The sequence below is a fragment of the Mobula birostris genome, chromosome 6, assembly GCF_030028105.1.
Source record: "Mobula birostris isolate sMobBir1 chromosome 6, sMobBir1.hap1, whole genome shotgun sequence".
NCBI lineage: Eukaryota > Metazoa > Chordata > Chondrichthyes > Myliobatiformes > Myliobatidae > Mobula > Mobula birostris.
In genome coordinates, this window is record NC_092375.1 from 23723883 (window position 1) to 23854673 (window position 130791).

General features: G+C 44.0%; 1 protein-coding gene and 1 long non-coding RNA gene across 3 annotated transcripts; one reads left to right on the forward strand and one right to left on the reverse strand.

Annotated features, from left to right (window-relative positions):
- The first annotated feature begins 19298 nt into the window (after nucleotides 1-19298).
- On the forward strand, nucleotides 19299-61352 carry LOC140198855 (protein FAM3B-like). The gene is made up of 8 exons (XM_072260014.1): nucleotides 19299-19484; nucleotides 34877-35020; nucleotides 38294-38417; nucleotides 43643-43701; nucleotides 45573-45623; nucleotides 51173-51260; nucleotides 53391-53523; nucleotides 60067-61352. Exons 1-8 carry the CDS (start codon nucleotides 19454-19456, stop codon nucleotides 60160-60162), a joined length of 726 nt encoding a protein of 241 aa, XP_072116115.1. The 5' UTR covers nucleotides 19299-19453; the 3' UTR covers nucleotides 60163-61352.
- LOC140198857 (uncharacterized) lies at nucleotides 39796-99476 on the reverse strand. Of its 2 annotated transcripts, none has more exons than XR_011886274.1 (4): nucleotides 99165-99476; nucleotides 66685-66868; nucleotides 49389-49507; nucleotides 39796-40317 (listed from the first exon to the last, which is right to left on the reverse strand). It is a non-coding gene; the product is annotated as an uncharacterized lncRNA (long non-coding RNA). The 2 variants fall into 2 exon arrangements; XR_011886275.1 differs by lacking the exon at nucleotides 39796-40317 and adding an exon at nucleotides 41944-42020.
- Nucleotides 99477-130791: the final 31315 nt, after the last annotated feature.

Consider the following 130791-nt stretch of genomic DNA (forward strand, 5'->3'; position numbering starts at 1 on the left):
TTAAATATTTTCAGTTTCCGAGCCTCCACTTCATATTCACTACCATCCAGTGAAGATATTGTTTCCTCCATTCGGTTCTGAATGGCTAAACCTTTATTTTGAGTCTATGATCTCCCCAGAAGGGGAAATTAGCAGTTCCAAATTCACTTTTTCAAACCATATAACAGCAATGTGTGTACGTGTGATCAGCTGTCTTTGGTCGAAAGGGTATAGAGCCAGCCTGCTCAATCTCATCCCCTATGACAAACCTACCATCCCAGCAATCAATGTGGCAACCCTCCGCTTCACTCCTTATATCTCATAATAGATAGCAAGGCCAGACTTCCAAATACACTGATACCAGAGTCCTATATTGTATAGGAGCCCTTGATCTGTAAGGGTATCAAAGGTTACAGGGAGAGGGCGGGATAATGGGGTTGAGAGGAATAATAATTTAGCCATGATAGAATGGCAGAGAATTGATGGGCTGAATGGCCTAATTCTGCTCCTCTGCCTTGTGGTCTATGCCGTGAAATGCACATACAATAGAGGGCATGCTATTATTTGCTTTCCAAATTCCTTGCCAGAGCTGCATCCTAAGTTTCAGTGATCCATATGGAAGGACACTGAGTCTTCGAATACTAACTCCTTTCAAACTGTTGATCAGTGCACAGTTCTGTGTGCTGGAGCCCATCTCCGACAGCAAGCAGGATAACCACAGCTGAGCAATCTGTGCCCATTTGACATCCAGTTTTGTATCTGAGCGGTGCCTGATAAGTCTAATCGCCATCATCTGCAGACCAGAGTCAGGAAACTATTCCTCCTGGGGAAACCTGAACAGAGTTGGTAGATCACTTGCATGATTTAATGAGGCACGGTCAGTGGGAAAATGTTGGACAACAATTGTTTCTATTAATGAAAAACAATGGATGACCTACAGCTTTGTGTATTTATGTGTTGTCATCAGCATGACATCACAAAGGGTTCCATCGATTTAGCCTTGAACACCTCCGACTCGGCCACACACGTGCATGCACAGGTTGTCTTGGCCAGGTTTTCTGAATGTTGTCAGTGTCTCACAAAGGATGGGAGATGAAATGTGTATGTTAATGATATCGGTGTAAAAGCAGGCCCTCCAGTCCTCCAAATCCATCCTGGCCATCAAGGTCCCAACTACCCGAATCCTACCCTATTCCCAGTAGGTTCGACTGTCCACCTCCACACAAGGAATGATCCAGTGTCCAGTTAGAGTACCAACCTGCACGTCTGTGGAGTGTGTAAGGAAACCAGAGCATCCTGAGGAAGAACACACAGGAACGGGCAAACTCCGCACAGACAGCCTGGAGGTTGGGATCAAACACGGGTCACGAAAACAGAGCTCTTCCAGTGGTGCTGTGGTGCCACTCAAACCTGGATCACATCCAGCAGCTTTAATGCCCCTGAGTCTCCTCATCACTGCCTCCTCGCCTTCAACCAATCGTCTAACATCCCCTCAGGCACCCTCACTCCAAACCACTTGTGTGCTTACCACTTTCTCCTTTTGATACCTTGCTCTGCTCCCCGTACTCTCCCTCACTCTCCAGCTCTGAGGGAACAAAAATTCCAGCATACAGTTCCGCTGGGAACCTCAGGTAAGTGTTCGGTCAGCTGCCTGAAGGTCTGGAGCCAATTGGCGCCTCCAGGCTGAGGATGAATACATCTCCGTCAACCTGTCTGCCTCTAGAGACCAAGAGTGACCGCAGGGAAGGGAGGCCAGGAGTGGTGAAGACAGGGGTAAGGACATCTGAATTGAGCCTGTTCCTCTGCCTGAGAGTACCGCTGGGACGTGCCTGTGTCCGTCCACTTGTGTACGTTAGTGTCCATGCTGCAGAGCCTGGTGTTCAGCTCTCTTAAGTTCAAGTTTATTTTCATAGGCTTCCAGAGCTTTCTTCTGCAGCAGCACAGTACATTACAAACAAGACAAGTGTAAATTGGCATAAAATTAACATAAATTATGCATAACTTGACAAAATAAACAACATTTGTGCAAACAGAGGGAAAAGTAAAATTTAGTCCATCTGGACCCCCTTGCCACTGGCAAATGTCCATTCTGCCAAACACAAGCAGTAACTGTTCTGTGTCAGAAGAACCCACGAGTAGGAATGTCGGCTCCTCAGCTCCCAATCTAATTACAAGTTATTAGTAATTAAATGTTACATAAGCCTGCAATCTGCTAAGGTACCGCACAATTCTGCCCAGGGTTAAATGCATTGCTGAGATAATATCATAGCTGCCAATCACTGCATGTAACACAATAACATAACCATTTTCTCTTTTCGAAATTGAGGCCCACTAAACTCTGTTCACCAATGATCATAACGTGTGCATCTATGAAAGAAACCTGGATCAGAATGTACCTTCCCTCAGGTTGTTCTGCAGTTAGGGTGAACGCTCGGGCAGCACAACGCTTTACAGCACCAGTGAACCAGGTTCAATTCCTGACGCTGCCTGCAAGGTGTTTAAATGTTCTCCCCATGATCATGTGGGTTTCCTTCCACAGTCCAAAGACGTACTAGTTGGTAGGTTAGTTAATCATTTGAAATTGCCCATGATAAGGTTAGTGTTAAATCAGGGGATTGCTGGTCGACACAGATCAAAGGGCCTGAAGGGCCTGTTCTGTGCTGTATCTATCTCAGACAATCAACCATAGGAACCATAGAAAAAACTACAGCACAGAAACAGGCCTTTTGGCCCTTCTTGGCCGTGCCGAACCATTTTCTGCCTAGTCCCACTGACCTGCACACGGACCATATCCCTCCATACACCTCCCATCCATGTGTCTGTCCAATTTATTCTTAAATGTTAAAAAAGAACCCGCATTTACCACCTCGTCTGGCAGCTCATTCCATACTCCCACCACTCTCTGTGTGAAGAAGCCCCCACTAATGTTCCCTTTAAACTTTTCCCCCCTCACCCTTAACCCATGTCCTCTGGTTTTTTTCTCCCCTTGCCTCAGTGGAAAAAGCCTGCTTGCATTCACTCTATCTATACCCATCATAATTTTATATACCTCTATCAAATCTCCCCTCATTCTTCTACGCTCCAGGGAATAAAGTCCTAACCTATTCAACCTTTCTCTGTAACTGAGTTTCTCAAGTCCCGGCAATATCCTTGTAAACCTTCTCTGCACTCTTTCAACCTTATTTATTTCCTTCCTGTAATTTGGTGACCAAAACTGACACAATACTCCAGATTCGGCCTCACCAATGCCTTATACAACCTCATCATAACTTTCCAGCTCTTATACTCAATACTTTGATTAATAAAGGCCAATGTACCAAAAGCTCTCTTTACCACCCTATCTACCTGTGATGCCACTTTTAGGGAATTTTGTATCTGTATTCCCAGATCCCTCTGTTCCACTGCACTCCTCAGTGCCTTACCATTAAACCTGTATGTTCTACCTTGGATTGTCCTTCCAAAGTGCAATACCTCACACTTGTCTGTATTAAACTCCATTTGCCATTTTTCAGCCCATTTTTCCAGCTGGTCCAAATCTCTCTGCAGGCTCTGAAAACCTTACTTATTGTCCACTACACCTCCAATCTTTGTATCATCAGCAAATTTGCTGATCCAATTTACCACATTATCATCCAGATCATTGATATAGATGACAAATAACAATGGACCCAGCACTGATCCCTGTGGCACACCACTAGTCACAGGCCTCCACTCTGAGAAGCAATCCTCTACTACCACTCTTTGGCTTCTTCCATTCAGCCAATGTCTAATCCAATTTACCAACTCTCCATGTATACCTAGCGACTGAATTTTCCTAACTAATCTCCCATGCCGGACCTTGTAAAAGGCCTTACTGAAGTCCACGTAGACAATATCCACTGCCTTCCCTTCATCCATTTTCCTGGTAACTTCCTCGGAAAACTCCAATAGATTGGTCAAACATGACCTACCACGCACAAAGCCACGTTGACTCTCTCTAATAAGTCCCTGTATATTCAAATGCTTGTAGATTCTGTCTCTTAGTATTCCCTCCAATAACTTACCCACTACCGACGTCAAACTTACCGGCCTATAATTTCCTGGATTACTTTTCGATCCTTTTTTAAACAACACAACAACATGAACCATTCTCCAATCCTCCGGCACCTCACCTGTAGACAGCGACATTTTAAATATATCTGCCAGGGACCCCGCAACTTCAACACTAGTCTCCTTCAAGGTCTGAGGGAACACCCTGTCAGGTCCCGGGGATTTATCCACTTTAATTTGCCTCAAGATAGCAAGCACCTAGACCTTTTCAATCTGTAGAATTTTCATGATCTCACTACTTGTTTCCCTTAATTCCATAGACTTCATGACAGTTTCCTTAGTAAATACAGACGCAAAAAAACCATTTAGGATTACCCCCATTTCCTTTGGTTCCGCACAAAGCCCACCACTGTGATCTTCAAGAGGACCAGTTTTATCCCTTACAATCCTTTTGCTCTTAATATACTTGTAAAAGCTCTTTGGATTATCCTTCACTTTGACTGCCAAGGCAACCTCATGTCATCTTTTAGCCCTCCTGATTTCCTTCTTAAGTATTTTCTTGCACTTTTTATACTCCTCAAGCACCTTATTTACTCCCTGTTTCCTATACATGTCATACAACTCTCTCTTCTTCTTTATCAGAGTTGCAATATCCCTTGAGAACCAAGGTTCCCTATTCCTATTCACTTTGCCTTTAATCCTGACAGGAACATACAGGCTTTGCACTCTCAAAATTTCTCCTTTGAAGGCTTCCCACTTACCGATCACATCTTTGCCAGAGAACAACCTGTCCCAATCCACACATTTTATATCCTTTCTCATTTCTTCAAATTTGGCCTTCTTCCAGTTTAGAACCTCAACCCTAGGACCAGATCTATCTTTATCCATGATCAAATTGAAACTAACGGTGTTATGATCACTGGAACCAAAGTGCTCCCCTACACACACTTCGGTCACTTGTCCTAACTCGTTTCCTAACAGGAGATCCAATATTGCATCCCCTCTAGTTGGTACCTCTATGTATTGATTTAGAAAACTTTCCTGAACGCATTTTACAAACTCTAACCCATCTAGACCCCTAACAGTATGAGAGTCCCAATCAATATATGGAAAATTAAAATCCCCTACCACCACAACTTTATGTTTCCTGCAGTTGCTTGCTATCTCTCTGCAGATTTGCTCCTCCAATTCTCGCTGACTATTGGGTGGTCTATAATACAACCCCACTAATGTGGCCATACCTTTCCTGTTTCTCAGCTCCACCCATAAGGACTCAGTAGACAAGCCCTCCTGAGACATGTCCTGCCTGAGCACTGCTGTAATATTTTCTCTGACATGCAATGCTACCCTCCCCCCCACTTTTCATTCCTCTGCCTCTATCACATCTGAAACATTGGAACCCTGGAATATTAAGCTGCCAGTTCTGCCCCTCCTGTAGCCAAGTTTCACTAATTGCTATAACGTCATATTTCCACGTGTCAATCCACACCGTCAACTCGTCTGCCTTACCCGCAATACTTCTAGCATTGAAATATATACACCTCAGAAGATTTTTACCACCACTCACAACCTTTCTATTTGTGGCTCTGCTTGAACTTTTAACATCATTTATTTTCACCCCAGCCTCACTGTCAGCTCTGGCGCCCTGGTTCCCATCCCCCTGCAAATCTAGTTTAAAGCCTCCCCAATAGCACTAACAAACCTCCCTGAAAGGATATTGGTCCTCTTGTAGTTCAAGTGTAACCCGTCTCTCTTGTACAGGTCCCACCTGCCCCAGAAGAGGTCCCAATTATCCTGAAATCTGAAACCCTGCCCCCTACACCAGTTCCTCAGCCACTTGTTCATCCTCCAGAGCATCCTATTCTTACCCTCACTGGCACGTAGCACAGGTAGCAATCCTGAGATTACCACCCAATAAATAAATAAACTGAAATGGACAATAAACATATTTCCCGGGACCTTAATCATGAACATTTCTTCTATCCACGCTATTTTTCAATTGCACTTTTTCCCCCTTATCCCATAATGTACAGCTAATGTTATACTGTCAAAATTAAATGTTCAAGTTTCTTTTCTTAAAATCACCTTTTTAAAAATTATTTTGTGGATCTGGGGGTTGATGGCAACAGCATTATTTACTGCCCATCGCTAAGTTCTCTTGAGAAGGGGGCAGTGCCTTGAACCAGTGGGATCCTTGTGCTGGGTGGACAGTTTTCAGGGCTTAAACCCAGCAACCATGATGGACAAGAGAAAATCTGCAGATGCTGGAAATCCGAGCAACACACACAATATGCTGGAGGAACTCCTCAGGCCAGGCTGTGTCTATGGAGAAGAGTACAGTCAACGTTTCAGACCAAGACCCCTCAGCAGAACTAAATGGTTTCGGCTCGAAATGTCGACTGTTCTCCTTTCCAATCATGATGGAACTGTGATATATCCATGTCAGAATGGCATGCATCCTGAGAGGGAACCCATCTACTTGCTGCCATTATTCTTATCAGTGGTCCTGAGTTTGGGAGCTCCTGTTGGGATTGGTGTTTGCTTATTATTGTCACATGTACCCTGATACACGTGAGAAGAAATTGGCTTGCTTATGGTTCATACAGATTAAATCATTACACAGCTACAAATCGGTAAAACAACCACATTGCAGAGTAAAAGGAGTACAGAGAAAAGTTACAAGGATGTTGCCATGACTTAAGGATCTGTGTGTTACAGAGTAAGGTTGAATAGGTTCAGACTTTATTTCTTAGAGCATAGGAGAGTGAAGGGATATTTGATAAAGGTACGTATACAAAATTATGAGGGCTTGTAACACCTCGAGCGCCCAGCAGGTGGCGCTGACACCCCCAAGAGTAATGATGTCACCTGTCTGGGCAGAGATCTTCAGCCCTGGTCACTGGGAGGAGTCTCTATTGGAATTGAGACACACCTGAGATTGACTGAGAGGAGTTTGAGGCTGATGACTGTGTCTACCAACTGCTCAGTCTTGATACTCACTCTGCTTGTTAGAGTTAGTCATTCTCTGTGGATTTATTTACCTGTGTCGGTACTGTGAAAAGACAGTATCTAGCCCCCTTTGTTTTGTGGACTGACTTGCCCGATTTCCTCCTAAAGCCTTGGATCTTGTGAGAAGATCTTGGATCTTCCGAAGCCTTTTTGTTATATTCTCTGTGAATTCTTAAGTTGGCAGTGTATTTTAGTTGGAATCTGAAGAAGCAACTGGTTGTACTGAGTGCCTCTGACTGTTGAAGTAAAGTTTGAAGTCAATTGACCAACACTGTTGCTGTCTCTGTCTGCAATTGTGCTCAGACCCACCGGCATCATTTACAGCAAGACTGAACCACAACCTTTCGAGCTTTCGAGTGGCAGCCAACAACCGGGGGACTCCCCCGGATGCACAAGAGCAAATACAGCAGCTCGCAGGATTCCTTGTACAGGTGGCAGAGGCTGTCCAAGAGCTGTGAGCCCGACCATCTCCAATACCCCAGCTCCAGCTACTGCAACACTTCCGGCCCCAACAGGACCCATGAGTGACGTGCTGTGGCAACCAGCTCACCAGTCACCGGCTCCAAAGAGGCCTACCGTGGCTTTGTGACCCAGTGTTTGCTTGTTTTTGAGCTGCGCCAGGTTTTTGACGAGAAACTGCATGGAGGTTGACCAGTCTGAGACGGGGTCCCACTCAGTGGCAGCCGACGCCGTTGAACTTCACACTCTGGGAACCGAGAGCTGTTGGAATGGCGAGGCCCTTCTCACAGCTTTTTATAATGGACTGTCTGACCATCCATGACTGAGGGGGGGGGGGTGTTGTCTGCACCAAGGTGTACCTGAGAGGCAGAGGGAGCAGGCCAGGGAACCTACCGCCTTGCCCCCAGTTCAGCCCATTCAACTGCAGAGGAACCGATGCAGCTGGGCCAGGCCTGCCTTTCCCCAGAGGAATGGGAATCAAGGGTAATTGCGATGGCGCTGGGCACTTCTGCAAGCAGTGCCCAGAATTTCAGGGAACAGCCAGGGCTCACCGGAGGAGGGAGCGACTCTGGCGAGTGAATCAGTGAAAACATCTAGATCCCTAGCACGTCTACGGCTGGGTACAGTGCTGATCTGGGGTGAGGCGTGGAAAAATCCGGTCAGGCTCCAAGCACTGGTGGGTTGAGGTACAGAGGAGAACCTAATGGACCTCACTCGGGCAAGACAGCCGAACCTGCCCATTTAAGTAAGCCCTCTCCCTCACCCACTCTCTGTTCAAGCCTTGGATGGGCACCCTCTGGGGTCAGGAAAGCTCGAGCACATGACCGGACCTGTGAAAATGTTGATAGGAAATCACTCTGAACTGATCTCATTCTTTTTAGTAGACACTCCGAAAGACTCCCTAGCTTTAGGTTAGCCGTGGCTTCGTGTTCATGGTCCCCAGTCTGCCTGGTCAGAGGGAAGGCTCCTTTCATGGGTTCAGACTGTATCCCTCCAGGTCCTACTGTTGGGAGCACCAGAAAAGGGGAAGATTCAGCGACTGGATTGGACACATAGAGGTCAGATCTTGGGGGAGTCTGAAAAGACCAAGGTACCAGAACCATATCTCGATTTGGCAGAACTTTTGTCCAAAGCTAAGGCCTCATCACTGCCTCCCTACAATTGTGCCATTAACTTGCTGCCTGGAGCCATGCCACCAGAGGTCAGTTGTATGCACGCTCCATTCCTGAGACTAGGACAGTGGAGGAGTACATTACTGAACGGTCTCATTCACCCCTCAACCTCACCGGCCTCTGCAGGTTGTTTTTTTGTCTCTAAGAACACCAAGCTGAGGCCCCGTATTGATTACATGGAGTTAAACAGGGTCACTGTTAAGAACAAGTATCCCCTCCCACACACATCAACTGCCTTTGACCTCTTCAGAGGCGCCATGGTCCTCACCAAACTCAACACCTGTAATGTCGACCACTTAGTTTGCATAAGGGAAGGGGATGAATGGAAAACTGATTTTAGCACCCCGAGCGGGTGCTATGAATATCTGACAATGCCTTTTGGGTTGTCCAACTGCCCAGCTGTTTATCAGGCCTTTGTGAACGATGTTCTTTGTGACAAGGTGAACCGGTCAGACTTTGTATATCTTGATGACATCCGAATTTTCTCCAGGACCCTTCAGGAGCACATTCTTCATGTCCAGCAGGCTTTACAGCGTCTCCTGGAGAACCAGCTATGCGTCAAGTTGGAGAAATCTGATTTTCACGTGGCTCGTACTTCGTCTTTGGGGTTTTACATCTCACCTGCAAATGTGTCCATGGATCCTGGCAAGGTCCAAGCTGTCCTCAACTGGCCCAAACCCTCAACTCCAAAACAGGGCCAGCATCTTCTGAAGTTCTCAAATGTTTATAGATGCTTCATCTGGGATTTCAGCTCTGTTGCAGCCCGGATAATGGCCCTCACCTGTGGCACCAGAACTCACATCCCGTGGGCTCCTGCAACCCAGGAAGATTTGCTATGTTGGAGGCCCGGTTCACTTCTGCTCCCATTCTGACACACCATGACCCCACTCAACCATTCACCGTGGAGGTGATTGCCTCTGATGTGGGAGTGGGAGCAGTATTGTCGCAAAAGTCTGCGGTGGACGGTAAGACCTACCGTTGTGCCTTCTTCCCCCGACAGCGTTCACCCACAGTACAGAGCTAGTGTTGCTGACAGGAAGCTATTGACCATCAAACTTGCCCTGGAGGAGTGGAGGCACTGGCTGGAGGGGCAGGGCATCCCTTCCAGGTCCTGACAAACCATCAGAAACCACAGTACCTGAGGGAGGCCACGCAATTAAATCCACGCCAGGCCAGGAGGGCTCTTTTATTTAACAGGTTTGATTTTTTTGTCCTTGCCTATCACCCAGGATCTAGGAATACGAAGGCAGGTGTGCTCTCATGCCAATTTTTGCCAAGGACCTCAAGGCTGAGAGCATCATCTCTCCTACTTGGGTGGTGGGACAAGGACGGCTGTTGCTGGAGGACGTGATCTGGCAGGCCCAACTGGCGGATCGTAACTCAGGCGAAGGCCCGCCAGGGTGCCCCTATGTTCCAGCAACTGTACCCCCTCGGGTGCTGAAGTGGGGGCACAATTCACCCAGGGTGGGGCACGCCAGAGTTCAGAGGACGGTAGAGTTCATCGGACATCACTTCCAGTGGCCCCAGATGAAGGAGGATGTTACCGGGTGCGTTCGGGCTTGCAGTCTGTTCCACCCAGAAGACTTCCACACAAGCTGCACCTGGCCTCCTGCACCCATGCCTGTCCCCCAGCGTCCTTGGTCCCACGTGTTCCTGGAGTCCGTCACTGGTCTTTCTCCTCCCCTCATTAGGTAACGCAGTCACCTTAGTCCTGGATGACCGTTTTTCCAAAGGCGTGCATTTTGTTCTGCGACTTAAGGAGACTGCAAGCTTGGTGATGACAGAGGTGGTGTGACATCATGGGATTCTGGAGGACATCATGTCACACCGTGGCCCGCAGTCTGCCTGCAAGTTCTGGAAGGCTTTTTGCTCACTGTCTAACACCTCTGTGAGTTTGTCCTCAGATTCCAATCCTCAGTCCAGTGGGAAAACTGAGAGTGTCAGTCAGGAGCTGGAATAGTACCTGCACTGCTGTGCCGCAGATAACCTGGGGTCTTAGAGCTCGATGCTGGTATGGGCAGAAGTGGCCCACAATCAACTGGACAACGCACTGATAGGTACGTCATCCTTTGAAGCCCGGTATGTCTTTGTTCCTCCGTTTTTTCCGAGACAGCAGGCAGGGCAGCCATGGCAAGGTGCAGGAGGGCCTGGCGAAAAGCCCACGCAGCATTCACACGTGCCTCAGCGCCAGGCCATCTGGAGACTCAGACCTTCCCACCTGGTCAGCGGGTGTGGTTGACTACACGGCATTTGTCCGTCCCCCCCCCCACAGACTCCAGGAAGCTCTCGCCCCACTATGTTAGACCTATCAAGATAGTAAGATGAGCTAACCTAGTGGCCTATCAGCTGGCCCTGCCGAGGTCACTCCGGGTGAGCTGTTTTTCACATCTCCCTGTTTAAACCAGTTTACACCTCTCCTCCTGTTTCCCTGCCCCCACCCTCCCGTTTTGTTGCAGGCAGCCCAGTCAACACAGCTTGGAGGCTGCTTAACGCACGCTGGGTGGACCAGGGTATCCAATACCTAGTGGATTGGGCGGGGTACTGGCCTGAGGAATGCTCCTGGGTAGCATCTCATCACATCTTGGATTCAAACCTCATTAGAGATTTCTACCAGAATCACTCAGACCATCCTGGGCTGCCTGACGTCAGCCGCAGAGGGGAATGCTGCAACACCTTGAGTGCCCAGCAGGTGGCACTGACACCTCCAAGTGCAATGGTGTCACCTGTCTGGGCAGAGATCCCCACCTCAATCACCGGGAGGAGTCTCTATTGGACTTGAAACACACCTGAGACTGATTGAGAGTTGTTTAAGGGTGGTGGCTGCATCTACCAATTGCTCAGGCGGTAATGCACCATCAAGCTAGATGCCAACCGCCGTAAAACAAGATACAGACCAATTGCTCAGTCGTAATACTCACTCTGCTTGTTAGAGTCAACTGCTAGAGTTAGTCACTCTCTGTGTATTTATTTACCTGTGTCGGTACTGTGAAAAGACTTACCTGGGATCTTGGTCCCCTTTGTTTTGTGGACTGACTTGCCCGATTTCCTTCTGAGGCGTTGGATTTTGTGAGAAGATTTTGGATCTTCTGAAGCCTTTTTGTTATATCCTCTGTGAACCCTTAAGTTACCTGTGTATTTTAGTTGGAATCTGAACAAGTGAATGTGGTAAGACAATTGTGCTGAGTGCTTCTGACTGTTGAAGTAAAGTTTGAAGTCATTTGGCCAACACTGTCACTGTCTCTGTCTGCAATTGTGCTCAGACCCACCTGAATCTGCTACAGGGGTATATAGATGGGGTAAATACAAGCAGGCCTTTTCAACAGATCAAAACACACAACATTTTGGAGGAACTCAGCAGGCCAGGCAAAAGCTATGGAAAAGAGTATAGTCAACCCTTCATCAGCACCTGCTGAAGGGACTCGGCCCGAAATGCCGAATGACTAGGTTACTGCACCACTGGAAAATGGTTACGAGTCAGCCAAATGGGCATGGGGTCTGAACAATATGAAGTTCCAATAAGGGAAAGGAGATTTCTTCAGGTGTGGAGCTGCTGAGTAACCATATCAACCAGAAAGTGCAACAAATGTCGGCCTTGTTTTGAGGAATTTCAGGTTTTTGAACTCCAGGTAATATTAACACGGGGGCTCCCAATGTAGAGATTCTGCTGTATGTCACCTGTTGGAGAATGGGGGACTGTTTTGTTGAGTACCATCACTCCAGGATTTCCCAGTGACCACGCATTTTAATTTTACTTTCCATTTCCATTCTGACATGTCTGTCCATGTCCTCCTGTACTGCCACAATAAGGTCACTCTCCAGTTGGAGAAGGAACGTCTCATATTCCATCTGGAAAGCCTCCAAAATGATGATGTGAACATTGATTTCTGGTAATTTCTCCACCTCCCCCTTGTCTCTTTTTCTATTCCCCATTCTGGGTCCTATCTTACCCCTTCACTTCTCCTCCCCTGCCCACACAGCTCTTTTGTTCCCCTCCTCCTTCCGTTTCTCCCGTGATCCACTCTCCTCTCCAATCAAACTTTTCCTCCTTTGTTGCTTTTCCCAAAGACCATAAGACATAGGAATAGAGTGAGGCCATTCAGCCCATAAAGTTAACTCTGCCCCACGTTCTTCCCTCCCCCATGTTCTTATTCTGGCTTCTTCACCCATCCTTTCTGCTCCTGATGAAGGGTCTCCCTGGAAACGTTGATTGTTTATTCCCCTCCATAGATGCAGCCTGGTCTGCTGAGTTCCTTCAGCATTTTGTGTGTAACTACTTACAGATACATCTGTGCAGAGAAAAGATATAGTTACGCAAAACTGTTCCATTCAATATAAAATCACCCTGCTGGATTGGAACAGTGAACTGCAGTGCACTCAGGACTGTAGATTAAAAGCAGACAATTATTTGGGAAGGGAAAGCATCCCACTGATGTCTTATTGAAATGTTTTAAGAATGCACAGAAAATGTTTATATGTTGTCCCTGATTTACTAATGCCCAATTTATCAACAGCCCTACATATGAACATACTCCTGTAATTTTACTAATTTTAACAGTCTGATGTACTCACACAAAAGAATTCCTGTGCATGGCAAAACTAGGTTCCTCGCTCTTTAACCTCTTTTAGCAATTGTTCTTTCATTGAACTGTGGAGGTTTTGAGTGATTTTTGAGTTTTTTCTAACTATAGATAATAATAATAATGGGTCACTCACTCGTAACCAGGGATGGCCTCAACATTGTTTAAGAGGCTTTCCCAGAAAAGGAAAATGGGTGTGTAGGGAACTATTGATTTAACCACACTCAGTGGTTACTTTATGAATACGTCTGTACATCTGCTTGTTAATACAAATATCTAATTGACCAATCATCTGGCAGCAAGTCAATGCATAAAACCATGCAGACAGGGTCAATTAGTTCAGTTGTTCATACAAACCATCAGAATGGGGAAGAAATGTGATCCAAGTGACTGTGCAATGATTGTTGGTTGGTTTGAGTATCTCAGAAACTGCTGCGTAGGTGTTCAGCAAAGCGGTCTCCCAGTCTGCGTCGGGTCTCGCCAATATATAAAAGGCCACATCGGGAGCACCGGACGCAGTATATCACCCCAGTCGACTCACAGGTGAATTGTTGCCTCACCTGGAAGGACTGCCTGGGGCCCTGGATGGTGGTAAGGGGGGAAGTGTAAGGGCATGTGTAGCACTTGTTCCACTTACACGGATAAGTGCCAAGAGGGAAATCAGTGGGGAGGGATGGGGGGGACGAATGGACAAGGGAGTTGCGTAGGGAGCGATCCCTGCGGAATGCAGAGAGGGGAGGAGGGAAAGAGGTGCTTAGTGATGGGATCCAGTTGGAGGTGGCGGAAGTTACGGAGAATAATATGTTGGACCTGGAGGCTGGTGGGGTGGTAGGTGAGGACCAGGGGAACCCTATTCCTAGTGGGGTGGCGGGAGGATGGAGTGAGAGCAGATGTACGTGAAATGGGGGAGATGCGTTTGAGAGCAAAGTTGATAGTAGAGGAAGGGAAGCCCCTTTCTTTAAAAAAGGAAGACATCTCCCTCGTCCTAGAATGAAAAGCCTCATCCTGAGAGCAGATGCGGTGGAGACGGAGGAATTGCGAGAAGGGGATGGCGTGACCGCTTTGCTGAACACCTACGCTCTGTCCGCCAGAGAAAGCAGGATCTCCCAGTGGCCACACATTTTAATTCCACGTCCCATTCCCATTCTGACATGTCTATCCACGGCCTCCTCTACTGTCAAGATGAAGCCACACTCAGGTTGGAGGAACAACACCTTATATGCCGTCTGGGTAGCCTCCAACCTGATGGCATGAACATCGACTTCTCTAACTTCCGCTAAGGCCCCACCTCCCCCTCGGGAAGCTCCTCAAAAATAGTATTCTTTATAGGCATCCATTAGTCTCGTGAGACCATGGATTTGCGCCTTGGAAGGTTTCCAGGGCACAGGCCTGGGCAAAGTTGTATGGAAGACTGGCAGTTGCCCATGATGCAAGTCTCTCCTCTCCACGCCACTGATGTTGTCCAAGGGAAGGGCACTAGGGCCGATACAGCTTGGCACCAGTGTCGTCGCAGAGCAATGTGTGGTTAAGTGCCTTGCTCAAGGACACAACACGCTACCTCAGCCAAGGCTCCAACTAGCGACCTTCAGATCACTAGATGAACACCCTAACCACTTGGCCACACGCCAACACAATGTATAAGACCATAAGATATAGGAGCAGAAGTAGGCCATTCAGTCCATTGTCTTTTCTGCCAATCAATCATGGGCTGATCCAATTCTCCCAGTCATCCCCACTCCCCTGCTTTCACCCCACACCCTTTGATGCCCTGGCTAATCAAGAAGCTATCTATCTCTGCCTTAAATACACCCAATGACTTGACCTCCACAGTCGCTTGTGGCAACAAATTCCATAGATTTCTATATCTCCTCAGTGGCTGACATAAGTAACAACGGAGCTATGGTTTCAAACAATAAGTTAACACAACTGAATGTAATAATCATGAATATAAAAGTTTATCGCTGTTTCTTTTTTGTATATTTTAATTATGAATAAAAATAATCACACAATACAGTGAGTAGAAAATAAAAGTAAGACCTAGGGGAAAAGTATGTGGCAAGGGTGAATTAGCTTAAAGATAAGGGTACAACATACAAACAATCCCACTTTATGAACACACCAGTATTAGAAAAAAAATGCACATTGATATGTAATATGGAACTTCCTCCATGAAGAATTATTCCTTTCTTTTCCGGCATTTCCCTAATAAAACATTGTCCTTCTGCTCAGGGTGTAGTTACAAGCCAGCTTGCCTGAACACATTATTTGGAGTAAATGGAAACACAAGAGATTCAGCAGATGCTGAAGATCTTCAGCATCACACACACACGAAAGGCTGAAGAAACTCAGCAGCAAGTCAGACAGTTCTGATGAAGGGCCTCAGCCCAAAATGTCGCCTGTTTATTCCCCTCCGTAGACACTGCCTGATTTGCTGAGTTCCTCCAGCACTTTGTGTGTGTTGGTTTAAATATACTCAGTTTTGCACACTGAGCTTTATGAAGCATAGGCTGACATTGGAGGCTAGAGGGGTAAAATATAGGGACAGGTTCAGTAGATGTGGGTTGGTATTCTCTCAGTTTTGGGGTGATTTAAAGGTATCCTTTTGGAGATATCGAACAAATGCAAATCTGTGAGTCCACTGCAAGCTGAAGGCTGAAGACACCTGTCCTGGGGTCATTGAACTTTACATGGGTGGGAAAGAGGAATGGGGCTTGTTTTGATTTGTTGCTTAATGTGTTTTGGTTCTGTGCTCCTGCAGAGCATTGGGGATGTGCTATGTTGGCACCAGAATGCATGACAACACTTGCAGGCTGCCACCAGCACATCCTGGCGTGTGTTATTTGTTAAGGCAAATGATACATTTCTCTGTAGGTTTTAATGTACAAGTGATAATTAAATCTGAATCTGAAGAATGCTTTTATTGTCATTTAGTAATACATGCATTAAGAAATGATACAATATTTCCTCCGGTGTGATATCACAAAACACAGGACCAAGACTGAAAAAACTGACAAAATCACATAATTATAACATATAGTTACAACAGTACAACAATACCATAACTTGATGAAGAAGTCCATGAGCACAGTAAAAGTTCAAAGTTTCTCAAATGTCCCACATCTCATGCAGACAGGAGAAGGAAGAAAAACTCTCTCTGCCATGCCGACCACAGTCCGACTCTGAGTCATCCAAAAACTTCGAGCTCTAATCAGCTCTCCAACACCGAGTACAGCGCCATTTCTGTCCGAACGATTCGACCTCAACCTCAGTCGCCAACAGCAGGCAAAGCTGGGGATTTTGAGGCCTACCCTCCGAAAGATTCCCGACCACACAGTAACGACAGCAGCAAACGAGCATTTCAGAAATTTCTCCAGATGTTCCTCTGTGCTTTCACGTCCATTCTCCATCAAATCAGAATTGTCCACGGCCCCTATTTAACAGATACGATATCACTTTTCACCGGAGGGCTGCACACGCACAGGCACGCTGCTCTCTCTCCTCCTGCCGATATTTGGTAAATTTGTAGAATTGGCCTCCTCTGACCAAGATCAGATATGCCAGAAAATGGCTTCACTACAATGTCCTGGCAAATTGCAAACCGTAATTTAATCTCTAGTCACCCACAGTGTTCTCAGATTTACATGGTCAGGTCCTGGAGATTTGTCTACCTTCATACTTTTCAAGGCATCCAGCCCTACCTCCCCCCCCCTGCCCCCGCCACTGCAGTTCATTCCAAAAACCACCCCATTTATTTTTCCTGGTTCCAAGTCTTCAACTCTTTCTGCACGGTGAAAACGGATAAGAAATATTCATTAAAGATCTTGCCCATATAAGGGTCTCTAGCGAACTCGAGTGCAGGAATCACAGAGGCTTCGGCGACTCCAACGAAACAAAAGATTTATCACAGAAATTAACCAGCAAAACTAACAAGAGCTCAGGCAAACTGTACAGGATCCTGAAGAACTGAAATCACTCACGATGCACAGAACTCAGTCTGAGTTTCACAGGACAAGGAACCACATACTAACTGATAAAATATCTTCTTTTCCTTTTAAAAAGACCCCTGGTTGCGGGGTTCTGCTGCTCCACACCAACGTGTTTCCTTTGATCTTTGAGGTGCCACAGCCTCTCCCTAGTTACTCTTTTTCCTTTAACATGCCTATAAAATCTCTGGGTTTTCCCTGATCTTTTCTTCCTGCTTTTGCCTTCCTGATTTCCTTCTTGAGGACACCTCTACATCACTTATACTCCTCCAGGGATTTACTTAATTCCAGCTGCCTGTAGGTGACCGATGCCTGCTTATTCCATGCCCTCATCGTCCAGGGCTCTTTACCTTTGCCAGCCTTGCTCTTCACTAACAGAAAACATGCAGAGCAACCTACCTCACATTTTGAAACCTCCCACTGCAATTCTTCTGCCTGCAAACAATCTAATCCAAACAACCTTGGCAAGCTGTTGTCTCATACCGTCAAAATTTGCCTTGCCCTAATTTAGATCTTGAACATGTGGACCAGTTATGCCTCTTTCCATAACTACTTTAAGACCATAAGACAAGAGGAGAATTAGGCCAAATGGCTCACTGAGTATGCTCCACCATTCGATCATGCCTGATTTATTATCCTCCTCAAACGCATTTTCTTGCCTTCTCCCCATAACCTTTGACACCCTTACTAATCCAAAACCTATCTGCCTCCACTTCAAATATATCCACTGAACAATTTAGAGAGAGATGGGGCAAATGTTGCATATGAGACCAACTAGCTAGAGTTCTTGGATGAGACAGGCTGAAGCACCTATTTTTCTGCTGTGTAACTCTATTATAAACTCTCAGATTTCAATGACATTTACAAGAAAGTAACAATCTACTGGAAAACTCAGCAGGTCCAGCAGCATATGAGTGGAGAGGAGGAACTGCCAATGTTTCAGGATGCAAACCTGCATCAGAGTTAAGGCTGATTTATACTTGTGTGTACTAGTTTATGCCGTAGCCGTTGTGAGTATTTATACCTGTGCATTGGTGTGTCTGCATCGCTCTGCAATTCAGTGCCAAAATGCTAGTTGGCACTGGGGTTTCTATGTCACTGTGTTGAGTCTCTTCATGTTGAAACTTCAAACAATGGCGACTGAAACTGAAGGAGGGTGAATTTTCTGTGCTTGTCCGGCCACTGAGAGACATGGACAAGGAAATGCGTTTCAAATATTTTCGGATATCGGCAGGTAGATTTGACGAATTGGTTCATCGTCTGCAACCATTTATTTCGCATCTGTGTACGCACAGTATACTCAGAGACTGGCAATCACCATTCGAGTTTTAGCTTCAGGTGGAAGTCAACAGGCTGCAGTAGCTAGCAACAAACTGGGATCAAGCACAGGGTCCTCCATAATTTCGGAGGTCTGTAAAGCTTTATGGAAAGCATTGACGCCAGAGTTCCTTCCCTGCCCTTCAGTCGCCCAATGGGAAGCTATTGCAGTGTAGGAGGAAATGCGATGCTACCAAGCAGACCAATCACAGTTGTTGCGGTCTGTGTCGCTGCGACATGTAATTACATTGTTTGGGAGGTGCGTGTCAGGCTACGGTGTAGGGTACGCGGCTACACCGTACCTACGGCGTCGATTTGACGCTTAAGTATAAATTGGCCTTTAGTGTCCTGTTCATTGAACAACACAGCGAAACAGGCCCTTTGGCCCAACTTTGATGACAGTGTTGTCCTGCTCGTTCACCTGGTTACCCTCCAAGCCCCTCACCTCCATGTACCCTCTTAAATGCTGCAAAGTTGTACCTGCCCCTACCACTCCCTCTGGCAGCTCATTCACTATCCTCTGTGTGCGGAAATTACCTCATAAATCTCTATTAAATGTCTTTCCTCTTGTCCTGTGGAAGGAGTCTTTTCAGCCCACTAGCTATGTCCTTACTCAGATCATTCCAGATCATTCCATCACCACAGTTTAAATTGCTGCTCGGATTATCATCGACGCGGCATTCTCCTGCCATACCTGCACTAGGGAGGCAATTACCCTGCCCCAGTCCCTCCCTGACGCGTAGGAGGAAATGAAACCTGCCCACTGATACGTCCCAACAGTCGCAGCGAGAACTTGCTTTCCGTGTCCAGCCAAAGGTCGGATTCCAGAGGCAGCCGGGGAGTCTGTGCAGCGCCGTCTTGGCCGCTGATCGCCACCCTCCCTTGTGAGAAACCAAGTTAGCGCCTCGGCGGACGAGTGAGCGGAGGGATGAAGGCGCCGCCGCGAGTTCTAGTGAGTGGTAAGTCGCAAATCGCACCGCTGGCTCGTCAGCAACTTCTGGTCACCCCTACCCGAATCATTTTACAGCTCTTGGCAGTCCACTCTCGTTTGATGCCGCACAGAACAAGGACGTCGCCCAGCCGTTGCCATTCCCTCCCCCCCCCCCCACCTTGCGTTGGTTGGGTTGTTTCCGCCTTTAATTGCCAAGTCTCCCCAACAGGGTGTACAGGTAATGAAATGTGTGCGGAGAATTGGGAATTATGGTGCCCAGCTCTGAGCCGTGGGACGCACTGACACGCTGTAAAACTTTCTGTGTTCACACATTGCAATCTAACCAAGGACGTCCAGCAGCCTTTGTGCGGGCGTCTCGCTTCGTTTTAAAAATACGCCATCGAACCTGATTATTCATACATGCAAATTCTCAGGTGGAGATCATTCGGCCCACCATGTGCGTACCGCCTACCTCCATTGCCCTCCAGCGTTGTCGCCGAATCGCTGTTCTTCCAGCAGTTGAATCATTTGTAGCCTGTGTTCCCATATATTGCCTCTGGATTCTACCACTCACCTACACACTAAGGGCAATTTACAGTGACCAGTTAGCCTACTACCCTGCAAGCAGACACTTCACCTCTCCCGGAAGTTCCGGGAGTCTCCCCACATATCGATAGTGGCTCCCTGATGCCCGGAAATTATATACAATATCCCGGAAATCGATTTTTTGAGAAAGAAAGGGAGAGGGAGAGCGATCATCCTGATTGGTCTCTCTTTGTGCTAAGATTGGTCCCCAACCACCGGGCCGCAAGGAAACTATATGATTTGGTGATATGATTCAGCTGCACCTTTCCTCATTCCCTGTCACACATTGTTGAACGAGTGCACGCGAGGTCATTACCCGCGCGTCATCCATGTCAGCACGGGAAGAAGATCAACTCCTCGAGCTTGCAAATGACGGTGGGCTGAAAAGTATGTTTGACATAACGTCTCTGCTGGCATTCTGGATCAAAGTCAAGGCTCAATATCCTGAGATAGCCACGAAAGCACTGAAAACGTTGCTTCCATTTCCAACATATCTCTGCGATGAATGTAACGAAAACTAAATTGCGGAATAGACTGGACATAAGGAACCCCATTCGAGTATCGCTGTCTCCCGTCACCCCTTGATAGGACTGTCTTGTTGCGGGGAAACAAGCCCAGGGCTCCCACTGATTCAGCGATATTGGTCTGTTGCAATGATTCATACGGGGAAAATATGCGGTGTGTTTAATATCCAAACGTTACTTAAAATGTTATGATGCTATTGACTTATCACTATATTCATGCGAGGAAAATATGTGTTGAGTGTTTAATATTAAATTGGTTAGATAAACCCTTTTAGAAACGAAATTGAATGTATTAGCCACTTATAAGTGACTCATAGTTGACTTATCACCTATATTCCGGTCGTGATTATCAACACCCCCCCACCCCACCCCACCCCCAGTCGGCCAGTCCACAAGAATATTGTCAATATTAAATCGGTACGCGGTGCAAAAAAGGTTGGGCACCCCTGTCCTACGTGATGAGGCCAAACTCCCTGTAGACTTGCTTAAAGTTGTAATAGAGAAAAAAAATGTTAATATAATGTAAGTACATATTTTAATGTCACATTTTCTGCATATACCCAACTTGCTTTATAGATTAGACAAAATCACTAAACAAAGTATTACATACACCCTTGGAGGTCAACCGGGGGTGGGGGGGCAATATGGGGTTGCAGGGGGCGGGGGTGCTACCTCCCTGAAATGAGTTTTTGCAGGGTGGGATATCTGTGCAGGTGTCTGGAATTTGAGAGGAAACCAGACTCCTGGATTCATAGGGAGAACGCTAAAGTCTGCACAAACCACAGGTAGTGAAGCTTTATAAGGCATTGTCCGGAGTATTTTCAGCAGCTTTGGGCTCCTTATCTAAGAAAGGGATGTACTTTTATTGGAGAGAATCCAGAAGAGGATCACAAGAATGAAAGGGTCAATGTATGAGGAGCGTTTGATAGTTCAGGGTCTGAACTCAACTGCAGTTTAGCAGAATGAGTGGCAATATCATTAGAACATTGAAAGGCCGAAATAGAGTGGACATGGACAGGCTCCTTCCAATAGTGGAGGAGTCTAGGGCCAGGTGGCACAGCCACAGAATATAAGGACATCCCTTTAGAACAGAAATGAAGAGGAATTTCTTTAGCCAAAAGATGATGAATCTGTGGAATTCATTGTCAAGGCAGTAGAGGCCAAGTATTTATATAAAATGGAGGTTGATCATTTATTGATTAGTATAAGCATCAAAAGTTATGGGAAGAAGGCAGGAGAATGGGTTGAGAGTGAAAATACCGTAAATCAGCATGATTGAATGGTAAAGCAGGGCTGAATGGCCTCACTTGGCTCCTATGTCTTATGACTATGGCTGATCTATTATTGTTACACGTATTGAGATAAAAGAAAAAAGTTCAGTAGGAATTGGGTCTCTGTGTTTGTCCGTGGTTTCCGTATGGGGAAGACCTGGATTAACTTCTTTGATACACAGTTCTCTGCATATTTTCTGATGAAGTCTGTATTCAAAGATAAAGATTGGCCGTGTTTATCACAAAAACATCGAAACATGCAATAAAATTGTCATAAGGGGGCGTTGGGAGCGGACCCAAATGCAAGGCACAGACACTGAAGTACTAGGAACAGGACAAGGTTTATCAAGGAAGCAAGGGGAGTCAGGAAGAAACGACGCGGGACATGGACACAGGCCCTGGACGAGACAAGGACATCGGGCCTGGGCTAGGACTAAGACTAGGAAAGCGGGACCAAGACAAGGAACTTGGAACTAGGAGCCTGGGCTAGGACTCCGAGCCAGAGGCTGGACGGGGACCCGGAACCTGGGTCTTGACGCGGGCTCAGTCCCCAGGTCTAGGCGAGGACAAGACGTGACTACAGGACTGGACGTGAAACTCCTGCACAGGACGAGGTTCTTGGACTAGGCTTGGACCCGACGAGGGAACTCCAGCACAGGAGGAGAACACAAAGCCATGACTTGAACAAGACGAGGTTCTCAGACTTAGCTTGGACTAGGCAAGATACTTGGACGTGGCTTGGACTCGATGAGATTCTTGGATGTGGCTTGGACTAGACGAGGGAACTCCAGCACAGGACGAGAACACAAAGCCATGACTTGAACAGGACGAAGTTCTTGGACTAAGCTTGGACAAGACGAGGTTCTAGGACTTAGCTTGGACTAGACGAGATACTTGGACGTAGCTTGGACTGGACGAGGCTCCTGGGTGTGGCTTGGACTAGACGAGAAATCTCCAGCACAGATGTGACTCTTGGACTAGGTTTGGCTCAGCTCTTGGACTCGGCTTGATTAGACACTTGGGTACAGAGCCAGGACCCTTCTTGGAGTGCAGGGCTGGGACCCTCCTAGGACGCAGGGCCGGGATGCTTTCTAGGAAGCAGGGCTGGGACCCTTTCTTGGACACAGGGCCAGGATGACTGCCGAGGGAACTGTCAGGAATTCGGATGGGGAAGGGAAGGGAACAGTTCAGCAGGGAATCCTTGGTTTGCAAAGGTATTTATGTGCTAGCCCAAAATGAGAATCAGGTGCCTCAATTAAGGCACCCAATGGGACAAGGGAAAACAGGAAAACCCGGAATAAGGATCGATGAACCGGACCGTGAACCAGAATGCGGATTTCATGGACCGGACCATGACAAAAATGTGCTGATTTTGTGTCAACATCCAACACAGTCCAGGATTACACTGCAGGCAGGCTGCAAATGTCACCACACTTCCAGTGCCAACATAGCATGACCCCAATTTACTAACTCTAACCTGTACATCCCTGGAACGTGGGGAGAAACTGGAGCATCTGGAGAAAACACACACGGTCAAGGGGAGAATGTATAAACTCCTTACAGGAGCAATGTGAATCAAACCCCGATCTTACAGCCGGTGCTGTAAAACATTGCATTAATGCCTGTGTTACAGAATGAAGTTCTGGTAAGTCTGATGCCAATGAAGTTAGGATTGAACGTAGATCATCACAATGGTGGAGAAACAGCTGTACCATTATGCCGGCCTATATATATATATATGTGTGTGTGTGTGTGTATATGTGTGTGTGTGTGTGTGTGTGTGTGTGTGTGTATGTGTGTGTGTGTGTGTGTGTGTGTGTGTGTATATATAGAGCCACACTGCTCAGCAACACTCAACAACCCCGACCCTAACCTAATCACAGAACAATTTACAATGACCAATTAACCTATCTGTACGTATTTACAGTGCCTATAAAAAGCATTCACCACCACGCGCCCCACCACCCCCCCGAAAGTTTTCATGTTTTATTGTTTTACAACATCAAATCACAGTGGATTTAATTTGGCTTTTTTAGCACTGATCAACAGTAAAAGTTTCTTTTGTGTCAAAGTGTAAACAGATGTCTCCAAAGTGATCTAAATAAATTACAAATATAATACACATAATAATTGATAACTATTCACCCCCTTTACTATGGCACACCAAATCATCATTGGTGCAGGCAGTTGGTTTTAGAAGTAACATAATTAGTTAAATAGAGATCACCTGTGTGCAGTCAAGATGTTTCAATTGATTGTGGGGAATACACTAAAACTACACCTGTATCTGGAAGGGCCAGATGCTGGTGCGTCAGTATCCTAGCATAAACAACACCATGAGGACAAAAGAACACTCCAAGCAACTCTGTGAAAAGGTTATTGAAAAGCACAAGTCAGGAGATGGACACAAGAAAATTTCCAAGTCACTGAATATCCCTTGGAGTACAGTTAAGTCAATCATCAAGAAATGGAAAGAATATGGCACAGCTGTAAATCTGCCTAGAGCAGGCTGGCCTCAAAAACAAAGTGAGTGTGCATGAAGGGAACTAGTGAGGGAGGCCACCAAGAGACCTGTGACAACTCTGGAGGAGTTTGAAGCTTCAGAGGCTGAAATGGGAGAGACTGCGCATACAGCAACTGTGGCCCAGGTGTTTCACCAGTTGCAGCTTTATGGGAGGGTGGCAAAGAGAAAGCCACTGTTGGAAAAAAATACAAATGAAATACAGATAAGAGTTTGCCAGAAGGCATGTGGGAGACTCTGAAGTCAGCTGAAAGAAGGTTCAATAGTCTGATGAAACCAAAATTGAGCTTTCTGGTCATCAGACTAAATGCTACATTTGGCATCAGCCAAATACCGCATGTCATCAAAAACATACCATCTCTACTGTGAAGCACTGTGGTGGCAGCATCATGCTGTGGGGGTGCTTCACTGCAGCAGGCCCTGGAAGGCTTGTGAAGGTAGAGGGTAAAATGAATGCAGCGAAATACAGGAAAATCCTGGAGGAAAACCTGATGCAGTCTGTGAGAGAACTGTGACTTAGGAGAAGATTTGTTTTCCGGCAGGACAATGACCCCAAGCTTAAAGCCAAAACACAGGAGTGACTTAAAATAACAAAGTTAATGTCCTGGAGTCGTTGAGTCAGAGTCCAGACCTCAATCCAACTGAGAATTTGTGGCTGGATTTTTCACTCAGTATCCCCATGCACTCTGACAGCTTGAGCTTTGTAAAGAAGAATGGGGGTAAATTGCAGTGTCCAGATGTGCAAAGCTGATAGAGCCCTGTCCACACAGACTCAAGGCTGTAATTACTGCCAAAGGTGCATCTACTAAATACTAACTTGAAGCGGGTAAAGACTTATGCTAGCAATTATTTTGTGTTTAATGATTGCAATAAATTTAGACTGCTTTGTAGAAATTTGTTTTTCACTTTGACACGAAAGTGATCAGTATTTTTGATCAGTATCAAAAAGCCAAATTGAATCCACTGTGATTCGATGTTGTAAAACAATAGAACATGAAAACTTCCAAGGAGGGTAAATACTTTCTATAGGTACTGCATGTATATATTCAGCACGGTAGCACAGTATAGGCGACACAGGTTCAGCTCCCACCACTGTCTATAAGGAGTTTGTACGTGACCCCACAGGTGTTGCAGTTTCCTCCCACTGTCTAAAGCAGTATCGGTTGGTTAAATGGCTATTGAAAATTATCCCATAATTAGACTAGGACTAAATTGGGGGAACGCTAGGTGGTGCGGCACGAAGGTTCGGAAGGGCCTATTCCATGCTATATCCCAATCAATCAATAAATAAATAAATATATATATACATACATACATAGAATAATTATGCAAAGCCACATCTCTTGATAATATATGGATGTATAAATTCAAAGGATGTGTGCTTCGCAGAATGACCCAACATTTCGTCTCCTGTTTCTAGATGCCTTTGAGGAGGCAGTGATGGATTGCTTTAGAGGGAATGGGATTATTTCCAGCCGAGCAGGCGATGGAAATATGGGGGAAATAAACAATCAGCTGTCAGGTTGGACAGCATCTATAGGAGGAAAGGACTTATCAATGTGCTGGAACAAAATCCTGCATCAGGGGATGGAAGTTCTGGTATAGATATTTTATGTTTACTATTATTACTCAGTGCAGAGAAAATTTACAAAGATGTTGCCGGGTCTGGAGGACCTGAGTTATGGGGAAAGATTGAATAGGTTAGGACTGTATTATTTACTACGTAGAAGATTGAGAGGAGATTTGATAGAGGTATACAAAATTATGAGGGGTATAGATAGGGTAAGTGCAAGCTGTCTTTTTCCATTGAGGTTGTCTGGGACTATGACCAGAGGTCATAGGTTAAGGGTGAAAGGTGAGAAGTTTAAGGGGAACATGAGGGGAAACTTCTTCACTCAGAGGTTTGTGAGAGTGTGGAATGAGCTGCCAGCATAAGTGGTACATGGGAGCTTAATTTCAATGTTCAGGAGAATTTGGATTGATACATGGATGGTAGGGATATGGAAGGCTGTGATCCCGGTGCAGGTTAATGAGAGTAGACAGTTTAAATGGTTTTGGCATGGACTAGTGGGCTGAAGGGCTTGTTTCTGTGCCGTACCTCTCTATATTGCCCAAAGACATGCCCTTCCATTGGTTAACTTTTCTTCTGTAGTGATAATTTCTTAATTTTTTTTAATTTGCGCTTTCATTTAAGTTTGGTGGTGTGGACTTCTTATCAGAATTGCATAGAGTACTGAATCCTGTTTTTGTTGATGAAATTACATCCTTAGAAGTTTTATCTGACTGTTGTGTAAGTTTTTTTTTAATGTCTGTTATTTCTCATCCCGCTTCTGTCCTGGGTAGTGTTAATTTAAGTGTATATAGTGCTTTTTAATTTTATCATTTCAGTTCTTATTTTTCTTCATAAATTTTCCAAATTGATTTCAGACCCAGAAATTTTATGCCGAAAGAATACGTTAATATGGTTATAGCAAAAGTATTTATTGCCTTATTATTATTATTTCCCTTTGGTTGGTGGATTGATGTTTTTTCTTTTATGGAAGCTGGTTTGGCGTATAGCTCTGGGGTTGTGCTCCCAATGGGTTTTTTTTCTTGTTTTTTTTTCGGTAGCAGGTTTTTTTTTGTTTTAGTTAGTAGGGGTTCTTTTTTCCTTCTTTCTTTTTTCCAAAAAAAAAAGTTTTAACATTTTGGTTTTTGTTATTACTATTGGTATACTGTTTAGCTTGGTTAATCAGTTATTTGATAGTTTAACTCTTATTGTACATATTGATATGTTGATTGGACTAATGTATTTTTGTTGATTTTCAATAATAATTAATAAAAAAGATTTAAAAATAAATTACTATTTCCCTTTCATTTTGTGTTTGCACAGTTTGTTGTCTTTTGCACGCTGGTTGCCGCCCTGTTGAGTGCAGTCTTTCATTGATTCTATTATGGTTATTGAATTTCTTGAGTATGCACACAAGAAAATGAATCTCGGGTTTGTATATGGTGACATATATGTACTTAGATAATAAATTTACTTTGAACTTCTTTTTGAACTTTGAACCTGCTTCACTGGTGCTGCAATAGCATCAGGGCAGGCATTCCCAACCTTTCTTATGCCATGGACCAATACCATCAAGCATCTGTGGACCCCAACTTTGGAACCTCTGCATTGGGGTATCCACTATGCCATCATGCTGCCCCAAATTAAGAGGAGTAGTTCTAGAGTCTTAAACTTGTACTAAGACCTTAAATCTTATAGTGTACTGTATATCAGTACCTTTAATTTAGGGAGATTATATTACACTTAGTGATCACTTTATTGGGTACCTCCTGTACCTAATAAGGTGGCCACTGAGTGTATGTTCATGGTCTTCTGCTGCTGTAGCCCATCCACTTCAAGGTTTAACATGTGCATTCAGAGAGGGTTTTCTGCACACCACTGTTGTAACATGTGGTTCTTTGAGTTATTGCCACATTCCAGTCAGCTTCAACCAGTCTGACCTCTGACCTTTCCCATTAACAAGGCATTTTCACCCACAGAACTGCTGCTCACTGGATGTTTTTCCATTTATCGCACCATTCTCTGTAAACTCTAGAGACTGTTGTGCATGAAAATCACAAGAGATCAGCAGTTTCTGAGATACTCAAATCACCCCCTCTGGCACCAACAATCATTCCACAGTCAAAGTCACTTGGATTACATTTCTTACCCAGGCTGATGTTTGTCTTCTTGAACCTCTTGACCATGTCTGCATGTTTTTATGCATTGAATTGCTGCCTTGTGATTGGCTGATTACAAGGCATACAGGTGTGCTCAATAAAGTGGTCACTGAGTATATATCAATGCAAAGACTAATTTATTTAATTAGTTTATTCTCTGAACAGTTACCTATCAATAATCATAGTCATAGTCATAGTCATACTTTATTGATCCCAGAGGAAATTGGTTTTCGTTACAGTTGCACCATAAATAATAAATAGTAATAAAACCATAAATAGTTAAATAGTAATATGTAAATTACCCCAGGAAATAGATCCAGGACCAGCCTATTGGCTCAGGGTGTCTGACCCTCCAAGGGAGGAGTTGTAAAGTTTGATGGCCACAGGCAGGAATGACTTCCGAAAGTCATTATTTTGAGTGGTGACACCCTATCCAAACCAAAGAAACACCCTATCCAAACCAAAGAATGTAGATGTTTCCAGCTAAAAAAACAAGATAACTGCAGATATTTTATTTTAACTTATTCTGAAGAGTAAATTCTTAGAGAAATAGTAATTCTACACAGGATTTCCAAGCACTTCCAATTTTTACAAGCTAGAAAGCCATACCAATGAGTTGCAGAGGAACACACCATCTGGCACGAAAAGACAGCTCGGGAAGGGATCTTACTCAGGTGGAACCTGAAGAATAGGGTTTATGTCTTCATCTCTGTGACACATCCAAACTCTACTGCCTTGTAGTGTTTATATTGCTTATAAATACAAGTGTGGGTCCTGTCATCAAAATTGGAACAGACCTGATGGACCAAATGGCCTAATTCTGACTGAACAGACTTGATGGACTGAATGGCCTAATTCTGCTCCAATGCCTTATGGCTTTGCCACTTAGTGACAACCTCATCTACATATAATGTTTCCACAACTGCATTGATCAGGTCAGATGGCTGGAGGCTTGGTTTAATATTGGCAGTGCTCTTTCTTCAGAGTAGCTTGAAGTCAAAAATGGGCTTCCTGACCCTAGACAGTATTGCTTCTCAAGAGGATGGCCAAATAGTACTACTTAAAAATGAACAATAAATTTCTCCTGCTGTGCTAAAATGCTAAGATGAAACCCAGAATTGTGAACGTATGTGATAAAACCTGAATGTAAAACCAAGGTAAATTCTGCGTGGCATTGTTGAGGTAACGTCCTGTCAGACCAACTTTATTTGTGTGCTGGCTTCCCTGGAGAATGACCTGGAGTCCTTCTGAGTCTGAAAATCAGATTCAGATTAATTTATTGTAACGTACACCAGGGAGTAGTGAAGTTGTTTGCTCGCATAATGTTTACGGAGTTAACAGTGCAATAAATTCAACACAATATGGAATGGAGAGACACTGCTGTAATTCCTGTTAACCACTTCTAAAATACCATCTTGGTGGCAATGGGCTTTGAGATAAGTTAATATTGTGTAAAATGCAATAGGAATATACATCCAGTTTTTTTTTGAGTGTGTTGGGCAGTAGCAAGTAGCAGAGAAGGTATTGTACTAATCCTAAACATGAGAAAGTCTGTAAACACTGGAAATCCAAAGCAACACGCACAAAATGCTGGAGGGACTCAGCAGATCAGGCAGCATCTATGGAAATGAATAAACAGTTGACGTTTCAGGCCCAAGGACTGAGAAGGAAGGGGAAAGACATTAAAATAAAAAGTTGGGGGGGGGGGAGCTCCAATCCGTGTTTTGTGCTTATTACTGTAATTATTACAGTATTTATTATTACCACATGTACTTTTTACTCTGAGTTTCACATAAGCAAGGAATTTCACTGCACCCTGGCAACAAACTAATCTGAATTTGACAGCTTCAACAATGCAGAACTAACAATTAACAATGAAGCACCTTGTTGAGCCACAGGAGAAAGCCAAGAATGAAATCAGACAAATGATGTGCAGAACTAGAGTGAAGGATGTTTTAAAAATAAAATTAAATAATCTTCTATCTTGTCATTCCCATCAACTTTTTTGTTTGGAGTTAAGAAAATTGTTGGAGTGCCACCTCCTGGCTAAAGTGTTCAATTGCGTCCTGGAACCTCTGAGAAATTTGAAGTAAATTACATTGCAAATATCAACAGAGTAACGGTTTACAAAATTTGTAACACATGTATGTGAAAGAAAGACCCAAGTTCTTGGTCAGGAAGTACACACATACTGTATCATGGTTCTCTAAATGTCTAAATATTGTCCACTTCATGCCTCAAATTTAGATTATGAAGACATGTAGTCCTCTTTTATTGTCATTTAGTAATGCATGCATTAAGAAATGATACAATATTTCCTCCGGTGTGATATCACAAAACACAGGACAGACCAAGACTGAAAAAACTGACAAAACCACATAATTATAACATATAGTTACAACAGTGCAACAATACCATAACTTGATGAAGAAGTCCATGAGCACAGTAAAGTCCGAAGTTTCTCAAATGTCCCACATCTCACGCAGACGGGAGAAGGAAGAAAAACTCTCCCTGCCATGCTGACCACAGTCCGACTCTGAGTCATCCGAAAACTTCAAGCTCTGATCGGCTCTCCGACACCGAGCACTGAGCGCCATCTCTGTCCGAACAATTTGACCTCCTTCTCGGTCGCCAAAAGCAGGCAAGGCCGGGGATTTTGAGGCCTACCCTCCGAAAGATTCCTGACCACACAGTAACGACAGCAGCGAACGGGCATTTCAGAAATTTCTCCAGATGTTCCTCTGTGCTTTCATGTCCATTCTCCATCAAATCAGAATTGTCACGGCCCCTATTTAACAGATACGATATCATTTTTCACCGGAGGGCTGTGCACGCGTAGGCGCGCCGCCATCTTCTCCTCCCGCCTCTATGTTCTTTAATCTATAATCTATAACTCTATGTTCTTCACATAACCTTATTCCACAAATCTACCCTTGCCCAAATTCCTTTAGACCAAAAGACCACAAGACCTTAGGAGCAGAATTACAATTCCATCATGGCTGACTTATTATCCTTCTCAACTCCATTCTCCCGCCTTTCCCCCATAACCTTAGATGCCTTTACTAATCAAGAACCTATCAACCTCCACTTTATAAATACAATATCATGGCCTCCACCACTGTCTGTGACAGTAACTTCCACACATTCACCACCCCCTGGCAAAAGAAATTCCTCTTCATCTCTGAAGGGACGTTCTTTTATTCTGAGACTGTGCCCTCTGGTTCTGGACTCATCCTCTTCACATCCACTCAATCTAGACCTTTCAATATTCAATAGGTTTCAATGAGATCCACTCCCATTCTTCTAAATTTTATTGAGTCCAGGCCCAGAAACATCAAACAGACCTCATACAATAAGCCTTTCTTTCTTGGAGTTATTCTCGTGAACTTCCTTGGGTCCCTTTCGAATGCCAGCACCTATTTTTTTAAATCAGGAGCCCAAAACTGATTCCAGTACTCCAGATGCAGTCTGACCAATGCCTTACATCCTTGCTCTTGTATTCTAGTCCTCTCAACCAACTTTTTTAGGGAATCTTGCACAAGGACTCCCAAGTCCCTTTGCATCTTTGAACTTTGAATGTTCTCACCACTTAGAAAATAGCCTATGCCCTTGTTCCTTCTACCAAAGTGCATGGCCATACAATTCCCTACACTGTATTTCACCTGCCACTTCTTTACCCATTCTACCAATCTGTTTAAGTCCTTCTGCAGATTCTCTGCTTCCTCAGCACTACCTGCCCCTCCACCTATCATTGTATCATCTGCAAATGTGGCCACAAAGCCCTCAATTCCATCATCCAAATTTGTTGACCTAGAGTACACTGTGAAAAGAGATGGCCCAATACCAACTGTTGTAGAACACAACCAGTCATCGGCAGTCAGCCAGAATAGGCACCCTTTATTCCTGTTCTTTGCCTTCTGCAAGTCAGCCAATTTTTAATCCATGATAGTATCTTTTTGGTAGTACCATGGGCTGTTACGTTGTTAAGCAGCCTCATATGTTGCACCTTATCAAGCAAACATTGACTCTTCTTTGCCTTTCTCTATCTTGTCTGTTACTTCCTCAAAGAAATCCAACAGATTCGTCAGGCAATATTTCCCCGGAAGAAAACTATGCTGACTTTGGCCAACTTTATCATGCGCCTCCAAGTACTCCTCATCCTTAATAATGGACTTCAATATCTTCCCAACCACTGATGTCAGGCTAACTGGATTATAATTTCTTTTCTTCTGCCTCCCTCCCTTCTTAAAGAATGGAATGACATTTACAATTTTCCATTCCTCCAGAACCATTCAAAAATCTTGTAATTCTTGAAAAATTATTACTAGTCCCTCCCCAAAACCTCGGGTGTGGTCCAGATGACTTATCCACCTACAGTCCTTTCAGGTTTGAAAGCTTCCCAATCTGCTAACTTCCCATTGATTTTTGCTATATTACATGCCCTCTCTTTTCCTTGTACGCTGTCTTTGACACCTTGTCAGCCACAGTTGCCTCATCCTCCCATTAGAATACTTCTTCATCTTTGGGATGTATTTGTCCTGTGCCTTCCAAATTGCTCCCAGAAACTCCAGCCATTGCTGCTCTGCCATAATCCCTGAGAGTAAGGCCTGATAACAGGCCTTGCAAATTTCAAATTCAAAATGAACAGTTGACCTGTCATCAATTGCAATTTGCAGAAAAGGATTCCAAATCTCTGTCACGCTTTGCAAGTAAAACTATCTCCAAACTTAATCTTGAAAGACCTACCTCTTATTTAGAGACTTCATGGACCCACAATCCCCAATCAATGGAAGTACCTAATCTCCATCTATCTAATAAACATCTTGCTCTATCTTGAATGATTTTTAAAAAATGAATATGAGAGGATGTTTCCTATAGTGGGAGAGTTTAAGAACAAAGGACACGTCCTCAGGCTAGAGGGGCATCCTTTTAGAATGGAGATGAAGAGGAATTTCTTTAGCCAGAGAGAGGTGAATCTGTAGAAATTGGTGCCACAGGTGGCTATGGAGGCCAAGTCATTGGGTATATTTAAGACAGAGGTTGATAGATTCTTGATTATTCAGGACATGAAGGGATATGTGGAGAAGGTAAGAGATTGGGGGTGAGAGTGAAAATGGATCAGCCATGATGAAATGGTGGAGCAGACTCGATGGGCCAAATGGCCTAACCCTGCTCCTATATCTTATGGTCTTGCGATTCAGACAAAGGACACTTTAATCTGAATTCCGTAAGACATAGGAGCAGAATTAGGCCATTCAGCCCATCGAGTCCTCTCCATTTCATCATGGCTGATCCTGGATCCCACTCAACCCTATACACATGCCTTCTTGCCATGTCCGTTTCATGGACTACAGTGGAAAACAAATTATACTGTAGATGCTGGAATCTGAAACAATAACATAAATGCTACAAGAGCTAAGGATCCGTGGAGAGGAATACTATTCAATGTTTTGGGTCATCAGAACTGCTCATGACTACAGCCCTGCAGTATTTCCTCATAACATTAATCTCTGTGTCTGAATATTATTCTGGGAGAACAGTTCCCAAGGCTGCTATATCTTTTTGCAGGTGTACTGCCTAGATCACCTAATGCAATGCAATCAATGCTTTAAGATTCAAGATACTAGATTGTTTATTTTTACTCTTCAGTACAGGAGTGTAAAGGAAGAAACTGATCTGATGCAGCATTAAAGAAAGCAATAAAAAAGAGAGAACAACAATGAATAACATGATTGAAGTGTCTTGTTACTGTCACATGCTCAAGGAGATCTGTTTTCTTTTAGTGAGAATGCTGTAATGGTCTTTTGGAGGTCACCTGATGTGATTTTCCTGCCGATGTGAGGTCATGTGATGACATGTGCCCTGTAACTATATAAGGGTCGACTCAGGTGATGCAGTGGGTTTTTAAGTTTGTAGATTTCCAGGTAGAACGCGCTGTGCCTCCATTTCTGTTGCGTTTGTTTTTGTGACACAGTTTCATTTTTAAAACGGTTGTGCGTTCTGTTGAAAGATTCCATATTATTTGGACTGGAAATTTGTGGCTGGATGTACCAATTTACTCGATTCCAACAGCTGAAGGGAGAGTGAAGAACTTATCGAAGGATCGAGAGAAGTCGGCATCGTTTGGCAGTTTAATAAAGAATCGACCTTATTGAGTCTTCGTTGGAGGAGTACCTGCATCGAGATAACTCTTGCCAGAAAGAGCAAGGAGTTCATGCAAAAAGGTGCTCTCTCTCTCTCTCTCTAAAGGAATTTAAGGGCAGTTGATTTAAACTGTTTTCTTGAATCCTGTGGACAGAACCAGCAGTAAAGGTGCATCGGTGAAGAAATCCTTCTCCAGAGAAGTCTCTCCCAATTGAATGTGTAAAACTGTTGGACTCTCGAAGTTATCGCTTTAAGAACTATATCTGACTGTATCGCTTTAAGAACTGTTTTCGCATTTAACGCTTTAAGAACCAGAGCCGAGTGGCGAGTTGGTGAACAGCTGCATATCTGTTAACTTCCGGTTAAAGTTTTCCTTTGTTTTTTTCCCTTATCGTTTATACGTGTTTAAAAAATGTTTGGTTGTTTTTATATAACCTGTCTCGATTGATATTCATTGTTGCCATTTACGTAACATTATAATGAAACGACCACCCAGATGCTTGTTTTGCTGAGATCTGATGATACTCTAAATCTTTCCCAGCGTGTGCTTAACTGATTGGAGGTAGCTCTTTCTAATTCAGTACAATATGTCTTTGTAGAAAATGTGCTTCTGTTCATATAAAGTTTGTTCTTCTGAATTTGCTGAAGGTACTTCTGTTTTTAACAGGGCTTATCAGATATACAATGCTTTTGGTGAGTCTGATTGCCGCCTGGTACCTTGGCTATGGAATAGCAGACGCTATGTTCAGTGGCTCACTACAGCGTAGCCTCACCGTGATTCAGAAGATAGGACAGAAACCCCAACATAGAGGTAAAATTAAAGCTATCGTTTAGTCCGTAGCTTTTGCAGCAGTGCACATTCCAGCTTTCTTGGCCAGCATTCAGAGAAGGCCTTTGTGGCGGGTGATTATTCATCCCAGACTACCAATGCATGCAGATGGGATAGGATCATGGATATTTCTTGCAGAAGAAGAATATGTCACGATTCTGAGATTAATCTCACTGCCCTGCTCCTGAATCATCCTCAAAACTAAATACTTCACCAATATTTTGTCTTGAAAAATATCTTCTGACCTCTGATTCATATGCTTCCTGTTGCAGTGAATTCCAGACTGCAGCCGGCTATTTGAAACTTCCTAAATCTTCTCTCCTCATTCTTATTGTAACGGGTTTAAAGGTCGCTCATTGTAGCTCAAAGGAACAGTCTTTTCCCAGTCACTATTTCCAGATGTCCATTATTATAACATTTTTACCAGAGCTCCTTGGCCTTCTGAGCCCCAGTGGGGTTTAGCAGCAGTGGAACAACACACTGGGTCCTTTAAACCTGTACCATCATGCAGTAGTCAATCAGTAACGTTGGGTGTGTAATACAGGGAATGGCTAAGTCAATTCTTGGTGCCATGTTATTTTGATCATAGAACAGTACAGCACAGCACAGGCCCTTTGACCCACAATGTTTTGCCGACCTTTTAACCTACTTCAAGATTAAAGTTACGCTTCCTTCCCACATAGCCCTTCATATTTTTTTCATCCATACGCCTAAGAGTTTTTTAAGTCCTTAACGTGCCTGCCTCTACCACTACACCAGCAGCATATTCAGCGCATACATCTCTGTGTAAAAACCTACCTCTAATATTCCCCCTATACTTTCGTCCAATCAACTTAAAATTTTCCCTCTCATATTAGCCATTGCCACCCTGGGAAAAAAGCAACTGGCTGTCCACTCTATCTATGCCTCTAATCATCTTATACATGTCTATCAAGTCACCTCTCATCTTTCTTCGTTTCAATGAGAAAAGCCCTAGCTCACTCAACCTTTCCTCAAAAGACATGCTCTCTAATCCAGGCAGCATCCTGTTATGTCTCTGCAGCCTCCCTGAAGCTGCCACATCCTTCCTATAATGAGATGACCAAAGCTGAACTCAATGCTCAAAGTGTGGTCTAAGCAGAGCTTTGTAGAGTTGCAACATTACCTCTTGAACTCAGTTCTCCAACTAATGAAGACCAACACACCATACATCTTCTTAACCACCCTTACAACTTTCACAGAAACTTTTTGGGATCTATGGATGTGGACTCCAAAATCCCTCTGTTTCTCCACACAGCTAAGAATCTTGCCTTTAACCCTGCACTTGGCCTTCAAGTTCAATAGAGATATATAGATGCCTTGAACCCCAGGATAAATGTGTTACTCAGCAAATCTTCATCAGTTTTCCATGACTCCAGATATAAAATGCACAAGCCCAGTCTATACAGTACTTGAGAGTATTAAACAGGTCTTGTAGATCAAGTCCCTCATTTCTCATGGTCCCTTTCCACTCCTTGTGATCTAGTTATTGCTAATTTGAATTTATCAATGCTTCTTTGCTTTTGCACTTTATGCTCCTTAGTTACCAGGACTAGAGGCTTGCATTAAAGAGAGAGGTTAGCCAGTCTATGGTGTTATTCCTTGGAATGTAGAAGGATGAAGGATGACCTTATAGAAATATTATACATTATGAGAAGCATAGATAAGGTGGATGGTAACTGTCTTTTCCCCAGGTAGGGGAGTCGAGAACTAAGGGGTATAGATTAAAGGTGAGAAGGGCAAGATCTAAATGGTGTCTGAAGGGCAGCAGTTTCATACAGATGGTGGTGACTATATGGAATGGGCTGCAGGAGGAAGTGGTTGAGGCAGGTACAACAGTATCATTTAAGAAGAACTTGGATAGGTACATGGAGGGGCAGGGATTGGAGCGATGCAGGCCAAATGCAGGAAATTGGCTCTAGTTGGGTGGGCAACCATGATTGGCAAGGGCTTGTTGAGCCAAGGGTCTTGTATTCATACTGTATTGCTCTTTGACTCTATAAAATACAAAGTTCTTCCAGCTTTTATTTTGGGGAGGAAGACTTTTATCTATTTTAACAGGTACTTTCTGGAAATTATCTATTGGAATCCCTGTTGCAATGGATTACAGTAAAAGTTACACCCATAAAAATACTGGTGGCTGGGCAATATGAGCCCTTCAGTAAAATTTCAAAGCTACTAACTGTATGAGCATTTGAGGTGGCACGGTAGTGTAGTGGCTAGCACAACACTTTACAGTACAGATGACCTGGGTTCAATTCCAGCCTCAGGCAGCCAGGTATAGAGCCCCATCAGCAGAACCCACACAAATACTTCAGGACTTCCTCATTCACTGGCATGGGTAGAAATTCCCAATACACTGGCACTTACGCAAGCTCTTTCTGGCAGTGTTGTTGCTAAACCCCAGGTTAAAATCTCAGCTGACAATGTATTGCACTTTTAAGGCAATAGATTATCAGGAGAGGGGTTAATCAAGATTGCATTTACACTCTTGGGAGGACGTTTCATAGAAGGTCTGGGCACTCCCTTCCAATGTGCACATCTGCTCACCAACTCCTTGCCAACTATCAAGCACCAATTTACATTAATCCCAAGTAAACTCAATTCATTCTCCTCATATTCCCATGAACTGCCCACAACTCAGCTGCACACTTGGGGCCATTTACCAGTTAACCCACCATATTCACTTTTCGTCCAGCAACAAATACAAAGACTGGTTAATTTGTCATACTGTTTGAAAACTGGTGAGTGACAACCTGAGGAAATGCAAGAACTGTGTTCTTCTCAATATTGCTGGTGTTTAGGTGGCAGGTCTAGCCCATTGAGTTATCACACGGGGGGGCTTAAGGCTCAGACAAAGTAGTCAATGATCAAACCTTTTAGGGACCAGGGATTTTGTACACCATGGTTCCCAAGGAGATGATTGATTGTGCAGCGGGAGAAAGATCTCAGAGAAAAGCGAGGGGGGACAGTCAGGATACTCTGCACCCCACAGTTCCCAAGGGAATGATTGATTGCGTATTTTCCATTAAAGGAATAACTTGGGAGGACATCATACTCGACTCGAGTGATCATAACACCCCCACTCCTATTACTGGTTATCTTTCTCTCCTGAACACGATTCTCCCTACTTGTGGACAATTTCACCAGAAAATAAAAATACTGCTACATAGAGTTCAGACTAGAAAGTATTGTGTTTGGAGGGATGTGACTCTTTATTTCCTGTTATATTCACAGCACCTTTCCCAAAACAGCATAAATGTGGCCATTGGACAGCATGTCCCTCAGGATCCTTTGCCTTCCTTGTGTTGAGTGGCAGTGAAAAGCAAAAGCCTCCAGAAATCTGCTTTGAAGATGAAGTGTAAGTAATGGTGATTTCTTTCCTCTTTTGATTGAGGTGTGCCGTGGAGAGCATTCTGATAGGCTGCATCACTGTCTGGCATGATGGGGTGGGGTGGGGTGGGGGAGATGGCTACTGAACAGGATCGAAAGAAGCTGCAGAGGATTGTAAATCTAGTCAGCTCCATCTTGGGTACTAGTCTACAAAGTACCCAGAACATCTTCAAGGAGTGGTGTCTCAAAAAGACAGTGTCCATTATTAAGGACCTCCAGCATCCAGGGCATGCCCTTTTTTCACTGTGACCATCGGGTAGGAGATACAGAAGCCTGAAGACACACACTCAACGATTCAGGAACAGCTTCTTCCCCTCTGCTATCCGATTTCTAAATGGACATTGAACCCTTGATCACCACCTCACTTTTTAATATATATTATTTCTGTTTTTGCACCATTTTTAATCTGTTCAATATGCATTTATTGTAATTGATTTACTTATTTATTATTATTATATTTCTTCTTCTTCTACATTATGTATTGCACTGAACTGCTGCTGCTAAATTAACAAATTTCACAACACATGCCGGTGATAAGAAACCTGATTCTGATTCTGATTGAGAGCAACTTGGCTTTGATTGTGTAAAATGCCATTTCAATCACTCTTCACACAGGGGTTGTGATGGTGAATGTGTGCCTACCAGCTGGAATAATGCAGTATTTATTTTTCTTATAATGTCTCAAATCCTGGTTGCTTTTGTTCTCCATACATTAAAGCTTCCCAGAAATGAGCCATAGTTAACAACATCTGAAGTCTGCTGAATATCTCTGTTCTCAATCAACCTGTTCTTGTAGGGATCAGAGGAGCAATAGGCCTTTAATCTCTATTTATTTTAGGTAAAGTAGGCCCTGCCGGCCCTTCAAGCCGAACTGCCCCAACAAACACACAGCCCTGGAACAATTTACAACGGCTAATTAACCTAACCGGTAGGTCTTTCAACTGTGGGAGAAACTGGACCACCCAGGAAAAACCCATACATTCCAGGGTGAGGACATACAAAGACTCCTTACAGCACGGCCTCCGGAATTGAAATCCGAAATCTGGAACACCACTACCTAAATAGCCGGTGAATCATTACTCATCTTATTTCCATAACCCTTAAAGTTACGACATGCACCCGGCCACACCAACTTCCTAACTGTCCAGAATATGGATAGCTGGGACGGTCCCTTTATAGATTCAGACTAATTGACAGCCAAGTTTTGGCACCCCAGGATTTCAATATTTAAAGAGCTCCTGAACTGAGGTTCGGCGGTCTTGGCCACCACTTGAGGTCTTCATTTTCACAGTGAGAAGTATTCAAACAGTTCATTTCACATATCAAAGATTTTTAAATATTAGCTTTATTTGTCACATAGACCTTGAAACATCAGAACATATAGTGAAATGCATTGTTTTAGCTTCAATGACCAACACAGTCCAAGGATGGGCTGAGGGAATCCTGCAAGTGTCTCCATGCTTCTGGCACCAACATAGCATGTCCTCAACTTACTAACCAAGACTTGGAAAGGAAGGGGTAAGATGCCAGAATACAAAGGTAGTGGAGAGGGAAAGGAGGATGAGGTAGAAGATGACAGGTGGTGAAGCCAGGTGGGTGGGTATGATTGGGCTGGTATATAAAACAACATTTGTGAGACACACATGGCAGGAATTAGTTGTCTCCAATGAAATGCTAACCACCTCCCTTGACATTTGATGTTCTAACATCAATGTTCTGAGGATAGAATGATGAAGCAAACTGGACCAGCAATATAAACATTCTGGCCTCAACAGCATGTTCAATATAACATAGATGCTGCCTGACCTGCTGATCTTCTCCAGCATTTTGTGTATGTTGCTTAATACTTTCTTTGTCCTCTTGGATTTCTGTTGGGGAGAGAGATCCAGGATTTAGTCGCAATAGATGACAAGGAAATTGCAATTTTATTTCTAAGTCATGATGATGTGTAGCTTGAAAGGGAACATGCAGATAGTGGAGTTTGCTTGAGCCCAAATCACTTGTCCTCTTTGTTAGAGTTCATGAGAGTGCCTATAAAAAGTATTCATCACCCTTGGAAGTTTTCATGTTTTATTGTTTTACAACATTGAATCACAGTGGATTTAATTTGGCTTTCTTTGACACGATTAACAGAAAAAGACTCTTTTATGTCAAAGTGAAAACAGATCTTTACAAAGTGATCTAAATTAATTACAAATATTAAACACAAAATAATTGATTGCATTGGTATTCATCCCATTCAAGTCAGTATTTAGTAGATGCACATTTGGCAGCAATTACAGCCTTGAATCTTTGTAAATAGGACTCTATCAGCTTTGCACTCTGTACATTGCAGTTGTGTCCCATTCTTCTTTACAAAACTGCCCAAGCTGTCAGATTGCATGGGGATCCTGAGTGAACAGCCCTTTTCAAGTCCAGCCACAAATTCTCAATTGGATTGAGGTCTGGACTCATGAACTCTTACAAAGAGTACTTGATGACCATGCCAGTAACTTTCCTGTAATACCATGGGCTCTTAACTTGGTAAGCAACCTCATGTGTGGCACCTTGTCAAAGGCCTTCTGATAATCCATATATACAACATTCACTGCATCCCCTTTATCTATCCTGCATATAATCTCCTCAAAGAATTCCAACAGGTTCGTCAGAAAAGATTTTCCCTTGAAGAATCCATGTTGACTTTGTCCTATCTTGTCTTGTGTCACTAAGTACTCCATCACCTCATCCTTAACAATTGACTCCAACATCTTCCTAACCACTGAGGTCAGGCTAACCTGTCTATAATTTCCTTTCTGCTGCCTTTCTCCTTTCTTAAAGAGTGGAGTGACATTTGCAAGGTCTCATGGTGACCTCCCTTATTAGTTCCCTTCTGGCACGGTCACTCTGTTTTTGAGCAGATTTACAGCTGTGCCATATTCTTTCCATTTTTTGATGAGTAACTTAATTGTACTCCAATGACTTGGAAATTTTCTTGTGTCCACCTCCTGACTTGTGCTTTTCAATAACCTTTTCAGGGAGTTGCTTGAGGTGTTCTTTTGTCTTCATGGAGTAATGTTACCCAGGATACTGACTCACCAGCAGTTGTGACCTTCCAGAAGCAGGTGTATTTTAACTATAAAAAATTGAAACACCTTGACGGCAAACAGATCTCCATTTAACTATTTATGTGATTTCTAAAACCAATTGGCTGCACCAGCGATAATTTGATGTGTCATTTTAAAGGGGGGGGGTGAATACTTTTTACAGGTATTGTGTGTTAGCTTTTATAACGAGGGGATTTGAATACAGAAGTAGAGAATCAGATTTATTACCACTGACATATATTGTGAAATATGTTGTTTTCTAGCAGCAGTACAGTGCAATACAGAAAAATCACTATAACTAATACAAATAAATAATAAATTAGTAGTGCAAATAGTGAGGTAGTGTTCATAAGCTCATGAACAATTTTGAAATTTGATGGTGGAGGAGAAGAAGCTATCTTTACCAAATCTCCTCAAACTCCTTGATTTAATTCCACCGTGCTCTGGTGAGACTGCATTTGAAGGTCTGAACAGGTCTGGTCTCCCTTCTGAAAGAGGGACGTGATCATGAAGGTTTACCAGATTAATTCCTGAGATGTAAAGTAGAAAATGCTTAAAATACACAACAGGCCAGTCAGCATTAGTGGAAAGAGAAACAAAATTAACACTTCAGCATATGATGTTTCAGTTTAAAAAATCATCTGATGAAAGGTCCTTGAACTGAACCACCATGCGTGTACCTCCCCCTCTACAGGCCGTCCTGAAGGATCGAGAACAACGTGTCCATTACAGTTTTGGAATTTCTTACATTCATTTTCCACTTACACAGCCTGACTGTTATATATCTCCAACATTTTGTTTTCATTTCAAATTTTTAAATATGCAGGGGATGAAAGTTCAAAGTAAATTTATTATCAAAGTACGTATATGTTACCATATACTAACTTGAGATTCATTTTCTTGCAGGAAAATAAAGAACTACAATACAATTTATGAAATACTATAAAGTAAAGTAAAGGCATCCATTAGTCTTGCGAGACCATGGATCTGCGCCTGGAAAGTCTTCACTCTCCAGGGCGCAGGCCTGGGCAAAGTTGTATGGAAGACCGGCAGTTGCCCATGCTGCAAGTCTCCCCTCTCTACGACACCAATGTTGTCCAAGGGAAGGGCATTAGGACCCAAACGGCTTGGCACCAGTGTCGTCGCAGAGCAATGTGTGATTAAGTGCCTTGCTGAAGGACGCAACACGTTCCCTCGGCTGGGGCTCGAACTCATGACCTTCAGGTCGCTAGTCCAATGCCTTAACCACTTGGCCATGTGCCCAGACTGAAATACTATATATACATAACAAAGACTGATAAACATCTAATGTACAGAAGAGGAGGATAAATTATGCAAATAATAAATAAATGAATAATATTGCGAACATGAATTGTGGAGCCCTTGAAAGTGAGTCTATAGATTATGGAGTCAGTTCAGTGCTGAGGTGAGTGAAGGTATCCACACTGCTTTAGGTGCCTGATGGTTATAGGATTCTAACTGTTCCAGGACCGGCTGGTAGTGCAGTGGCATCCACACCAGACTTCGAGGCAAGTGGTCCCAGGTTCAAATCCAGCCAGGTCCTTGCACGCTTTCCATCTGTGCAGGGTTAAGCATCGAGCTAGCAACTTAACCTTGTTGAGACAGAGTTCCAGAATGCCAAAGAAATAGTAAGGTTGCCACACAATGTGCTACAAGGCGCAAAAAGGAATAACATACTGTAACAGTATGTGATGTGCAACTTAGACTTCTGTATCTCCTGCCCGTACATACATGGAGGGATATGGATGATGTGCAGGTTGAAGAGATTTAGTTTGATTTGGCATCACGTTCAGCACTGACATCATTTGGCCAAAGAGCCTGTGGTACCTGCTTCAAAAGTTTGTGTCATTTTAATTCCTGGGACCACAGGGGAAGGACTAATCAGATCGCACCTATACCCTTCTGAGTTTAGAAGAATGAGAGGTGATTTCACTGAAGCATACAAAGCGTCATCATTTGAACTTTATGATAGTAGGAAAGTCATTAGCTGTAAAGGGCTTTAAGATGGTCAAAGGGTGAATTAAAAGATGTTACATAAATTCAATAATTTATTTTTAATTAATTCACTTTTGAATGTGTTCTTAACCAGACTCTTGGGTGATGAGAAGAATAATTATGGCAGGGGCATGAATATTGCCATTGTGGAAGGTGAGTTGTCATTGGGCTGAATTAAACTAAAAAATAGCAAACAACAGGAATTCTGCAGATGCTGGAAATTCAAGCAACACACATCAAAGTTGCTGGTGAACGCAGCAGGCCAAGCAGCATCAGGAGGAAGAGGTGCAGTCGACGTTTCAGGCCGAGACCCTTCGTCAGGACTAACTGAAGGAAGAGTGAGTAAGGGATTTGAAAGTTGGAGGGGGAGGGGGAGATCCAAAATGATAGGAGAAGACAGGAGGGGGAGGGATAGACCCTGTCCCATGATCCTCTCGTATCCCCTTTTGCCTATCACCTGTCCAGCTCTTGGCTCCATCCCTCCCCCTCCTGTCTTCTCCTATCATTTTGGATCTCCCCTTCCCCCTCCAACTTTCAAATCCCTTACTCACTCTTCCTTCAGTTAGTCCTGACGAAGGGTCTCGGCCTGAAACGTCGACTGCACCCCTTCCTACAGATGCTGCTTGGCCTGCTGCGTTCCCCAGCAACTTTGATGTGTGTTGCTAAAAAATAGCAATGTGATTTAGTATGTATCATAGATGTTCAAGATTGTTTATTCACAATTTAAGATTGTTTAATGTAATTTCCAGTACACAAGTGTAAAGAAGAACAAAATAATTGTTACTCTGGATCCAAAGTAACACAAAAAAAAAGCACATTAAGATAAAGAACACAAGAATAAGAATAAGAGAATTAATATAAATTCATAAAATAGCTTATATAGATAGATTAATTGTATATCCATAAAGTGAAGCTAGGCACAGGCGTGTCTATGCATAGGGTGGCTGGCAGGAAATGATAAATTAGTGGTAGTTGGGGGTGTGAAGAGTTGGATTGGTGGGCGGAGATGTTGATCAGCCTTATTGCTTGGGGAAAGTAACTGTTCTTGAGTCTGGTGGTCCTGGTGTGGATGCTACTGTGCGTAGGCTCTTCTCTGAAGGGAATGTGTCAAACAGTCTCTGAACGGGTGGTTGGGTGATGTTACTGGCCCTTTCTCAGCACCATTCTGTATTTATATCCTTAATGGCAGATAGTCTGGTGCCAGTGATGCATTAGGCAGTTTGGACTACCCTTTGTAGAGCCTTCTTGTTCACTGCAATACAGTTTCTGTACCAGGCAGTGATGTAGCATGTTAGGATGCGCTGTACTGCACATCTGTGAAATGACATGAGTATAGATGTGCACAGTCCAGCTCTCTTTAGCCTCTCCAGAAATTGGTGAGATTTCCTGATTGTGTGCAGTGTGTTCTGGGAACACGAGAGGTTGTGCAAGATGTGCAATCCCGGTTTGAAACTGCTCACAGTTTCCACTGCTCTGCCACTGATGTAAAGAAGGACGTAAGTGATGCAAATTCTCCTGAAGTCGATAACTATCTCCATTGTTCTGTTGTTATTGAGGAAGAGGTTATTTGCCTAGCACAGGGCCTCAAGCTCTTTTGCCTCCTCTGTAAACCGTCTCATCATCCTTGGTGTTGAGTCCCACCACTGTCGTGTCTTTGGCAAACTTGACAATGTCATAACTCGGGTGTTTAGTCATGTGTGGGCAGTGTCTATAGCAGTCGGCTCAGTTCACAACCCATGTTGAGGATGATAGGGAGGGAGGAGCGGTCGTTCATCTTCACTATCTTAGAGCTAAAGTAAAAGCACAAATCATTCAATCATTTGTAAGTGAACGTGGGGTTGCTTCTTGGCTCCCATTGCCTGACAAGAAGAGCTGCACTTAATTGGGAATTGCAGAAAGCAACAAGTGGCAATCAAGGTCAGACTATTCAAGGGAGAAGTAATTGACCTCTTTTACATATAAAGTTATTTGAAAGCAGTTTTCTTAATAAATTAACCATTTCTCTTCACATTTCTCCCTGCCAGCCAAGACAGGAAAGTACATAAGTTCTGGTACTTTCGACCTCTGCGAAGGAGGTAAGAAAAACAATTAAATCCAGCTTTCCTTTCTCTTCTCCATAACTTCCTTATCATATTCCATGTGTGATAGGTAGTCTTCCTTTCATGATTCACCCACTTGTCTGAAGTCCTTCGGCAGAAGAACCACAAGAACGCTGGAAAAATAACAAGTGGTATAAGATCATAAGACATAGGAGGAGAAGTATGGTCTTTGGCCCATCAGCCATGCCATCATGGCTGATTTATTATCCCTCTCAACACCATTCTCTTGCCTTCTCCCCTTAATCTTTGACTAATCAAGAACCTATTAATCTTTGCTTTAAATATATTCAATGACTTGGCTTCCACAGATTCGCCACCCTCTGGCTAAAGAAATATCTCCTCATTTCTGTTCTAAATGGGCATTCTTGCATTCTGAGGCTGCACTCCCACTACAGGAAACATCCTCTCCACCTCCACTCGATGTAGGCATTTCAATACTCGACAGTATATAAACTGTTCTCTCAGAAATTCTGCAGATTTTCATTCATAATAATGACCCCTGAGGAGAAATGTCCTTGGAAATTCACATGCATCAAGTGGGACTACAGACTAAGAGCCCCTCCATCATGTCAGTGGTGTAGCATCTACTGCAGCATCAACAGTTGCCACCTTATAACTAAAACTCTCGTCAGTTAACCCCATAGGATCTTTGGCTTATTATAAACTGGAATAAACTTCAAAAGATTGGATTCGTTGTAATATACAGTACTGTGAAAAGTCTTTGGCACATATACTGTATATAACTAGGGTGCCTAAAGCATTTGTGCAGTGCTGTATTTGTCATCGTGGAGCAGAAGGCGAGTTTGCAAATCTGACATGAGCAAAGGATTTTGGGAATGGCGAGGGTGGAGCACCATGGAGGTGACAGAGAAGAAATTCCAGGGGCAGGGGAGTGGGGAGCGGCAAAGGTGCAGGCAAGCCCACCCCGGAGACACCAGGCAAGGACATTCGATTCTGAAGAATGGTTTATTGATCATTACAGAATGTCCCACTAGTGCTTCCTGCTCCTTCCCCTTTTCCCAAACATGATTCCCCTCTCTGTGGCCCCTTCCCACTTTCAGTCTACAAGAGACCTACTCAGAATCAGGTTTATCATCACTCACTGAAGTCATGAAATGTGTGTACATAAAGTTACTCAGTACTGAGCAAATGTTTTAGGCACCCCAGCTATATATAAGTACCTAAGAGTCTCTGGCAGAGTATGGCACATGATGATGATGATGATGACTTTTGCACAGGATTGTATTGAAGTCATATATGTGCTGGGCACGGTGTATGCAGAAAGGATGTCTTCTTTTGAGGAAGAATCTAGAACTTGTGTTCGCCGTTCTTAAAGAAAAAGAGATTTGGTAAGGCATTGGTCAGACTGCATTTGGAGTATTGTGAGCAGTCTTGGACCCTGCATCTAAGAAAGGATCTGCTGGCATTGGAGAAGGTCCAGAGGAGGTTTACGAGAATAATCCTAGGAATGAAAGAGTTAATATATGAGAGGTGTTTGATGGCTCTGGGCCTGTACTCGCTGGTGTTTAGAAGAATGAGGGGGAATCTCATTGAAACCCATTGAATATTGAAAGGCCTAGACAGAGTGGACGTGAAGGGGTCGTTTCCAATAGTAGGAATATCTAGGACCAGAGGGCACAGCCCGAGAATACAAGGATATCCCTTTAGAACAGAGCTGAGGAAGGATTTCTTTAGCCAGTCAGTGGTGAATGTGGAATCCATTGCCACAGATGGATGTGGAGGCTAAGTATTTAACGCAAAGTTTAATAGGTTCTTCATTAATAAGGGTGTCAAAGGTTATAGAGAAAAGGCAGGAGAATGGGGTTGAGAAGGTTAATAAACCAGTCATGATGGAACAGCAGAACAGAGTTAATAGGCCAAATGGCCTAATTCTGCTCCATGTCTTATGATCTTAATGGTTTATGGTCCAAAAATAGTTACCTTTTAACTGGGAGATAAGGTGGATTCCTTTTCTTCAAGGTTTGAAATTCTTTTGTATTCTTTTCTTTAATGTGTTATTCAGGCAGTGTCTTTGACTATTTTTATGGCAGAGGTAGACAGATTCTTGATAAGCAAGGGGATGAAGTGCTACCAGGGAAGCTAGTCCAATGTGGAACAGATGGACCGAGGAGCGAAAGTAATTGATTGTACTACCCACTTGGCAAACTGTCTTTTCCAAAAGTTCCTTTCTGGGCTATTAAAACAAAAACTTAACAAAACTTTACAAGTTTCTTTCCCCAAGCAATTAATCTGATTAACTATTCTAGCATATTCACGCTCTTTTCTCACTGCTGCCATTAGGAAGCAGGTACAGGAGTTTCAGCATTCGCACCACCAGGTTCAGGAATAGTCACTACCCCTCAGCCATCAGACTCTTGAACCTGAGGGGATAACTTAATTCAACTTCACTTGCCCCATCACTGAAATGTTCCCACAACCTGTGAACTCAAACTTTCAAGGACTCTTTATCTCATGTTCTCGATATTTGTTGCTTATGAATGTATTATTATTATTGTTTCTTTTTGTATTTGCACACTGGTTGAATGCCCAAGATGGTGCAGTGTTTCATTGATTCTGTTATGGTTATTATTATAGATTTATTTATAGTGCTCACAAGAAAATGAGTCTCAAGGTTATATAGGGTGACATCCAGTCATGACGACACCTGCGCACAACGCTCCCATGGTCGACACTTTCTGGACAGCTCATGAAACCACATATTTCACTTCTTTTATGTCTTTTATATTTGTTTTTCATCTTGAATGTGGTTCTGGAACTGTTGGAGCCGGTGATTTACAGTTTGGAGATCGTTTGAGTATTTCAGCGCTCTGCAGTCTCTGAAAGGATGCCGAAAGGCAGAGCGCGAGCCTCACAGCGAGAAAGCTGCAGGACTGGGCACGAGCCAATGTTCAACTCCATTTTGGCAATTAAAGCTTCCATTGTTCGCCAATTAAAGCAACAAGGGAGATTGAAACATCGAAGCGAATGTGGAAGGTGAGTGTAGGCTGCCTGCCTTTTTATCGCCGGTGGAATCGCTCTGCTACCAGAGAGGGGAGACTGCCTTTTGATCACTGCTGGGATTGCTCTGCTGCTGGAGAGGGGAGGCCACCTTTTGATTGCCTGTGGAATCGCTCTACTATCAGGGAGGGAAGACTGCCTTTTGATCGCCAGTGGGATCGCTCTGCTACCAGAGGGAGAGACTGCTTTTTAATTGCTGGGGGATCACTCTGCTACCAGAGAGGGGAGACTGCCTTTTGATCACCGGTGGGATCGCTATGCTACCAGAGAGGGGAGAGTCTGCCACTGTGCCCAGAGAATGTTACCCAGGTTTTCTGCGTTTTGGATATGGACTTGGACTATGGACTTTTTAAAAGTCTTACAGTTTTTTTGTATTCTGTGGTTTTCGCCTGATCTTTCTCGTTTTTTGAGTGCGGGGAGGGGAATTTAGGGATCGATGTGCCTGTTGCTTTTTGGTTTGTGCTTTTGTGCAGGGAGGAGGGATTTGGGGGTTGATGATCGTGCTGCTGTTCATTTCAAAGAAGAATTCGAAGAAGAAGAATTTCAAAGTTGCATACTTTGATAATAAATGAACTTTTGAACATATAAATTTACTTTGAACTTTTTAGTTAGCCCTCTCCAGCCCCCTCTATCTATTAACCCCAACACTTTAAACCACTTTTTATAATGTTGTTTACATTCTCAATATGTGGTGGTATTTATGAACTTATGCACATTTTGTACCATATCGAGCCGGTTGGTGGTGTAGTGGCTTCAGCACTGGACTCCAAGGCGAGTGGTCCCGGATTTGAATCCAGCCGGCTCCTTGCACGCTTTCCATCATGCTGGGATAGCAACTCGGCCTCATAAAAAACACAGACAAAATGCTAAAGAAAGGGCAAGGTAGCCAGCAGATGCACCACAAAGCGTGGAGAGGAATAACATTATTCCAATCCATAGTTTAACTTTTTTAATATAATTCTTTATCGTTATAATTGTTGAATGTTGTTTTTTTTTGTTGCATGTCACACGCTGACCTACACACCACAACAAATTCCTAATACATGTAAATGTAAATGGTGAGTAAAGTTGGTCCTTGCTCCCTGATCATTGAAAGTGCTGGCACAGGTAGACAGATGGTGAAAATAGCTTTTGGCTCTCTGGCAGTCACAGGGCAGACATTGTATATAGAAGTTGGGATGTTACGCTGCAGTTGTACAAGATGTTGGTGAACCCACATTCAGGGCGTTGTCTTCAGTTTTGTTCATTCAGCTGAAAAGGATGCAGAAAAGTTTTACAAGGATGTTGCCAGGATACAAGGGACTGAGTTACAGAGGTTCAGCAGGCTAGGCTTTATTCACGAGTGTAAGAGAATGAGGTGTGATATATAAAATCATGAGGGTCATTAATAGGTTGAACGCATAGCAGAAGGTTGGGGTTTCTAGAACTGCAGTCTTTTTTCATTTTCCTTTATTCTATGGAAATAGATTGTTGTGATCTGGATAAACCAAATGAAAGGCTGATGAAACCAGACTTAAAAGGAAATTAGGGTAATTGCTTGATTTCTTCTGGAGAAAGACCAGAATGGTGGCGCTAATTTAAGCAACACACATAAAAGTCCTGACGAACGGTCTTGGCCCAAAACGTCGACTGTATCTCTTCCTAGAGATGCTGCGTGGCCTGCTGCGTTCACCAGCAACTTTTATGTGTGTTGCTTGAAATTCCAGCATCTGCAGTATTCCTCGTGTTTGCGGCTCTAATTTAAGTAGCTTTTTCAAAGGGTTAACATAGGAAAAGCGGCACTTTATGATTCGATTGGAAACCATTCTTATGACTGAGTGGTTCGGAAGTCCAGTTGGACATTGAGGGTGTGGGATTGGTGTCAAGTTTAGTCCAGCCTAATTTCCTATCATTAAGTATTTTATCATTGCAATTTTTTATCTGCTGCCAGCCCACAAGATAATAAGCAACAAATCTGATCTAGGGGTGTGCTGAGTCACAAGAGATTCTGAGGATGCCGGAAATCTTGAGCAACATGCACAAAATGCTGGAGGAAGTGAGCAGGTCAGGCAGCATCTATGGAGGGAAATAAAAAGTTAACAGTTCGGGGCAAAAACCCTTCTTTGGGACTCAGGAATGTATTGAGTTACGGACTGGGAATAAGATTGATTCAAATGTTGCCAATCCATTACACAGTCCTCACCCACACCTGACCTTGCTCTTCATCAAATGCATTGCTAGCTGCTTTACAAGATGCTCTTCATTTCCCATTTTTGTACAATTCTGTTGTTTTGTGCTTGTACAGTATTAATTGTAGTTATTATTTCTGTGTATACTGTCTGCTCTGAGTTTCAAGAGAACAAGGAATTTCAACGCACCCTGAGATTAATTTTAATGACAGTAAATTCATCTCATCCTTCCTCTGCTATCTCAGGCCCTGAACCATATCAGGACCAAACTTTGCTTTGCCTTTCAAGTGCGAGCTGATGTTTTAACTCAATTTGTAACTTCTTTCCTCTTACTGGTAGATAATTCGGGGCACATGATCGAATTTCTCAAAAAAGCCCCAGAAGGTTCTCTTGTCTTCATGGCAACATTTGATGACAGTTATAGCAGGTGAGTGTAACTAAACCCTGCCCTTTGTAGGAGGGTGGGGTTAGGTTAAAGAATAATGCTGTGATTGATGTGACCCATTGATATGCTCCATAATAATTAACTGATCCTGATCCACTACACATTCTAATTCCAAGTGTGTTTTTGCCAGTAAGAAAGAAATATACCTGAAATAAACAATAGAATCATAGAACACTACAGCACAGAAAACAGGCCATTCGGCCCTTCTAGTCTGTGCCGAAACATTATTCCACTAGTCCCATTGACCTAAATCCAGTCCATAACCCTCCAGACCTCTCTCATCCATGTACCTATCCAATTTATTCTTAAAACTTAAGAGTGAGCCTGCATTTACCACGTCAGATGGCAGCTCGTTCTACACTCCTACCACACTCTGAGTGAAGAAGTTCCCCCTAATGTTCCCCCTAATCCCCTCCCCTTTCACCCTAAAGTCTCTCGTATTTATCTCTCCTAATCTAAGTGGAAAGAGCCTATTCACATTTATTCTGTCTATACCCCTCATAATTTTGTAAACCTCTGTCAAATCTCCCCTCATTCTTCTATGCTCCAAGGATCTCAAGTCTCAGTCTTTCATAATCTATATGAATACCCAAGGAAAAGTTGGCCTCTGCAGCTTGGAGTAAATCTGATGTATTTGTTTTATGTATAGATATAAAACAGTAACAGGCCCTTCCAGCCAAAGAGACCTACACCTCCCATTTACTCCCATGTGACCAATTAACCAACTAACCCATTACCCTTTAGAATGTAGGAGGAAACCAGAGCTCCCAGAGAAAACCCACAGGATAACCGGGAGGACATACATACTCCTTGCAGGCAGTGGCAGGAATTGAACCTGGGTTGCTGGCACTGTGATAGTGCCACAAAAATTGACTCACTGGATTTGGAACTAAACAACCTATGAAGTGGAATTACCCCCCTGCAGTAGAGAAGAACGTGTTGTATTTTTGTTGAAGGAAGAGATTTCAAAGGAGTGTTCAAAGGGATAGCTATAGATAGGCCAATTTTCCAAGCTGGGCAGACTAAAACAAATGCCTGAATCCTGAAGAGGAGTCTCAGCCCAAAACATCGACTGTACTCTTTTCCACAGATGCTGCCTGGCCTGCTGTGTTCCTTCAGCATTTTGTATGGGTTGTCTGCATCCATGCTAGGGCCCCACTGCTCTTCCTCTGCCACTGATCACGCCAGTAACTCCCACTCTCTCCATCTCACACACAACCTCCAAATCCCTTGGTCTCCACTTGCTCCTCTGAACGTCCTTCCCCTACCACCACCTCACCTCCAGTGAGCTCTCCAATTAACTGCCTCCTTCTGATCCTGACCTAACCCCTGCTCCGTCTTTACCAGCCTCTCTGGAACTCCCGCTCTTTGGTGCTTAACAGTCTGGCCTCAGCAAAGACCTCATCTTTGTAGCTCTGATCCCACACTTTAATGGCTTCCAGGCCAGCCATGATGTTCAATCTTTTTGAAATTCCTCAGGCAATCTGCCTACTCCTTTGGTAGGAAGTCCCTAACTCCATTATTTATTCAGAGATACATCACGTTAGCAGGCCCTTCTGGCCCAATGAGCCCACACAGCTCTATTATACCCATGTGTCCAATTAAGCTACTAACCTGCATGTCTTTGGAATGTGAAAGGAAACCAGATTACCCAGGGGAAAACCCACTCAGTCACGGGGAGAATGTACAAACTCTTTAAAGACAAGCAGTGGGAATTGAACCTGACTGGCTGGCATAATCTTAAGATGGGAAAGTATGGGGGTGAGGGGGATGTCAGAGGTATGTTTTTGTACAATGTATAGCGAACATGTGGAATGCCCTGCCAAGTGTGCTGGTAGAGGCAGATACTTTAGAGACATTAAAGAAACCCTTAGATAGATACATGCTTGATATAAAAATGGAGAGCTACGTAGGAGGAAAGGGTTAGATTGCTCTTAGAGTAGGTTTAAAAAGTCACTACTATATTGTAGGCTGAAGGCCCCTAACTGTGCTGTAATGTTCTATGCTTTAAAAATCTTGAAAAGTCATATTTTGTTCTGAACAAGACAATTTGTTACTTTCTACTCGTACTGGGTTTATAATTGAATAACTGCCTTTCCTGCTTATTCCAAGGATGACAGAAGATGCCAAGAAATACATTGAGGGGCTGGGCAGCAAGGAGATCCGGAAAATGGCTTTCCGGGGTAACTGGGTCTTTGTTGGCACCAAAGGGTTCACACTGCCAAAGGACTATGAGAGGGAAAAGGTTGGTCACTTCAAGAATTATGCAATCCTTCACAAGGAAAGCGTTCTCATTTCTAATTATTTTTGTACGCAGGGTTATGTCATAGGGCTCTGGCAGGGAACGGACCCAAGTGCGAGACACAGACACTGAAGTACTAGGGACAGGACTAGGATACAGGGTGAGAACAAGGACAAGGACACAAAAACCAGGAACCTGGAACAGGACTGGACAAGAGAGCTAGGAGCCCGGGCTTGGACTTTGAGCCAGAGACTGGACAAGGACCCAGTACCTGGGTCTTGCCTCTGGCTCGGACCCCAGAACTAGGCAAGGATGAGGCTTGGCAGGAGGCTGGAGGCTAGAGACTTGAGGCGAGGCTTGGCAGGAGGCTGGAGACTTGAGGCAAGACTTGGCAGGAGGCAGGAAGCTGGAGTCTTCAGGCTTGAGGCTAGAGACTAGAGGCGAGGCTTGGCAGGAGGCAGGAGTCTTCAGGCTTGAGGCTAGAGACTAGAGGCTTGAAGCGAGGCTTGGCAGGAGGCAGGAGGCTGGAGTCTTCAGGCTTGAAGCTAGAGGCTAGAGACCTGAGGCAAGGCTTGGCAGGAGGCAGGAGGCTGGAGTCTTCAGGCTTGAGGCTAGAGGCCAGAGACCCGAGGCGAGGCTTGGCAGGAGGCAGGAGGCTGGAGTCTTCAGGCTTGAGGCTAGAGACTCGAGGCGAAGTGGCAGGAGACTGGAGACTCGAGGCGAGGTTTGGCAGGAGGCTGGAGGCTCCTCCTGGGCAGGGCGCGGTTCCCTTGGGCAGGGAACAGTACTCCACCCGACGGAGGCAAGGGATAGGAGGGGACAGAACCAACCGCAGGCAATGGCAAGACGGCCTGGCTTACCCGACGGAGGCAAGGGACAGGAGGGGAAAGAACCAACCGCAGGTAACGGCAAGACGGCCTGACTTACCTGGCGGAGGCAAGAGTTAGGAAGGGGCAGAACCAACCGTAGGTAACGGCAAGACAGCTTGACTTACCCGGCGGAGGCAAAGTACAGAAAGGGAGCTAGGTACGGGATGGCTCCAGGAGAAGACTGCAGGCGAGACGAGGGGAGAGTTACCAGCAAGACCAGGCAAGGCTTCAGGCAATGCAAGGCGAAACCAGAACTTCAGGCGAGGTGAGAGTTACTGGCAAAACAAGGCAAGGCTTCAGGCGAGGAAACAGAAGGCAGAGGAAGGGATACAAGGAGTAAGGACAAGAACAATCCAGCAGCCAAGCCCTGGTCTCTGGAGGTATTTATGCAGCCAGCCCCAATGAGCATCAGCTGCCTCAATTAGAGCTCAACAAGAACAGAAACAGGATAGACAGGAAAACCTGGAGCAAGGGTCGATAGACCGGACCGTGAACCGGAATACAGACTTCACGGACCGGACCGTGACAGGTTAGGGCTAAAGTGGAATCTTCTCTGAGTGAAAAGCTATGATAACCTCCTCTGGGGCTTTCCACATCACTCCAGAAATTTAATTGAGCATGTCCTTTCATAAGCCATGTGAACCACTTCTGATTGAGCCCTATTTCAAATTACATTGTTCATCACGCAGCACCCAAAAAGTAGCATTACCAGCCAGAGATGCCCTGGAAATGTCCTAGAGGAACTTTTGAGGATTCTGGGCCCTTACTGGATGGAGTTTGGATGAGGGGAGCATCTCACTGAAACTAACCAAATACTGAAAGGTCTGGATAGAATGGATGTGGAAATGTTTCCGTTGCCAACTGTTTTAATGCCATGGACCCCGACCATTAACTGAGGGGTCCTTGAACCCCAAGTTGGGAACCCCCTGTCTAAGAGGGTGCAGCCTCAGAATAAAAGGCTGTTTAAAACCGAAATATAAGGAATTTCTTCAGCTAGAGGATGAATCCATTGAATTCATTGCCACTGGGGGCAGAAGAGGCAAAGTCATTAGGTGCATTTAAGCTCGAGATTGGTAGGATCCTGATTGGTAATGGCGAGAAGGCTGGAGAATGGAGACAAGAAAGTCAACAGCTAATACTGAGCCACAACTTCGAGAGACATCTCCACTCAGTGCCATATTGACTGGAAGCTGATGGAGGAATTACTTAAGCAAAGTAAAATATTTCAACAGAGATGTTGAAAGAAATGATAAAATGGCAAACCAAATGAAGAAATGTCTGGAACCGGACTTCAAGGTTACTAAAGGCTTGGCTGCTGAAATTGTCCAGTTTATTTCCCCTTTATTAGGAAATGGTTTTAATTGGGAGTTTATCTGACGGCATATAGGAAATAGTTTTTCACTTTTTGGAACAATTCCACGGCGGCCCAGACTGTAAAGGTGACCAGCTATATTCTGTTGTACTAATGAGTGATCATTTGAACACTTCAAGCTAAACTGTACTAAGTTTCAACAAATCAGCAAGTCTCATTCAGGAAACACACACAAAATGCTGAAGGAACTCAGCAGTCAGACAGCATCTATGGAGAGGAATAAGCAGTCAACCCTTGGTCTTGGCTCGAAACATCAATTGGCGTCAACATAGCATGCCCACTACGTTTAAGGAACAACAACAACAGCAAAACAAAGCAACACACACAAAATACTGGAGGAACTCAGCAGGTCGGGCAGCATCTATAGAAATGAATTTATAATCGACTTTTTGGGCTGAGCCCCTTCATCAGGACTGAGAGGGAAGGGGGAAGATGCCAGAATAAAAACGTGAGAAGAGGGGAAAAAGGCTAGCTGGAAGGTGATAGGTGAAGCTAGGTGGGTAGTGAATGCCAAGGGCTGGAGAAGGAGGAATCTGATGAGAAAGGAGAGTGGACCACAGAAGAAAGGGAAGAAGGAGGAGACCCACGGGGAGTGATAGGGAGACGAGAAGATGTAAAAGGTCAGAGTGGGGAATAAAGGAAACAAGCCCCTTGTGTACCCACCTACCAACCAACCAAGCACTCACACAGATAGTACTGAAGCATTCTCCACAGATGCTGCCTGAGGTACTGAGTATTTCAGCATTTCCTGTTCCTAACTCTGGCTCCCAGAATTGGTGGAACCTTGGATTCTGGAAAAGGAAATAATCTGTGAAGATATGGTTAAAGTTGACTTTTCATCTCAGAGCCACACGGAGGCTGCCAACTGGAATCTATAGTGCAGCATGAAACAGCAGTGAGGAACTTAATTTAAAAGGTATAGGTAAAGGAGAAGGGTGCAAGTCGTGGAAGTCAACAGAGCCAATCTTGGGCAGTGCCAAAGCCATGGGTTGGGAGATACATGAATCCTGACACTGCTACTGCAGATATTTGAAGAGGTGCAGAATCAAACTAGTAAGCTTACTGCCTATCACATCTATCTGGTGCCCCTCCTCCTTTCCTTTTTTCCCATGGTCCACTGTCCTTTACCACATTCCACCTTCTTCAGCCCTGTACCTTTTATACCTATCACCTCCCAGCTTCTCACTTCATCCCACCACTTACCTTCCCCCTCATCTAAATTCACCTATCACCTTCCAGCTTGTACTCCTTCCCATTCTCCATCATCTTATTCTGGCTTCTTCCCTTTTCCTTTCCAATCACAATGAAGGGTCTCAATCCAAAATGTCGACTATTTATTCTTCTCCATAGATACTGCCTGACCTGCTAAGTTTCTCCAGGATATTGCGTGTGCTGCTCTGAAATTCTAGCATATGCAGAACCTCTTGTGTTTACTAGTTAAGCAGATACCCAGTTAAGATGGAGGGAAAGGAGCCCAAAGGTATTTATTCTGTGGATCATACTGTATTAGACCATAAGATATAGGAAGAGAATTAGACTATTTGACCCATCGATTCTAGATATTCTAGATCTATAAGGAGTAATGAAAAATGAGAAGTACAATAATGTGTAAATACTTTCAAAATCTCTGGACTAAGTGACCTGGCCTCCATCTTAAATCAGGCATGGACTGTGGGGTGGGGGGGGGGCGGAGAGGAAAGGAAGAGGGGTACCAGACTGAGGAGATAGGCAGGAAGCTTACTAGTTTCATCCTGCACCTCTTTGCTCAAGCTGGAGGAGCAGCATCTTGTATTCTGTCTGGGAAACCTCCAACCTGATGGCATGAACATCGATTTCTCAAACTTCCATAGAACCATAGAACCAAAGAAACTACAGCACAGAAACAGGCCCTTTGGCCCTTCTTGGTTGTGCTGAACCATTTTCTGCCTAGTCCCACTGACCTGCACACAGACCATATCCCTCCATACACCTCCCATCCATGTATCTGTCCAATTTATTCTTAAATGTTAAAAAAGAACCCGCATTTACCACCTCGTCTGGCAGCTCATTCCATACTCCCACCACTCTCTGTGTGAAGAAGCCCCCACTAATGTTCCCTTTAAACTTTTCCCCCCTCACCCTTAACCCATGTCCTCTGGTTTTTTTTCTCCCCTTGCCTCAGTGGAAAAAGCCTGCTTGCATTCACTCTATCTATACCCATCATAATTTTATATACGTCTATCAAATCTCCCCTCATTCTTCTACACTCCAGGGAATAAAGTCCTAATCTATTCAACCTTTCTCTGTAACTGAGTTTCTCAAGTCCCGGCAACATCCTTATAGACCTTCTCTGCACTCTTTCAACCTTATTTATATCCTTCCTGTAATTTGGTGACCAAAACTGAACACAATACTCCAGATTCGGCCTCACCAATGCCTTATACAACCTCATCATAACATTCCAGCTCTTATACTCAATACTTCGATTAATAAAGGCCAATGTACCAAAAGCTCTCTTTACGACCCTATCTACCTGTGACGACACTTTTAGGGAATTTTGTATCTGTATTCCCAGATCCCTCTGTTCCACTGCACTCCTCAGTGCCTTACCATTAACCCTGTATGTTCTACATTGGTTTGTCCTTCCAACGTGCAATACCTCACACTTGTCAGTATTAAACTCCATCTGCCATTTTTCAGCCCATTTTTCCAGCTGGTCCAAGTCCCTCTGCAGGCTCTGAAAACCTTCCTTACTGTCTACTACACCTCCAATCTTTGTATCATCAGCAAACTTGCTGATCCAATTTACCACATTATCATCCAGATCATTGATATAGATGACAAATAACAATGGACCCAGCACTGATCCCTGGGGCACACCACTAGTCACAGGCCTCCACTCAGAGAAGCAATTCTCTACCACCACTCTCTGGCTTCTTCCATCGAGCCAATGTCTAATCCAATTTACCACCTCTCCATGTATACCTAGCGACTGAATTTTCCTAACTAACCTCCCATGCGGGACCTTGTCAAAGGCCTTTCTGAAGTCCATGTAGACAATATCCACTGCCTTCCCTTCATCCACTTTCCTGGTAACCTCCTCGAAAAACTCCAACAGATTGGTCAAACATGACCTACCACGCACAAAGCCATGTTGACTCTCCCTAATAAGCCCCTGTCTATCCAAATGCTTGTATATTCTGTCTCTTAGTACTCCCTCCAATAACTTACCTGCTACTGACGTTAAACTCACCGGCCTATAATTTCCCGGATTACTTTTCGATCCTTTTTTAAACAACGGAACAACATGAGCCACTCTCCAATCCTCCAGCACTTCACCCGTAGACAGTGACATTCTAAATATTTCTGCCAGGGCCCCTGCAATTTCAACACTAGTCTCCTTCAAGGTCCGAGGGAACACTCTGTCAGGTCCCGGGGATTTATCCACTTTAATTTTCCTCAAGACAGCAAGCACCTCCTCCTTTTCAATCTGTACAGTTTCCATGGTCTCACTACTTGATTCCCTCAATTCCATAGATTTCATGCCAGCTTCCTTAGTAAATACAGACGCAAAAAACCTATTTAAGATCTCCCCCATTTCCTTTGGTTCCGCACAAAGCCGACCACTCTGATCTTCAAGAGGACCAATTTTATCCCTTACAATCCTTTTGCTCTTAATATACTTGTAAAAGCTCTTTGGATTATCCTTCACTTTGACTGCCAAGGCAACCTCATGTCTACTTTTTGCCCTCCTGATTTCTTTCTTAAGTATTTTCTCGCACTTCTTATACTCCTCAAGCACCTGATTTACCCCCTGTTTCCTATACATTTCATACAACTCACTCTTCTTTATCAGAGTTGCAATATCCCTTGAGAACCAAGGTTCCTTATTCCTATTCAATTTGCCTTTAACCCTGACAGGAACATACAAACTCTGATTGTATTGTAATTGCTTCCCCCCTCCCCCGCTTACCATTTCCCATTCTTGTTTCTCTCTCTCACCTCATCCCCGTACCTGCCCTTCACCTCCCTCTGGTGCTCCTCCCCCTTCCCTTTCTTCCATGGTCTTCTGTCCTCTCACTTTTTCAGTTCTGATTAAAGTTCCTTGATATGAAACAATAAATTTGTTTCTTTTCTTTTCCCTTGGACTTTACCTGAATGAATCCTTCATGTTCTGTTTTTGTTTAAAGGAAAGCTGGGTTATTTTGAGGGAATAATGATTGAAGGATTGGATTTTTGTTCCTCTTTATCAGGAAGAGGGATCAGTGAGGAAGAGAAGTCATACTTCTATATCAAAACATTTTATTTCCCTTTGTGTTTGGACAGATTATCAACTGTAAGAAAGTGACGAATAAATACAGTGTGTGGCCACCGGAAATCCAGATTCTTGGCTGCTTTTCACCAAAGACAGACTACCTATAGGAGACGTCCTTGGCCTCTCTGCCTGGCCAGAGCCTGGCTCAGTTCCTGTGTCAGGCTTAGATGAACTGTCTGCTCCATTCACTGGAGCAGTTTGTGAACCGCCAAAGGAAACAGCAGCAGTCTAAACAATATATTAACAATCAGTCAGCTTGTAAAGGAGATGAAAGTAAAGCTGTATCAAGAACATAATTTTAACCATATAAAATATTAAAAACATTGCAACGTATCCCATCATTTACTTTGCGTGCCATGCTACTAGATCCCTGATGGGTGTGTCAGAATTAAAATTGCCATTCAATTCTCCTAGTTGCTCAAATCTGTGACACAGTCAGATTTTCTCACAAGGAAACTGATGGTCCCACAAACGAATTGGGTCTCAATTTTCACCAGCTGCTGATCTTATTGCTCACAGGTGTGACATTTCTGAAATAAATCGAATAATAGTGATGCACAAATGGAATTTTTGGAAGAATTTCTAAGAGTAAGGTCAGTGCTTTGGTTGAGCAATCTAGGTTGCTTTATCTCCTGCCTCAAAGGGTCATCTCTGCACTTTCAGTGCTGGGTTCAGCTCCAGTTTGAGCCAGCCAGAGTTCTTGGAGGCGATAATATTGCAGCACTTTGGAAGTCCTGACAGCTGTTACCTAATATCTGATGTAAGGGGTTTCTTCTTTTATGTTACTGCGTCGTCTAATTAAAATGGCTTCTTTGTTATGTTAACTGCTGAGAACTACAACTACAACTCCCGCTTGTAGTTTGTTTGGATCATGTTACTGATAAGAGGATGAACAAACCAATTGGGATAGATGTTATGATTTCTGTGTGTCTGTAAATTAGTGTGATGCGTGGGTTTTTGGGCAGAAGGCGGGAGAGAGAGAGACAGAGGATGGACCAGGTGCTGTGAATCCGCTAAAGGGGTCGGAGTCCGAGGTCCAGGGTGTTCGGCGAGGAGAAGAGATGGAGACGGACTCATGTGGAGCATCTGGTCGACCACCGTTGTTGGTCCCAGGCAGCAGGTCGGGGTGGTCCGAGGGGTCGCAGGGTGAAGAAGGAGGGTCCTCAGCTCCAACTGTTTGTGCACGAAGAGATTGAACTTTGATAAGTGTGGCGCCTTTTATTTTCCTTTTATATTTTATTCTCTATTAATTACATAGTTCCAGTAATATCTATAAACTGTAAATCATTTAATCGTATCTGGTGTATTGTCTGTTATTTGGCAGGGTGGGGTACATCACACAGCATCCACACAAACTAATTACCCAGTTTGGCGGGGCCGAGGGCTATTTCCCTAGACGACAGTGAGCTGAGCGACCCTGAGGCTGGCCAGGGGGGCTACACTGAGAATGTAAAACAAGAGAAATCTACAAGATTGGCTTTATTTATCACATGTACATTGAAACATACAGTGAAATGCATCTTTACGTCAACGACCAACGCAATCCGAGGATGTGCTGGGGAGCAGCCCACAATTATCACTATGCTTCTGGAGCCAACAAGGCATGTCCACAACGAATCCTGACCTACATGTCTGTGGAATGTGGAAAGAAACTGCAGCAGTCAGAGGAAGCCCACATAGTCACGGGAAAACACACAAACTCCTTACAGACAGTGGTGAGAAGGGCACTCCGATCTTCTGATCCCTAGTGCTGTAAGGCATTACACTGACTGCTATCTGCTACATATCACCCGCTAGTGTACAACAAACACAAGCTACGCCGTTGAGTTTGAAAAATGACCTACTTTACAAAAATAATTACGCTAACAAGAGGTATGGATTTAGTCAAAAAGAAAGCTGCTGTGGAAAATGCCAATGGTGTCAGGAGGAGGTGGATTAACTTCCAACACATTTGTAATTTGAATTCGAATAAACAGGAAATAATATCAGAGATAGGGATAGCTGATCAGAGATAGTGTCACGGCTGCAGAAAAGGAGGAAGTCATCGAGGGGTTGTCTATGGCATCTCTGTGGGTGCAAGTTAGAAACAGGAAGGTGTCATTAACTTCTGGGTGTTTTTTATAGACCACCCAATTGTAACAGGAATATCGAGGAGCAGATAGGGAGACAGATTCTGGAAAGGTGTAATAATAACAGGGTTGTCGTGACGGGGGATTTTAATTTCCCCAGTATTGATTGGCATGACCCTAGAGCAAGGGGTTTAGATGGGGCAGAGTTGGGTGTGTTCAGGAAGGTTTCCTGATGCAATATGTAGATAAGCCTACAACAGGAGAGGCTGTACTTGATCTGGTATTGGGAAATGAACCTGGTCAGGTGTCGGGTCTCTCAGTGGGAGAGCATTTTGGAGGTAGTGATCACAATTCTATCTCCTTTATAATAGCATTGGAGAGGGATAGGAACAGACAAGTTAGGAAAGTGTTTAATTGGAGTAAGGGGAAATATGAAGCTATCAGGCGGGAACTTGGAAGCATAAATTGGGAGCAGATGTTCTCAGGGAAATGTATGGCAGAAATGTGGCAAATGTTAGGAGATATTTGAGTGGCATTCTGCATAGGTACATTGCAATGAGACGGAAAGGATGGTAGAGTACAGGAACTATGGTGTACAAAGGCTGTTGTAAATCGATCAAGAAGAAAAGAAAAGCTCATGAAAGGTTCAAAAAACTAGGCAATGATAAAGATCTGGAAAATTATAAGGCTAGCAGGAAGGAGCTTAAGAATGAAATTAGGAGAGCCAGAGGAGCCATGAGAAGGCCTTGGCGGGCAGGATTAAGGAAAACCCCAAGGCATTCTACAAGTATTTGAAGAGCAAGAGGATAAGATGTGAAAGTATAGGACTAAACAAGTGTGACAGTGGAAAAGTGTGTATGGAACCGGAGGAGGTAGTGGAGGTACTTAATGAATACTTTGCTTCAGTATTCACTATGGAAGAGGACCTTGGCGATTGTAGGGATGACTTACAATGGACTGAAAAGCTTGAGCATATAGATGTAACTCTCGCTTCATCTAGCAGCTTAATATAGGGGGTGACAGCCCCAGGCCCGGCCAAACTTAAGAAATTTTGTTTGGGTGGATGCTGTGCGATGTGTCCCCTGTTACAAATCAGTACCCTGAAATAAACAGTACACAATATACAATTAAATGATTAAGCTTCATAATTCTTACTTTGACTATATGGCTAGTAAAGAAAATGAAAAAAGAGAAAAAGGCTCATTCTTATGAAACAGCCTATTGCGCAAAGTTGGAGCTCACTGATAAGCTGATCATCCAGCATCGACCTCCTCTGACCCTCGCTCCAAGTCCACTCCGTCTGGTTGTCTACCAGCTCTCTCCAGTCTCTCCTCATCTCTCCCTGTCCAAAGGCCATGAAAATCTCTCTTCCAGATTAACAAGAAAGAAGAATAGCATTCCAAACCCCATTACCTCTAGTCATGACTCAAACATTGCCGCTACAGAAAACCCATTGCATTATCAGCGAAACTTTACAGCATGTTACATAGACATTAAGAAAGAGGATGTGCTGGAGCTTTTGGAAAGCATCAAGTTGGATAAGTCAGCAGGACTGGACGAGATATACCCCAGGCTACTGTGGGAGGCAAGAGAGGAGTCTGCTGAGCCTCTGGCAGTGATCTTTGCATCATCACTGGGGATTGGAGCAGTTCCAGAGGATTGGAGGGTTGCAGATATTGTTTCCTCATTCAAGAAAGGGAGCAGAGATAGCCCAGGAAATTATAGACCAGTGAGTCTTACTTCAGTCGTTGGTAAGTTGAAGGAGAAGATCCTGAGAGGCAGGATTTATGAACATTTGGAGAAGAATAATATGATTAGGAATAGTCAGCATGGCTTTGTCAAAAGCAGGTTGTGCCTTAAGAGCCTGATTGAATTTTTTAAGAATGTGACTAAACACATTGGTGAAGGCAGAGCAGTAGATGTAGTGTATACGGATTTCAGCAAGGCATTTGATAAGGTACCCCATGCAAGACTTATTCAGAAAGTAAGGAAGCATGGGATCCAAGAGGACTTGCTTTGTGGATCTAGAACTGGCTTGCCCACAGAAGGGAAAGAGTGGTTGTAGACGGGTCATATTCTGCATGGAAGTTGGTGACTAGTGGTGTTCCTCAGGGATCTGTTCCGGGACCCCATGATTTTTATAAATGACCTGGATGAGGAAGTGAAGGGAAGGGTTAGTAAATTTGCTGATGACACAAAGGTTGGGAGTGTTGTGGATAGTGTGATGGGCTGTCAGGAGTTACAGCGGGACATCGTTAGGATGCAAAACTGGGCTGAGAAGTGGCAGATGGAGTTCAACTCAGATAAGTGTGCATTGGTTCATTTTGGTAGATCAAATATGATGGCAGAATATAGTATCAATGGTAAGACTCTTGGCAGTGTGGAGGATCAGTGGGATTTTGGGGTCCGAGTCCATAGTACACTCAATGCTGCTGCATAGATTGATTGTGTGGTTCAGAAGGTATACGATGTATTGGCCTTCATCAACTGTGGGATTGAGTTCAAGAGCTGAGAGGTAATGTTTCAGCTATATAGGACCTAGTCAGACCCCACTTGGAATACTGGGCTCTGCTCTGGTCACTTCATTACAGGCAACACTTGAATGGTGTAACCACACATTTCACCCACATGATAACAGATTAGCATAGTGACTTTAAAATTCACTGTTGAAGCTTTGTCTTTATTAGTCATCAGATCAATGGTAGTCCCCTTTCCATCTCCATTGGTCCTTTTCCTTGAGAAATCAGTGTTATCATTGTTACTAAACTCAGTAAGAATTTTGAATAACTGTGGAATAAACCTGGGAATGATTTGGGCTCTGCCACATTTCATCGTCTCTTCACTGTAAAGAGGTTTCATCATTGTTCTTATCAGGCTATAACCCATTGGTGTCCACTTTCAGTCCCAGATAGTGAAACTCTAGTTGATCAGAAGTTAATTTATTTTGTAACACAAAGTTAAATGACCCTTGAGTGGATTTCTCCATTATGATAATTTCATTTATATTGATCTGCCAGTTCAAAATAAAGCTTAGCCAGTTTTACAGTAGTTATAATTTTTTTAGCTGGTCTCTTCCCAAACAAGGGTGATCACACCAAGTGACTTGGTGCCATTTAAGTGGATTATAGACAGTTAATCTTTATAGATTCAGATTCTGATTTATTTATTTATCACAGAATCATAAAAAGAGTACAGCACAGAACCATGCTCTTAGATTAGTTAGATTATGAGAACACTCAGTCCTCTTTTATTGTAATTTAGAAATGCATACATGCATTAAGAAATGATACAATGTTTCTCCGGAGTGATAGCACAGAAAAACAGGACAAACCAAAGACTAACACTGACAGAACCACATAATTATAACATATAGTTACAGCAGTGCAAAGCAATACCATAATTTGATGAAGAACAAACCATGGGCACGGTAAAAAAAGTCACAAAGTCTCCGAGTTGATCGACCTCCGAGTCCCCGATAGCAGGCAGCAAAGGGAGAAACTCCCTGCCATAAACCTCCAGGCACCGTCAACTTGCCGATGCCTTGGAAGCAGCCGACCACAGCCGACACTGAGTCCGTCCAACTGAAAACTTCTAGCCTCCGACCAGCCCCTCCGATACAGGCTCCTGAGCGCCATCCTTTGCCGAGCACCTTCGATCTCGCCCCGGCCGCTGAAACAAGCAAAGCCGAGGATTCGAGGCCTTCTGCTCTGGAGATTCCGGTTACCACACAGTAGCAGTGGCAGCGAAGCGGGCATTTCAGAAGTTTTCCAGATGTTCCTCTGTACTCTCACGTCTGTCTCCATCAAATCAGAATTGTTCATGGTCCCCTACTCGACAGATTACAGATATCATTCACCAGAGAGGCCGTGCCATCTTCGGTCCATCTAGTCCATGCTGAAACCATTTAAACTACCTACTCACATCAACCTGCACTGGGACCATAGCCCTCCATACCTCCACCATCCATGTACCTACTTAAACTTCTCTTGAACATTCAGATTGAGCTGGCATGCACAAATTGCACTGGCAGCTCATTCCACACTCTCACCACCTTGAATGAAGAAGTTTCCCCTCATGTTCCTCTCAAAATTTTCACCTTTTGCCCTTAACACATGACCTTTAGTTGAAGTCCCACCCAACCTCAATGGAAAAAGCCTGCTTGCATTTTCCCTATCGATAACCCTCATAATTTTGTATGCCTCTATCAATTCTCCCCTCAATCTTCTACATTCCAAGAAATAAAGCCATAACCTATTCAATCTTTCCTTATAACTCGGGTCCTCCAGTCCCAGAAACATCCTTGTAACATGTACGTCAAAACATAGAGTGAAATGTGTCCTTTGCAGTAATGATCAACACAACCTAAGAAAAGATTTCTGGTGCCAACTTGGCACGCACACAATGTTCAGCAACAAAACAAGCCCCTTTCCTCCCTCCCATCCACCCAAACACTCATTAACATCCCAACTCTGCAAAATAACGTACCCACAATGCTCAAAACAGACAGCAAGTACCAAAACAATAAGAAGCCCTCTTCCTCACTCCCTCCCATCCACTCACCCATGTGAACAGTCCTCCAACCCCTGGACAGGCCTCTGTTCCTCCAGTCTCCAGTGTCCAGGCTTTGGTCATCGGGCTTTGAGTTCTGGCCTTCCGATCGAAGCTTTGATCTTCAGTACCGACCGCAGACTAGCTTTGATTTCCCTGCACTTTTCCCTCAATTTCACTTAGAGAAGCATTATCCCTGGAAATAATAACAGGAAAATCCTGGAAATTACAAACCGCTGAATCTAAAGGGTAAAGAGGTGCTTTGAACAGGCTGGCTATAAGGGATTGAGGGCCAAGTAGTGGCCCTCCTCTGTACCTGGAATTGGCTCAAAGATATGTAAAATAGAATACATGAGGGGAAAAATGGGTTTATCCTCAAGAAACACATAAATAGGACACGTTGTGCCTGTCTTTTGTGAGCAGACTCCAAGAGCAGAGCTGGGACCAGCTGGAGGAATATCACCCACGTGCATAATACATAATTGTCTTGTTTATGCTTCATTATATTGTGTCTAGGTTAATCACAATATCTGCCAATCAAATGGAGCATTTGCTGGCAGGTTCAGGTGATAAATGTTGGTGTCCTTGAAAGTCTAAACGTAGCCAGAATTGAGGAAAAACACACCTTGGGTGACATCTCATTCTAAAAGAAGGCTGTCAGCGACCAAAATATTTCTATAGGAGCTGAGAATGTGAAGAAAAAAATAAGGGTCAATTGCTTCAACAAGAGCAGAAGAGTGTATTCTTTTAGCATACACACATCCATCATAAGAATCTCAAGCAAACAACCAGAGACAGATCATACTGTGAGGTTCCCAACAATATCAATGTGAAAAAATGTAATAGCAGGATTAACAATTTCCGACCCAGACTGCACATGATAGGTATCACAGAGCTACAGCTTCAGCTGTTATGGTAAAAAGTTTCACATTTTCCTGTGCATCACCATTCAAGTTATAGAATCTTATGCACAGCGACAAATGAAATTTGTTGCAAAAACTTATAGAGTCATAGAGTACTACAGCTCAGTAACAGGCCATTCAGCCCATCTAGTCCATGCTGAACTATTTTTTGTCTAGTCTAATTGACTTGCTCGCAGACCATAGCCCTCCATATCCCTCCCATCCATGTACCTATCCAAATTTCTCTTAAATGTTGAAATCGAACCCAAGTCCACCACTTCCACTGGCAGTTCATTCCACACTCTCACCACCCTCAGAGTGAATAAGTTCCCCTTAAATATTTCACCTTTCACCCTTAACCCGTGACTTCCAGTTCTAGTTCTAGTTTAACCCATTATCATTGGGCAATGGATACAAAATACTGGAGAAACTCAGCAGGTCAGGTACCTCTTTGGAGAAAAATAGAGTCAACGTTTCAGAGCAAGTCCCCCATCAGGATTTCCAGCATCTGCAGAATCTCTTGTATTTAACATTATCATTGTCAGTGATGACTTATCAAAGAGCATCTGACATTCAATTTGCATTTCAGTCAAGTTTCTTTCATTCTCCTCTATTATGAAGAAATTAAAACCAGCCTAAGCTGGAGGATTCCACTACCATGCCCCTGGTGACACGACATGACCATGAGCATGTCAACACACCTCTTGATGAGCCCGAGGTCCCTGCTGTTATTCCACCCATGGAACATAGGATTTGAATGGGGTGGCTCATCCGAGCTCCAGACAGCCTCAATGCCAGTTTTAGTGAATTTAGTGAATTCTGGGGTGGGGGGGGGGGAGGCTCTGTAGGGTAATGCATTTGGGAGAAATGTGCATAATTCATATCCACCAACATTGAGTTGGGGTTCACTTTACGATGCTAGTCTGACTTGATGACGTAGTTATGTGAAGTTTATAACCATGCTTAAAATGTTCTATGTTTGGAGGACAGTAAAGGAGTTCTGATGGTTTCACCTTTCACCAAACAGCTTTTCTATTTTGTTTATGAAACCATACAGGCATAATATAAAATATAAATCAATGTCAATGATTTAGGTCACCTGAGCATTAAAAATTGAATCTGTCTTTGCCGTGTGGAGGATGATGTCAGAACTAAGTCTCATCAGTGAACTCAGTGCAATAAGCTCCTGATTATCGCTATGAATGCAAATTGCACCCAGTGGCTCCAGTTTATGCTAGTAGAGGTTTAAACATGTGGTGCATGACTTGTGTTGGAAAACATTAGGACAATTAAGGTGAACTGCACACAGAGGTGTCTGTTCCAACATTAGTAGGGAGAATTTGTTATGTACTATACTATCGTGCTGCTGCTACATCCATGACAATTATACCCAGTGCACGTATCCCCTTGACAATAAAGTTTCGACCTGAACTCGTAACATCACAGCTGATACTGAATGATGAAATGAGTACAGAGTTAAGAAGATTTAAATGGCAGAAATGAAATATATTAAATAATGTAATTAAACTCAGAGGATCAAACCCCCTATGTGACAATCGGGTCTGATGAGGTGTTAACCTTGGACCCTGCAGGACGCAAGTACGGAAATTGCTGGGACTCTAGCAGAGATATTTTAAATATTCTTAGTGACAGGAGAGGTACCAGAGGGCTGGAGGATAGCCAATATTGTTCCACTGTTTAAAAAGGGCTCTAAATAGAACCCAGAAAATTATAGGCTGGTGAGTCTGATATTAGTTGTGGGAAACTTATTGGAAGGTATTCTAAGGGACTAGATATATAAGTATTTGGACAGACGTGGACAGATTAAGGATAGTCAGCATGGTTTTGTGCATGGTAGGTCATGTCTAACCAACTTCATAGCGTTTCTCAAGGAAGTTATCAGGCAAGTGGATGAAGGCAAGTCAGTAGATATTGTCTATGTGGACTTTAGAAAGACATTTGACAAGGTCCCGCATGGAAGGCTGGTCAAGAAAGTTCAGTTGCTCAGCATTCAAGATGAGGTAGTAAATTGGATTGGATTGGATATTGGCTTTGTGGGAGAAGCAAGAGAGCGGTAGTAGAGGGTTGCCTCTCTGACTGGAGGTCTGTGACTAGTGGTGTGCCACAGGGATCGCTGCTGGTCCTTTGCTGTTTGCCAACAATATCAATGATCTGGATGATAATGTAGTTAACTGGATCAACAAATTTATGGATAACACTAAAATTGGGGGTATGGTGGACAGTGAGGAAGTTTATCATGGCTTGCAGAGGGATCTCTATCAGCTAGAAAAACGGGCTGAAAAATGGCAGATAAAATTTAACACAGATACGTGTGAGGTTTTGCACTTTGATAGGACCTAACAGGGTAGTTCTTACGCAGTGAACAGTAGGGCACTGAGGAGTGTGGTAGAACAAAGGGATATGGGAATATATAATTTATTGAAAGTGGCATCACAGGTGGATGGGGTCATAAAAAAAGCTTTATAAAGAAATATATCAACGTACAGAAGAAAGGATGTCATGTTGAAGTTGTATAAGACTTTGGTGAGGCTTTGGAGTACTGTGTGCAGTTTTGGTCACCTACCTACAGGAAAGATATAAACAAGGTTGAAAGAGTGTAAAGAAAACTTACAAGGGTATTGCCAGGTCTGGAGGACTTGAGTTAAAAGGAAAGACTGAATAGATTAAGACTGTATTCTTTAGAGTGTAGAAGATTGAAAGGCAAAATAATACAACTGTGGCTGACAAGGGAAGTCAAAGCTAATGTACAAACAAAAGAGAGGGCATACAACAGAGCAAAATTAGTGGGAAGGCATAGGATTGGGAAGCTTTTAAAACCCTACAGAGAGCAACTAAAAGAATCATTAAGATCATTTTGGAATGTCTGTTTGGTACTTCCTGCTCCCTCCCCTCTCCCTGCCCTCAGTACACAATAGAGACCCATATCAGAATCAAGTTTATCATCACTCACATAGGTCATAAAATTTGTCTTTATGTGGAAGCAGTACAGTCCAATACATAAATTACTACAAAAGTGCTATGTGTGTGTGTGTGTGTCTAAGACTTTTGCACAGTACTGTCTACAACTGATTGAGATGATAAAGTGATAAAATGGATCAGCAAATTTGCAGATGTAACAAAGATTGGGAGTACCATCAACAGCAAGGAAGGCTCTCAAAGCTTGCAGTGTGATCTGAATCAGCTGGAAAAATGAGCTAAAATGCAAAATGGAATATAACACAGAAAAGTGTGATGTGTTCCACATTGTTAGGGCAAACCATGGTAGGACTTACATAGTAAATAATAGGGCACTGAGGTGTGTGTTAGAACAAAGGGATTTAGGAATATAGATCTATAATTCCTTGAATGTGGTGTTATCGATGATGATAAAGAGAGCATTTGTCACAGGACCTTCAAAATTCAGATCATGAGTATATGAATGTAAATGTTAAGTTGAAATTGTATAAGACACTGGTGAACTGAATTTGGAATATTGTGCGCTTTTCTGGTCACCTACTAACAGGAAAGATACCAATAAGCTTGAAGGAGTGCAGAGAAAATGTACAAGAATGTTGCTGGGTTTTGTGGACCTGCATTATAGGAAAAGGCTGAACAATCTTCAAGCAGGCTTATTTATGCCAGTGCCCAAGAAGGACGTGGTAACCTGCCTCAATGACTATCAGCCAGTGGCACTCACATCCACAGTGATGAAGTGTTTTGAGAGGTTAGTGATGAAATTCATGAACACCTTCCTGAGAAGTGACTTAAATCTGCTCCAATCACACACACAAAATGCTGGAGGAACTCAGCAGGCCAGGCAGCACCTATGGAAAAGAGTATTATTGACATTTTTGGCTGAGACCCTTCAAAGTGAAGGTTTTTGGCCCGAAGTGTCGACTGTTTATTCATTTCCATAATGGATTTCCAGCACAACAGGTCCACAGGAGATGCTGTTTTATTAGCTACTCGCTCAGTCAACCCTGGGAAAACTAGACAGTAAAGATCCATATATCAGGATGCCTTTTAGTGACCATAGCTCAGCATTTAATACTATCATCCCCTCAAAACTAATCAATAAACTTCAAGTCATTGGCCTCAATACCTCCTTGTGCAATTGCATCCTTGATTTCCTCACTTGCAGACGTGAATCAATTTGGATTGGCAACAATATGTCCTCCACAATCTCCATTAGCTCAGGTCCACCATAAGGCTGTGTGCCTAGCCCCCTGCTCTACTCGCTTTACACTTATGACTGTGTGGCTAAGCAAAGCTCCAATGCCATAATCAAGTTTGCTGATGATGTCACTCTTATTGGCCGAATCAAAGGTGGTGACAAACCAGCATATAGGAGAGAGATTGGAAATCTGGCTGAGTGGTGCCACAACAACAATCGCTTAATCAATGCCAACAAGACCAAGAAGCTGACTGTTGACTTCAGGAGGAGGAAACTGGAGGTCCATGAGGCAATCCTCATCAGGGGATCAGAAGTGGAGAGAGTCAGCAACTTTAAATTCCTCAGTGCTATCATTTCATGACCTGTCCTGGGGCGAGCATGCAAGTGCAATTCCAAGGAAGGCACGGCTGTGCCTCTACCTCCCTAGGAGTTTGTGAAGATTCAACATCCTAAACTTTGACAAAACTTTTATATGTCGTGGAGAGTATACTCACTGGCTGCATCACAGCCTAGTATGGAAATATTAATGCCCTTGAATAGAAAATCCTACAGAAGATAATAGATATGGTCCAGACCATCACATGTAAAGCTCTACCCACCATTGAGCACATCTACACAGAGCAATATCACAGGAAAGAAGCATCCATCATCAGTGAGCCCAACCACCCAGGTCATGTTGTCTTCTCACTGCTGCCATCAGTAAGAAGGTATTGGAGTCTCAGGATTTATACACCACCAGAATCTGGAACAGTTATTACCCCTCAATCATCAGGTTATTGAACCAGAGGGGAAATCTTCAGTTAACTTCACTCACCCCATCACTGAATTGTTCCCATTGCCAATGGACTCACTTTCATGGACTCTTCATCTCATGTTCACAATATTTATTGCTTATTTATTTATTTACTATTATTTCTTTTTTTTCTTTTGTATTTGCACAGTTTGTTTGTTTTGTACATTGTTTGTCTACCGTGTTGGGTGCTTTCTTTCATTGATTCTGTTATGGTTTTTGGACTTACTGTGTATGCCCACAAAAAACAGATCTTAGGGTTCTATATGGTGACATTTATCAGAATCAGAATTAGGTTTCATATTGCTGGCATATGTCATGAAATTCTTTGATATGCAGCAGCATTACATTGCAATACATAATAATTAAAACAGTAAATTAAAGCATGTTGTATATACACTGTTACATAACCAGCAACAATGAATATCAATCGAGTCAGGTTACATAAAAACAACCAAACATTTATTAAACATGGATAAACAATAAAAAACAAATGATAACCTTAACCGGAAGTTAACTGCTATTCGGTTGTTCAACAAATCACCACTCGGTTCTGATTCTTAAAGCGATAAATTCAGAAACAGCTCTTAAAGCGGTAAAGTCAAAGTACAGTTCTTAAAATGGTAAATTCGAAAGTCCAACAGATTTATACATTCAATTGGGAGAGACTTCTCTGGAGAAGGATTTCTTCATAGACATGATTTTCCTACTGGTTCTGTCCAAAGGATTCACGATGAAAGAAATAAATGGCTTAAAACAACTGACCTTAATTTCCAGAGAGCAAACCTTGCATGAACTTTCGGCAGGAGTTATCTTCGATGCAGGTCATTACTTCTTCAACAAAGACTCAGTAAGGTCGATCCTTTATTAAACTGCCATACATTCCTGAATTCTCTAAATCCTTCATATCCTGTACTTCGATAAAGTCTTCACTCTCCAATACTACTGAAAAAAGGTACATCAACAAATCTAGCAGAATTTGCCAGTCCAGCACTACTGTACTTTGCAACAGAACGTAACACTCCGTTTTAAAAATGAAACTGCGTCATAAAACAAATACGCAACGGAAACGGAGACTCTGACTAACGTTCTAGCTGGAAAACTAAAAACTAACTGCGTCACCAGGGGTCTTCCCTTTTATATCAGTGGTGAACATGTCATCACGTGACCTCACATCAGCGGGAAAATTACATCAGGTGACCTCCAAAAGACCATCACATGATTCTCACAAGAAAGTCACAAGATCTCCTTGAGGTATGTAACAACACACCCACACACATATATACTGTATATAAAGTTAAATTAAGTAGTGCAAAAGTGCAAAAAGAGGGGGAAAAGTAGTGCAGCAGTGTTTATGGGTTCAATGTCCATTCAGAAATCCGACGGGAGATGGGAAAAGCTTTTTGTGAAATGTTGAGTGTGTTGTTTTCAGGCTCCTGTACCTCCTCCTTGACAGTAGCCATGACAAGAAAGCACATCCTGGGTGATAGTGATGCCACCATCCTGGATGCTGGGGAGGCTTCCACCTATGGAGTTAACTCAGTTTACAATTTTATGTAGCTAATTTCGATCCTGTGCAGTGCCCCCATGCGAGAGGGTGATACAGCCAGTTAGAATGCTCTACCTGGTAAGTCTATAGAAATTTGCAAGTGTCTTTGATGACATACGAAATCTCCTCAAATTCTTAATGAAATATATCCATTCTCTTTGTAGTTGTATCGAAGAGTTAGGCCCAGGATATATCCTCAGAGATATTGACACCCAGGAACTTGAATCTGCATACTCTTTCCACTTCTGATCCCTCGACGAGGAGGGATGTGTGTTCCCTCGCCTTACCATTTCTGAAGTCCACAATCAATTCTTTGGTCTTACTGATATTGTTGCAAGGTGGTTGCTGCAACAGCACTCAACCAGCTGATCAACCTTGCTTCTGTACGCCTTCTCATCACCATCTGAAATTCTGCCACCAATAGTTGTGTCGTCTGCTAATTTATAAACGCCATTTGAGCTGTCTCTAGCCACATAGTCATGGTCTAGATAGAGTAGAGCAGTGGGCTAAACACACATCCTTGAGATCCCCCAGTGTTGATTATCAGAGTGAGAGATGTTATTTCCAATCCATACAGATGTGGTCTTTTGATGAGGAAGTTGAGGATCCAGTTACAGAAGGAGGTATAGAGGCCCAGGCTTTGGAGTTTTTTGGTCAAAACTGTAGGAATGATTGTGTTAAATGCTGAGCTGTTGTCAATAAACAGCAGCCTGATGTAGGTATTAATGTTGTCCAGGTGATCCAAGGCCGGCTGAAGAGCCAATGAGATCGTGTTGGCTGTAAACCTTTTCGATTATGAGAACACCCAGTCCTCTTTTATTGTCATTTAGAAATGCATACATGCATTAAGAAATGATACAATGTTTCTCCGGAGTGATACTACAGAAAACAGGACAAACCAAAGACCAACACTGACAGAACCACATAATTATAACATATAGTTACAGCAGTGCAAAGCAATACTATAATTTGATGAAGAACAAACCATGGGCACGGTAAAAAAAAGTCTCAAAATTCCCCGAGTCAATCGACTCCCGAGTCCCTGATAGCAGGCGGCAAAAGGGAGAAACTCCCTGCCATAAACTTCCAGGCACCGTCAACTTACCGATGCCTTGGAAGCAGCCGACCACAGCCAGCACTGAGTCCCTCCATCCGAAAACTCCGAGCCTCCGACCAGCCCCTCCGATACAGTCTCCCGAGCGCCATCCTCTGCCGAGCGCCTTCAACCTCGCCCCGGCCGCTGGAACAAGTAAAGCTGAGGATTTCGGGGCCTTCTGCTCCGGAGATTCCGGTTACCACACAGTAGCAGCAGCAGCGAAGCAAGCATTTCAGAAGTTTTCCAGATGTTCCTCCGTACTCTCACGTCCGACTCCATCAAATCAGAATTGTGCACGGTCCCCTACTTGACAGATTACAGATATCATTCACTGGAGAGGCCGCGTGCGCTGCCGTCGCGCCACCATCTTCTCCCCCCTATCATGAACTTTTGTGGTGATAGGCAAATTGCAGCAGGTCCAAGTCCTTTCTGAGACAGGAGTTGATTCTAGCCATGATCAACCTTTCAAAACCCTTCATCACCACAGATGTGAGACTACAGGATGATAGTCGTCAAGGCAGCTCACCCAGCTCTTCTTGGGCACTGGTATTATTGCTGCCCTTTTGAAGCAGGTGGGAATTTCTGACTACAGCAATGAGACATTAAAAAATGCCTTTGAACACACCCACCACCTGGTTGGCACAGACTTTCAGATCCTATCAGGTACACCACTGGGGCATGTCACCTTGTGAGTGTTCACTTTCCTGAAAGACCTTCTGATGTCGGCCACTGAAACAAAGATCACAAGGTCATTGGATGCTGCAGGTATACTCATATTTTATTCTCCCTTTCAAAGTGTGCATAAAAGGCGTTGAACTCATGTGGAAGTGAAGAATCACTGCCATTCATGATACTAGGTTTCGTTCTGTAAGAAGTAATACTACCTCAGAATTCTCACTTTTCACTGGGGGACGGGGACTAATTAGACATTCCAAATCTGACCACTCCTTCCCCTCACTCCTCAGAAACGATAGAACCCTGTCTTTGAAGTTTCCACTCCCACTTGACTTGTGACTCGGCCCACTCCGCTACATTCCCCTCCTCCCTGACAGTATGGACAGGCCATGGCCCCGCCTCACCTGGAGCACCGATAAAAGTGGGCAGTTCCACCGCCATTAGGTCAGCGCTAGCCTGAACTAAGACAAGGTTTGAGCCCGCCGTTTTATCAAATCTCCACGCTACAACCACAACTTTGCCAACAGCTTTAACCGTACTCAGAAATGAAATTAACAATTCATTCGGGGTATGAATATCCACCCCACTCAACATGCACGCATTAGTTACCGGTAACCCCACGGAGGCACACCACTGCTCCACCCCAGCAGCATCCATACCAGCACAGACTTAAACACACACCCCACTGGTTCAATGCTCTGGGCAATCACACAGCAACAAACGGAATCAATCCCGGGACAATACCCCCACAATTGTAACCCTCAGGTTCAGCCAGCACCTGTTTGTCTCGGGTAAGACAGCCTCTGGCCCAGCCAAACTGAGAAATCTCGTTTGTGTGAACGCTGCGTGATGTATTGCCTGGTTATAAATCTGAACCACAAAATATCAGGCAGTACAGCATATGCAATAAAACGATTGAACTTTATAAATCTTAATCTGACTATAGGGTTAGTAAAGAAAATAAAAGGAAAAAGGGTCCATTTTAATGAAACAGTTTAAAGTGCACGTTGGAGCTCAGGGATTCGTCCATTCATTCCCCACTGACCTCCTCCGAGCATCGTTGACCATCAATCCTAGTCCACTCCATCCGCGGGTCTACCAAATCTTCCATTCATGTCTTCTCTCTTCATCTCTTGCCGACAAAAGACTGCCAAACCCCTGTTCCCAGACCCACAGGCAAGAACAACATGCCTCTCACTGGATAGCACACGTTCCAAAGCTCCATTATCTCTAGTCATAACTTAACATTGCTGCTACAGAGAAACCATTACTCTAGCAGTGAAACATTACAGCGCATTACACAATGATCCTCCCTTCCTTCCTTCCAGTCACGGAAGGGTTATGCTGGGACAACCAAGGGTGCCTAAGGATCGGGAGTATGTGAGGAGAATCAATGACAGAGAAACAAATGTCCTCCATGTGATCCTCTTGTCCTCATCTGCAAGACCAATGTCTGCTGCTGGATCTGCCCAGAACCAAACGGACAGCCATCCAAGAGAGATGCGGGCATGGGCTGGCTCAACTCCTGCAGTGACACGTTGAGCCAATGGGCAAACCCCAAGTCCGGGAAAATTCCCACTCCCCCTGAGTCCAGAAAAGCATTCACCTCTTGTCGGTCCACACCCCAGGAGGTCTCCACCCTCAGCGTGACACCAAAATCCATGAGGTTGGAAGTAGTCCTTCACCTTAAGCTCCCTAATCAAACCTGGATCATTACATAACACTCTAGTGGGCTCAACCACAAGCTGCTCCAAAAGGCATCTCGTAGGCATTCTACAAATATCCTTTCGGGAACCAGTGCCAAACTGATTTTCCCAATCTACATCCATATTGAAATCCCCCATGTCTATTGCCACATTGCCCTTTTTGTATGCCTTTTCTGTCTCATGTTGCAAAAATGTTGAACACCTAGACGTGGTGGTAGGGAAACTGGATGAGTATTTTGAAAACCAGAAATGGAAAGTGAAATCACTGCGATTTTCAAAGGAAGGAAATGTGACACGATTTCCAGTTAATACTCAGAATGTTAACATGTCAGAACTGGCAAACATATTGAAGAATAACCAGTTTTACAAGGAAGTAGTAATCCTAAACCTAAAGCACTTCATGACTCAGTGATACTTCTATGTATAAGAATGGATAGATCAACTGTCCGCTTTCTCCAAAGTATGTGGCAAGTCCTTCAAGATGTCTTCTCGGCATTTAAACTTAGGGCTGTCTGACAAATTCCATTTGTGCTTAAAATATCTGGTTCTAACAAAAGCTGTCCTAATATATCTCATGCTTGTCTGCAACAAATAGCTTCTTCCATGACCTACTGCGTACAAAGGCATGCTGATTATCCCTAATCAGATCCTGTCTATCCAAGTACTTATATATCCTTTCCCTTATGATAACTTACAAAAATGTAATGACAACTGATGTCAGATTCACTGGCCTGTATTTTTCTGACTTATTCTTACAGCTTGTCTTGAATAAAAGAACAACATTATCTATCCTCCAATCCTCCAGCACCTCACCCACGGCTAGTGCTGTTTTAATTATCTCTACAATTTCTGCACTAGCCTCTCACAAGGTACAGGGAAAACCTCGTCTGGCTCTGCAGATTTATCCAATCTAATTTGGCTCAAGACAGCAAGCACATACTCTTCTGTAATCCAGATATGTTCCAGGCCTCATTCCTCTTTTGCCTCAGTTCTATAGACCCTGTGTCTATCTCCTGAGTAAATATAAATGCAAAAAAAATCATTTAAGATCTCTTCCATCTCCAAGCATAGATTACCACATACAAAGTAGTTAAGAACCATGTACCAGTGGAAACCATTGAAAGGGTGCAGAAGAGATTTACAAGGATGTTGCCTGGATTGGGGAACATGCCTTATGAGAACAGGTTGAGTGAATTCTGCCTTTTCTCCTTGGAGCAGTGGAGGATGAGAGGTGACCTGATAGAAGTGTAAAAGATGATAAGAGGCATTGATCATGTAGATAGTCAGAGGCTTTTTCCCAGGGCTGAAATGGCTAATATGAGAGGGCACCATACTAAGGTGCTTGGAAGTAGGTACAAAGATGTCAGGGGTAAGTTTTTTTTTTTTTTACGCAGAGTGGTTAGTGCGTGGAATGGGCTGCTGGCAACGGTGGTGGAGGCGGATACAATAGGGTCTTTTAAGAGACTCCTGGATAGGTACATGGAGCTTAGAAAAATAGAGTGCTATGGGGAACCCTAGGTAATTTCTAAAGTAAGTACATGTTCGGCATAGCATTGTGGGCTGAAGGGCCTGTATTGTACTATAGGTTTTCTCTGCTTCTAACCACACTAATCTAGAAGAGGATCAGCGTTGACACTTGCTATACTTTTGCACTTAATATATCTAGATAAGCCCTTGGGATTCTCTTTCACCTTCTCTGCCAAATGAACCACATGTCCTCTTTCAGCCCTCCTCTTCCATTTTATGTATGCCCCAAGCACCTCATTTGATACTAACTGCCTATACAAGTTATGCACTTCTTCTTAACCGGGGCCTTAATATCCATCAAAAACGAAGGCTCTCTAAACATGTTAGCCTTGCCTTTCATTCTAACAGGAACATACAAATTCTGTACTCTCAAAATTTCACTTTTGAAAACCTCCCATTTACCAAGCATCCATTTGCTGGAAAACAGCTTATCCTTTACCAAACCTGTCAGGTGTCTTCTGATGCCTTCAGAATTGGTCTTTCTCCAATTTAGAATCTCAACTTGAGGACCAGTCCCATCTTCTCCATTATAATTCTGAACACTTGCTCCCCTGCACACAACTTCTGTCATCTGTCCTGTTTCATTCTCTAAAAGGAGATCCGGTACCATACCCTCTCTAGTTGGAACGTCTACGTATTGATTAAGGAAACTTTCCTGAACATTTGACAAACTCTATCCCATCAAGTCCTTTTACAGTATGGAGACCCAGTCAATATATGCAAAGTTAAAATCACCTACTTTTACAACCTTGTTCTTCTTGCAACTGTCTGCTATCTCTACAAATTTGCTCCTTTAAATCTCATTGATTGTTGAAAAGTCTATAATATACACCCATTAGCATGGTCATCCTTTCTTATTCCTCAGTTCTGCTCATATTGTCTCAGTAGACAAGATCTCCAATATGTCCCCTCAGAACACTGCTGTGACATTTTCTCCAATGTGCAATGCCACTCATCCTCTTTATTAGGTGATGATTATATAATTATTATGAATTATATGATGATGGTATAATTATTATTAACTGTTTGGGTGAGAGTAGCCTGAACCATCAGGTTCTTGAACCAGGGAGGTTAATCTCACTCAAATTCACTTACCCCAGGACTGAACTGTTCTCACAACCTATGGACTCATTTTAAAACATAGGAACATAGAAAGTAGGTGCAGGAGTAGGCCATTCGGCCCTTCAAGCCTGCACTGCCATTCAGTATGATCATGGCTGATCATCCAACTCAGAACCCTGTACCTGCCTTCTCTCCATACCCCCTGATCCCTTTAGCCACAAGGGCCATATCTAACTTCCTCTTAAATATAGCCAATGAACTGGCCTCAACTGTTTCCTGTGGCAGAGAATTCCACAGATTCACCACTCTCTGTGTGAAGGAGTACACAGGAGCACAGGAGTACATTCAACCAGAGACTCATTCCACCGAGATGCAACACAGAGCGTCATAGGAAGTCATTCCTGCCCGTGGCCAACAAACTTTACAACTCCTCCCTTGGAGGGTCAGACACCCTGAGCCAATAGGCTGGTCCTGGACTTATTTCATAACTTACTGGCATAATTTACATATTACTATTTAATTATTTATGGTGCAACTGTAACAAAAACCAATTTCCCCCCGGATCAATAAAGTATGACTATGACTATGACTAAGAAGTTTTTCCTCATCTCGGTCCTAAAAGGCTTCCCCTTTTATCCTTAAACTGTGACCCCTCGTTCTGGACTTCCCCAACATCGGGAACAATCTTCCTGCATCTAGCCTGTCCAATCCTTTTAGGATTTTGTACGTCTGAATAAGATCCTCCCTCAATCTTCTAAATTCCAGCGAGTATAAGCCTAGTCCATCAAGTCTTTCATCATATGAAAGTCCTGCCATCCCAGGAATCAATCTGATGAACCTTCTTTGTACTCCCTCTATGGCAAGAATGTCTTTCCTCAGATTAGGGGACCTCAGATTCCTCGGATTAAAGGTTTCTTCATGTCAGGTTCTCAATATTTATTGTTTATTTATTTATTATTAATATTCTGTTTGTTTCTTTGTCTTTATACTGTTGTTTGCCTTTTGTACTTTGGTTATTTGTCTGTCTTGTGTGTGGTTTTGCATTGATTTGTGTTTCTTCGTATTTACTGTGAATGCCCACAAGAAAACAAATCTCATGGTAACAGATGGTGACATATATGTACTTTGATAATAAACTTACTTTGTACTTTGAATCATCACTAAATATCCTATGATGTAGGTTTTGAGGTACAAGAAATAACAGACAAATGTTGTTCTACTGTGGCAAGAGTTTGAAGTTTTCTTACGGTTTTAGAACGAAGATTAGGATTCTGATCTATTTATATGCCTTTACAATGTAAGACTAATCTTAGCTTCCTTAATTAAACATGGATAAGCTATTTACTTTCTTATATGGCCTTATTTTCTAAATGAAATATATCCATTGAGAACTTTGAAATATATCATGAAATGTCTGACACAGTTTATATACTCTCGTACCTTTCAGTCTGGTTTCTCATAAACACAAAGTATTCTGCAGATGCTGGAAATACAGAGTAGCACACACAAAATGCTGGAGGAAGTTGACAGATCAGGCACTAGCCATGGAGAGGAATAAACAGTCAACATTTCAGGCCAAGACCCTTTATCAGGACTAGAAAGATAGAGGGAAAAAACACAGAACAACAAGGTGAGGGGAGGGGAAGGAGTACAAGCTGGAAAGTGATAGGTGAAGTCAGGTGGCGGGAATGTAGGTAAGTGTTGGAGAGGAGATGAAGTGAGAAGCTGGGAGGTGATAGGTGAAAGAGGTAAAGGGCTGAATAAGAAGGAATCCAATAGGATAGAAAAGTGGACCATGGGAGAAAAGGAAAGAGAAAGGGCACCAGAGGGATGTGATAGTTAGGTGAGGAGAAGAGAAAGGATAAGAGAGGAGCCAGATTAGGGAATGGAAATAAAAAAGGGAACAGGGAGAAATTGCCAGAAGTCAATAACCCAATGTTCATGCCATCAGGTTGTAGGCTACCCAATGAAATACAAGGTGTTCCTCTTGCAACCTCAGAGTAGCATTACTGTGGTGTAGAGGAGACATTCAACAGACATGTCAGAATGGAAATGGGGACTAAAATCTATTTTCTCAGTCCTTTTAACCAACACTTGTTAATTTAAGTTTCAGATCTGTTCGTCACTCTCAAACATAGAGGGTGGTTGAAGTTGAAATGCACTGCCTAAGAAGACGCTGGAAATAAGTACCCGATGAATATTTAAGAAAAATCTAGATGAACATATGAACCATCAAGGCATAAGGCCAAGGACCAATTGGTGCTCGTCAGTGGGTTGTTATTGATAGCTACTTGCAGGTTGAGTTGGTGGTAAGGAAGGCAAACACAATGTTAACATTCAATTTGAGAGGACGAAAATATAAAAATAGGATGTAAATTTAAGGTTTTACAAGGCACTGATCAGACTGCACTTGCAGTATTGTGAGCAGTTCGAGGCCCCTTACCTAAGCAGGGATGTGCTGGCATTGGAGATGGTCCAGACTTCAGAGGATGTTCACGAGAATAATCCTGCTATGAAGAGTTAACATATGAGGAGCATTTGATGACTTTGGAAGAATCGGGCGGAGCTAACTCGATGGGCCAAATGACCTAAACCTGCTCCTAGACATAGCAAAATCTCAATCCTAGGTCCAGTCCTATCCTTCCACACATAGAATGGGAAGCCCATTCTGTAAAAGGGCTGGATGGTTTGGAGTTTGTAAAATGTGTACAGGATAGTTTTTTGAAGCAATACATAGAGGTACCAACTACAGAAGGGGCAGTGTTGGATCTCCTGTTAGGGAATGAGACAGGGCAGGTGACGGAAGTATGTGTTGGGGAGCACTTCGGGTCCAATGATCACAATACAATTAGTTTCAGTGTAATTATGGAGAAGGATAGGACTGGACCTAGGATTGAGATTTTTGATTGGAGAAAGGCTAACTTTGAGGAGGTGCGAAAGGATTTAGAAGGAGCAGATTGGGAAAATTTCTTTCATGGGAAGGATGTAACAGAGAAATGGAGGTCATTTAAAGATGAAATTTTGAGGGTTCAGAATCTTTATGTTCCTGTTAGGTTGAAAGGAAAGGTTAAAAGTTTGAGAAGAATTAGAGGACAAAAGTTTAGGGGTAACATGAGGGGGAACTTCTTTATTCAGAGAGTGGTAGCTGTGTGGAATGAACTTCCAGCAGAAGTGGTTGAGGCAGGTTCGATGTTGTCGTTTAAAATTAAATTGGATAGATATATGGACAGGAAAGGAATGGAGGGTTATGGGCTGAGTGCAGGTCGGTGGGAATAGGATAGGGTAAGAGTTCGGCACGGACTAGAAGGGCCGAGATGGCCTGTTTCCGTGCTGTAATTGTTAGATGGTTATATATGGTTATAGTCTTACAGTTAACCAATTGGTGAACCAATGTACATATTTCTGTGCTGAATGACTCTATGATCCTATTTTCCATTTTTAAAGAACAGGTAGAATTATATGATGATTATATAATGATTATGAATTGTTTGGCTGGAAATCATCACTAAATATCCTACCAGGTTGATTTAGGGGCAAAAGACAAAGAAGGCAAATTTCCACCATGCAAGAACTTGAAAGTTTTCTTATATTTTTACAACTAAACAACTAGCAAAGTTTTTGATGACTTGTTTGTAAAGATGACATTGACAGGTAAAGATACATTGTTTATAAAGTCCTCAAACTTCATACTAGACCTTCGACTCATAAAGGAGAATGGGGCAGTCATAGATGAGAGCTACGAGGAGGTAGTCACACCTAGGCTGCCGGAAGCAGGTAGTTGAGTGACAGGCAGAGGTTGGGGAAGCGAAGGTGAGTAGACAGGTAGTGCAGAGCACCCCTGTAGCCATTCCCCTGAATAATAAGTTTACTATCCTGGATACTGTTGACAGGGACGACCGACCAGGGGTGAGCCATGGTGGCAGGGCCTCCAGCACTGAGTCTGACCCTGTGGTGCAGAAGGGTGGGACAGAGAAGAGGAGAGCTGTCGTCATTGGGGACTCTATAGTCAGGGGAGCAGACAGAAGATTTTGTGGACATGAGAAGGACACCCACATGGTTTGTTGCTTTCCGGGTGCCAGGGTCCAGGATGTCTCTGACCGGGTGAACGACATCATGGTATGAGAGGGAAAGCAACCAGAAGTCGTGATATGTTGGTGCCAATGACATAGGCAGGAAGAGGGATGAGGTCCTGAAGTGTGAGTTTCAGGAACTAAGCACAAGGCTGAAGAACAGGACCTCAAGAGTGGCGTTCTCAGGATTGCTGCCAGTGTTACGTGATAGTGATGGTAAGATTTGGAGGAGATGGCAGTTGAATGCGTGGCTGAGCAGTTGGTGCAGGGGGCAGAGTTTTAGATTTTTGGATCATTGGGACACCTTCTGGGGAAGGTGGGACCTGTACAGATTGGATGGGTTGCACCTGAACTCGAGGGGGAGCAATATCCTTGCAGGTAGCTTTGCTAGCTTGGTTCGGGAGGATTTAAACTAATTTGCAAGGGGGATGGGACCCAGAGCAATAGAGCAGTGGAAGTAGTACATGGAGTAAAGCCAGATCTAACATATAGAGAGGCTTTAAGGAAACAGAAGCAGAATAAAGGGTGTAAAGGTAGGAAGGTAGAAGGGCTAAAGTACGTATACTTCAATGCAAGAAGCATCAGGAACAAAGATGATGAACTGAGAGCTTGGATACATACATGGAATTATGATGTAGTGGCCATTACAGAGACTTGGCTGGCACCAGGGCAGGAATGGATTTTCAATATTCCTGGATTTCAGTGCTTTAAAAGGGATAGAGAGGGGGCGAAAGGGGAGGATGGGTGGCATTACTAGTCAGGGAGACTATTACAGCTGCAGAAAGGGTAGGTAATGTAGCAGGATCCTCTTTTGAGTCAGTATGGAAGTCAGGAGCAGGAAGGGAGCAGTTACTCTATTGGGAGTATTCTATAGGCCCCCTGGTGGCAGCAGAGATACCGAGGAGCAGATTGTAAGGCAGATTTTGGAAAGGTGTAAAACTAACAGGGTTGTTATCATGGGTGACTTTAACTTCCCTAATATTGATTGGCACCTGAATAATTCCAATGGTTTAGATGGAGCAGAGTTTGTTAAGGCAACACTCACAACAAGCTGGAGGAACTCAGCAGGTCAGGCAGTCCGTGGAAACGATCAGTCAACGTTTCGGGCCAGAACCCTTCATCAGGACTGAAGAGGGAGGGGGCAGAGACCCTAAAAGAAGGTGGGGGGAGGGTGGGAAGGAGAAGGCTGGAAGGTTCCAGGTGAAAAACTAGTAAGGGAAAAGATAAAGGGGTGGGGGAGAGGGAGCAGGGAGGGGATAGGCAGGAAAGGTGAAGAAGGAATAGGGGAAAGCACAATGGGTCATAGAAGGAAGCAGAACCATAAGGGAGGTAGTAGGCAGCTGGGGGAGGGGGCAGAGTGAAACTGGGATAAGGGAAAGGAGGGGGAGGGAATTACCAGAAGTTGGAGAATTCAATGTTCATACCAAGGGGCTGGAAATTACCCAGACGGTATATGAGGTGTTGCTCCTCTAACCTGAGTTTTCTGGACAATAGACCTCACCAGTTCCCCACTACCACTACTCAGACGGTATATGAGGTGTTGCTCCTCCAACCTGAGTTTAGCCTCATCATGGCAGTATGGACATAACCGAATGGGAATGTGAAGCAGAGTTGAAGTGGGTGGCAACTGGGAGATCCTGTCTGTTGTGGCGGACAGAGCAGAGGTGCTCAACGAAGCGGTCCCCCTATCTGTGTTGGGTTTCACCGATGTAGAGGAGGCCGCACCGGGAGCACCGAATGCAATAGATGACCCCACAAATGAAGCGTTGCCTCACCTGGGAGGACTCAAGGCCCTCCGCTACTTTCTGGACAATAGACCTCACCAGTTCCCCACCACCACTACCTTCCTCCGGTTGGCAGAACTGGTACTCACACTTAATAACTTCTCTTTTGGCTCTTCCCACTTTCTTCAGACCAAGGGTATAGCTATGGGCATTCGCATGGGCCCCAGCTATGCCTGCCTCTTCGTTGGTTATGTGGAACAGTTCGTGTTCCAAATCTATACTGGTATTGCTCCCCAACTTTTCCTTTGCTACATTGACGACCACATTGGTGCTGCTTCCTGCACGCATGCTGAGCTCGTCAATTTCATCGACCTTACTTCAAACTTCCACCCAGCCCTCAAATTCACCTGGTCTATCTCGGACACTTCTCTCCCCTTTCTTGATCTCTCGGTCTCCATCTCTGGAGACAGACTGCCCACTGACATCTTCTACAAGCCCACTGACTCTCATAGCTACCTCGACAATACCTCTTCCCACCCTGCCACATGCAAAAATGCCATTTCCTATTCCCAGTTCCTCCGTTTCCACCGCATCTGCTCCCAGGATGAGGTTTTCCGTTCCAGGCCATCTCAAGTGTCCTCTTTCTTTAAGGATCATGGTTTCCCTTCTGCCGTCATCAATGATGCCCTTACCCGTATCTCCTCCATTTCCCACACTTTGGCCCTCACCCCATCCTCCTGCCACCACAACAGGGACAGAGTTCCCCTTATCCTCACCTACCACCCCACCAGCCTCCGGTCCAACACATTATCCGTCGCACCTACCGCCACCTTCAAAAGGACCCCACCACTAAGCACATCTTTCCCTCTCTACCCCTCTCCACTTTCCGCAGGGATCGTTCCCTCCGCGACTCCCTGGTCCACACGTCCCTCCCCACGGATCTCCCACCTAGCACTTATCCCTGTAAGCATAAATTCTACGCCTGTCCCTACACCTCCTCTCTTGCCACCATTCAGGGCCCCGAACAGTCCTTCCAGATGAGGCAACACTTCACTTTTGAGTCTGTTGGGGTCATCTATTGCATCCGGTGCTCCCGGTGCGGCCTCCTCTACATCGGTGAAATCCAACTCAGATTGGGGAACTGCTTCATTAAGCACCTCCGCTCCGTCTGCCACAACTTCAACTCTGCTTCACATTCCCATTTGGATATGTCCATACATGGCCTCCTCTACTGCCAAGATGAGGCTAAACTCAGGTTGGAAGAGCAACACCTCATATACCGTCTGGATAGTCTCCAGCCCCTTGGTATGAACATTGAATTCTCCAACTTCCGGTAATTCCCTCCCCCTCCCTTCCCCTATCCCAATTCCACTCTGCCCCCTCCCCCAGCTGCCTTCTACTACCCATTGTGCTTTCTCCTATTCCTTCTTCACCTTTCCTGCCTTTCCCCTCCCCCACCCCTTTATCTTTCCCCTTACTGGTTTTTCACCTGGAACCCTCTAGCCTTCTCCTTCCCACCCTCCCCCCACCTTCTTTATAGGGCCTCTGCCCCTTCCCTCTTCAGTCCTGATGAAGGGTTCTGGCCTGAAACGTTGACTGATCATTTCCACAGATGCTGCCTGACCTGCTGAGTTCCTCCAGCTTGTTGTGAGTGTTGCTTTGACCCCAGCATCTGCAGAATATTTTGTGTTTAAAGTTTGTTAAGTGTGTCCAGGACGTATTGCTTTCACAGTATCTTGACAGGCCGACTAGGGGGAATGCCATACTAGATCTAGTATTAGGTAACGAACCGGGTCAGGTCACAGATCTCTCAGTGGGTGAGCATCTGGGGGATAGTGACCACCGCTCCCTGGCCTTTAGCATTATCATGGAAAAGGATAGAATCAGAGAGGACAGGAAAATTTTTAATTGGGGAAGGGCAAATTATGAGGATATAAGGCTAGAACTTGTGGGTGTGAATTGGAATAATGTTTTTGCAGGGAAATGTACTATGGACATGTGGTTGATGTTTAGGGATCTCTTGCAGGATGTTAGGGATAAATTTGTCACGGTGAGGAAGATAAAGAATGGTAGGGTGAAGGAACCATGGGTGACAAGTGAGGTGGAAAATCTAGTCGGGTGGAAGAAGGCAGCATACATGAGTTTAGGAAGCAAGGATCAGATGGGTCTATTGAGGAATATAGGGTAGCAAGAAAGGAGCTTAAGAAGGGGCTGAGGAGAGCAAGAAGGGGGCATGAGAAGGCCTTGGCGAGTAGGGTAAAGGAAAACCCTAAGGCGTTCTTCAATTATGTGAAGAACAAAAGGATGACAGGAGCAAAGGTAGGACCGATTAGAGATAAAGGTGGGAAGATGTGCCTGGAGGCTGTGGAATTGAGTGAGGTCCTCAATAAATACTTCTCTTCGGTATTCACCAATGAGAGGGAACTTGATGACGGTGAGGACAATACGAGAGAGGTTGATGTTCTGGAGCATGTTGATATTAATGGAGAGGAGGTGTTGGAGTTGTTAAAATATATTAGGACAAATAAGTCCCTGGGCTACTCCACGAGGCGAGGGAAGAGATTGCTGAGCCTTGGGCTAGGATCTTTATGTCCTCGTTGTCCACGGGGATGGTACCGGAAGATTGGAGGGAGGCTAATGTTATCCCCTTGTTCAAAAAAGGTAGTAGGGATAGTCCGGGTAATTATAGACCAGTGAGCCTTACATCTGTGGTGGGAAAGCTGTTGGAAAAGATTCTTAGAGATAGGATCTATGGGTATTTAGAGATTCATAATCTGATCAGGGACAGTCAGCATGGCTTTGTGAAGGGCAGATTGTGTCTAACAAGCCTGATAGAGTTCTTTGAGCAAGTGACCAGGCATATAGATGAGGGTAATGCAGTGGATGTGATCTACATGGATTTTAGCAAGGCATTTGATAAGGTTCCACCTGGGAGGCTTATTCAGAAAGTCAGAAGGCATGGGATCCAGGGAAGTTTGGCCAGGTGGATTCAGAATTGGCTTGCCTGCAGAAGGCAGAGGGTCATGGTGGAGAAAGTACATTCAGATTGGAGGGTTGTGACTAGTGGTGCCCCACAAGGATCGGTTCTGGGTCCTCTACTTTTCCTGATTTTTATTAATGACCTGGATGTGGGGGTAGAAGGGTGGGTTGGCAAGTTTGCAGATGACACAAAGGTTGGTGGTGTTGTGGATAGTGTAGAGGATTGTCGAAGATTGCAGAGAGACATTGATAGGATGCAGAAGTGGGCTGCGAAGTGGCAGATGGAGTTCAACCCGGAGAAGTGTGAGATGGTACACTTTGTTAGGACAAACTCCAAGGCAGAGTACAAAGTAAATGGCAGGATACTTGGTAGTGTGGAGGAGCAGAGGATCTGGGGGTACATGTCCACAGATCCCTGAAAGTTGCCTAACAGGTAGGTAGGGTAGTTAAGAAAGCTTATGGGGTGTTAGCTTTCGTAAGTCGAGGGATAGAGTTTAAGAGTCGCGATGTAATGATGCAGCTCTATAAAACTCTGGCTAGGCCACACTTAGGGTACTGTGTCCAGTTCTGGTCGCCTCACTATAGGAAGGATGTGGATACATTGGAAAGGGTACAGAGGAGATTTACCAGGATGCTGCCTGGTTTAGAGAGTATGCATTATGATCAGAAATTAAGGGAGCTAGGGCTTTACTCTTTGGAGAGAAGGAGGATGACAGGAGACATGATAGAGGTATACAACATATTAAGAGGAATAGATAGAGTGGACAGCCAGCACCTCTTCCCCAGGGCACCACTGCTGAATACAAGAGGGCATGGCTTTAAGGTAAGGGGTGGGAAGTTCAAGGGGGATATTAGAGGAAGATTTTTACTCAGAGTGGTTGGTGCGTGGAATGCACTGCCTGAGTCAGAGGTGGAGGCAGATACACTAGTGAAATTTAAGAGACTACTAGACAGGTATATGGAGGAATTTAAGGTGGGGGGGTTATATGGGAGGCAGGGTTTAAGGGTCAGCACAACATTGTGGGCCAAAGGGCTTGTACTGTGCTGTACTATTCTATGTTCTATGTAAACTGCACAATCAGATAACCAACCAAGTCCAAAGTAGCTGTGCAGGAAATCAAAACCTCCTGCAGAGATTCAAGACTGCTGGCTAAAGACAACTAATGATGAGCAATTTTCCTGGTGACATCTTCATTCTCTGAATGAATACTGTATTAAAAAGGGCTTAGTTTTTATTCAGACTGACACAGCACAATGTAACAGAAAGGAGTGGAAGTTTTGGCAGAGAACAGCAGAAGAGCTACTTCAGAAGACAGCTCACAAGAATAAGAGCATCACATAAAGATTAATCTCCTAAAGTGTAAATGTAAGTTAATTTCTATTGGAAATATTTCAAAATAAGTGCACAAAACATTGTTCCTAAACCTATCTCAGATAGTCTAATGACACAGAATATTTCCAGTGCAGATGATTAGTTTGAAAATATCCTAATGATCTCACTTTGTTTTTTGTATTATTTTATTAAGACCAGAACCACAAGCAGCAAATAATTTTATCCCTCCTCCACCCTGGCCTCCCCTTGAGGACATTGAGGCTAGCTCTGTTTATGTGCCATCCATCTTTCTTGAGTATGTTGTCCCTGTCCTGCAATGTCCCAACGTTTTAGGACCACGAGTTCCATCCTCCTGCACCACTCTAACTTCTTTATCCTAGCATTCAGCATAGGGATTAATCAGGAAAATTCTGCTCCTGAGTTCCCTCCTCGCATGACGGAACCACAACTCTTTTTATCTGTATTTATCTGTAAAGTAAAGATAAGGTAAAGTAAATTTATACTGAGATTCATTTTCATGCAGGTATTCACATTAAATACAAAGAAACACAATAGAATCAATAGAAAAACTGCACACAACAAAGAAAACAACCAATTTCCAAAAGATTTCAGAAGTACATTACTTAAGGGGAAATTGCCAACTTCAGATTAATGCAATAGAAGTTCAGAAAAAGTCTATCTAGATGTTCTGTGAGTTGCCTGCAAAATGTCAGTGTGCATCAACAGCACCATCTCTGTCTGTGCTAATCAGTTTCATTTCTTTTTGTCCCTCAATTTAACTACACTGGTATCTAGGTTTATTGTTGTCACATGTACTGAGATACGGTCAAAAGCTTTTGTATGCATGTCATCCAGTCCAATCATCAAGGTACATCAAGAAACACAAATTGCAGAATATAGTTTTGCACTCAACAGAGGAATTCCAGTGTAGATGTACAAATAAAGCGTCATGTTGTGGCAGACTGGGAGATAAAGAGTTCAGCTTTGGCACAAGAAATCTGTTAAGAAGTCTGATAAGAATGAGATAGAAGGTTACAGTATTTGATTTTGGTGGTACTTGCTCTCAAGCTTTTGTGTCTTCTGTCCAATGGGAGAGAGGTGAAGAGAATTCCTACAGGGCTCCGACATCCTCAGCTTCCAGACATCCAGGATGTTTAGAGTGTGGGTCACCATGACTGCACTGCGTTAAGGGTGAGTACGATAGTAAAATATAGAAATGCAGGATGACTCATGAAGTTGGAGGACAGACAAGTGCTTTTATAATCACCATTGTGAGTGCCATTCGATGCTCTATATCAGAGGTGGATATAACCAGAGGACATAGGTTTAAGTAAGGGAGGAGAGAATTAGAACGAGATATGAAGAGGACAGTCTTTGCCCAGAGAATTATAAGTACCTCTAATGCAGCATCCAAGGGAGTGGTTAAAGCAGGATCACTGACAGCATTTAAGAAGTTCAATATGTTCAATGGTTCAATTTAAAATCAGAGAATGTATACAGTATACAACCTTAAATTCTTACTCTTCACAGACATTGACAAAACAGATGAAAAACCCCAAAGAATGAATGACAGGAAAATGTTAGAAGCCCAAAGCCACCCCCTCCTCCCATGCACAAGCAGCAGCAAAGCATCAATCCTTCCCCTTACTTATTTCAGCAAAAAGCATCAGCCACTCGTACCACCCACCAGGTAAGCAACAGCAAAGCCCCCAAAGAGACCTTGATCTAGAATCCATCAAAACCACTGTGTATCCCAATAGTTTTTATCTCACACACACACACTCACTCACTCTCACATCAGAGTAAGAAAGTAGGGGGAGGTAGGAAGAAGTACAAGGTGGCAGGTGATAAGTGAAACCAGGTGAGGGGGGAGGGGATGAAGTAAAGAGCTGGGAAGTTGATTGGTGAAAGTTGATCGGGGGAGTGGGACTAAATGGGAGAATGGATCAGCTCATGATAAAATGGCGGAGCAGACTCGATGGGCCGAATGGCTGACTTCTGCTCCTTTGTCTTATGGAAAGAGATAAAATGCTGGAGAAGGGGGAAATCAGATAGGAGAGAACAGAAGACCATGGAAGTAAGGGAAGGGGAAGAACATTGATGATGGAGGAAGGAAGAGGAGATATCAGTATCTCAGCTGTTCCGGAATGAAAAGCCTCATCCTGAGAGCAGATGCGGTGGAGTTGGAGGAACTGAGAGAAGGGGATGGCATTTTTACAAGTGACAAGGTGGGAAGAGGTATAGTCCAGACAGCTGTGAGAGTCAGTGGGTTTATAAAAGGTATTAGAAGATAGACTGTCTACAGAGATGGAGACAGAAAGATGGAGATGGGGACGGAGGGGTTGCAAATGGACCAATAAAATTCGAGGCTATACCAAGCTGTGTTAGTTAATACAGTATGATTGGGTTTTAGTGATTCAGGTCTGGAATTATTGGTAAACGAGGACTTTTGGAAGTAAAAACATGAGGAAAAGAGCTAATGCAAGACTATGGGTTCAACTTAATAATAGAAACCTTGTGGCAAGAGAACAACCAGGTAACAATGGTGATTTCATTGACTAAAACAAGACTTGCCCTGTCCAATAGTCCATCCCAATCAACCAGAATAACAAATAAATTAAATACATCAAGTAATCTCTCACACTTCAGTAGCAGGAGCCTGAAGAACCTAGGAAAGTTATTCAAAAAGTGGGTCAGACAGCCTTTGTTTTTTTGGGGGGGGGGGAAGATACAGTCAATGTTTGGAGTTGACACTTCATCTGGGCTGAAAGATAAGGGGGATATACCCAGTTTAAAAAGATGGAGGGAAGGCGTGGAGAATGAGCTGTCAGGGCATAGGTGAGCCAGGTGAGGGGAGGTTCAAAGTTCAAATGGCATTTATTATCAAAGTAGGTATACAGTATGCAACCCTGAGACTTGTCTTCTTCGCAGAACAGCACAGAACAAAGAAACGCCACAGAATCCAGTTTACAGAAAAAACCCGCACAAGACCATCAGACGTGCTAAAAAATAAATCACGCTAAAAGCAAACAAATAGCACAATACAAATTGAATATCAAATCGTGTAGAGTCTCCAGAAGTGAGTCCAGAACGACCAGCCGCCGAGACGAGTAATGCCAGTCAGCTCGGGCACAGCCACCAAGTCAGTCAGTCAGTTAGTTCAGTGCAGTGTCGATTGCTGTGCGTCTCAAATCGCGCTGAGGACGTTAAACATCAAACCTCGGCCATGAGCCAAGAGCCGATCGAACTTTCTAGCGAGGGACCCAGGACTCCAGCACCTTCCGCCGGCAGCAGCGAGAGGGAGACCGCTCAAACGCAAGCAGCCGGCACTTTTGGTTTTCCGCTCTCGGTGCTTTAATCGGCATGGAACCGCGCACAGGTTCGTATGCCGCCTTAACGAAACGACGCAGCGTACATGCCCCGCGACGGTCATGGCTGCTAGCCACGCCGAATCCCCTTGGGAATGGCTCAAGCGCCAGGTCATTCAGTCAGCCCAAAAATACATTCAGAAATCGCAAGTTTTCAGGCTGCAATTCATCTCAGTTCTGAAGAAGAATCTGTAAGATGCCCATGTTTGGTCATTGGCGCCTCTTGCCAGTGATAAACAGATGAGATTCTATTGTATTTGTTATACCTACTGTGAATACCCACAGTAAAAAGCCTCTCAGGGTAGTGGTAGTAAATGGTGACGTACAGTATATGTACTTTGATAATAAATTTACTTTGAAATCTGAACTTTGGGAGTAACTTCAGAAGCTAGGAGATGAGAGGTCGAAGTGACAAATAAAACTGAGACTGATGTCATCTGACATGAGAGCAGGGTAGGGAAGTGGAGAGGGGTTAGGAGAATGGTTGGGGGGGGCTGGAATCCAGTGGGGCCAATGAGTAGAGGATAGAGGAGGATGAAACTTGTTGATGAGGGCCAGGTAGATCAGGAGGAGAAACAAAAGAGGTGCAGAGGGGAGCAGTGCTGAATTCAATATCCATGCTGCCATGTTCTCAGCTAACCAGGCAGACTATAATATGCTGTCCCTTTAGACCAACCATTCTCAACGGGGGCCCTGGGACATTTGAAGGAGGCCACCAACTGAAAACTGTGAGAGGGGGAGCCTCAAGGGTTTATGGGGGCCCTGGTAACTGAGCCAATGGAATATCCAAGCAGCAACCTTCATTGGAGTCAGTCGTTTCCCTTCTATTTATAATATCTTTCCAACACACGGTTTGAATTCTGTCTGTCTCTCTGTGTCTTGTTTTACGGCAGTTGGCACCCAGCTTGATGGTGCACTACTGCCACCTTCTGCTCCGGAGTGTGCCATAGACGTACATTCTAAATCCCTTCACCCAATCTCTCTCTCTCTCTCTCACACACACACACACATATACCCTAACCTACACTTTATCCTCCCATCTTTGGCCATCCTAGTACCCTATTCCTGTTTAACCGTAATATCCTATATAAAAAAAACCCTGTACCCCTTAAGAAAGCTAAAAAATACCCTAACCTGTGCTCTCTTACCCATGCCCAGCAACCCTTTTAATGTGAATTCCTGCACCCCCAATTCCCTTAGTTTAATTCTCATCATCTCTCTCTGTACCCCATACTTGCTGCAACTCACCGTTTGAATTCGGCGCACCTGGTAAATTCCTCGCTTCAGCTCCTCCCACACAGCCTCACTTCAGAGTCAGTCACGAATCAGACTGCACCGGGTCAACGTATTCAATCAAGGGTTCTTGCATCCATTATCACCATACTTCATTCTCCGAAGATCAGCGTGTCTTGCTAGGCCCTTTTTAGCCTAGTAACTTTAAAGTACATGTGTTTGGATATATTATATGTTAAGGTAGGTTGTGAAAAGTGTTTATTACTGCATATGAAGTCACGGAAAAAAAAATCCCTGGCTCTGGGTGACAGCATTTTTTGTCAGCAATGTATCTGTATTTCGCGTGCCAGAAGAATCGATGAGATGGCACGGGACATTGAAGAGGGATTGGTCAGTTCATTACAATCCAAGAAATTCTCTTTACAATTAGAAGCAAAGAGTGGGAATAAATGGGATCTTTTCAGAATGGCAGGCAGTGACTAGTGGGGTACCACAAGGCTCAGTGCTGGGACTCCAGTTGTTTACAATATATATTAATGACTTAGACGAGGGAATTAAATGCAGCATCTCCAAATTTGCAGAAGACACGAAGCTGGGTGGCAGTGTTAGCTGTGAGGAGGATGCGAAGAGGATGCAGGGTGACTTGGATAGGTTAGGTGAGTGGGCAAATTCATGGCAGATGCAATTTAATGTGGATAAATGTGAGGTTTTCCACTTCGGTGGCAAGAACAGGAAAACATTATTATCTGAATGGTGGCCAATTAGGAAAAGGGGAGGTACAATGAGACCTGGGTGTCATTGTACACCAGTCATTGAAAGTGGGCATGCAGGTACAGCAGGCGGTGAAAATGGCGAATGGTATGCTGGCATTCATAGCAAGAGGATTTGAGTACAGGAGCAAGGAGGTACTACTGCAGTTGTACAAGGCCTTGGTGAGACCACACCTGGAGTATTGTGTGCAGTTTTGGTCCCCTAATCTGAGGAAAGACATTCTTGCCATAGAGGGTGTACAAAGAAGGTTCACCAGATTGATTCCTGGGATGGCAGGACTTTCATATGGTGAAAGACTGGATCGACTAGGCTTATACTCTCTGGACTTTAGAAGATTGAGGGGAGATCTTATTGAAACGTATAAAATTCTAAAGGGATTGGACAGGCTAGATGCAGGAAGATTGTTTCTGATGTTGGGGAAGTCCAGAACGAGGGGTCACAGGTTAAGGATAAAGGAGAAGCCTTTTAGGACCGAGATGAGGAAAAACTTCTTCACACAGGGAGTGGTGAATCTGTGGAATTCTCTGCCACAGGAAACAGTTGAGGCCAGTTCATTGGCTATATTTAAGAGGGAGTTAGCCCTTGTGGCTAAAGGGATCAGGGAGTATGGAGAAAAGGCAGGTACAGGGTTCTGGTTGGATGATCAGCCATCATCATACTGAATGGCAGTGCAGGCTCAAGGGGCCGAATGGCCTACTCCTGCACCTATTTTCTATGTTTCTAGACGAATGACGCTCTTCTCATGGCTTCTGTGAGATTCTGGAATGGAAATAAACTGATGGAAGAGATGTTGTTTGCCAGGAGGATTAAAATGGATACTAAGGGACTGTCTATTTTTGAAGAAGTCAAAAGTTACTTAAGCAAGAACGATATTGCAATGGAGAGTATAATTGCTTGTGCAACTGATGGTGCTGCTTCTATGGTTGGTCGATACAGAGGATTCATCGCCCATCTAAAAAGAGTTATACCTTCTGTCTTTACTATTCGTTGTGTCATTCACAGGGAGCACCGAGTAGCTAAAAACTTAGGAGGACGTCTCAGTCTTTCGCCTTTAGTTGCCATAAAGACTGTAAACTTCATCAAATCCCATGCCCTTCAGGATCATCTTTTCCGGCAGCTGTGTGAAGAAAATGATGAAGACTTCCGGACACTGCTGCTGCATACTGAGGTGAGGTGGCGTTCCAAGGGAAACTGTCTTCAATGTTTCTTTACACTCTGGGACACCACAGTTTCCTTCATTTCTGATAAAGAGCATGGAGAAAGACTCGTTGATGCTAAGGCAGACATATTTTATCTGGCAGATAACTTTCAGAAACTTAATTTGTTAAACAAGACTTTACAGGGCAAAAACAGTAACCTCGTAGATTGTAAGGAAGCCATTGTTTCTTAAGAAACTCGAAGTCTATTGCCACAATATGGAACGTTGGGAATTTTTACAATTTCCAAACCTGAAGACGATCGCAGAGGCACTGAAGGACGATAACCGTACCGTTTATGGGAAACATCTCAAGTAGATGCACAAGGATATGCAAGAAAGATTTAATGACCTATTAAACCTTGGTATCCCGGATTGGATTTTGAATCCATTTGAAGTACAACCCACCCAGTTGAGGCAGAAATTCAAGAGAGTTTGATTGATCTTCAGAGTGATATAACTGCACTTCATCAGTTCAGTCAGATTCAAAAAGGTTTTTGGATCAAGAGTGATCTGCGGAATAAATTTACAACACTGTGGAGAAAAAGCCCAAAGATTTTTTTATTGCCTTTCCCTCAACATATTTGGTTGAGAGCCCATTCTGCAAGGTAGCTTCCTTGACAAAATCCAGGAACAGAATTGATATCGCAACAAGAAGTGACCTCCGACTGTCATTGTCTAACTTGGAGCCCGATATCACGAAACTTGCAGAGAAGCACCAAGCTCAAGGATCGCATTAGGCCTGATAGATGCTTAATTTCATACAGTCTTTTTTTAAAATTTTGTCCAGTATGTTGGAATGTTCAAGTTTTCTTGGTATTCAATAATAGATGATTTTCTGTCTATCCATTCGTGTTGTATCCCTGTTTGAAAGGGGGGCCCTGGAACCTGAGAAGAGTTCCTAAGGGGACCGTGGCCAAAAAAACGGTTGAAAGTCACTACCTTAGGCCATAAAACATAGGAGCAGAATTAGGCTTTTGACCTATTGAGCCTGCTTCGCCATTTCATCACGGCTGATTTATTATTACTCTCAACCCCATTCTCCTACCTTTTCCCCATAACTTTTGACGCCCATGCGCAACCTTTGATATCCTTTAGCCTTCATTTAGCCTCAGCTGTCATCAGAAAAGGCAAAGGACAAACACATCAGTGTGGGAATGGGAAAGAGAACGAAAATGCCCGAAAACCTGGAGATCCAGGCAGCCACGGAGACGTCAGCCAGTCTGCATCTGAATAGAACTCAACGGGAGCACCGGATGCAAAAAACAAGCCTGGGGAGATATACATGTGAAAGACATCCTCACCTAGAAGTGCTGTTTAGGGTCTGGAATGCAGTGAGAGAGAAGCTGTAGGGGCAACTCGTGGTTATGGAGGGGTGGGTGTGGGGTTTGGAGGCAGGGTGGTATAGGTTAAATGCAGAAGTTCAGTCAATAGAGGAAATAATAAGTGTGGGAAATAGAGGAGATGCAGGTTAGGGCTCCCTCATGAACAGTGGAGTAATGGTGAATCCATGTTTTAGACCACAAGACAAAATGATAAAGGAGCAGAAGTAGGCTATTTGGCCCATCAAATCTGCTCCGCCATTTCATCATGGCTGATCTAATTTTCATTCTCTTGCCTTCTCCCCGTATTCCTTTATGCCCTAACCCAGGGGTCCCCAACCTTTTTTGCGCTGCGGACCGGTTTAATATTGACAATATTCTTGCGGACCAGCCAACCTGGGGGGGGGAGGTAGTGTTCCCAACGGACAAGAGTAGCAGGCAAAAAGACTACAATGACCATGAAGCCTTGCGCGGGCACCAGTGCGCATCCGTGTACCTGCCGATATTATTCTCTGCAGTGTTTTTGGCGATTCTGTTCGGGGGGGGGGTATTTATCACGACCGGAATATTGGTAATAAGGGGCTAATACACTCAATTTTGTTTCTAAAAGGGTTTATCTAACGAATTTAATATTAAACACACAGCGCATATTTTCCTCGCATGAATATAGTGATAAGTCAATCATCGGGGAGGACGGGGAGCTTCAAGTGTTGAAAGAACTTCCAGCAGAAGTGGTAGAGGCAGGTTCGATATTATTTAAAGAAAAATTGGACAGGTATATGGACAGGAAAGGAATGGAGGGGTATGGGCTGAGTGCAGGTCGGTGGGACGAGGTGAGAGTAGCGTTCGGCACGGACTAGAAGGGCAGGGATGGCCAGTTTCCGTGCTGTAATTGTTATATAGTTATATAAGTCACTTATCAGTCAATGGCATCATAACACTTTAAGTAACCTTTGGATATTAAACACACAGCACATGTTTTCCCCGTATGAACATATAAAATCATTGCAACGCACCAATATCGCTGAATCGGTGGGAGCCCTGGGCTTGTTTTCCTGCAACAAGACGATCCCATCGAGGGGTGATGGGAGACAGCAATACTCGAAGGGGGTTCCTTATGTCCAGTCTATTCCGCAATTTAGTTTTCGTTGCATTCATTGCAGAGATATGTTGGAACTGGAAGCAACGTTTTCAGTGCTTTCGTGGCTATCTCAGGATATTTAGCCCTTGACCTTGATCCAGAATGCCGGCAGAGATGTTATGTCAAACATACTTTTCAGCCCGCCGTCATTTGCAAGCTCGAGCAGTTGATCTCCTTCCCGCGCTGACGTGGATGACGCGCGGGTAATGACCTCGCGTGCGTTCAAGCTCAACAGTGAGTGACAGGGAATGAGGAAAGGTGCAGCTGACTCCTATCGCCAAATCATATCGTTTCCTCGCAGCCCGGTACTCTACAACTCATGTTCTCAGTATTATTTACTGAATTATTGTTTTTCTTTTGTATTTGTACAGACTGTCTTTTATTGTACATTGGCTGTTCGCCCATCTTTCTTTGTGTGATTCTGTTGTAATTCTTTGTATTACTGAGAACACCTGCAGGAGGGGATTACTTCACTCGCCCCATCACTGAATTGTTCAGACACTTTCAAGGACTCTTCATCTCATTATTATTATTATTATTATTTATAAAAAAGGTATTTTTCTCAGCTCCATCAAGCTGGTAAAACCTGAGGTGTGGGCATAGCTAAGCATGCTCATTTTTTAACTGCTAGGAACTTTAGGACTATTCCAGTGGTGTTTAGTATGGTGGCTTTCTGAAGATTTACATAGATATTACTGTATATCCTTAATTGTTTAATGCTATTGTGTAGTGCCTTTGGTTTGATACCAGTGGTAGATATTTCTATCGGAACAATGTATACCCTGTCCAAAGCCCTTCAATTTACTCTTTTAATTCAGCATATTTCTGGTGCTTTTCCAATTATTGATTTCTGTAAGTTCTCTGTGTTTGGAATGACTATTAATTAAGTTGTTCTTGCTTGTTTATCCTGTATTAATATATCCGAAGAGTTATTATGAATTGCCCTATCTGTAATAATGGATTGGTCATAATATAATTTGTGGTATTTGGACTCTAAAACTGGATCAGGCTTGTATTTATAGTAAGATATGATTTCTTTTATGAGTTTGTATTTTAAAGCAAGATTTTGGTGAATGATGTTTGCCACTTGATTGAGCCCGTGTAAGTAATCAGATTGAGTTAAACTGAGACAGGATCCTGTAATGTGGATTGTTTCTGGTTTTCCTTGGCTTTATTGTTATTATTATTTACTTTTTTTCTTTCATTTGGTATTTGCACAATTCGTTGTCTTTTGCACACTGATGTCTGCCCTGTTGGTGCAGCCGTTCACTGATTCTATTATAATTATTTGATTTATTGAGTATGCCCACAAGGAAATGAATCTCAGGGTGACAATATATGTACTTTAATAATAAATTTACTTCAAACTTATAACTTTATCGAATGAAGGGTCTTGGCCCGAAATGTAGACTGTTCGTTCTTCTCCATAGATGCTACCTGACCTGCTAAGTTCCTCCAGCATTTTGTGATTGTTGCTCTGGATTTCCAGCAACTGCAGAATCTTTTGTGTTTATTATATGAGATCCAAGAGGTGTAAATGGTGCCTACAATTTGTCACCCTAAACCTGAAAGCTACCTAAATCCTTTAGTAGGGTGAAAGTGTCTGCTTTGTGATCAGCTGAATTATAAATGCATAAGGAAATCTTTGCATTGATAGGGGCGCCATGCTAGCGTAGGGAGTTAGCACAATACTGTCATAGCTCAGGGCATCGGAGTTTGGAGTTTAATCCTGGCGTCCTCCCCATGGATTGTGTGGGTTTCCTCCAGGTGCTCCAGTTTCTTCCTACAGTCCAAGGACTTACAGTACTGGTTAGATTGTTAATTGGTCATTGTAAATTGTCCTGTGATTAGGCTAGGGTTATTTCAGGGTTTCTGGTGGCACAGCGTGAAATAAATATATAAATTTCAAGTGTTTATATAGGAAGAAGGGCTACTAATGAAATAGACAAAAATTACTTTGTCAAGGGAAGTTCACAGACGAACTTTGGGATTGACATTCTAGAATTGTGAAGACATCACAGCCAAATTGTTGTGTTAGGTTCCTCTCTAGCCACTGCATTTTCTTCCCCAGTGACTGGATTATTCTGCATGAACCTCCTGAAACCTATCATTTGAAACATAATTCAATGGCCAAGATCTGGTATCTTTTACTCCGTATGTCATCTTTCCACAGTCCACAAATTAATGTCGAGTATTTTTTGCAACACTTCCACTCACTCACTTCAAAATTTCAAAGTAAATTTATTAACATAATACATATATGTCACAATATACTTCCCTGAGATCCATTTTGTCGCAGATACACACAGTGAATACAAAGAAACACAATAGATTCAAACTGCACACAATAAAGACAGACAAACAAACAATCTGCAAAAGACAAATTATGCAAATTAAAAAGAGAGAAAAAAAAACAATAAATAAATAATATCGAGAACATGAGTTGCAGACTCTTTGAAAGTGAGACCATAGTGTGTGGAATCAGTTAAGTAACATACAAACGTAGAAAACCTGCAGCACAATACAGGCCCTTTGGCCCACAAAGTTGTGCCGAACATTTCCCTACCTTAGAGATTACTAGGCTTACCCATGTACCAATCCAAAAGTCTCCTAAAAGACCCTATCATATCCGCCTCCACCACCGTTGCTGGCAGCCCATTCCACGCACTCATCACTCTCTGCGTAAAAAACTTACCCCTGACATCTCTTCTGTACCTACTCCCCAGCACCTTAAACCTGTGTCCTCTAGTGGCAACCATTTCAGCCCTGGGAAAAAGCCTCTGACTATCCACATGATCAATGCCTCTCATCATCTTATACACCTCTATCAGGTCACCCCTCATCCTCTGTCGCTCCAAGGAGAAAAGGCCAAGTTCACCCAACCTGTTTTTATAAGGCATGCTCCCCAATTAAGGCAACATCCTTGTAAATCTCCTCTGCACCCTTTCTATGGCTTCCACATCCCTCCTGTAGTGAGGCGACCAGAACTGAGCACAGTACTCCCAAGTGTCGCCTGACCAGGGTCCTATATAGCTGCAACATTACCTCTCGGCTCCTAAATTCAATTTGACGATTAATGAAGGCCAATACACCGTAAGCCTTCTTAACCACAGAGTCAACCTGCGAGCTGCTTTGAGTGTCCTATGGACTCGGACCCTAAGATCCCTCTGATCCTCCACACTGCCAAGAGCTTACCATTAAAACTATATTCTGCTATCATATTTGACCTACCAAAATGAACCACATCACACTTACCTGGGTTGAACTCCATCTGCCAATTCTCAGCCCAGTTTTGCATCCTATCGTTGTCCCGCTGTAGCCTCTGACAGCCCTTCACACTACCCACAACACCTCCAACCTTTCTGTCATCAGCATATTTACTAACCCATCCCTCCACTTCCTCATCCAGGTTATTTATAAAAATCACGAACAGTAAGGGTCCCAGAACAGATCCCTGAGACACACCGCTGGTCACCGACCTTCATGCAGAATATGACCCGTTTATAACCACTCTTTGCCTTCTGTGGGCAAGCCAGTTCTGGATCTACAAAGCAATGTCCCCTTGGATCCCATGCCTCCTCACTTTCTCAATAAGCCTTGCATGGGATACCTTATCAAATTCCTTGCTGAAATCCATATACACTACACCTACTGCTCTTCCTTCATCAATGTGCTTAGTCACATCCTCAAAAAATTCAATCAGGCTCATAAGGCATGACCTGCCTTTGACAAAGCCATGTTGACTATTCCTAATCATATTATACCTCTCCAAACGTTCATAAATCCAGCCTCTCAGGATCTTCTCCTTCAACTTACCAACCACTGAAGTAAGACTCAATGGTCTATAATTTCCTGGGCTATCTCTACTCCCTTTCTTGAATAAAGGAACAACATCCGCAACCCTCCAATCCTCCAGAACCTCTCCCGTCTCCATTGATTTAAAGATCATCGACAGAGGCTCAGCAATCTCCTCCTTCGCCTCCCACAGTAGCCTGGGGTACATCTCATCCGGTCCCGGCAACTTTTCCAACTTGATGCTTTCCAAAAACTCCAGCACATCCTCCTTCTTAATATCTACATGCTCAAGCTTTTCAGTCCGCTGCAAGTCATCACTACAATCACCAAGATCCTTTTCCATAGTGAATACTGAAGTAAAGTATTCATTAAGTACCTCTGCTATTTCCTTCAGTTCCATACACACTTTCCCACTGTCACACCTAATAGGTCCTATTCTTTCACATCTTGTCCTCTTGCTCTTCATGTATTTGTAGAATGCCTTGGGGTTTTCCTTAATCCTGCCCGCCAAGGCTTTCTCATGGCCCCTTCTGGCTCTCCTAATTTCCTTTTTAAACTCCTTCCTGTTAACCTTATAATCTTCTAGATCTTTAACATTACCTAGCTCTCTGAACCTTTCGTAAGCTTTTCTTTTCTTCTTGACTAGATTTATTACAGCCTTTGTACACCATGGTTCCTGTATCCTTTCATAACTTCCTTGTCTCATTGGAACGTACTTATGCAGAAGTCCACACAAATATCCCCTGAACATTTGCCACATTTCTTCCATACTTTTCCCTGAGAACATCTGTTCCCAATTTAAGCTTCCAATTTCCTGCCTGATAGCCTCATAATTCCCCTAACTCCAATTAAACACTTTTCTAACTTGTCTGTTCCTATCCCTCTCCACTGCTATTGTAAAGGAGATAGAATTATGATCACTAACTTCAAAATGCTCTCCCGCTGAGAGACCTGACATCTGACCAGGTTCATTTCCCAATACCAAATCAGGTACAGTCTCTCCTCTTGTCGGCTTATCTACATACTGTGTCAAGAAACCTTCCTGAACACACCTAACAAACTCCACCCTATCTAAACCCCTTGCTCTAGGGAGATGCCAGTCGATATTTGGGAAATTAAAATCTCCCATCACGACAACTCTGTTATTATAACACCTTTCCTGGATCAGTTTCCCTAACTGCTCCTCGATATCCCCGTTACTATTGGGCGGCCTATAAAAAACACCCAGTAAAGTTATTGACTCCTTCCTGTTCCTAACCTCCACCCACAGAGACTCCGTAGACAATCCCTCCATGGCGTCCACCTTTTCTGCAGCAGTGACAGTATCTCTGATCAGTGCCATGCCCCCACCTCTTTTGCCTCCCTCTCTGTTCTTTCTGAAACATCTAAAGCCCAGCACTTGAAGTAACCATTCCTGTCCCTGAGCCATCCATTTCTCTGTAATGGCCACCACATCATAGCTCCAAGTACTGATCCACGCTGTAAGCTCATCCATTTTGTTCACAATACTGTTTGCATTAAAATAGACACATCTCAAACCATCCATCTGAGCATGTCCCTTCTCTATCACCGCCTATCCTCCCTCACACACTGTCTCCAAGCTTTCTCAATTTGTGAACAAACCACCTCTTCCCCAGTCTCTTCAGTTCGGTTCCCAACCCCCCAACAATTCTAGTTTAAACTCTCCCCAGTAGCCTTAGCAAACCTCCCCGCCAGGATATTGGTCCCCCTGGGATTCAAGTGCAACCCATCCTTTTTGTACAGGTCACACCTGCCCCAAAAGAGGTCCCAATGATCCAGAAATCGGAATCCCTGCCCCCTGCTCCAGTCCCTCAGCCACGCATTTATCCTCCACCTCATTCTATTCCTATACTCACCATCGCGTGGCACAGACAGTAATCCCGAGATTACTATCTTTGTGGTCCTGCTTCTCAACTTCCTTCCTAACTGCCTGTCATCTTTTTTCAGGACCTCATCCCTTTTCCTACCTATGTCATTGTAACCAATATGTACCACGACCTCTGGCTGTTCTCCCTTCCACTGCAGGATATCTTGGACGCGATCTGAAACATCTCGGACCCTGGCATCTGGGAGGCAAACTACCATCCGAGTTTCTTTCCTGCGTCCACAGAATCACCTGTCTGATCCCCTAACTATAGAGTCCCCTTATCACTACTGCCTTCCTCTTCCTTTCCCTTTCCCTACCCTTCTGAGCCACAGGGCTGGACTCTGTGCCAGAGGCACGGCCACTGTTGCTTCCCCCAGGTAGGCTGTCCCCCCAACAGTCCTCAAACAGGAGTACTTATTGTCAAGGGGTACAGCCACAGGGGTACTCTCCAGTACCTGACTCCTCCCCTTCCCTATCCTGACTGTTACCCACTTGTCTGTCTCCTGTGGCCCTGGTGTGACCTTGATGCAAGTGTTGGGATAGGTGAAGTTATTCACTCTGGTTCAGGAGCCTGATAGTTGAGGGGTAATAACTGTTTCTTAACCTGATGGTGTGGGACTTGATGCTCCTGTACCTCCTTCCTGGTGGCAGAGGTGAGAAGATGGCCTTGATGATGGATGCTACTTTCCTGCGATATTGTTCCTTGTAGATGTGCTCAAAGCTGGAGGGGTTTATTCCTTATCAGACTATGAGACAGAGAACAGGCTCTGCTCTGACATTTGATCATGATTGATTTATTTCCCCTCTCAACCCCATTCTGCTGCCTGCTATCCATAATCTTTGATGTCCTTCATAATCAAGAACCTATAAACCTCTGCTTTAAATACACCCAATGATTTGGCCTCCACGGCCACCTGTGGCAATGAATTCCACAGATTCGTCAACCTCCAGCTAAGGAAATTCTTCTTCATCTGTTTCCCAAAGAGCTATCCTTATATTTTGAGTCAGTGCCCTCTTATCCAAGTCTCTCCCACTACTGTATACATTATCTCCACTTCCACTCAATCTAGGCCTTTCAATATTCAGTAGATTTCAATGAGATTCCTCCCTCAATCTTCTTAGCTCAGTGAGTACAGGCCCAGAGCCATCAAATGCTCCTTGTACATTAACACTTCAATTCCCAGGATCATTCTCGTGAACCTCCTCTCGACCCTCTCCAATGCTAGCACTGCAGAGAAGTGGCCCAAATACCATTGCATTTGACATTTTCTAAGGCTGGACCCTCAGCTCCAAACTTACAGCTGGTTTGTTTCCAGGAAGCAGAAGTACGCTCAGATGCAGCAGCCTCCCTGGGTCCAACCAACTGTGTGATTGTTGTTCCAAGACATTGCTTGTTATCGTGGACATCAGAAACTGCAGGTCTACCCCACTAGTGAGTTGTTGAATAGCTATGGAGCTGGGGATCCCCTATCTCCCTGTTCCTGATCTCTCCAGCACAAGGAACTGGAAGCAAGCCGGAGATAACCACCCTGGAGGTCCTGCTTTTCAGCCTTCTTCTGAGTTCTCTGAAGTCAGGTTGCAGAATTTCTTTCCTCATCCTCCCAACGTCATTTGTGCCAACATGCACCACCACTTCCAGCTGTTAACCTTCACCCTTGAGGATGCCCTGCAATTGGTCTATGATGTCCTGGATCCTGGCAGCAGGGAGGCAACACACCATCCTTAAATCCTGCCTGTTGCCGCAGAAACCCCTTTCTGTACCTCTCACTATGGAGTTCCCCTACTACCACGGCTCTGCCTGACTTCTGTCTCCTCGGCTGTGTTTCAGCACCAATTTTTGACTTGCAGACCTGTCCGCCTCTCAGACTGGCAATGTCTTCTGTCCCGACAGCTTCCAACCTGTTATCTAGAGGTACATCCCCCAGGGTCTCCTGTATTCTAAGTATCCATCCCTTCCTCATCGTCTCCTCCCTTCTCTCTCCTGGTATCTTTGGTGTAATGATGTTGCTGTTGGTCCTGTCCAGAAAATTCTCAGTTTCCGGGGTAAACCTGAGGTCATCCAGTTGCTTCTCCAGTGCCTCAACAAGGTTCTTCAGGAGCTGAACCTGGACACACTTTCCACATTTGTAGCAGCCAGAGGCACCGTCAATGTCCCTGACCTCCCACATCATGCAAGCAGCACACTGAATCAGTTGACCTGTCATTTCTTCACCGCTTCTCACCCCCTCCAACCGGGGCGTAGTCTCCTCTCTCAGCCTCCTCGCCGAAGACTCTCGAGACAAAGACTCGCACTTTTCTCACAAGGCACTTCCCTCGACAAGGCTGCTCCCTGACAGGCCACTCCCCAAGAGCAAACCTTGATTATGTTGGCTGATATTTTGACTAATTCGTTTCACTTGTCACACCTTGTCCGATTTATGGTAAAGAATTTATTTGCAAGAATAAAGGCTCCTATATCCAGTGGCTGTAGTGTCTCTCTGGTGACTTTGTTCACATCACAACAGTCACACCTTAGTCACTTACAGTGTGCTCCAAGTAATAAAGTCCCAGTCTGCCCAAACTCTCCTTATAATGTAGATCCTCCAGTCTTGGCAGTAGTCTGGTAAATCTTCTTTGTGCTTATTCCAGTTTAATGACGTCTTTCAACAGTGTAATTAAAACTGTACACAATACTCCAGGTGTAGTCTCACCAATGTTATGCTACATCTACTACATAATGTCACATAACCTATACTCGGCATCATGACTGATTGAACAGGTGTGTTGTCTGACCATTAAATTCTTCTGGCATTCTGATCCTTGTTCCATTCCCCACCATCTGCAGTCCCTTTTGTTTGTTTTGAACCCAGAACTTAGCGTTTCAGAGGGTGATTAGTTAAATGCTGAGAATTATGGGTTGAATCGGTGATAAGGAAGGCAAATGCAATGTTAGCATTCATTTCAAGAGCGCAAGAATATGAAAGCAGGATGTAATGTTGAAACTTTATAAGGCACTGATGAGGCTTCACTTGGAGTATTGTGAGCAGTTTTGCTCCTTATCTAAGAATGGATGTGCTGACACTGGAGAGGTACAAACGAGATTCACTAAAATGATTCCCGGATTGAACGGCTTGTCATATGAAGAGCGTTGAATGGCTCTGGGCCTGTATTCACTGGAATTCAGAAGAATGAGGGGTGACCTAGCTGAAACCTATCAAAAGTTGAAAGGCCTCTATAGAGTGGATGTGGAGAGGATGTTTCCTATGGTAGGAGATTCTAAGACCAGAGGACACAGCCTCAGAATAGAGAGGGGGTCCTTTTTAGAACAGAGGTGAGGAGGAATTTCTTTAGCCAAAGTGTGGTGAATCTGTGGAGTTTGTTGCCACAGGCTGTGGAGGTCAAATTGTTGTGTATATTTAAGGCAGGGGTTGATAGATTCTTGATTAGTCAGGGTATGAAGGATATGGTGAGAAGGCAGGAGATTGGGACTGAGAGGGATAATACATCAGCCATGATAAAATGGCAGAGCAGAAAGGCCTAATTCTGCTCCTATATCTTATGGTCTTATGAACTAATAAAGAATTGTCAGTTTTCAGGTGCAATACTATTTGGCCAATCCAATAAAATTATGGACTAAAGCAAAGAAATGGGGTGACTCGGTGGCGTAACAGTTAGTGTAATCACTTTACAGCACCAGCAATCACCAATTGGGGTCTGATTCCCGTTGCTGCATGTAAAGAGTTTGTACATTCTTCCTATAACTTCAAGGGTTTCCTCCAGGTGATGCGGTTTCTTTAGGGTTAGTAAATAATGGACATAATACATTAATACCATAAACATGGCGACATATGTAGGCTGCCCAGCAGAATCCTGACTGATCTGATTTGATGCAAACAGCCCATTTCACTGTATGTTTTGATGTACATGTGACAACTAAAGCTAATCTTTCAACCTTTAGATATAAACATCTTCTGTTGTCTCTAGCCCAGGATGCACTTACTGGAAACAGAAGTATTAGCTCGGAACTCATCAGTGTTGAAGTTGAATCACCCAACGCTCCTGACCTGACATTGACTGTCTTGCCCGGAATTGTAAGAGTTGCAGTTGGAAAACAACCCCAGAACTTTGGAAAAAAGGTAAATCAAATTTGCTGTTAATGAAAATAAGAGCTGAATATTTTTAGTGACTATTTCCCAGAACAAGGGCATGACTAATAAAGGCTAGCACTTAACGGTTATCCAGTTTGGTCTAAAGTCAAACTAAAACTGAAGTTTATTGTCATATGCAAAAATAATTTTGTGCACAGGTACAATAAAAATTACTTACAGCAGCATCACATACACATAGGCACACTATTCACAGGAAAATTCATGGATCACAAAAAATTATATTTGAGATGTCAAAGTGTGATGGACAGCAGTATTTGATGGAATCTAGATCATGGTCTCTTCGGGGTCTTGCTATTACTTCCATGGTAGGCAGTGAGGCGGAGGCAGCTGCTTTTGCTGGAACAAGTGAGATGAAGGGTGGGAGGGTCGATGCTTTTGCTGCTGCTTGTGCATGGGGGGGTGGGCTTTGGAGTTCTATCACTTTTCTGCAATTTATTATTTGGAGTTTTTTTCCTCTCTGTTTTGTGGATGTCTGTGAAGAGTAAGAATTTCAGGTTGTATACTCTATACATTCTCTGATAGTAAATTGAACCATTGAATGAACACAATTGGAATAAAGGCTGGTCTTAGACTTCCCTGATCAAAGGAAACATCCTCTTCACATCCACTCTATCGAGGCTTTTCAACATTCAATAGGTTTCAATGAGATCCTCCCTCATTCTCCTAAATTCCAGCGAGTACATACCCAGAGCTTTCAATCGCCGTTCAGATGATAACCCTTCATTCCTGGAAGCATTCTCGTGAACCTCCCCTGTACCCTTTCCAATATCAGCACATATTTTCTTAAATAAGGGCCCAAAACTGCTCATAATACTCAAATGAGGCCTCACCAGTGCCTTATACAGCCTCAGCATTACATCCTTGCTTTTATCTTCCAGTTCTCTTGAAATGAATGCTAACATTGTATTCACCTTTTTCACTAGCGATTCAATCCAAGATTAACCATCAGGGAATCCTGCACAAGGACTCCCAAAGCTGTTTGCACTTAAGACTTTTACCACTTCTCCCGGTTTAGAAAATAGTCTATATCTTTATTCCTTATACCCGAATGCAGGACCATATATTTCCCAACACTGTATTCCATCTTCCACCTCTTTGCCCATTCTCCTAATTTGTTGAAGTCCTTCTCCAGCCCCTCTGCTTACTTAACACTACTTGCCCTTCCACCTACCTACGTATCGACTGCAAAAACCTGGCCACAAAGCCATCAAATTTATCATCCAAATCTTTGACATATAATATAAAAAGAAGTGGTCCCAACACAGATCCCGGAGGTATGCTACTAGTCACTGGCAGCCAACCAGAAAAGGCTCCCTTTATTCATACTCTTTGCCTCCTGCCAATCAGCCAATGCTCTATCCATTCTAGTATCTTTCCTATAATACCCTGGGCCCTTATCTTGATTAGCAGCCTTCTGTGCAGCGCCTTGTCAAAGGCCTTATGAAAATCCAAGTAGAAAACATCCATTGATTCTCCTTTGTCAATCCCAGCTGTTATTTCCTCAAAGAATCCCAACAGGTTTGTCAGAAAAGATTTTCCCTGAAGGAAAGCATGCTCACTTTGGTCTATTTTGTCATGTTCCTCCAAGTACCAAAACCACATCCTTAACAATTGACCCGAACATCTTCCCAAGCACTGAGGTCAGTCTAACTGGCCTATAATTTCCTTTCTTCTGCTTCCCTCCCATTTTGAAGAAAGGAGTGATATTTGCAGTTTTCCAGTCCTCCATCAGTAGTACAATACAATATGTAAAATTACTACAGTAATATGCAAAAGTCTTAGGCACATATACATAGATAACTAAGGTTTGCCTAAGACTTTTCCACAGTGTGAGTGATGATAAACCTGATTCCTGGGTGCCTATTATAGACTGAGAGTAGGAAGAGGGGAGGGGAGAGGGGACGAAGCAGGAATCACTAGAGAGACATTCTGTAAGGACCAATAAACCAATTGGTTGGAATCACAGGACCTTGCCTGGTGTCTCAGGGCTGGTTGTGTCTGCACCCGCATCTCCCCCGCCATTGGCACTCCTTCTCTGCCAGCTGTCCCTCCCCGGTACTCCACCCTAGTCATTCCCAACATCCTTTGCTCTGGCCAGGTTTACAAACTTGATCTCCACTCCACGTTGACAAATACAATACTGTGCAAGAGTCTTAGGCATCCTAGTTGTATATACATAGGTGCCTAAGACTTTTGTGCGGTCGGGCTTTGATAAGCTGGCAGTGGGGGGAGGGAGTCCTGCATTAACTTACAGTGATTGGTTTCCAAGGACACTGGATCTTTTGCACAGTATGTATAAACAGGTCAGAGTTTGCACATTACTTCCTAAGTTGTAGAGTAAGCAACAGCTCTATGTGTTTAATCAATGACAACTCAAGTTTCACTTCGAGTGAAATGTTGAACCAGAACAGAAACAGAGATGACTCGAGTTCCACACCACATTCTTTGATTACAGTGGCTATATCGACTGCTGGAAATGAAACCAAAACAACTGGCTTTGCTTTCATTTCTGCACCCTGTGAATAAAGTAAATGAACCATTTTACACACTGAGCCTTTGCAAATGGATGGAGTAAAGATATGTCTCAGCTGTCATCTAATTACATACATGACAAGCTTGAAGAGTCTCCTCTGATTTATATTTCCTTCCTGTTGAGGAGGCCTGTTTGTGCTACATGTACTCGGATTGGAGAGGTTCCAGAGGAGATTCAATGGCTCTGGGCAACGATGGGGAGGAATTTCTTTAGCTGGACACCAGTGGAGGCCAAGTCATTGAGTATATTTAAAGTGGAAGTTAATAGGTTCTTAATTAGTAAGGGTTACAGGGAGAAGGCAGGAGAATGGGGTTGAGAGGGATAATAAATCAGCTATGTTGAAATGTTTAGCAGAGTAGATGGGCCTAATCGCTTAATTCTGCTCATATGTCTTATGCTCTTGTGGTTAGTTTTAAATACTCAAGTAATTTGATGGCTTACGAACTCATTAATATAAATATAAAAGATTGAAGATTCGGAATTGTTTATTGTCACTCTTCAGTACACAAATCACCATTATTACATTATTAGTAGTAACAGTTATCACTGTGAACTCAATTCCACTGAAAACGGGTAAATGATTTGAGTGAAACGTAAACACAAGAGATTCTACAGATGCTGGAAATCCAGAGTGACACATATAAAATGCTGGAGGAACTCAGCAGGTCAGGCAGCATTAATAGCAGCTTTGAGCTGAGAATCTTCATCAGGACTGGAATGGAAGGGGGAAGGGGGAGGTGAAACCAGGTGGGTGGGGGAGGGAGGGGGGATGATGTGAGAAGCTAGTTGAGAGGTGGAAAAGGTAAATGACTGAAGAAAAATCAGTCTGATAGGAGAGAAAAGTGGACCATGGGAGAAAAGGAAGAAGGAGAGGTACCAGAAGGAGGTGATAGGCAGGTGAAGAGAAGAGGAAAGAGGAGAGCAGGAGTGGAGAATAGAAGAATAGGGAAGGGGGAGAGTAAAGAATTACCAGAAGTTAGAGAAATCCATGTTAAGTGTAACATTATATTTAAATCTAAGTGGACCATGTTTCCTATTGATAAAGATGTGGCAGCAGCATGCCTCCTTGGAGAGAGCATTCAACTCCCTGTAGAAGAGTTACTTATTAGATTGTTCAGGCTAGGCAACATAACTGTGTTTGTGACTGATAATGTAAAACTAGTATAAAGGCAGAACTATACTGTAGCATTTACCAGACATGAATCTGGTGTTGCCACTGGGCAAATGCTGGGCCAAGTGATTTCACCCATTGTTGTGGTTTAGCTACTTGAACTGATGAGTGTTCCAGGCTATTTTGTTTAGAGTCACAGAACTGCACAGCACAAAAAAAAACAGGCCATTTGGCCCAAATTATCCATGCTGACCATCTGTGTGAAAATGTAACACACACTAAATGCTGGAGGAACTCAGCAGGTCAGGCAGCATCTATGGAGACGATTTGATCTGATATATTTCACTATATGTTTCAATGTACATGTGACAAAATAAAGCTAACCTTTCTCTCTTTTTCTTAAGATAGCCAGAAGTAAGAGAGGAAGATTAGCTTTATTTTGTCACATGTACATTGAAACATATAGTGAAATACTTCAGATCGAATCAGTGAGGATTGTACTGGCCAGTCTGCAAGTGTCACCACATTTCTGTCAGCGACACAGCACGCCCCCAGCTTACTAAGCCTAATCTTAGTTCTTTAGTTTGCGGAAGGAAACCAGAGCAGCCAGAGAAATCAACATGGTCACAGGGAGAACATACAAACTCCTTACAGGCAGCGGAAGGAGACGAACCCTGATCGGTGATTTACGGCACATGTGAAACAATTGTGCTAACCGCTACACTACCCTGCCACACTGCCTGAAAAGCAATGCCCTAACTACTACACTACTGTGCATACGTCAGTATGTAAAATAATCCTCCCAAAAAGCCAGTAAATAATACTTATATTCTAGATCAAGAAATTCATCAGAAGCTACGTTGAAAAGAAGGAAACTATCATTCTGGCTGTCATCCCATGCACCGTGGATATTGCAACCACTGAGGCACTTAAGCTGGTGAAAGAGGTTGACCCTGATGGACAAAGAACCCTGGATAAATTATTAATATTGGTGCAGTATTCAATGTGTTAGACATTTTTTTCAGCATAATAACAATAATAAAGATTAAGAATGAGGAACATCTTGGGGGACCTCATTGAAACCAGTTGAATATTGAAAGGCCCAGACAGAGTGGGTGGGCACGTGGCCATGGTTAAGGCATTTGACTAGCGATCTGCAGGTTGTAAGTTCGAGCCCCAGCCGAGGCAACGTGTTGTGTCTTTGAGCAAGACACTTAATCACACAGTGCTCTGCGACGACTCTGGTGCCAAGCTGTATGGGTCCTAATACCCTTCCCTTGGACAACATTAGTGTCGTGGAGAGGGGAGACTTGCAGCATGGGCAACTGCCTGTCTTCCATACAACCTTGCCCAGGCCTGCGCCCTGGAGTGTGAAGACTTTCCAGGTGCAGATCCATGGTCTTGCAAGACTAACAGATGCCTTTATTTATTTAGACAGAGTGGACTTGGAGAGGATGCTTTCTATAGTGGGGGAGTCTAGGACTGGAGGGCACAGCCTCAGAATACAAGAATGTCCCTTTAGAACAGAGATGAAGAGTAGTTTATTTAGCCAGATGGTGATGAATCTATGGAATTCATTGTCACAGACAGCTGTGGAAGCCAAGTCATTGGGTAAATTTAAAGTGGAAATTGAAGAACATCAAAGGTTATGTGGAGAAAGCAGGAAAATGGAGTTGGGAGGGATAATCAATCATGGAGCACATTCAATGGGCCAAATGGCTTAATTCTTCTCCAATGTTGTATGGTCAATGGAAATTGGTCATTATGCATGTTAAGTTTGTTCCCTGACCTAGCCCAGCATTTAATTGTTTCTTTGAACTTCCCCATAGTATCACCTTACGATGAAAACAAGTTAGTTAATTAATCTTGCGTGGGTTCCTTAAGGGAAGATTGAAAACTTAAGATGAAAAGTGTAGAAGTTCAATCTAATGTTAGGATTCTAAATCTAAGCAGAAGAAACTATAACTATAAATGTCATTTAGCAAAGGAGACTTTATGTCATTTGGTAAGAAGAGAGAAAGGGAAGTTATTCAGATTTTAAATCTATATATATTCTTTGAATTGCTAAATTCTAGAATTTATCTTCACAAGTATTTTAACAAAACCAGATTTGATTGATGAAGGCACAGAAGAAGACGTTGTCAAAATCCTCCTTTGAAAAAAGATTACGTCCTCGTCAAGTGCCATGGTCAGAAGAATCTCAACATCACAGAAGTTGATGCAATGGAGGAAGAGAGAGTATTTTGAGGAAAAATAAGTATTTCTGGTATTAATCACCCTTACAAACCAATAACAATTCAACTAATTTTGCTTTCTCTTTGCTGATGCTGATTTTTGCTGAGAAATAGCTACACTGCTATGTTCTTAGGCCCAGTGATTAAGGCGATTAAAGAAACATTAACTTTATATGTCACATTTACATTGAAACATCGAAACATACAGTGACATGCGTCGTTTGTGTCAAATCAAATCAGCCATAATTGTGCTGGGTAGTCCACTAGTTGCCACACTTCCGGCATTAACACAGCATGCCTGCAACTCAATAAAACTAATCCTGTCCTTGAAATATGGGAGGGTGATAAGACCAGAAGACATAGGAGCCAAGATGGTGCTGTGTACGGCAGCCGTATTGCGAGCTCCATACCAACTTTACAGTGTACTACTAATTTCTGTAATTTCCTTCACATTTCTTGTTCAAGAAGCTGATAGTCACATCAGATATGATCGACTGACTCCTCTGAACATCGGGAAGATGACGTTTACCAACAAAGTCTCCCCTTTTCTACCCTGGGAACCCCTGCTTATGCGATCCATTTATTATTCCGCCGCTACCTCGGAACAGCGCCAGAGGTGAGAGAGTAGGGCCAGCATCCTGGTGAGGTTGAGATGGCGTGCTAATCGGTCGCTGCTCCTTAGCATACTCCTGGCTAACGTTCAATCCCTGGACAACAAGCTGTGCAAACTGAGAGCCAGAACCTCCTACCAGCAGGAAACAAAGGAATGTAATGTTTTGTGCTTTGGAGAGACCTGGTTGACGGAGAAGATGCTGGATCACACCATTCAGCCCTCTGGGTTCTCCCTGTTCTGGGCGGACAGATCTAAAAACCTCTCTGGGTAGTGTAAAGGAGCTGAGGTATGCTTCCTGGTTAATAATGCTTGTTGCAACACCCAGAATGAGCAGGCCCTCAAATCCTTTTGTTCTCCGGATCTGGAGTATCTTGTGCTGCTGTGTAGACCTTTCCGGCTGCCCAGGGAGTTCACAGCTGTTATTATCACAGCTGTGTATATTCCGCCGCAGGCTGATATTGACCTGGCTCTCAAAGAAATGTACGAGACCATCAGCATTCTGAAGACTGTACACCCGGAGGCTACTTTGATTGTCGCTGGAGACTTTAATTGAGTGTCGCTGACTAAAATCTCTCTAAAGTTTTGTTAACACATCCAAGTGAGCACATGGGGAGATAGCATACTCGACCACTGCTACTCTCCCCTCTGCAATGCTTACAAAACGCTCCTCAGCCCACCACCTGGGAAGTCTGACCACTCCTGCATCTTGCTTCTGCCCGTGCACAGGCAGAAGCTGAAACAAGAGGCAGCCATAGTTAAAACCGTTCACTGTTGGTCCGACCAATTAGTCTCTATGCTACAGAACTGCTTTCATGACATCAACTGGAATGTCTCTGAGTTCACGGAAGGGGTCACGAATTAATCCAGAAGAGCTTCAAGGACGTTGTCCCCCAAAGATCAGTCAGGGTCTATCCAAACAAGAAACCCCAGATCAACAATTCTGTGCACGCTGCACTTACCACGCGAGACAAAGCTTTTGCCACCGGTAACCACCAGGAACTCAAGAAATGCAGCTACAATCTATGAAAAGTCATCAAGGAAGCAAAACAACTACACAGGGACAAGATTCCGACACAACTCTCCACCAACAACCCACTCAGCTTATGGCACAGCATCGCAGACTTCAAAGCTAAACACTGTGGTGCTGCCACCATTGCTGCCTCTCTCCCAGATGAGCTAAGTCTTTTCTACGCTCCATCCGATGTCGCCAACACTGAGCCCCCAAGGACAGCCGCTGATGCAGCCTGCACCTTGGTCATCTCCGAGACTGAAGTACACAGCTGTTTCCAATGAGTGAACAGCCTCAAGGCTGCGGGACCGGATGAGTACTCAGAGTGTGCACAGCACAACTGGCTGGTGTGTTTGCAGACATTTTTAATCTCTCTCCCTCCCAGTGTACAGTGCCTTCCTGCTTCAAAACATCCACCATTGTCCCTGTACCTAAAAAGATCAAGGTAACATAACTGAATGACTGGCGTCCTGTCGCACTCTCCTCAATAATAAGCAAATGCTTTGAGAGGCTGGTCAAGGATTACACCTGCAGCTTGCCACCACCCACCCTGGACCCCCTACAATTCACTTACCAACACAACCGATCAACAGATGACACAGTTGCCACTGATCTCACACTTGGAGAGGAGGGACGCTTATGTGAGAATGCTGTTCTTGGCCTACAGTTCAGCAGTCAACACCATAATTCCCTCCAGGCTTGACAAGAAGCTCAGAGACGTCGGCCTTCACTCTGTCTTGTGCAGCTGAATCCTGGACTTCCTGTCAGATTGCCGGTAGGTGGTATGAGTGGGCTCCTTCACCTCTGCCCCTCTGACCTTCAACACAGGAGCCCCACAGGGCTGTGTCCTAAGCCCCCTCCTTTCCTCTTTACGCTGATGATTCTGTCATCACCCACAATTCCAATCTGCTAATTAAATTTACAGATGATACAGATTGATCAGCCTAATCTCAAATAATAACGAGGCAGCCTATATATAAAACATCATCACCCTGACACAGTGGTGTCAAGAAAATAACCCCTCCCTCAATGTCACAAAAACAAAGGAGCTGGTTGTGTACTACAGGAGGAATGGAGACAGGCTCAGCCCTATTGACATCAATGGGTCTGGGGTTGAGAGGGTGAACAGCTTCAAGTTCCTTGGTATACACATCACCAAGGATCTCACGTGGTCTGTACCTACCGGGTGTGTGGAGAAAAAAGCACAACAATGCCTCTTTCACCTCAGACAGTTGAAGAAGTTTGACATGAGCCCCCAAATCCTAAGGACTTCCTACAGAGGCACAATCGAGAGCATCCTGACTGGCTGTATCTCTGCCTGCTATGGGAACTGTACTTCCCTCAATTGCAGGACACTGCAGCGAGCAGTGCAGACAGCCCAGCACATCTGTGGATGTGAACTTCCCACTATTCAAGACATTTACAGTGACAGGTGCATAAAAAGGGCCCAAAGGATCACTGGGGACCCGAGTCACCCCAATCACAAACTGTTCCAGCTGCTACCATCCGGGAAACTGTACCACATCATTAAAGCCAGGACCAATAGGCTCCTGGACAGCTTCTTCCACCAGGCCATTAGACTGATTAATTCACGCTGACACAATTGTATTTCTAAGCTATATTGACTGTTCTGTTGTATGTTTTACTGTACATACTATTTATTACAAATTACTATAATTTGCACATTGCACATGCAGACGGAGATGTAACAAAGATTTTTACTCCTCACGTATGTGAAGGATGTAAGAAATAAAGTGAATTCTAATTCTAATTCTAATGTGGTCCATTCAGCCCATGCAGTCTACTCCACCATAGTTGATTTATTATCCCTCTCAATGCTATTCTCCTGCCTTGTGCCTATAACCTTTCACATCCTTACTAATCAAGAACCTATCAACCTCTACTTTAAATATACCAATATTTTCAATATTCACAAGGTTTCAATGAGATCTCCCCTCGTTCTTCTAAACTCTAGTGAGTTCAGTGCTGAAGCCATCAAATGCTCCTCACACATTAAACCTCTCATTTTCAGGGTCATTCTTGTGAACTTCCTCTGGACACTAAAGGGAAAATGCAAGCAGGCTTTTAGGGTGAGACTAGATTAAGAAGTCATGGGTTAAGGGTGAAAGGTGAAATGTTTAAGGGAAACATGAGGGGGCACTTCTTCACTCAGAGGACGCTGAGAATTTGGAATGAACCGCCAGATCAAGTGTTGGATGTAGGTTCAATTGCAATATTTAAGGGAATTTTGATTAGCTACATGGATGGGAGGGGTTAGGAAGGCTGTGATCCAGCTGCAGGTTGATGGAACTAGATTGAATAATAGTTTGCAATTGGCTATGTGGGCCAAGGAGCCTGTTTCTGTCCTGTAGTGTACTATGACTATGACTCTATAACTTTATGGACAACAAATTGAGGATTTGTGGTGGATGATCCTACTTACAACGTTGTCCTTAGTACACAATGCCCAGTTGACGAAGCAAAGACGCTTGCCAATCTAGTCTCCAGGACATCAGCCTTTCAAGTTGTCATTGCTTCTTAATTAAAACCAAAGTTCCAGTGTTACAGAAAGGTGTAGCATCATTTGAGCATCTGTCAAACAAACTCACCACTGAACTTGTCAAACGGATCGAGGTTAGTCAAAACATTTACTCTGCATTGACCAAAACATTAATTTAGATCTAATTCTTATTGGTTAAAATATTACAGGGGGAAAAATGGTTGGAGTGCTGAGGGGGAGGGATCAAATAATGACCATGTGATCCACTACATACTAGAATGTTTCCTATGGTAGGGGAGTCTAAGACCATAGGACACAGCCTTAGAATAGAGGGACATCCAGTTAGAATGGAGATGAGGAGGAATTTCTTTAGCCAGAGAGTAGTGAATCTGTGGAATTCATTGCTACAGGCAGCTGTGGAGGCCAAGTTATTGGGTATATTTACAGCAGAGGTTGATCGATTCTTGATTAGTCAGGACATAAAGGGATATGGAGAGAAGGCAGGAGATTGGGGCTGAGAGGGAAATGGATCATCCATAATGAAATGGTGGAGCAGACTTAATGGGGCAAATGAACTAATTCTGGTCCTATGTCTTATGTACTTAGAGGTATATAGAATCATGAGAGGCACAGATAAGGTTGATAGTCTTTATCCCACATTTGGGGAGTTAAAACTAGACGGAATAGAAGGTGGGATGAGAAAGGTTTAAGAGGGAACTCTGGGGCAATTTTTCCCACACAAAGGGAGCTGATAGATGGAATGAGCTGCCAGAAGTGGTAGAGGTGGGTGTAATGTTTCAAAGACATTGGGATATGTACCTGGATATAAAAGGTCCAGAGAGAAAGGTAGGCCAAACAAACATAAAGAAAAAAGAAAGGCTTAGATAGACATCTTGAAAAGCATAAGCCTGTTTTCATGACTGTATGACTCAATGAGACCAATTTTCCTCCACTTCACAATGTCCCTGCATATTTTGCCATCAAATGCTGCAAGCTGTACTGATGTTCACTCAGTGGCCACTTTATTTGGTACCTCGTGTACCTAATAAAGTGGCCACTGAGTGTATGTGCGTGATCTTCTGCTGGTGTAGTGCTTCCACTTCAAGGTTCGACGTGATGTACATTCAGAGGTGCTCTTCTGCACACCACTATTGTAATCAAAGTTAAAAGTTCAAAGCACATTTATTATCAAAGTATGTATACATTACACAAACCTTGAGATTCATCTTCTTGCAGGCAGCTACAACACAAGAAACCCAAAAGAACCCATTAAAAAAAAGACCAACAAACACCCAATGCATAGAAAGAGAGAAAAGAACACAAATCGTGCAAACAATAAAAGCAAGCAACAGCATTCAGGATGAAAGTGAGGCCATAGGTACGAATCCTGGAGCAGCCAGAGCAAGCTCACAGTCTCAGCCTCAGCCTCAGTTCTTCACATTGCAGAACAAAACGTTGCACAGCAATGCACGGTTATTTTAGTTACTGTTTCCTTCCTGCCAACTTGAACCAGTCTGACTCTTCTCCCCTGACCTCTCTCATTAACAAGACATTTTCACCCACAGAACTGCCATTCACTAGGTTTTTTTTTTGTTTTTGCATTCTATAAACCATAGAGACTGTTGTGCATGAAAATCCCAGATCAGCAGTCTCTGAGATACACAAACAACAAGAATCATTCCACAGCCAAAGTCACGTAGATCACATTTCTTCCCCATTCTGGCGTTTGGTCTGAACAACAACTGAACCTCTTGACCATGTCTGCACGCTTTCATGAATTGAGTTGCTGCCACTTGATTGGCTCAGGATTGTTTGATGTCATTCACAGTAGACAGGTATAAGGGAGAATGAAATAATTGTTACACCAGATCTGATTCAACACTAAAAAGACACATTTTGTTAAAGAAAAATGTAATAATAAAAAAACACAATAAATATAAATACTTAAGATAGCTTATAAACATAGATTGATTGTATATCCATAAAATGATGGGCACGGGTCTGTACATAAGGTGACTGATGGGAAATAATAAAGCACTGATGGTTGAGGGAGTGGAACGGTAGATTAGTGGGTGGAGGTGTTGACCAACCTTTCTACTTGGGAAAGTAACTGTTTTTGAGTGGTGGTCCTGGCATGGATGTAATGTAGCCTCTTCTATGATGGGAATGGGACAAACAGTCCTTAAGCAGAGTGAGTGGGATTTTTCATGATGTTACTGGCCCTTTTTCAATATCTTTCTGTATATACGTCCTCCATGACTGGTGCTGATGATGTGCTGAGCAGTTTTGACTACTTGTTATAGAGCCTTCCTGACCACCACAGTGCAGTTTTCATACCATGAGGTGATGCAGCTGATTAGGATGCTCTCATGAACATATAGATGTGCATAGTCCCCTCTCTTCAGCCTCCTTGGAAAGTAGAGGTGATGAAGTGTGCAATGGTTTCTGGGGCTATGAGACTTTGTTCAAGTTTGTCACTCCTAGGAGTTTGAAACTACTCACAAATTCCACTGTTGTGCCACCAATGTAGAGGGGTTTGAGTGGTACGAGTTCTCCGGATTAGATATATGCATTAACAAGCAGGTGTAGCTAATACAGTGGCCACTGAGTTACATATGTACCATGGAAAACAGGACAACTAATTTATATATAGCAAGCTTGAACAAAAACACACTGTGATGACGGGCTGATTGCCTGCCATAGTACCTTTATCAAAGGATAAGTATTGGACCAGCATAATAGCTCTTATTCCAAGCTTTCTTTTGCACCAGCCTGGATGGGTAAAACAGATCATTGGTCATACAAACAGGAACAGAAAAAACTCAGCAGATAACGGTAAGACCATAAGCATTAGGAACAGAATTATGCCATTCAGCCTATCGCATCTGCTCCACCATTCCATCATGGTTAATTTATTTTCCCGTTCAGGCCCCATTCTCCTGCCTTGTCCCTATAACAGTTGACACCCTGACTAATCATCGATCGATCAACATCCGCTTTAAATATACTCAGACTGTACAGCTGGATATGACAATGAATTCCATAGATCCAACAACAGTCTAAAGAAATTGCTTCTCATTTCTTGTCTAAATGGACGCCGTTGCATTCTGAGGCTGTGCCCTCTGGTCCTAGACTCCCCCACTATGAAGAACATTCTGTCCATGCCCACTCCATCTAAACCATTCAATGTTTGATAGGTTTCAGTGGGATCCCTCCTCATTCTTCTGATCTCCAGTGACTACAAGCCTTGGGTGATAAAAATGCTCCTCATACATTAACTCATTCATCCCCTGTATCATTCTCATGAACTTCCTTTGGACCTTCTCCAATGCCAGCACATAAGGGGCCCAAAACTGCTCACAATTTTCCAGGTGTGTCTGACCAATGCCTTATAAAGTATCAGCTTTACATCCTAGTAATGCCACATCTGTGGGAAGGAAAACAGATCTAATGTTTCAGAAAGAATAAGGACTTTTGGGCACACAGGACAACAAGAAATGTGTTCAGCTTTGAGCTTCTCGATGGATTATTGTGAATCTGTTGATTTATTGTTTCTAAAATGCTTTTGTTTTCTGAAGACACAGCTCCCAATCATTGAGAATGCAATCACTTTGAACATTGCAGAAGTCACACTTAAAATGGAGAAAATGGGTTGCAATATTCCAGAAGATGATCAAGCCAAGTCGATAGTCCTGCACAAGTTAAGTTGAGGCAAACAAGCTTCAAATGTTCCCTTAAGCAGAGGGCCCAATTTTAAATGATTAGTAGAAAGTGGCCAAGGTTTGCAGGGCAAGGGGTTGAGTGAACTATGAAATTGAGGACTCCACCATCAATATATTGTCCTCCACCATCAATATATTGTCCTCTAATGACCTGATATCAACTTTCTCCAGTGAGCAAACGTTAGATGGCTACAACCACACCTATTGGGCCTTGTAAAATGTAGCTCAATGCCAAGTAACTTCACAAATTTCACAACTTTCACAATACAGCAATAACTATAATAGAATCAATGAAAGACTGCACCAACTAGGCCAGTATGAAAAAGACAACAAACTGTGTAAATACAAAACAAATGAAACCATATTAATAAATAAGTAAACAATAAATATTGAGAACATGAGAGGAAGTGCCCTGAAAGTGAATCCATAGGCTGTGGGAACCTTTCAATGATGGGTCAAATGAAGTCGTGAAGTTACCCCCTTTGGTTCAAGAGTCTGATGGCTAAAGGGTAATAACTGTTCCTGCCTTTGTCACCACTATATCTACCTGTGACACCACGTTCAATGAACTATGCATTTGTACCCTTACATCTCTCTGTTCCATTACACTCCGTTGTGCCATTCATTATATACGTCCAGTTCTAGTTGCCAAAATGCATCAGATCACACCTAACTGGATTAATCACTTCTTGGCCCACTTCCCTTTCAAAAAAAAGGACACCCTGTAATCTACGATAAGCTTCACCGTCAAAAACACCTTCTAATTTAGTAAAGTCTTCAGTCTTACTAATCAAGCCTTGAGCATTTGAGTTTGGTCTGGGCCCCCAAATCCTAAGAACTTTGTACAGGGGTGCAATTGAGAGCATCCTGACTGGCTGCATCACTGCTTGGTATGGGAAATTTACCTCCTTTAATCACAGGACTCTGCAGAGTGTGTTGTGGACAGCCCAGCATCTGTAGTTGTGAACTTCCCATGATTCAGGACATTTACAAGGACAGGTGTGTATAAAGGGCCTGTAGGCTCATTGGGGATCCAAGCCATCCTAACCACAATCTATTCCAGCTGCTACCATCCAGGAAGCGGTACCACAGCATAAAAGTCAGGACCATCAGGCTCCGGGACAGCTTTTTCCACCAGGCCACCAGACTGATGAACTCACGCTAATCTGAGTGTACTCTATATTACATTGATGGTTCTATTTATTATAAATTACTATGATTGCACATTGCACATTTAGATAGAGATGTAACATAAAGATTTTATACTCCTCATGTATGTGAAGGATGTAAGAAATAAAGTCAATTCAATTCAATTCTATAAATAACAAATGACAGGGGTCCCTACACCAACCCATGCAGCACACCACTAGTCACCAGCCTCCTGAGAGTATGTCGTTTATTCAGCTGAAAGAGGACAAGGTGCAGGCAGAAACAATTACAGCATTTAAAAGGCATTTGGGCAGTTAATTGGATAGGAGATGTTGAGGGATATGGGCCTAACACAGGCAAATGGGACTAGTATTGATATGCATCATGGTTGACATGCACAAGCTGGGAGCAGAAGGTCATTTATTGGGCTGTTTGATTCCTTGGAGCTCCCTCTGCCTCAGATTTCCTATAACTATCCTCAACACTTACACATCTCATGCGTTGCCAGCTTCATCCTCATCCTCCTGAATTTTCAATGAAGTCATCAGATACAGGGACATATGTAGCTTTAAGGATTAATTAGCACATTATATTATACACTCAATGGCCCATGTTATTAGATGCAGGAATGAAACCCAGTGTGGTCTTCTGATGTTATCTGAGTTACTGTCGCCTTTCTGTTAGCTTGAACTCTCTGTGTGAAGAAGCACCCCCCCCCCATGTTCCCTTTAAGCTTTTCCCCCTTCACCCGTAACCCATGTCCTCTGCTTTTTTTCTCCCCTTGCCTCAGTGGAAAAAGCCTGCTTGCATTCACTCTATCTATACCCATCATAATTTTATATACGTCTATCAAATCTCCCCTCATTCTTTTACGCTCCAGGGAATAAAGTCCTAACCTATTCAACCTTTCTTTGTAACTGAGTTTCTCAAGTCCCGGCAATATCCTTGTAAACCTTCTCTGCACTCTTTTAACCTTATTAATATCCTTCCTGTAATTTGGTGACCAAAACTGAACACAATACTCCAGATTTGGCCTCACCAATGCCTTATACAACCTCATCATAACATTCCAGCTCTTATACTCAATACTTTGATTAATAAAGGCCAATGTACCAAAAGCTCTCTTTACGACCCTATCTACCTGAGACGCCACTTTTAGGGAATTTTGTATCTGTATTCCCAGATCCTGTCATAAGGCGGTGGATAGGAACGGACCCAAGTGCAAGACACAGACACTGAAGTACTAGGGACAGGACTAGGATACAGGCTGAGGGCAAGGACATGGACATGAAAACCGGGAACCTGGAACAGGACTGGACAAGGGAGCTAGGAGCCCAGGCTTGGACTCCAAGCCAGAGACTGGACAAGGACCCAGTACCTGGGTCTTGCCTCTGGCTCGGACCCCAGAACTAAGCAAGGACGAGGCTTGGAAGGCAGGCAGGAGGAGGCTGGAGTCTTCAGGCTTGAGGCTAGAGGCGAGGCTTGGCAGGAGGCTGGAGTATTCAGGCTTGGGGCTAAAGGCAAGGCTTGGCAGGAGGCTGGAGTCTTCAGGCTAGAGGCGAGGCTTGGCAGGAGGCTGGGTCTTCAGGCTAGAGGCTAGAGACTTGAGGTGAGGTTTGGCAGGGGGCAGAAGGCTGGAGACTTCAGGCTTGAGGCTAGACAGGAGGCTGGAGTCTTCAGGCTTGAGGCTAGGCAGGAGGCTGGAGTCTTCAGGCTTGAGGCTTAGGCAGGAGGCTGGAGTCTTCAGGCTTGAGGCTAGGCAGGAGGCTGGAGTCTTCAGGCTTGAGGCTAGGCAGGACACTGGATTCTTGAGGCTAGGCAGGAGGCTGGAGTCTTCAGGCTTGAGGCTAGGCAGGACGCTGGAGTCTTCAGGCTTGAGGCTAGGCAGGAGGCTGGAGTCTTGAGGCTTGAGGCTAGGCAGGAGGCTGGAGTCTTCAGGCTTGAGGCTAGGCAGAAGGCTGGAGTCTTCAGGCTTGAGACTAGGCAGGAGAGCTGGAGTCTTGAGGCTTGAGGCTAGGCAGGAGGCTGGAGTCTTGAGGCTAGGCAGGAGGCTGGAGTCTTCAGGCTTGAGGCTAGGCAGGAGGCTGGAGTCTTCAGGCTTGAGGCTAGGCAGAAGGCTGGAGTCTTCAGGCTTGAGACTAGGCAGGAGAGCTGGAGTCTTGAGGCTTGAGGCTAGGCAGGAGGCTGGAGTCTTGAGGCTAGGCAGGAGGCTGGAGTCTTCAGGCTTGAGGCTAGGCAGGAGGCTGGAGTCTTCAGGCTTGAGGCTAGGCAGGAGGCTGGAGTCTTCAGGCTAGGCAGGAGGCTGGAGTCTTCAGGCTTGAGGCTAGGCAGGAGGCTGGAGTCTTCAGGCTTGAGGCTAGGCAGGGGGCTGGAGTCTTCAGGCTTGAGACTAGGCAGGAGAGCTGGAGTCGAGGCTAGGCAGGAGGCTGGAGTCTTCAGGCTAGGCAGGAGGCTGGAGTCTTCAGGCTTGAGGCTAGGCAGGAGGCTGGAGTCTTCAGGCTTGAGGCTAGGCAGGAGGCTGGAGTCTTCAGGCTTGAGGTTAGGCAGGAGTTCCAGGCCGGGTCTTTATGTGCTGCTGTTGTGACTCCCGTCTCCCCTTCCCCCACCACCACTCCGCAGCCCCATCTTCCTCAGATCCCACCATCAGCTCCTGGACCCTCAGAGGCTCCATCTTCCTCTCACCCCAACCCTCCCCTCTCCATTGACACCCCCAGCCTCCCCCCTCCCCCCTCTGATCCCAGCTGTCATCCGTGCCGGGTCTTTACCATCCCCTCCGACCTTCAACTGTTGGAGGCAGAACGCTCTGTTCTCAGTAAGGGCCTCACCTTTGTCCTCCTTCGCCCACACCTCAGCAAGTTCCGTGTTCGCCATGATGCGGAACTTTTCTTCCGCCGTCTCCGTCTCCAAGCCTACTTCTTCGGCAAGGACTCTTCCACCCCCACCGATGACCCCTTCTCCCGTCTTCAAACCTCCTCTTCTTCATGGACACCCCACTCTGGTCTTCTGACTGCTCTGGATCTCTTTATTGCTAACTGCCGACGGGACATCAACCATCTCGACTTCACCACACCTTGTCCCCATTCCAAGCTCATTCCTTCGGAACGCTCTGCTCTCCACTCCCTCCACACTAATCCTAACCTTATTATTAAACCCGCCGATAAGGGGGGTGCTGTTGTAGTCTGGCGTACTGACCTCTACCTTGCCGAGGCACAGCGACAACTCGCGGATACCTCCTCTTATTTACCCCTCGATCGTGACCCCACTAAGGAGCACCAGGCCATTGTCTCCCACACCATCACCGACTTTATCCGCTCAGGGGATCTCCCATCCACTGCTACCAACCTTATAGTTCCCACACCCCGCACTTCCCGTTTCTACCTCCTACCCAAGATCCACAAACCTGCCTGTCCTGGCCGACCTATTGTCTCAGCTTGCTCCTGCCCCACCGAACTCATTTCTGCATACCTCGACACTGTTTTATCACCCCTTGTTCAATCCCTTCCGACCTATGTTCGTGACACTTCTCACGCTCTTAAACTTTTCAATGATTTTAAGTTCCCTGGCCCCCACCGCTTTATTTTCACCATGGATGTCCAGTCCTTATATACTTCCATCCCCCATCAGGAAGGTCTCAAAGCTCTACGCTTCTTTTTGGATTCCAGACCTAATCAGTTCCCCTCTACCACCACTCTGCTCCGTCTAGCGGAATTAGTCCTTACTCTTAATAATTTCTCCTTTGGCTCCTCCCACTTCCTCCAAACTAAAGGTGTAGCTATGGGCACCCGTATGGGTCCTAGCTATGCCTGCCTTTTTGTTGGCTTTGTGGAACAATCTATGTTCCGTGCCTATTCTGGTATCTGTCCCCCACTTTTCCTTCGCTACATCGACGACTGCATTGGCGCTGCTTCCTGCACGCATGCAGAACTCGTTGACTTTATTAACTTTGCCTCCAACTTTCACCCTGCCCTCAAGCTTACCTGGTCCATTTCCGACACTTCCCTTCCCTTTCTAGATCTTTCTGTCTCTGTCTCTGGAGACAGCGTATCCACTGATGTCTACTATAAGCCTACTGACTCTCACAGCTATCTGGACTAGTCCTCTTCTCACCCTGTCTCTTGCAAAAACACCATCCCCTTCTCGCAATTCCTCCGTCTCTGCCGCATCTGCTCTCAGGATGAGGCTTTTCATTCTAGAACGAGGGAGATGTCTTCCTTTTTTAAAGAAAGGGGCTTCCCTTCCTCCACTATCAACTCTGCTCTTAAACGCATCTCCCCCATTTCACGTACATCCGCTCTCACTCCATCCTCCCGCCACCCCACTAGGAATAGGGTTCCCCTGGTCCTCCCCTACCACCCCACCAGCCTCCGGGTCCAACATATTATTCTCCGTAACTTCCGCCACCTCCAACGGGATCCCACCACTAAGCACATCTTTCCCTCCTCCCCCCTCTGTATTCCGCAGGGATCGCTCCCTACACAACTCCCTTGTCCATTCGTCCCCCCCCATCCCTCCCCACTGATCTCCCTCCTGGCACTTATCCGTGTAAGCGGAACAAGTGCTACACACGCCCTTACACTTCCTCCCTTACCACCATTCAGGGCCCCAAACAGTCCTTCCAGGTGAGGCAACACTTCACCTGTGAGTCGACTGGGGTGATATACTGCGTCCGGTGCTCCCAATGTGGCCTTTTATATATTGGCGAGACCCGACGCAGACTGGGAGACCGCTTTGCTGAACATCTACGCTCTGTCCGCCAGAGAAAGCAGGATCTCGCAGTGGCCACACATTTTAATTCCACATCCCATTCCCATTCTGACATGTCTATCCACGGCCTCCTCTTCTGTAAAGATGAAGCCACACTCAGGTTGGAGGAACAACACCTTATATTCCGTCTGGGTAGCCTCCAACCTGATGGCATGAACATCGACTTCTCTAACTTCCGCTAAGGCCCCACCTCCCCCTCGTACCCCATCTGTTACTTATTTTTATTCACACATTCTTTCTCTCACTCTCCTTTTTCTCCCTCTGTCCCTCTGAATATACCTCTTGCCCATCCTCTGGGTCCCCCCCCCTTGTCTTTCTTCCCGGACCTCCTGTCCCATGATCCTCTCATATCCCCTTTTGCCTATCACCTGTCCAGCTCTTGGCTCTATCCCTCCCCCTCCTGTCTTCTCCTATCATTTTGGATCTCCCCCTCCTCCTCCAACTTTCAAATCCCTTACTCACTCTTCCTTCAGTTAGTCCTGACGAAGGGTCTCGGCCTGAAACATCGACTGCACCTCTTCCTACAGATGCTGCTTGGCCTGCTGCGTTCACCAGCAACTTTGATGTGTGTTGCTTAGATATGGCAAAGTTATTTCCCATGGTTGGGGAGCTTAGGACAAGAGGGCACGACTTCAGGATTGAAGGACGTCTATTTAGAACAGAGATGCGGTGAAATTACTTTAGTCAGTGTGTGGCAAATATGTGGAATTTGTTGCCATGAGAGACTGTGGAGGGCAAGACATTGGGTGTATTTAAGGCAGAGATATATAAGTTCTTGATTAGCCAGGGCATCAAAGGGTATGGGGAGAAGGCAGGGGAATGGGAATGACTGGAAGAATTGGATCAGTCCGTGATTGAATGGCGGAGCAGACTCGATGGGCCGAATGACCTACTTCTGCTCCTATATCATATGGTCTTATAGTCGGTTGTAACTATTCCATTGTTCCAATTATACATCCCAATTAAAATTACCCTCAGCTTCTCTTGTTCCAAAAAGAAATTTGCTGCAATCCTCCCATAGTAAATATTATTCTCCAGACCTGGCATCCTCTGTAATATGTAAATACCCTGTTTATTCTACCACAAATTTTGTATTCTTCTATCTTATTATTAATGCCATTATCAATGGCTTTTGCTGTGAAGACTGAACAAACTATTCACTTAGAATAATGGAGACACAAAGACTGCAGATGCTGTGTTACAGTGCAAAAAAAACCAAACTGCTGAAGGAACTTCGGAGGTTAGGTAACTTCGGTGGGAGCAAAGGGAAGATTAAATAATGGCTAAATGACCTAGGTAATCACATTCAAAAAATGTTGCCTGGCCTGCTGCGTTCACCAGCATTTTTTGTGTGTGTTGCTTGAATTTCTAGCATCCGCAGATTTCCTCGTGTCTGCGGAGGTAATTATATTGCTCGGCATGCAAGTTTATAAAAGCTCTGATTCTATGATTGTAATGTGGAGTACTTGGAATAATTCGTCAGGATGAACAATTTCCTCTGAGTCCAATTGTCATCAGATCTGATACAAAATCTCAGCCTCAAACATCAACTGTTCCACTCCTCCGCTGATGCTCCCTGACCCTTTGAGTTCCTCCATCAGTTTGTAATTTGCATTTAGAATTATATATTTTGTATCTGTGCACACATGCTGTAAATTTGGACTTCAAAGGCTGCTTTCTTTGCCTTTCATTTATATAAATAAAATTCCAGTTTTCATTAATTTTATATGCTTATATTTTGTTATGCACCGACATCATCTTTCTAACTTCCTCATTAATCTCACTTGAACTACATGCTGTGTTTCTGTGGCACTGGTGCATTGGGATTCACACCCAGACTTCAGAACAAGAGGTTCTGGATTCAAATCCGGTTGGCTTCTTGCACGCTTTCCATCTGTGCTGGGTTGAGCAACGAGCTAGCAACTCGGCCTCATTTTAAAAAATAAAAACAGACAAGTGCTAAAGAAATGGTGAGGTTGCTGCCCGATGCGCCAAATATGGTGTGGGGAGGAACTTTGTGACTGTGTCGCTGTTGC

What these genes read in the sequence shown, in the direction of transcription:
- LOC140198855 (XM_072260014.1), top strand. Translation starts at nt 19,454, where the DNA reads ATGAAGGCGCCGCCGCGAGTTCTAGTGAGTG. An exon ending in GAATATTGCCATTGTGGAAG is followed by an intron (nt 43,702 to 45,572) that starts GTGAGTTGTCAT and finishes TCTCCCTGCCAG; the next exon opens with CCAAGACAGGAAAGTACATA. An exon ending in TTTGATGACAGTTATAGCAG is followed by an intron (nt 51,261 to 53,390) that starts GTGAGTGTAACT and finishes GCTTATTCCAAG; the next exon opens with GATGACAGAAGATGCCAAGA.